The sequence below is a fragment of the Heterodontus francisci genome, chromosome 6, assembly GCF_036365525.1.
Source record: "Heterodontus francisci isolate sHetFra1 chromosome 6, sHetFra1.hap1, whole genome shotgun sequence".
NCBI classification, from domain to species: Eukaryota; Metazoa; Chordata; class Chondrichthyes; order Heterodontiformes; family Heterodontidae; genus Heterodontus; species Heterodontus francisci.
In genome coordinates, this window is record NC_090376.1 from 1,325,849 (window position 1) to 1,470,027 (window position 144,179).

Below are 144,179 nucleotides of genomic sequence, written 5' to 3' on the forward strand. Positions count from 1 at the left end.
ATAGGTTTAAGGTGCGAGGGGCAAAGTTTAGAGGGGATGTGCGAGGCAAGTTCTTTACACAGAGGGTGGTGAGTGCCTGGAACTTGCTGCCGGGGGAGGTGGTGGAAGCAGGTACAATAGCGACGTTTATGAGGCATCGTGACAAATACATGAATAGGATGGGAATAGAGGGATTCAGTCCCCGGAAGTGCAGAAGGTGTTAGTTTAGGCAGGCATCAAGATCAGCACAGGCTTGGAGGGCCGAATGGCCTGTTCCTGTGCTGTACTGTTCTTTGTTCTTTGACAGTCCAATCCTTGCTGCCTCCAAGACCCCCTCCGCCAACCCCCAATGTCACCCCAGAGGAACAAACCCTGCATGAGAAACCAGGAGTAGTTTCTTAGCCCAAAGAATGTGAAACAGCTTGTATACACTATGGGTATTCAGGAACATACCCAAGGACTGGGACGAGCAAGGACAAATGGTTTGGGAAGCAACAACTAACTTAAAAATGGGTAAAAAGATTACTTCGATTAACGTGCGTAGCATTAAATCCACTACGCGATGTGTTTCAACCTTGCTTTACCTCGCCAAGGTCAAAGCCAACCTACTGTTTCTGCAGGAGTGTTGAATACCACACCTCAGCACCTACAGGCAGTGGTCCCACGGGTCATTGATCTGGTCAGGGGGTAATTATTGCTGTTCCTCCGGCCTGGGTATTCTGCTGCGGGGAGGTAACTTCACCATCTCCGAAGTTGAGGAGGTGGTGGGCGGTCGCCTCCTCGTAGCAGATGTTATGTACAACAACGCTCCGCTCCGGTTGATCAACGTGTACGCCCCGGTACAACGCAGCGAGCAGCTAACCGTCTTCCAGCAGCTCCCACTGCTGCTGGCGACATCCAGGCCGGTCATCCTTGGCGGTGACTTCAACTGCATCATCGATGCGGCTGGACGATCCGGCAGTGACGACAGCAAACTGGACGCTATGTCCAGATTCCTAGTAGAAACAGTTAAGGATGCCAAACTGCACGACGTCTTCAGCAAACCTGCAGACGGAGCGCAGCGCAGATACACATGGTCAAGATCGGACGGGTCTGCCCGTTCCAGGATTGACTTCCTGTTTGTGTCCCGTGCTGTCACGGTCGGATCCACCGACGTCAAGCCGGTGTTCTTCTCCGACCACTGCCTCTTACTGGCCGACTGTCACTTACAGGACGACCAGCGGGTTGGCAGAGGGACGTGGAAGCTCAATGCTACACTGCTGACCCCAGAGAATGTTGAGGAACTCAAAAGGGATTACAAAGGTTGGAGGACTGTGAAACCCCTCTTTGAGTCTCCAGTTCACTGGTGGGAAGCGATCAAGGAGAACATCAAGAGGTTCTTTACCTTCAAAGGTGTTCAGAGGGTGAGAGAGAGACAGAGGAAAATGTCCTGACTCCAGAAAATTATGCAAAATCTACTCCGGTTGCAGTCAATGGGGGTCGAGGTCAAGGAGGACCTCCAAGAGGTGAAGAGCCAGCAGGCCTCACTCTTTGCCACAGAGGCCTCCTAGATCATCTTCCGGTCCAGAGTCCGCTCCATTGAACAGGATGAGACGTGCTCGCGTTACTTCTTCCAAAAGGTACAGAGAGAGAGCTCCGTGATCAGCAGCCCGAAGGAAGAGGATGGCTCGGTAACGTCTTCGCAGTCCGACATACTAAGGATCAGCAAATCCTTTTATGCTGGGCTGTACGACGCAAAGCCCACAGACAGCAGAGCCTCCCAGTCCTCCCTGTCATCTATCACAGAGGTCTTAGATGACAGCATGAGGGAGAGTCTGGACAAACCACTAACTCTGGACGAGCTGGCAGATGCTGTCAGGTCCTTCAAGACGAGTAAAACTCCCGGAAGCGACAACTTCGCGGTTGAGCTGTATTTGACTCTGTGGGACTGGGTCGGCCCGGACCTGCTGGAAGTATACGAGAGTATGTTCCTGGCCAGCAGCATGTCAGAATCCATGAGGAAAGGCATCATCACCCTCATTTACAAGTGGAAGGGGGAGGGGGCAGAAATCAGAAATTGGCGGCCCATCTCACTGCTTAACTACAAGATTCTGTCCAAAGTCATCGCCAGTCGGGTCAAGTCTGCTCTGGAGTTGGTGATTCACCCTGACCATAGAAACATCGAGAATAGGAGCAGGAGTAGGCCATTCGGCCCTTTGAGCCTGCTCCGCCATTCATTATGATCATGGCTGATCATCCAACTCAGAACCTGTTCCCGGTTTCACCCCATTTCATTTGATCCCTTTCGCCCCAAGAGCTATATCTAACTCCTTCTTGAAAACATACAATGTTTTGGCCTCAACTGCTTTCTGTGGTAGCGAATTCCACAGGCTCACCACTCTCTGGGTGAAGTAATTTCTCCTCATCTCAGTCCTGAAAGGTTTACCCCGTATCCTTAGACTAACAGTGGACTGGTTCTGGACCCCCCCACCATCGGGAACATCCTTCCTGCATCTACCCTGTCAAGTCCTGTTAGAATTTTATAGGTTTCTATGAGATCCCCCCCTCACTCTTCTGAACTCCAGCAAAGATAATCCTAACCGACTCAATCTCTCCTCATACGTCAGTCCCGCCATCCCAGGAATCAGTCTGTACCCGTCAGGAAGATCTCTGATAGTCTCACGCTACTCAGGGATACGATCGCCTATGTACGGGACAGGAGGGTGGACACCTGCCTCATCAGTTTGGACCAGGAGAAGGCTTTTGACAGGATATCGCACACATACATGATGGACGTGCTCTCCAAAATGGTGATTGGGAGGGAATCAAACTGTTCTACACAAACATTAGTAGCGCAGTCTCAATCAATGGGTGGGAATCAGAAAGTTTCCCGATCCAGTCTGGAGTCAGACAGGGCTGTCCTCTCTCCCCTGTCTTGTTTGTTTGTTGTATCGAACCTTTTACTGAGTCTATTCGGAAGGATACGAGCATAAGAGGGGTGACAAACCCAGGCAGTGGAGGCACTCAGGTTAAAACCTCCCTGTACATGGATGACGTCGCCGTCTTCTGTTCGGACCTGTTGTCCGTGCGCAGACTGATGAGCATCTGTGACCAGTTCGAACTAGCCTCGGGAGCCAAAGTTAACCACGGCAAGAGCGAGGCCATGTTCTTTGGGAACTGGGCCGACTGATCCTTTGTCCCCTTCACCGTCAGGTCAGACTACCTGAAGGTGCTGGGGATATGGCTCGGAGGGCCGGGGCGTGCGCCAAAACCTGGAAGGAGCGAGTAGCCAGGGTACACCATAAACTGAGCATGTGGGAGCAGCGATCTCTCTCCATTGTGGGCAAGTACCTGGTCATCAGGTGCGAGGCGCCCACGTTGTTGCTGTACGTTGCGCAGGTCTGGCCCATACCCCACTCCTGCGCTGTGACGGTCACCCGAGCCATTTTCCGCTTTATCTGGAGATCCTAAATGGACCGGGTCTGGAGGGACACGATGTTCAAACCTCTGGATAAGGGCAGGAAAAATGTACTCAATGTCGCCCTCATCCTGATGACCACCTTCGTGTGCGGCTACATCAAGCTGTGTGTAGATCTCCAGTACGCAAACTCCAAGTGTCACTACGTGCTGAGGTTCTATCTGTCCCCGGTGTTGTGAAGGATGGGCCCGGTCACATTGCCGCGGAATGCTCCATCCAGTTGGACCGTGCCATACCACCTATCCTTCATGGAAAACTTTCTGCAGAAAAACACCTTTGACCACCAGTCCATCAGGCAGTGGTCTGCATGGAATGTCCTCAAGGCCCTACGGGAAAAGGAGATGGTGGATCCTGTCGGATGGTTCCCCGAGCAGACTGCTAACGTCATTTGGCAGAATGCCTCATCACCAGAACTTTCAAATAAGCACCAAGACGTAGCTTGGCTGGTGGTGAGAAGGGCCCGCCCAGTCAGATCTTTCCTGCACACCCGGAGTCTCACCCCCTCCGCACACTGCCCTTGAGGTGGCTGCAGTGGGGAAGAGACAGTTGCCCACCTCCTTCTGGAATGTGTCTTTGTGTGGAAAGAGATGCAGTGGTTTTTGTTGAGGTTCATCCCAAGCAGCTCTGTAACAAGGAGTGTCTGCTCTACGGGCTGTTCCCAGAGACACACACAGAGATAAACATCAACTGTTGCTGGAGGATCATCAACTTGGTGAAAGACGCTCTTTGGTCTACCCAAAACATGCTGATCTTCCAGTGCAAAGAGTTGTCTATGACTGAGTGTTGCAGACTGTCACATTCCAAGGTCCAGGACTACGTGCTGAGGGACGCACTAAAGCTTGGGGCAGCCGTGGCAAAGGCTCAGTGGGGAAAGACCACAGTGAACCGAGGGGCTGGAACCCATGTAAAACCCCTCGGGCTGTACGCACCAAAATGTAATGCCAATGTACATTGCATTTCAAATGGAATGGCAAGAGTTGTGAGGCACCGTATGTTTCCGTATCGAGGAAATCTGATCTCTGTGAAATTTGAACTGTTTTGAACTTTTTGCAAATTTTTATGAATAAAATCATCGTGTCCCTAAAGAATATCAGATCATTTTGTAAAAGGTCAGTATTTAAACTCAATCTTTAGGATCATTTCTTTAATGGTGAGAATTATTTCAGCAAACTGAGCTTGCAAGTAACCAAGCATTTATAAAGGAAAAAAAAGACACACAGCTCAGAGGCAAAAAGCTGGGAGTGGTAGGCCCGTCTCCCTGGCAACGGGTCACTGGTTCCCGTCCCAGGCCTCTGGTTCCACAGAAAATAGGAAATTTCATCTGGAATGGGACAGAGGATGGAAAAAGGCGAAGGGGATGCAGATGATAATTCCCTTCAGCTAAAAGTCCATTTAGACCAGTCAGCGAAGGTCAAGGGTCCAAAACTTGCAGCTCTGACCTGAGTGAACTGAAGCCTGACTCACAGGCACGAGGCAGGAAACAGAATTAAAACACAGAGCTCTTCACTGGAAAAACTCCAAACCAAAGAGAACGGGAAAACCTAGAGGTCTCAGAATTGGTTTGGACTCACTGCAGGATATTGGGAGCTGGGTGGCAGCCAGTGTTTTGTATCTATGCAACTGACACCAGATAAAGTGACCAGGAAAATAACAGACAGTGTTATTACTTCAGTTATGTGGAAGCTAGGATTGTTCTCCTTGGAGCAGAGGTCAAGAGGAGATTTATTAGAGTCATTCAAAATCAGGAGAATCTGTTTCCAGTGGCAGGAGGGTCAGTAACCAGAGGGACACAGATTTCAGATAATTGGCAAAAGAACCAGAGGGGAGATTAGAAGAAATGTTTTTTTACACAGTGAGTTGTTGTGATCTGGAACGCGCTGCCTGAAAGGATGGTGGAAGCAGATTCAATGATAACTTTCAAAAGGAAATTTGATAAATACATGAAGAGGGAAATATTGCATGACTATGGGCAAAGATAATTACTGATTGATCACCATGACAGACTCATGTAGAGTCAGGACTGGGAGAAATGGGGTAAGGGGGGGGGGTCAGGCTAATTGGACATTAATCAGTCCCCATTCAGCCCGTATTTAAAGTCTTTTCATTATAAATTCCTATGCCCACGTTTCGACCAGGAATTCCCAGTGGCAGGATGTCGGAATTACAGCGTGAAGTTTACATAAAGGGCCGGATTTTGTGCTCGGCCCGACGTCGAGTATCGTGGTGTGGAGGAGCGGAGAGTCGGAACAGCAGTGACCTGCCACGGAACCCGACGCTGGGACTGGCGGGCCCGATCTTCCCGGCAGCAGGGAAGTTCCGTGGCGGCCCCTCTGCAACGGGACCAGAGTTTAAATATTTAAAATACCTCTCTGCATAAATTTCAATCTCATCCACTAACATGTGGCGCTCGCTCGCCTTCATTTTCCTGTCCACGAGAAGCTGGCACCACTGAGGAGGGGAAGGGGTCTCCGCTGCATTTGTTTGCAGGGTTGCCAGCACCTGCTCCAGCACCAGGTGACACCGTTCAAAGCGTCGACAATGCCACTCCTCGCTCCCACCATGTGATTGGGGTGGGGGGCAGACGGCCGCTGTCGCTACGTTAAGTGGCCGCTCACCGCATAATCGTGATGGCACGGGTCCCGTGAGGCAGCTGCCATTTTGTGCATCCACTGCCTCTGCTCCCGGCAGCCGGACAACAAAATCCAGCCCAAAACGTTTCTATTAGAATGTGGTAATAGGTATTTGCAATAAAGAAAGTGGGTGGGAAGTGAGAGATATCACGTTCTGAGCAAGATGTCAGTTCTCTGTGGATTTCTGTCTGTGGCTGAATCCAAGTTACCTGTCCCAGAAACCCATTGTGGCAATCCCTTCCAATCCAGATCACACCAGGGGGTGAGGGCGGGTACCCTGTTAACTGACCCCACACCAGCAGGCAAGGGCAGATACCCCACTGACCTTACACCAGCAGGCGAGGCAGGCACCCTGTTAACTGACCCCACACCAGCAGGAGAGAGCAGGTACCCTGTTAACTGACCCCACACCAGCAGGAGAGAGCAGGTACCCTGTTAACTGACCCCACACCAGCAGGAGAGAGCAGGTATAATAAAAGCAAAATACTGCGGATGCTGGAAATCTGAAACAAAAACAAGAAATGCTGGATTCACTCAGCAGGTCTGGCAGCATCTGTGGAACGAGAAGCAGAGTTAACGTTTCGGGTCAGTGACCCTTCTTCGGAACTGACAAATATTAGAAAAGTCACAGATTATAAACAAGTGAGGTGGGGGTTGGGCAAGAGATAACAAAGGAGAAGGTGCAGATTGGACCAGGCCACATAGCTGACCAAAAGGTCACAGAGCAAAGGCAAACAATATGTTAATGGTGTGTTGAAAGACAAAGCATTAGTACAGATTAGGTGTGAATATACTGAATATAGAACATCAGCAAGTGCAAACCTGAAGAAAAACAACCTGAAAAAAACAGTGGGTAAGCAAACTGAACAAACTAAGATGAAATGAAATAAATGCAAAAAATGTAAAAAGGAATGCAAAAAAAAAAGGAAGAAAAAATAACTAAAAATGACTAAAAATGAAAGTAAAGTGGGGGGCTGTCATGCTCTGAAATTATTGAACTCAATGTTCAGTCCGGCAGGCTGTAGTGTGCCTAATCGGTAGATGAGATGCTGTTCCTCGAGCTTGCGTTGATGTTCACTGGAACACTGCAGCAATCCCAGGACAGAGATGTGAGCATGAGAGCAGGGGGGAGTGTTGAAATGGCAAGCAACCGGAAGCTCAGGGTCCTGCTTGCGGACTGAGCGGAGATGTTCCGCAAAGCGGTCACCCAGTCTGCGCTTGGTCTCCCCAATATAGAGGAGACCACACTGTGAGCAGCGAATACAGTATACTACATTGAAAGAAGTACAAGTAAATCGCTGCTTCACCTGAAAGGAGTGTTTGGGGCCTGGGATAGTGAGGAGAGAGGAGGTAAATGGGCAGGTATTACACCTCCTGCGATTGCAAGGGAAGGTGCCCTGGGACGGGGACGAGGTGGTGGGGGTAATGGAGGAGTGGACCAGGGTGTCGCGGAGGGAACGATCCCTTCGGAATGCTGACAGGGGAAGGGAGGGGAAGATGCGACTGGTAGTGGCATCACGCTGGAGGTGGCGAAAATGGCGGAGGATGATCCTTTGGATATGGAGGCTGGTGGGATGAAAAGTGAGGACAAGGGGAACCCTGTCACAGTTCTGGGAGGGAGGGGAAGGGGTGAGGGTAGAGGTGCGTGGAATGGGTCGGACACGGTTGAGGGCCCTGTCAACCACAGTGGGGGGAAATCCTCGGTTGAGGAAAAAGGAGGTCATATCAGAAGCACCGTCATGGAAGGTAGCATCATCAGAGCAGATGCGTCGGAGACGGAGAAACTGGGAGAATGGAATGGAGTCCTTACAGGAGGTAGGGTGTGAAGAAGTGTAGTCGAGGTAGCTGTGGGAGTCAGTGGGCTTATAATGGATATTGGTAGACAACCTATCCCCAGAGATGGAGACAGAGAAGTCGAGGAAGGGAAGGGAAGTGTCAGAGATGGACCATGTAAAGGTGAGAGAAGGGTGGAAATTGGAAGCAAAGTTGATAAAGTTTTCGAGTTCGGGGCGGGAGCAGGAAACGGCACCGATACAGTCATCAATGTACCGGAAAAAGAGTTGGGGGAGGGGGCCTGAGTAGGACTGGAACAAAGAATGCTCGACATATCCCACAAAAAGACAGGCATAACTAGGACCCATGCGGGTACCCATAGCGACACCTTTTACTTGAAGGAAGTGCGTGGAGTTGAAGGAGAAGTTGTTCAATGTGAGAACAAGTTCAGCCAGGCGGAGGAGGGTGGTGGTGGATGGGGACTGGTTGGGCCTCTGTTCCAGGAAGAAGCGGAGAGCCCTCAAACCATCCTGGTGGGGGATGGAGGTGTAGAGCGATTGGACGTCCATAGTGAAGAGGAGGCGGTTGGGACCAGGGTACCCTGTTAACTGACCCCACACCAGCAGGTGAGGCAGGTACCCTGTTAACTGACCCCACACCAGCAGGAGAGAGCAGGTACCCTGTTAACTGACCCCACACCAGCAGGAGAGAGCAGGTACCCTGTTAACTGACCCCACACCAGCAGGAGAGAGCAGGTACCCTGTTAACTGACCCCACACCAGCAGGTGAGGCAGGTACCCTGTTAACTGACCCCACACCAGCAGGAGAGAGCAGGTACCCTGTTAACTGACCCCACACCAGCAGGAGAGAGCAGGTACCCTGTTAACTGACCCCAAACCAGCAGGCAAGGGCAGATACCCTGTGAACTGACCCCACACCAGCAGGCGAGAGCAGGTACCCTGTTAACTGACCCCACACCAGCAGGCAAGGGCAGATACCCCACTGACCCCACACCAGCAGGTGAGGCAGGTACCCCACTGACCCCACACCAGCAGGTGAGGCAGGTACCCTGTTAACTGACCCCACACCACCAGGAGAGAGCAGGTACCCTGTTAACTGACCCCACACCAGCAGGCAAGGGCAGATACCCTATTAACCGACCCTACACCAGCAGGCGAGGGCGGGTACCCTATTAACTGACTCCTCACCAGCGGGCGAGGGCGAGTACCCTATTAACCGACCCCTCACCAGCGGGTGAGGGCGGGTACCCTATTAACCGACCCCTCACCAGCAGACAAGGGCGGGTACCCTATTAACTGACCCCTCACCAGCGGGCGAGAGCGGGTACCCTATTAACTGACCCTACACCAGTGGGTGAGGGCGGGTCCCTATTAACTGACCCCACACCAGCGGGCAAGGGTGGGTACCCTATTAACTGACCCTACACCAGCGGGCGAGGACGGGTACCCTATTAACTGACCCCACACCAGCGGGCGATGGCGGGTACCCTATTAACTAACCTTACACCAGTGGGTGAGGGCGGGTCCCTATTAACTGACCCCACACCAGCGGGCAAGGGTGGGTACCCTATTAACTGACCCCTCACCAGCGGGCGAGGGCAGGTACCCTATTAACTGACCCTACACCAGCGGCGAGGGCGGGTACCCTATTAACTGACCCCTCACCAGTGGGCGTGGGCAGGTACCCTATTAACTGACCCTACACCAGCGGGCGAGGGCAGGTACCCTATTAACTGACCCCTTACCAGCGGGCGAGGGTGGGTCCCTATTAACTGACCCTACACCAGCGGGCGAAGGCACTTACCCTATTAACTGACCCCTCACCAGCGGGCGAGGGCGGGTCCCTATTAACTGACCGCACACCAGCGGGCACAAAGTGAAAATCCATTTGCAAAGCTCTAGTTAACGGCGATATGTGTGTTCTGAACAATCTCTCAACAACTCCTTTTGACATTTTAAAAAATAATTTATCTTACAGAATTAATTCAATGGCCACACAATTGTTAAAAAATATTTTAAGTCTTAATGTTTTTAAAAACTTGGACTTTCCCACAAGAGGAGGATGGTTGTTGATGTGTTGGACGAATTACTGTTTCATTATTAACAAGATCTCGGTCAGACAAACCAACACTGGTGGGAACTTCAACCAACCTCTCTCATCAGAACCTGTCCCTGGACATTCACAAACTGAAGCTCCTCAGCCAATCGATCATCGGGAGACAAATCTTCACTCCTCAGCCAATCAATGATCAGAGATGAATCGTCATTTCCAGATCCCATCAGGAATTTCTCCAGTCGCTGGTCATATGACACACATCACAAGCCACATTCCAACTCATCGGCCACATCTGCCTTCAATAGATTACCAAAGGTGCCAAATCCACCATCAACCCTCTCCATCTCGATCAACTTCCTCACTTTCGGATATGTCACCATTCCTTGCACTCTGAAACATTACACACTAAGGACATTTAAGAAGCTCGATCCAGTTCGATTTGTTTGTTTATGGAAGTTGACTTGAACCCATAAAATATCGTTCTTGATTTCGAGTCATAATAGACCTCACAAATCCCTGGACAGCAATGAAGAAAGACCAAGGCCCCCAGCTAACACAGGACTATCACTACAATTTTCATGATGCCTCACTCCCATCATCCGACCCCGAGTGTTCCAGAGGCGATGAAACCAATGAGTTTTTGCGTTTAGCTGTTTTGTTATCACTGAAACGCTTAAAAAAGTTAGTCAGGAGGTTTGTGCTCTGACTAGGAGTTACAGGAAGGTCCTTTGTTACCTTCACTTCTGCTGCTCCTTCCACAACTGAAGCTTTGGTAGGTTTTTTGCTAAAGAAATTTGAAATCTTCCAAGTGTAGGACTCCTCAGCCTTTGTCTCTTCCTTCAGGGTTGGTTTGTCGGCTGCAGCAGGCTTCACTGGTTTGAGTGACAAGGAAATTGATGGCTTCCTCAAAGCTGGAGATGAAGGTACTTTATCAGCAGAAAAGCCTCGGGTGATGGAAGGCATTCTTCGTGCAGATGTAGGCTTGTCGCCAGAGAAGCTACGGGACAGAAGTTTCTGAGCTGCCGGAGATCTGGGTGACTTGTCACCAGTGTGTGACCAGGGCCTTGGCACTGTTTTGTTTTTCATACGAACATTCGCAGGAGACTCCATGTTTTGCTTTTCTAAAGCAGGAGAAGAATCTTCCAGAAGATGAGCTTGGCTTTCACTTGCCTGGTTTTTAGCCGATTTCGAGTGACCTACTGGAATGTTGGGAGCACAGGTTTCAGCAGAGCTCCCTGAAGCTGCTTCAGAACCTTTCAGCAGCTCCGCAGGAAACGGGGCGAAGGTATGATGCCGATTCACTTTATGCTGCTCTTCCTCAGAAGCTGCTTCCCTGGGCCTGATAAGCTCACCAGACTTTGTACCATTAGCTTCTGATGTGGGAGTTCTTTGCTTCTCCTTCAACTCACTGTGCCCATCAGTGTCATCACTTCCATCCAATATCCAAGGAACACCATCAGCAGACCCAGAGCTCCTCCTCACTGACTCGCTGGACTCTTCAGAGATATGTGAGTGTTGTTTGAACGCAATCTGTTTTAGATGTTGCCTGGAGGTTCCCTGCCCAACCTGACTGCTCAGGATTCTCTGAGACACCTCACGCAGTCGTTTTACATCCTCTTGTGTCAGGGATGATGTCTGGGAGCTGTTTATCTCAGTTCTCCGAATCAGTCTCATGGACTGGCTCCTGGGCATCGACACTTTACTCTGCCTCGAGCTCTTTTGTCGGAAGGAGTTGTTATATTTGTTGAGGAGCAGGAACTCCAGGTCAACTCCTTTTAGATCCTTCTCCTTGTGGGAGCAGGTGGCAATGGAGATCCGTTTCGCTTTCTTCTCCTTCTCTCGTCGTTTAATCTCCAACAGTGTGCGCTGCTTGTTCTCCTGCAACAGCATGTAAATAGTAAGCAAGTAGTGAGAGGAGGAGTGGGGCCTATTAGGGACAGAGAGGGTGATATATGCTTAGAAGTGCAGGATAAGGCTAGAATACTTAATGAATTCTTTGTATCGGTGTTCACTAAGGAAATAGAGGCTGATAAAATATCAGTCGAAGCAGAGAGAGTAGAGGCAATCTATAAGATAAAAATCGAGAGGGCGGAGGTATTAAAAAGGCTGGCTAAGATTAGGGTTGATACCTGGTTCGGATGGCTTGCATCCCAGGATGCTAAAGGAAGTGAGGATGGAGATAACGGAAGGGCTTGCCATAATTTTCCAATCTTCCCTGGATACAGGGGAGGTGCCAGAGGATTGGAAAATGGCAAATGTGACTCCTTATTCAAGAAGGGTTGTAAGGACAGTCCTAGCAACTACAGGCCAGTTAGTTTAACATCAGTGGTAGGTAAGGTTTTAGAAATAATAATCAGGGAAAATATCAATAGATGCTTAGAGAGGTTTGAGTTAATTAAGGAGAGCCAGCATGGATTTGAAAAAGGTAGATCATGTTTGACTAATCTAATTGAATTTTTTGGTGAAGTAACAGAGAAGGTTGATGAAGGGAATGTAGTGGATGTTGTTTATATGGATTTGAAGACCATCTTTGATAAAAGACTGGTTAACAAAACTGAGGCTCATGGAATAGGAGAGCCAGTGTCCAATTGGATCAAAAATTGGCTTAAGGACAGAAAACAATGAGTTGTAGTAAATTCTTGCTTTTCAGACTTGAAGATGGTAGACAGTAGTGTTCCCCAAGGGTCAGTGCAGGGACCACTGACATTTTGCTATATATAAATGACTTGGATCTTGGAATAGAGTAGAATCTTAAAATTTGCCATTGACACCAAACTTGGAGTGAGGATGATATAAACCACCTGCAACAGGACATAGATAGGCTGGCAGAATGGGCAGAGAGGTGGCAGAAGGAATTTAATACAGACAAGTGTGAGGTGATGCATTTTGGCAGAAGGAATAGTGAGGGGCGATATATACTTAATGGCATAGTTCTAAAGAATGTGTAGCAACAGAGGGACCTGGGGGTGCATGTGCATCAATCCTTGAAGGTAGCAGGACATATTGAGAGAGTGGTTAGTAAAGTATATGGGATCTTGGGCTTCATAAATAGAGGCATTGAGTACAAAAGTAGCGAAGTTATGCTGAACCTTTATAAAGCTCTGGGTAGGCCACAACTTTGAGTCCAGTTCTGGTCACCACACTTTAGGAAGGATGTGAGGGTCCTTGAGAGGGTGCAGAGGAGATTTACCAGAATGGTTCCAGGGATGGAGGATTTTAGTTACAAGGTTAGGTTGGAAAAGCTGAGATTGTTCTCCTTTGAACAAAGGAGATTGAGGGGAGATTTAATAGAAGTGTAGAAGATTATGACAGGCTTAGATAACATAGACAAAGAAAAACTGTTCCAATTAACTAATGGTACAAGGACTAAGGAAAGAGATTGAAGGTTTTGGGAGATAAATAGAGGGGAATATGAGGAAGCACTTTTTTACGCAGTGGGTAGTAATGACCTGGAACTCACTGACCACAAGGGTGGTCGAAGCAGAGACGATCAATGACTTCAAGAGGAAGTTGGATGGTCACCTGAGAGAAATAGACTTGCAGGGCAGGGAGTGGGACTGACTGCATATCTCCATGGACTCGATGGGCCGAATGGCCTCCTTCTGTGCAGTAACTGGAGAGTGAGAAAGACAGACAGACATGGATAGATAAACAGAGGCAGGCAGACAGTCAGAGAGAGACACAGACAGAGAGGGAGGGAAAGAGAAAGAGAGAGAGATTGCACACCCTGAATTGCTGTGCGCCATTTCTGGTACAAAACCCCTTCCCCAATTTACCCCACCTTCAAGAGGAAGCCCCAAAGCGCCAGTTCCCATGGTCACAGGAGTCAATATCCTGCCCACTGTCACAACAGCTGCCGACATCCCAGGATCCATTCCTGATCCCTGCTGAGTCAGCACATCGTAAACAGAGCAGCAGGCCATTCAGCCCTTCATGTCTCTGCCAGCTCTTGGAAACAGCACCTCCTCCAGCTGCCCCACTCTCTCCCCATGTCCCAGTATCTATCCCAAACAAATCCCACTGCCCCACTCTCTCCCCATATCCCTGTATCAATCCCAAACAAATCCCACTGCCCCACTCTCTCCCCATATCCCTGTATCAATCCCAAACTAATCCCACTGCCTGGCGTTCTCCCATCGCCCTGTATCTATCCCAAACAAATCCCACTGCCCCACTCTCTACCCATATCCCTGTATCAATCCCCAAACAAATCCCACTGCCCACTCTCTCACCTCCAGCCCTGTTTCAATCCCCAAACTAATCCCATTGCCCCACTCTCTCCCCATAACCCTGTATCAATCCCAAACTAATCCCACTGCCCCACTCTCTCCTATAGCCCTGTATCAATCCCCAAACTAATCCCACTGCCCAACTCTCTCCCCATAACCCAGTATCAATCCCCAAACTAATCCCACTGCCCCACTCTCTCTCCTATAGCCCTGCATCAATCCCCAAACTAATCCCACTGCCCCGCTCTCTCCCCATAACCCAGTATCAATCCCCAAACTAATCCCACTGCCCCGCTCTCTCCCCATAACCCAGTATCAATCCCCAAACTAATCCCACTGCTCCACTCTCTCCCCATAATCCAGTATCAATCCCCAAACTAATCCCACTGTCCCACTCTCTCTCCCCATAGCGCTGCATGAATCCCAAACTAATCCCACTGCCCCACTCTCTCCCTATAACCCAGCATAAATCCCAAACTAATCCCACTGCCCCACTCTCTCCCCATAGCCCTGCATCAATTCCAAACTAATCCCACTGCCCCACTCGCTCCCCATAACCCAGTATCAAACCCCAAACTAATCCCACTGCCCCACTCTCTCTCCTATAGCCCTGTATGAATCCCCAAACTAATCCCACTGCCCCGCTCTCTCCCCATAACCCAGTATCAATCCCCAAACTAATCCCACTGCCCCGCTCTCTCCCCATAGCTCTGCATCAATCCCAAACTAATCCCACTGCCCCACTCTCTCCCTATAACCCAGCATAAATCCCAAACTAATCCCACTGCCCCACTCTCTCCCCATAGCCCTGCATCAATTCCAAACTAATCCCACTGCCCCACTCGCTCCCCATAACCCAGTATCAAACCCCAAACTAATCCCACTGCCCCACTCTCTCTCCTATAGCCCTGTATGAATCCCCAAACTAATCCCACTGCCCCGCTCTCTCCCCATAACCCAGTATCAATCCCCAAACTAATCCCACTGCCCCGCTCTCTCCCCATAACCCAGTATCAATCCCCAAACTAATCCCACTGCCCCACTCTCTCTCCCCATAACCTAGTATCAATCCCCAAACTAATCCCACTGCGCCAGTCTCTCCCCATAACCCAGTATCAATCCCCAAACTAATCCCACTGCCCCACTCTCTCCGCATAACTCTGTATCAATCCGAAACTAATCCCACTGCCCCACTCTCTCCCCATAGCTCTGCATCAATCCCAAAATAATCCCACTGCCCCACTCTCTCCCTATAACCCAGCATAAATCCCAAACTAATCCCACTGCCCCACTCTCTCCCCATAGCCCTGCATCAATCCCAAACATATCCCACTGCCCCACTCTCTCCCCATAACCCAGCATCAATCCCAAACTAATCCCACTGCCCCATTCTCTCCCCATAGCCCTGCATCAATTCCAAACTAATCCCACTGCCCCACTCTCTCTCCTCTCACCCTGTATCAATCCTAAACTAATCCCATTGCCCCACTCTCTCCCCATAACCCTGTATCAATCCCAAACTAATCCCACTGCCCCACTCTCTCCTATAGCCCTGTATCAATCCCCAAACTAATCCCACTGCCCAACTCTCTCCCCATAACCCAGTATCAATCCCCAAACTAATCCCACTGCCCCACTCTCTCTCCTATAGCCCTGTATCAATCCCCAAACTAATCCCACTGCCCCGCTCTCTCCCCATAACCTAGTATCAATCCCCAAACTAATCCCACTGCCCCACTCTCTCCCCATAATCCAGTATCAATCCCCAAACTAATCCCACTGCCCCACTCTCTCTCCCCATAGCTCTGCATCAATCCCAAACTAATCCCACTGCCCCACTCTCTCCCTATAACCCAACATAAATCCCAAACTAATACCACTGCCCCACTCTCTCCCCATAGCTCTGCATGAATCCCAAACTAATCCCACTGCCCCACTCTCTCCCTATAACCCAGCATAAATCCCAAACTAATCCCACTGCCCCACTCTCTCCCCATAGCCCTGCATCAATCCCAAACATATCCCACTGCCCCACTCTCTCTCCTATAGCCCTGTATCAATCCCCAAACTAATCCCACTGCCCCACTCGCTCCCCATAACCCAGTATCAAACCCCAAACTAATCCCACTGCCCCACTCTCTCTCCTATAGCCCTGTATGAATCCCCAAACTAATCCCACTGCCCCACTCTCTCCCCATAACCCAGTATGAATCCCCAAACTAATCCCACTGCCCCGCTCTCTCCCCATAACCCAGTATCAATCCCCAAACTAATCCCACTGCCCCACTCTCTCCCCATAATCCAGTATCAATCCCCAAACTAATCCCACTGCCCCACTCTCTCCCCATAATCCAGTATCAATCCCCAAACTAATCCCACTGCCCCGCTCTCTCCCCGTAACCCAGTATCAATCCCCAAACTAATCCCACTGCCCCGCTCTCTCCCCGTAACCCAGTATCAATCCCCAAACTAATCCCACTGCCCCACTCTCTCCGCATAACCCTGTATCAATCCTAATCTAATCCCACTGCCCCACTCTCTCCCCATAACCCAGTATCAATCCCCAAACTAATCCCACTGCCCCACTCTCTCTCTTATAGCCCTGTATCAATCCCCAAACTAATCCCACTGCCCCACTCTCTCTCCTATAGCCCTGTATCAATCCCCAAACTAATCCCACTGCCCCGCTCTCTCCCCATAACCCAGTATCAATCCTAAACTAATCCCACTGCCCCACTCTCTCCCCATAACCCAGTATCAATCCCCAAACTAATCCCACTGCCCCACTCTCTCCCCATAATCCAGTATCAATCCCCAAACTAATCCCACTGCCCCACTCTCTCCCCATAATCCAGTATCAATCCCCAAACTAATCCCACTGCCCCACTCTCTCCCCATAATCCAGTATCAATCCCCAAACTAATCCCACTGCCCCACTCTCTCCCCATAAACCCAGTATCAATCCCCAAACTAATCCCACTGCCCCACTCTCCCATAACCCAGTATCAATCCCCAAACTAATCCCACTGCCCCGCTCTCTCCCCATAACCCAGTATCAATCCTAAACTAATCCCACTGCCCCACTCTCTCCCCATAACCCAGTATCAATCCCCAAACTAATCCCACTGCCCCACTCTCTCCCCATAATCCAGTATCAATCCCCAAACTAATCCCACTGCCCCGCTCTCTCCCCATAACCCAGTATCAATCCTAAACTAATCCCACTGCCCCACTCTCTCCCCATAACCCAGTATCAATCCCCAAACTAATCCCACTGCCCCACTCTCTCCCCATAATCCAGTATCAATCCCCAAACTAATCCCACTGCCCCACTCTCTCCCCATAATCCAGTATCAATCCCCAAACTAATCCCACTGCCCCACTCTCTCCCCATAATCCAGTATCAATCCCCAAACTAATCCCACTGCCCCACTCTCTCCCCATAAACCCAGTATCAATCCCCAAACTAATCCCACTGCCCCACTCTCCCATAACCCAGTATCAATCCCCAAACTAATCCCACTGCCCCACTCTCTCCCCATAACCCAGTATCAATCCCCAAACTAATCCCACTGCCCCACTCTCTCCCCATAAACCCAGTATCAATCCCCAAACTAATCCCACTGCCCCACTCTCCCATAACCCAGTATCAATCCCCAAACTAATCCCACTGCCCCACTCTCCCATAACCCAGTATCAATCCCCAAACTAATCCCACTGCCCCACTCTCCCCATAACCCAGTATCAATCCCCAAACTAATCCCACTGCCCCACTCTCCCCATAACCCAGTATCAATCCCCAAACTAATCCCACTGCCCCACCCTTTCTCCTATAACCCTTCACTTTCACCCAATGCAAATATTTATCCATATTCCCCTCGATGGATGTATTGATCTCTGCCTCAGCCTCTCCCTCCCACTCGCTCCACTGACCTGCTCACCTACCTCACTTGCGGTGATGAATTTCTCCCCGAAGGTTTTGAAGATCTTGCAGCATTCCTCCAGTTTGAACTTCTCCTCATCCTCACAGAAATACTCAGCAAGCTGCCGCGTTACAACCTGGAGTTCTGTCACTGACTCCTGTACCTCCTTCAGCTGCCCCTCCGCCCTCTGTAAGATACAAACATGTCACTCATCGATAGGAGAGAGGGGCTGCAAAACAGGAGCACTAACCCCTCGGCTTGACTTTGAGAGGGAGCACTGACCCCTGACCTCACAAGGGAGTGCTGACTCCCCAACCCTGACCTCTACAGAGAACACTAATCCCCAACCTCGAGAGGGAGCCCTGACCCCCGACTCTGACCCCTACAGGGAACAATGACCCCCAACCACGAGAGGAAGTGTTCAGCCCTGACCCTGGCTCAGACCCTAACAGGGAGCACTGACCCCTGACTCCCAACCCCGATAGGGAGCACAGACCCCCGACCCCAGAGTCTCAGCACTAACCTGGATGAAATCTTCCATTCGCTCTCGGATGTCAGGCTGTTTGTCCAGGTTTCCTTTCACTGAGTGAAGTTTCTGTTTCAATCTCTCGACATCAGTCTCGATCTCCTGCTTGTACATTCTTCACCAGGGGAAAGGAGATCGGAATGGTTACTGTCCTGTGTTATGAAAGTACTTCTATTTTTTATATTTTTTTGAGGATTTGCATTTTAGAATTATGGACATTGGTTTATTTGGGAAAACTGAAAAGATTCCATGCATTTGTTTTTTTTACAAGGGTCACAGAGGTCTTGTTTGAAAACTACCTTTACTGGAAGTCACATGCCTTAAACTCATGACTTGGGGAAGATTTATTTCAGAGAAGTAACATGTCAAGATTTGTGATGGTCAGGAGGTCACTTTTGGGATATTGTTAGAAACATAGAAATATTGAAAATAGGAGCAGGAGTAGGTCATTTGGCCCTTTGAGCCTGCTCTGCCATTCAATACAATCATGGCTGATCATCCAAACTCAGTACCCTGTTCCCGCTTTCTCCCCGTATCCCTTGATTCCTTTAGCCCTAAGAACTATATCTAACACTTTCTTGAATATATTTAATGATTTGGCCTCGACTGCTTTCTGTGGTCGAGAATTCCACAGGTTCACCACTCTCTGGGTGAAGAAATCCTTCCTCATCTCAGTCCTAAATGACTTACCCCTTATCCTTAGACTGTGACCCCTGGTCCTGGACTCCCCCCACCATTGGGAACATCCTTCCTGCATCCATTGTTCTGACTTTATGATTGGATTGTGGACTGTTTTGAGTTAGTTGGAGATCAACCTGCCAAGAAAGAAGCACTCAGCTTGCTTCCTTCCCCCTGTCTCTGTGAAACACTGTGTATCAAGTATGTGGGAGCTAAAACCCGATGCCGCGTTTCCCTGAGAAGCTGGAAAGCCTGCCGGATTAATCCTTGATGCCACCTGAAAAGAACTGTTTCAGAAAAGATTCCAGTGACCTATCTTTGTGAACTCGATGCCAGGCTATATCCCATTTTTGGGAGACAACATATCTCATTTGTTTTCTTCAAGAATTAAGAAGTATTTGCCCAAAGTATTCTATTTTTTGTTTTCTTTTTTGTAAAAGAACTCTGCAGAGAAAATTTCTTTATTTTGTTCTCTCTTTAACGTGTGGGTGGGTGTGGGGTGGGTTTTAAAAAGGGAACTTTCATATTTCAATCTGTGTGTTGATGCTTTGTTTTATAATAAACTGTAAATTTTTTTGTTTATTAAAGAAACCTGGTTGGTGTGTTTTATTCTGGGATAAAGAGTAGAGTATACGATTGACTGCATGGGTAACTGGGTAAACATTTAATTATATGTTGTGAACTGCGGAGAGGTGGAATGAAAAAAGTCAGTGCACTCCTCCTGCCTTGGTCCTAACACCAGTTAAGAAATAGGAGCAGGAGTAGGCCATTCAGCCCGTCAAGCCTCCTGTGAGACACAAGGATGCAGCTTGTCATTACACAGTTACAAAAGGCCCTTCAACACCCTGATCCATTTTGACCCACAGCTACCACAGCAAGAGGCTCTCCAGCAGAGTGGATTCTGTTGGAGAAAGGGTTGTGAGGGGTCATGATCCATGCTCCTTGATGCAGGGGGTGCGGTGGGGTAGGGGGAATTGAGGTCAAGTCGCAGGTTATTTAAGTCGGACACTTTAGCTCAGAGAGAGAAAATCACCGAGGCGGAAAGCAAGGGAGGAATCCCCATAGCAAGTCAGGAGCAGTAGCCAGGATGTGAAGTCAATACTGCAACAAGCAACCCAGCTGGAGATTGAAGGAGTAGGGAGGAGACTGTGGGACACACTGGGCAAATACCCATGCCAAGGGAGACTGAGGGGCAACAGTGGGTAAATACCCGGGCAGGGGGAGATTGAGGGGCAAGACTGGGTAAATACCCAGGCCAAGGGAGACTGAGGGGCAACAGTGGGTAAATACCCGGGCAGGGGGAGATTGAGGGGCAAGACTGGGTAAATACCCAGGCCAAGGGAGACTGAGGGGCAACAGTGGGTAAATACCCAGGATGGGGGAGATTGAGGGGCAAGACTGGGTAAATACCCAGGCCAAGGGAGACTGAGGGGCAACAGTGGGTAAATACCCGGGCAGGGGGAGATTGGGGGGCAACAGTGGGTAAATACCCAGGCCAAGGGAGACTGAGGGGCAACAGTGGGTAAATACCCAGGATGGGGGAGATTGAGAGTGCAACACTGGGTAAATAGGGTCGGCGGTGACGTAGTGGTATTATCACTGGACTAGTAAACCAGAGACCCAGGGTATTTCTCTGGGGACATGGGTTCGAATCCCACCACAGCAGAAGGTGGAATTTGAATTAATTAATAAATCTGGAATTAAAAGCTAGTCTAATGATGGCCATGAAACCATTGTCGATTGTTGTAAAAACACAATCTGGTTTACTAATGTCCTTTAGGGAAGGAAATGTGCTGTCCTTACCTGGTCTGGCCTACATGTGACTCCAGACCCACAGCAATGTGGTTAACTCTTACATGCCCTCTGAAATGGCCTAGCAAGCCACTCAGTTGTACCTAACCACGACGAAGTCAATAAAAAGGGATGAAACCGGACGGACCATCCGGCATCGACCGAGGCACCGGAAACGACAACGGCAAACCCAGCCCTGTCGACCCTGCAAAGTCCTCCTTACTAACATCTGGGGGCTTGTGCCAAGTTGGGAGAGCTGTCCCACAGACTAGTCATGCAACAGCCTGACATAGTCATACTCACGGAATCATACCTTACAGACAATGTCCCAGACACTACCATCACCATCCCTGGGTATGTCCTGTCCCACCGGCAAGACAGACCCACCAGAGGTGGTGGCACAGTGATATAGAGTCGGGAGGGAGTTGCCCTGGGAGTTCTCAATATCGCCTCCGGACCCAATGAAGTCTCATGGCATCAGGTCAAACATGGGCAAGGTAACCTCCTACTGATTACCACCTACCACCCTCCCTCAGCTGATGACTCAGTACTCCTCCATGTTGAACACCACTTGGAGGAAGCACTGAGGGTGGCAAGGGCACAAAATGTATTCTGGGTAGGGGACTTCAATGGCCATCACCAAGAGTGGCTCGGTAGCACCACTACTGACCGAGCTGGCCGAGTCCTAAATGACATAGCTGCGAGACTGGGTCTGCGGCAGGCGGTGGGGGAACCAACACAAGGGAAAACCATACTTGACCTCGTCCTCACCAATCTGCCTGCCGCAGATGTTTCTGTCCATGACAGTATTGGTAGGAGTGACCACCGCACAGTCCTTGTGGAGACGAAGTCCCGCCTCACATTAAGGATACCGTCCATCGTGTTGTGTGGCACTCCCACGGTGCTAAATGGGATAGATTTCGAACAGATCTAGCAATGCAAAACTGCGCATCCATGAGGTGCTGTGGGCCATCAGCAGCAGCAGAATTGTACTCAACCACAATCTGTAACCTCATGGCCCGGCATATCCCCCACTCTACCATTACCATCAAGCCAGGAGACGAACCCTGGTTCAATGAAGAGTGCAGGAGGGCATGCCAGGAGCAGCACCAGGCATATCTCAAAATGAGGTGTCAACCTGGTGAAGCTACAACCCAGGAATACTTGCGTGCCAAACTGCGTAAGCAGCATGCGATAGACAGAGCTAAGCGATCCCATAACCAACGGATCAGATCTAATCTCGGCAGTCCTATCACATCCAGCCATGAATGGTGGTGGACAATTAAACAACTAACTGGAGGAGGTGGCTCCACAAATATTCCCATCCTCAATGATGGGGGAGCCCAGCACATCAGTGCGAAAGATAAGGCAGAAGCATTTGCAACAATCTTCAGCCAGAAGTGCCGAGTTGATGATCCATCTCGGTCTCCTCCTGAAGTCCCCAGCATCACAGATGCCAGACTTCAGCCAATTCGATTCACTCTGCGTGATATCAAGAAATGACTGAAGGCACTGGATACTGCAAAAGCTATGGGTCCTGACAATATTCCAGCAATAGTACTGAAGACCTGTGCTCCAGAACTTGCTGCAGCCCTAGCCAAGCTGTTCCAGTACAGCTACAACACTGGCATCTACCCTGCAATGTGGAAAATTGCCCAGGTATGTCCTGTACACAAAAAGCAGGACAAGTCCAACCCGGCCAATTACTACCCCATCAGCCTACTCTCAATCATCAGTAAAGTGATGGAAGGTGTCATCAACAGTGCCATCAAGTGGCACTTGCTTAACAATAACCTGCTCAGTGACACTCAGTTTGGGTTCCACCAGGGCCACTCAGCTCCTGACCTCATTACAGCCTTGCTTCAAACATGGACAAAAGAGCTGAACTCAAGAGGTGAGGTGAGAGTGACTGCCCTTGACATCAAGGCAGCATTTGACCGAGTATGGCATCAAGGAGCCCTAACAAAACTGGAGTTAATGAGAATCAGGGGGAAAACTCTCCGCTGGCTGGAGTCATACCTAGCGCAAAGGAAGATGGTTGTGGTTGTTGGAGGTCAATCATCTGAGCTCCAAGACATCACTGCAGGAGTTCCTCAGGGTAGTATCCTCGGCCCAACCATCTTCAGCTGCTTCATCAATGACCTTCCTTCAATCATAAGGTCAGAAGTGGGGATGTTCGCTGATGATTGCACAATGTTCAGCACCATTCGTGACTCCTCAGATACTGAAGCAGTCCGTGTAGATATGCAGCAAGACCTGGACAATATCCAGGCTTGGGCTGATAAGTGGCAAGTAACATCCGCTCCACACAAGTGCCAGGCAATGACCACCTCCAACAAGACAGAATCTAACCATCTCCCCTTGACATTCAACGGCATTACCATCACTGAATCCCCCACTATCAACATCCTGGGGGCTACCATTGACCAGAAACTGAACTGCAGTAGCCATATAAATACTACAAATGCAGGTCAGAGGCTAGGAATCCTGAGGCGAGTAACTCACCTCCTGACTTCCCAAAGCCTCTCCACCATCTACAAGGCAAAAGTCAGGATTGTGATGGAATACTCTCCACTTGCCTGGATGGGTGCAGCTCCAACAACACTCAAGAAGCTCGACACCATCCAGGACAAAACAGCCCACTTGATTGGCACCCAATCTACGAATATTCACTTCCTCCACCACTGACGCACAGTGGCAGCAGTGTGTACCATCTACAAGATGCACTGCAGCAATGCACCAAGGCTCCTTAGACAGCACCTTCCAAACCCACGACCTCGACCAACTAGAAGGACAAGGGCAGCAGATGCATGGGAACACCACCACCTGCAAGTTCCCCTCCAAGTCACACACCATCCTGACTTGGAACTATATCACCGTTCCTTCACTGTCGCTGGGTCAAAATCCTGGAACTCCCTTCCTAACACTGTCGGTCTACCTACCCCTAATGGACTGCAGCGGTTCAAGAAGGCAGCTCACCACCACCTTCTCAAGGGCAATTAGGGATGGGCAATAAATGCTGGCATAGCCAGTGATGCCCACATCCCATGAATGAATAAAAAAAAAACCAAGGGAGACTGAGGGGCAACACTGGGTAAATACCCGGGATGGGGGAGACTGAGGGCAACACTAGGTAAATACCCAGGATGGGGGAGACTGAGGGGCAACACTGGGTAAATACCCAGGATTGGTGAGATTGAGGGCAACACTGGGTAAATACCCGGGATGGGGGAGATTGAGAGGCAACACTGTGTAAATACCCAGGCCAATGGAGACTGAGAGGCAACACTGGGTAAATACCCAGCATGGGGGAGACTGAGGTCAACACTGGGTAAATACCCAGGATGGGGGAGACTGAGGTCAACACTGGGTAAATAGCCAGGGTGGGGGTGGGAGAGCCTGAAGGGAGACACTGGGGGTGAGGGGGATGGCTTTGGGACTGCGACAAATGAGTGAACACATGATCAATGCCCCCACCAATTGGGGAATGTTCCTACCTGGAGGATTCTCCGATATGCCGCAGTTTACTCGGGAAATCCATCAACTTCTTGTCGTTCTTTTCAGCCTCCTAGAAAATAGATTTTTTTTTAAAGATTCAGGAATATCGAAACGGAACAGTCCTTAACCTGCTGAAACTTTCCAATGGATGTTCCCATGGGTGCCAACTGCACTCCAGAACTCTCCACCTCAATCTCAGCTCACCATCCAAACCCAAATCGAGTGTTTCTCGAATCCCCTCATACTCTACCTCAATATCCCTCTCACTAGGGTAATAGATCCCACATCCCCAAAATACCTTCCCATACCAACCATACGATCCCCTCCCACAGCCCCCAACACTGAATATTGTCACACACTTTGAACTGTCTTTATTGTCAGATCCACATGCGATTTAAAATAATCTCTCACCATAACGACAAAATGCATCAGGTTCATTCCGGGTCTGTTTGCCTTCGTCTCGGCGAGTTTCAGTAATGAGGTCATTCGGAATCCAACAGCATTCCCAGCATAGCCGCCCTGAGAGAGAGAGAGAATGGACAATGGGCAGCACCACCTGAGAGCAGCAAGTATCCCAGACTCCCCCTTCCCTCACTCCGAGACAGCCACAACCCCAAACCCCAACAATCCCACTCACCCACTCAATGGAATGGATGGAGGGGAGGCGGTGGTGTAGTGGTAATGTCACTGGACTAGTAACCCAGAGCCCAAGCTAAATTCTCTAGGGAAATAAAGCAAAATACTGCAGATGCTGGAAATCTGAATAAAAACCAAAAAGTGCTGGAAATACTCAGCAGGTCTGGCAGCATCTGTGGAGAGAGAAGCAGAGTTAACGTTTCAGGTCAGTGACCTTTCATCTACTTCTCTCTCCATAGATGCTGCCAGACCTGCCTAGTATTTCCAGCACTTTTTAGTTTTAACTCTCGGGGGACACGGGTTTGAAACCCGCCATGACAGATGGTGAAATTGGAAACCAATTAATAAATCTGAATTAAAAGCTAGTCTAATGGTGACCATCGAATCATTGTCAATTGTTGTAAAAACACCACCCGGTTCACTAATGTCCTTTAGGGAAGGAAATCTGCTGTCCTTACCTGGTCTGGCCTACGTGTGACTACAGACCCACAGCAATGCGGTTGACTCTTCCATGCCCTCTGAAATGGCCGAGCAAGTCACTCAGTTGTAAATGGCAATTAAGGATGGGCAACAAATGCTGGACTTGTCAGCAACGACCACATCCAACAAACGAATAAAACAAATGCCCTGCTGACATCCGTTCACCATCACCACCCATCACAAGACTTCAACAGAGGTTGCTCAATATGCACAGGCCAGGCCCACCCATTATCCCAGTGAGAGTCAGTGTGTGTGGAACCCGTACTCCAGTGAGAGTCAGTGTGTGTGGAACCCGTACCCCAGTGAGAGTCAGTGTGTGTGGAACCCGTACCCCAGTGAGAGTCAGTGTGTGTGGAACCCGTACCCCAGTGAGAGTCAGTGTGTGTGGAACCCGTACCCCAGTGAGAGTCAGTGTGTGTGGAACCCGTACCCCAGTGAGAGTCAGTGTGTGTGGAACCCGTACCCCAGTGAGAGTCAGTGTGTGTGGAACCCGTACTCCAGTGAGAGTCAGTGTGTGTGGAACCCGTACCCCAGTGAGAGTCAGTGTGTGTGGAACCCGTACCCCAGTGAGAGTCAGTGTGTGTGGAACCCGTACTCCAGTGAGAGTCAGTGTGTGTGGAACCCGTACCCCAGTGAGAGTCAGTGTGTGTGGAACCCATACCCAAGTGAGAGTCAGTGTGAGTGACCCGTACCCCAGTGAGAGTCAGTGTGAGTGGGACCCATACCCCAGTGAGAGTCAGTGTGTGTGGGACCCATACCCAAGTGAGAGTCAGTGTGAGTGACCCGTACCCCAGTGAGAGTCAGTGTGAGTGGGACCCATACCCCAGTGAGAGTCAGTGTGTGTGGGATCCATACCCCAGTGAGAGTCAGTGTGTGTGGAACCCGTACCCCAGTGAGAGTCAGTGTGTGTGGAACCCGTACCCCAGTGAGAGTCAGTGCGTGTGGAACCCGTACTCCAGTGAGAGTCAGTGTGTGTGGAACCCGTACCCCAGTGAGAGTCAGTGTGTGTGGAACCCGTACCCCAGTGAGAGTCAGTGTGTGTGGAACCCGTACCCCAGTGAGAGTCAGTGTGTGTGGAACCCGTACTCCAGTGAGAGTCAGTGTGTGTGGAACCCGTACCCCAGTGAGAGTCAGTGTGAGTGACCCGTACCCCAGTGAGAGTCAGTGTGTGTGGGACCCATACCCAAGTGAGAGTCAGTGTGAGTGACCCGTACCCCAGTGAGAGTCAGTGTGAGTGGGACCCATACCCCAGTGAGAGTCAGTGTGTGTGGGATCCATACCCCAGTGAGAGTCAGTGTGTGTGGGATCCGTATCCCAATGAGAGTCAATGTGTGTGGGACCCGTACCCCAGTGAGAGTCAGTGTGTGTGGAACCCGTACCCCAGTGAGAGTCAGTGTGTGTGGAACCCGTACCCCAGTGAGAGTCAGTGTGTGTGGGATCCGTACCCCAGTGAGAGTCAGTGTGTGTGGGACCCGTATCCCAGTGAGAGTCAATGTGTGTGGGACCAGTACCCCAGTGAGAGTCAGTGTGTGTGGAACCCGTACCCCAGTGAGAGTCAGTGTGTGTGGAACCCGTACCCCAGTGAGAGTCAGTGTGTGTGGAACCCGTACCCCAGTGAGAGTCAGTGTGTGTGGAACCCGTACCCCAGTGAGAGTCAGTGTGTGTGGAACCCGTACCCCAGTGAGAGTCAGTGTGTGTGGGACCCGTACCCCAGTGAGAGTCAGTGTGTGTGGAACCCGTACCCCAGTGAGAGTCAGTGTGTGTGGAACCCGTACCCCAAAGAGAGTCAGTGTGTGTGGGACCCGTACCCCAGCGAGAGTGAGTGTGTGTGGGACCCGTACCCCAGCGAGAGTGAGTGTGTGTGGGACCCGTACCCCAGTGAGAGTCAGTGTGTGTGGAACCCGTACCCCAAAGAGAGTCAGTGTGTGTGGGACCCGTACCCCAGTGAGAGTCAGTGTATGTAGAACCCGTACCCCAAAGAGAGTCAGTGTGTGTGGGACCCGTACCCCAGTGAGAGTCAGTGTGTGTGGGACCCGTACCCCAGCGAGAGTGAGTGTGTGTGGGACCCGTACCCCAGTGAGAGTCAGTGTGTGTGGAACCCGTACCCCAAAGAGAGTCAGTGTGTGTGGGACCCGTACCCCAGTGAGAGTCAGTGTGTGTGGAACCCGTATCCCAAAGAGAGTCAGTGTGTGTGGGACCCGTAGCCCAGTGAGAGTCAGTGTGTGTGGAACCCGTACCCCAAAGAGAGTCAGTGTGTGTGGGACCCGTACCCCAGTGAGAGTCAGTGTGTGTGGAACCCGTATCCCAAAGAGAGTCATTGTGTGTGGAACCCGTACCCCAGTGAGAGTCAGTGTGTGTGGAACCCGTACCCCAGTGAGAGTCTCAGTGTGTGAGGAACCCGTACCCCAGTGAGAGTCAGTGTGTGTGGGACCCGTATCCCAAAGAGAGTCATTGTGTGTGGGACCCGTACCCCAGTGAGAGTCAGTGTGTGTGGGACCTGTACCCCACTGAGAGTCAGTGTGTGTGGAACCCGTACCCCAGTGAGAGTCTCAGTATGTGGAACCCGTACCCCAGTGAGAGTCTCAGTATGTGGAACCCGTACCCCAGTGAGAGTCAGTGTGTGAGGAACCCGTACCCCAGTGAGAGTCTCAGTATGTGGAACCCGTACCCCAGTGAGGGTCAGTGTGTGAGGAACCCGTACCCCAGTGAGAGTCAGTGTATGTGGAACCCGTACCCCAGTGAGAGTCTCAGTGTGTGGAACCCGTACCCCAGTGAGAGTCAGTGTGTGAGGAACCCGTACCCCAGTGAGAGTCTCAGTATGTGGAACCCGTACCCCAGTGAGAGTCAGTGTGTGAGGAACCCGTACCCCAGTGAGAGTCTCAGTATGTGGAACCCGTACCCCAGTGAGAGTCTCAGTATGTGGAACCCGTACCCCAGATCCACACGTTATTATGTACTTACTGCGTTCATGTAGTTGCCAGCTTTCAGAACTAGTCTGATTACAGTGTGAAGCTCGTCACAGTCCATCAGCTCTGAAAAACAGACATATTGACACTCAGCACTGGGAAGGAAACAGAGGCAGGTCATTCAGCCCTTTGATTCTGTTCCACCATCCTAATTCTGGCCTCTTGAGCATCCCCGATTTTATTCACTCCACCCTTGGTGTTCCTGCCTTCAGATGCCTGGGCCCTAAGCTTTGGAATTCCCTTCCTAAAACTCTCCGCCTTCCTCTCCTCCTGCAAGAATTCCTTAAAACCTAGCTTTTCGTCACCTGTCCTAATGTGGCTCGATTTTTGCTGATAATCACTCCTGTGAAATGCCTTTGGATGTTTTATTCTGTTGAAGCTGCCATATAAATAAGTTGCTGTTGTTACCTCATGGCTTGTCTGTATTCCAGCATGTTTATAGATGTGGTCACCCTGCAGCTTATGTAAGGAGAGAGGGAATGAGTGACCGCCAGACAGTCAAGGAGAATCAGGCAGGTAGTGCAGGAGACCCTTGAGTGCATCTCACTGTTAGTGTTCTGAATACTGAGGAAAGTGATGCTTCACCTGGGGAGTGCAGCCAGAGCCAAGTCCATGGCACCACAGGTGGCTCAGCTGCACAGTGGGGTACAGGAAAGACTGGATGAGCCATAGTGATAGGTGATTCAATAGTCAGGGGAACAGACAGGCGTTTATGTGGCTGCAGATGTGCATCCAGAATGGTGTGTTGCCTCCCTGGTGCCAGGGCCAAGGGTGTCACTGAACGGCTGCAAGCACCCTGATGGGGGAGGGTGAACAACCAGCAGCCATAGGAACATAGGAAGGTAGGAACAGGAGTAGTCCATTCAGCCCCTCGAGCCTGTCCCACCATTCAATGAGATCAGGGCTGATCCGTGGCCTAATTCCATATACCTGCCTTTGGCCCATATCCCTTAATATCTTTGCTTCACAAAACTCTATCTCAGATTTAAAATTAACAACTGTTCTAGCTTCAACTGCTGTTTGTGGGAGCGAGTTCCAAACCTCTACCACCCTTTGCGTGAAGAAGTACTTCCTAACATTTCTCCTGAACGGTCTGCTCCTAATTTTTAGACTATGCCTCCTAGTTTTAGAATCTCCAACCAGTGGAAATAGTTTATCTTTTTCTAGCCTGTCTTTTCCTGTTAATATCTTGAAGACTTCAATCAGATCACCCCTTAACCTTCTAAATTCTAGCGAAAACAGGCCTAATTTGTGTAATCTCTCCTCGTAACGTAACCCCTGTAGTCCAGGTATCATTCTTGTAAACCTACGTTGCACTCTCTCCAAGGCCAATATATCCTTCCGAAGGTGTGGTGCCCAGAACTGCTCACAGTATCCAAGTGGGGTCTAACCAGGGTTTTGTACAGCTGCAGCATAACCTCTGTATCTTTATACTCCAATCCTCTAGATATAAAGGCTAGCGTTCCATTAGCCTTTTTGATTATTTTCTGCACTTGAACTAAGAACAAAGAACAGTACAGCGCAGGAACAGGCCATTCGGCCCTCCAAGCCTGCGCCGATCTTGATGCCTGCCTAAACTAAAACCTTTTGCACTTCCAGGGACCGTATCCCTCTATTCCCATCCTATTCATGTATTTGTCAAGGTGCCTCTTAAACGTCTCAATGGTACCTGCTTCCACCACCTCCCGCGGCAACAAGTTCCAGGCACTCACCACCCTCTGTGTAAAGAACTTGCCTCGCACATCCCCCCTAAACTTTGCCCCTCTCACCTTAAACCTATGCCCCCTAGTAACTGACTCTTCCACCCTGGGAAAAAGCTTCTGACTATCCACTCTGTCCATGCCGCTTATAACTTGGTAAACCTCTATCATGTCGCCCCTCCACCTCCGTCGTTCCAGTGAAAACAATCCGAGTTTATCCAACCTCTCCTCATAGCTAATGCCCTCCAGACCAGGCAACATCCTGGTAAACCTCCTCTGTACCCTCTCCAAAGCCTCCACGTCCTTCTGGTAGTTTGGCGACCAGAATTGCACGCAATATTCTAAGTGTGGCCTAACTAAGGTTCTGTACAGCGGCAACATGACTTGCCAATTTTTACATTCTATGCCCCGACCGATGAAGGCAAGCATGCCGTATGCCTTCTTGACTACCTTACCCACCTGCGTTGCCACTTTCAGTGACCTATGGACCTGTACGCCCAGATCTCTCTGCCTGTCAATACTCCTAAGGGTTCTGTCATTTACTGTATACTTCCCACTTGCATTAGACCTCCCAAAATGCATTACCTCACATTTGTCCGGATTAAACTTCATCTGCCATTTCTCCGCCCAAGTCTCCAACCGATCTACATCCTGCTGTATCCTCTGACAATCCTCATCACGATCCGCAACTCCACCAACCTTTGTGTCATCCGCAAACTTATTAATCAGACCAGCTACATTTTCCTCCAAGTCATTTATATATACTACAAACAGCAAAGGTCCCAGCACTAATCCCTGCAGAACACCACTAGTCACATCCCTCCATTCAGAAAAGTTCCCATCCACTGCTACCCTCTGTCTTCTATGACAGAGCCAGTTCTGTATTCATCTTGCCAGCTCACCTCTGATCCCGTGTGACTTCACCTTTTGTACCAGTCTGCCATGCGGGACCTTGTCAAAGGCTTTACTGAAGTCCATATAGATAACATCCACTGCCCTTCCTTCATCAATCATCTTTGTCACTTCCTCAAAAAACTTAAACAAATTAGTGAGACACGACCTCCCCTTCACAAAACCATGCTGTCTCTCGCTAATACGTTCGTTTGCTTCCAAATGGGAGTAAAGCCTGTAACGAAGAATCCTCTCTAATAATTTCCCGACCACTGACGTAAGGCTCACCGGCCTATAATTTCCTGGATTATCCTTGCTACCCTTCTTAAACAAAGGAACAACATTGGCTATTCTCCAGTCCTCTGGGACCTGTAGCCAATGAGGTTGCAAAGATTTCTGTCAAGGCCCCAACAATCTGAGTCCACGAAAAGATCAGCCATGATCTTATTGAATGGCGGAGCAGGCTCGAGGGGCCGGACGGCCTACTCCTCTCTAATGATCTTATGAATTTCCTCCATTACCTCCCTCAGTATTCTAGGGTAGATCCCATCAGGCCCTGGGGACTTATCTACCTTAATGCTTTGCAAGACACCCAACACCTCCTCCTTTTCGATAATGAGATGACTGAGACTATCTACACTCCCTTCCCTCGGCTCATCATCCACCAAGTCCTTCTCTTTGGTGAATACTGATGCAAAGTACTCATTTAGTACCTCGCCCATTTCAACACATAGATTCCCTTCTCTGTCCTTGAGTGGGCCAACCCTTTCCCGAGTTACCTTCTTGCTCGTTATATACGTATAAAAAGCCTTGGGATTTTCCTTAATCCTGTTTGCCAATGACTTTCCATGACCCCTTTTAGCCCTCCTGACTCCTTGCTTAAGTTCCTTCCTACTGTCTTTATATTCCTCTTGGGATTCGTCTGTTCCTAGCCTTCCAGCCCTTACGAATGCTTCCTTTTTCTTTTTGACTCGGCTCACAATATCCCGTGATATCCAAGGTTCCTGAAACTTGCCAAACCTATCCTTCTTCCTCACAGGAACATGCTGGTCCTGGATTCTAATCAACTGATATTTGAAAGACTCCCACACGTCAGATGATGATTTACCCTCAAACAGCCGCCCCCAATCTAAATTCTTCAGTTCCTGCCTAATATTGTTATAATTAGCCTTCCCCCAATTTAGCACCTTCACCCGAGGACTACTCTTATCCTTATCCACAAGTACCTTAAAACTTATGGAATTATGGTCACTGTTCCCGAAATGCTCCCCTACTGAAACTTCGACCACCTGGCCGAACTCATTCCCCAATACCAGGTCCAGTACGGCCCCATCCCTAGTTGGACTATCTACATATTGTTTCAAGAAGCCCTCCTGGATGCTCCTTACAAATTCTGCCCCATCCAAGCCCCGAGCACTAAGTGAGTCCCAGTCAATATAGGGGAAGTTAAAATCACCCACCATTACAACACTGTTACCTTTACATCTTTCCAAAATATGTCTACATATCTGCTCCTCGACCTCCCATTGGCTGTTGGGAGGCCTGTAGTAAACCCCCAACATCGTGACTGCACCCTTCCTATTCCTGAGCTCCACCCATATTGCCTCGCTGCATGGCCCCTCCGAGGTGTCCTCCTGCAGTACAGCTGTGATATTCTCCTTAACAAGTAATGCAACTCCCCCACCCCTTTTACATCCCCCTCTATCCCGCCTGAAGCTTCTAAATCCTGGAACATTTAGCTGCCAATCCTGTCCTTCCCTCAACCAAGTCTCTGTAATAGCAACAACTTCATAGTTCCAAGAATGGAACATCTCCCTGCCTGCTCTTCCTCTTCGTCTTACTGGCCTTATTTACTAGTTCCCCCTCATTTATTTCACCTGCTGTCCTACTGCTCTGGTTCCCACCCCCCTGCCACACCATATTTTAAACCCTCCCGAGTGACGCTAGCAAACCTCACAGCCAGGATATTTGTGCCCCTCCAGTTTAGATGCAACCCGTCCTTCTTGTACAGGTCCCATCTGTCCCTGAAGAGATCCCAATGGTCCAGATATCTGAAACCCTCCCTTCTGAACCAGCTGTTCAGCCACGTGTTTAGCTGCACTATCTTCCTATTTCTAGCCTCACTGGCACGTGGCACAGGGAGTAATCCCGAGATTACAACCCTCGAGGTCCTGTTTTTTAACTTACTACCTAACTCCCTAAACTCCCCCTGCAGGACCTCATCACCCCTTCCAGCCTATGTCGTTGGTACCGATGTGTACCACAACCTCTGGTTGTTCACCCTCCCCCATCAGAATGCACCCTGTCCGTTCAGAGACATCCTTGACCCTGGCTCCAGGGAGGCAACATACCATCCTGGACTCTCTTTCACGTCCACAGAAGTGCCTATCTGTGCCCCTGACGATAGAGTCCCCGATAACTATTGCTCTTCTGCGCTTTGTCCCTCCCTGCTGAACAACAGTGCCAGCTGTGGTGCCACTGCTCTGGCTGCTGCTGTTTTCCCCTGATAGGCCATCCCCCCCCCAACAGTATCCAAAACGGTATACTTGTTAGAGAGGGGGATAGCCACAGGGGATTCCTGCACTGACTGCCTGCCCTTTCTCGCGGTCACCCATCTATCTGCCTGCACTTTGGGTGTAACCACTTCTCTAAAACTCCTGTCTATGACACTTTCTGCCACCTGCATGCTCCTAAGTGCATCCAGTTGCCGCTCCAACCGATCCATGCGGTCTGTGAGGAGCTTCAACTGGGTACACTTCCTGCAGACATAGTCGTCCGGAACGCTGGAAGCGTCACGGACTTCCCACATCTCACAGGTGAAGCACTTCACCCCTCTAACTGACATTTCTAGCACTAATTAATAAATTAATTTAAGATAAATAAATACTTATTAAATCCTTACTAAATTGTTATAATAACTATATAGTTCCTCGTGCTAGATTCCTACTATAAATATTAAATGCTAAATACAGTAATCTCCTCCCTCTGGTTTAGTTACTCTTTATTAAACAAATAAATAAATAAATAAATTAGTAATTAGGGTTTTAATCAATTTTTATCAATGTTTTATTTTCAAATTCAGTTTAAAAAATTCCCTACCAGCCAATCAAGTCACAGCTTTCCTGTGACGTCACTTTCAGTCTTTTTTTACCAGAGGTAAGTTTTTTTATACTTACCGGTCTGGAATTCCACCCTCCAAGTCTTCTCCCAGTCAGCTGTGCTCTTTGGAAGCTCTCGGCTCCCCTCACTCTGAGGACAGGTAGGAAGTGAAAGGAGCTCCTCGCTCCCTCCTTACCAAACTTCCTCAGTTACCAAACTTCCACTGTCGCACTCTAATGTAACCCAAGTCAGCACTCCAATGCAAACAAAGTCAGCACTGTAAGATGGCTCACTTTTATACTGACTGACTCTAGCCCCCTGAAAACTGGTTCAAGCCAATTCTCTAATTAACAAGGTGCAGCTGCAAGCAGAGCCTGAGTGAACCCTGTTTAAAGCTGGTCTAAAACTCACCTTCTCCAACCCTAACAGTAACTGTTAAGTTGACTTGCTAAATAAAAGACAGATTAGATTTAAGATAAAATTAACCTTTAATTATCCTCAGTTACCAAACTTCCACTGTGGCACTCTAATGCAATCCAAGTCAGCACTCCAGTGCAAACTTGCTCGTGGCATTTTAAAGATCTATGCACCTGAACCCCCAAGTCTCTTTGGACATCCACTGTACGTAACCTCTTCCCATTTAGAAAGTACCCTGCTCTATCCTTTTTTGGTCCAAAATGGTAAACTCACACTTGCCCGCATTGAAATCCATCTGCCACAGTTTTGCCCACTGACCTAGTCTGTCAATATCTCTTTGCAATTTTATGCTATCATCTAGACTGTCTACAATGCCGCCGAACTTTGTATCATCAGCAAATTTGGATATATGACTTACTGTGCCATCATCCAAGTCGTTAATGAATAATGTAAATAATTGAGGCCCCAACAGAGATCACTGTGGGACACCACTAGTTACATCCTGCCAATCGGAGGACTTACCTATTATCCCCACTCTCTGTCGCCTCCTACTCAACCAGCTTTGTAACCATGTCAATAATTTGCCCTCAACTCCATGGGCTTATACCTTAGTTAACAGTCTCTTATGTGGGACTTTAACAAATGCCTTCTGGAAGTCCTTATAAACAACATCCATAGACATTCCCCTGTCCACTCCTTGGTCACCTCTTCAAATAATTCAATGGGATTTGTCAGGCATGACCTTACCGTCATGAATCCATGCTGGCTGTCCCTGATTAACTGTTCAGTCACCCTATCCTAGATTATTGCAGAAAATACGGAAGTATGGGATTGAAGGTGATTTAGAGCTTTGGATCAGAAATTGGCTAGCTGGTTGTTGATGGCAAATGTTCATCCTGGAGTTTAGTTACTAGTGGTGTACCGCAAGGATCTGTTTTGGGGCCACTGCTGTTTGTCATTTTTATAAATGACCTGGAAGAGGGTGTAGAAGGGTGGGTTAGTAAATTTGCGGAAGACACGAAGGTCGGTGGAGTTGTGGATAGTGCCAAAGGATGTTGTAGGTTACAGAGGGACATAGATAGGCTGCAGAGCTGGGCTGAGAGATGGCAAATGGAGTTTAATGCAGAAAAGTGTGAGGTGATTCACTTTGGAAGGAGTAACAGGAATGCAGAGTACTGGGCGAATGGGAAGATTCTTGGTAGTGTAGATGAGCAGAGAGATCTTGGTGTCCAGGTACATAAATCCCTGAAAGTTGCCACCCAGGTTAATAGGGCTGTTAAGAAGGCATATGGTGTGTTAGCTTTTATTAGTAGGGGGATCGAGTTTCGGAGCCACGAGGTCATGCTGCAGCTGTACAAAACTCTGGTGCGGCCGCACCTGGAGTATTGCGTGCAGTTCTGGTCACCGCATTATAGGAAGGATGTGGAAGCTATGGAAAGGGTGCAGAGGAGATTTACTAGGATGTTGCCTGGTATGGAGGGAAGGTCTTCCGAGGAAAGGCTGAGGGACTTGAGGTTGTTTTCGTTAGAGAGAAGGAGGAGAGGTGACTTAATAGAGACATATAAGATAATCAGAGGGTTAGATAGGGTGGATAGTGAGAGTCTTTTTCTTCGGATGATGATGGCAAACACGAGGGGACATAGCTTTAAGTTGAGGGGTGATAGATATAGGACAGATGTCAGAGGTAGTTTCTTTACTCAGAGAGTAGTAGGGGCGTAGAACGCCCTGCCTGCAACAGTAGTAGACTCGCCAACTTTAAGGGCATTTAAGTGGTCATTGGATAGACCTATGGATGAAAATGGAATAGTGTAGGTCAGATGGTTTCACAGGTCAGCGCAACATCGAGGGCCGAAGGGCCTGTACTGCGCTGTAATGTTCTATGTTCTAATGTTCTATGTTCTATTATAGACTCCAGCAACTTTCCCACCACAGATGTCAGGCTAACTGGTCTGTAATTCCTTGGTTCCCCCTTTCACCCTTCTTAAAAGGTGGAGTGACATGTGCAACTTTCCAATCCAGAGGGACCACTCCTGAATCGAGGGAACTCTGAAAGGCTATAGTTAGGGCATCTACAATGTGCTCCCCTACTTCATAGAACATAGAACAGTACAGCACAGTACAGGCCCTTCGGCCCACGATGTTGTGCCGAACATTTAACCTACTCTAATATCAAACTAACTACCTACCCTTCATTCTACTAATATCCATGTACGTATCCAAGAGTCGCTTAAATGCCCCTAATGTATCTCCTTCTACTACCACCGCTGGCAGTGCATTCTAAACACCCACCACTCTCTGTGTAAAGAACCTACCTCTGACATCTCCCCGAAACCTTCCTCCAATCACCTTAAAATTATGCCCCCTGGTGATAGCCCTTTCCACCCTGGGAAAAAGTCTCTGGCTATCCACTCTATCTATGCCTCTCATCATCTTGTACCCCTCTATCAAGTCACCTCTCATCCTTCTTCGCTCTAATGAGAAAAGCCCCAGCTCCCTCAATCTTTCTTCGTAGGACATGCCCTCCAGTCCAGGCAGCATCCTGGTAAATCTCCTCTGCACCCTCTCTAAAGCTTCCACATCCTTCATATAATGAGGCGACCAGAACTGAACACAATATTCCAAGTGTGGTCTAACCAGGGCCTTATAGAGCTGCAGCATAACCTCGCGGCTCTTAAACTCAATCCCTCTGTTAATGAAAGCCAACACACCATACGCCTTCTTAACAACCCTATCAACTTGGGTGGCAACTTTGAGCGATCTATGGACATGGACCCCAAGATCCCTCTGTTCCTCCACACTACCAAGAATCCTGCCTTTAAGCCTGTATTCTGCATTCAAATTCGACCTTCCAAAATGAATCACTTCACACTTTTCCAGGTTGAACTCCATCTGCCACTTCTCAGCCCAGCTCTGCATCCTGTCAATGTTCCGTTGCAACCTACAACAGCCTTCCACACTATCCACAACTCCAGCAACCTTCGTGTCATCAGCAAACTTGCTAACCCAGCCTTCCACATCCTCATCCAAGTCATTTATAAAAATCACAAAGAGCAGAGGTCCCAGAACAGATCCTTGTGGAACACCACTGGTCACCGAGCTCCATGCTGAATACTTTCCATCTACTACCACCCTCTGTCTTCTCTGGGCCAGCCAATTTTGTATCCAAACAGCCAGCTTTCCCTGAATCCCATGCCTCCTTACTTTCTGAATGAGCCTACCATAGGGAACCTTATCAAACGCCTTGCTAAAATCCATATACATCACATCCACTGCTCTTCCTTCATCAATGTGTTTTGTCACATCTTCAAAGAATTCAATAAGGCTTGTGAGGCATGACCTGCCCCTCACAAAGCCATGCTGACTGTCTCTAATCAAACCATGCTTTTCCAAATAATCATAAATCCTGTCTCTCAGAATCCTCTCCAATAATTTGCCCACTACCGACGTAAGACTGACTGGTCTATAATTCCCAGGGTTATCCCTATTCCCTTTCTTGAACAAGGGAACAACATTTGCCATCCTCCAATCATCCGGTACTACTCCAGTGGACAGGGAAGACGCAAAGATCATCGCCAAAGGCGCAGCAATCTCTTCCCTCGCTTCCCGTAATATCCTTGGGTATATCCCGTCTGGCCCCGGGGACTTATCTGTCCTCATATCATTCAAAATTTCCAGCACATCCTCCCTCTTAACCTCAACCTGTTCGAGCATATCAGCCTGTTCCACGCTGTCCTCACAAACGACCAGGTCCCTCTCACTAGTGAATACTGAAGCAAAGTATTCATTTAGGACCTCCCCTACCTCCTCCGACTCCGGGCACAAGTTCCCTCCACTATCCCTGATTGGCCCTACCCTCACTCTGGCCATCCTCTTGTTCCTCACATAAGTGTAGAACGCCTTGGGATTTTCCTTAATCCTACCCGCCATGACTTTTTCATGTCCCCTTCTAGCTTTCCTAAGTCCATTCTTCAGTTCCTTCCTGGCTACCTTGTAACCCTCTAGAGCCCTGTCTGATCCTTGCTTCCTCAGCCTTAAGTAAGCTTCCTTCTTCCTCTTGACTAGCTGTTCCACATCTCTTGTCATCCAAGGTTCCTTCACCCTACCACCCCTTCCCTGCCTCATCGGGAAAAACCTATCCAGCAGTCGCAGTAAGTGCTCCCTAAACAACCTCCACATTTCTGTCATGCATTTCCCTGAGAACATCTGTTCCCAATTTATGCTCCCCAGTTCCTGCCTAATAGCATTGTAATTCCCCCTCCCCCAATTAAATATTTTCCCATCCCGTCTGCTCTTGTTCCTCTCCATGACTATAGTAAAGGTCAGGGACCGTCCAAAGGACTGTCACTGACCTCATCTCCTCTGGAGATCTTCCCTCTACAGCTTCCAACCTCATAGTCCCACAACCCTGGACAGCCCACTTCTACCTCCTTCCCAAAATCCACAAACGGGACTGTCCCGGCAGACCCATTGTGTCAGCCTGCTCCTGCTCCACTGAACTTATTTCTTCCTATCTAGACTCTATCTTTTCTCCGCTGGTCCAGTCTCTTCCCACCTACATCCGTGACTCTTCTGACGCCCTATGTCATTTTGACAATTTCCAGTTTCCTGGTCCCAACCACCTCCTTTTCACTATGGACGTCCAATCTCTCTACACCTCCATCCCCCACCAGGATGGTTTGAGGGCTCTCCGCTTCTTCCTGGAACAGAGGCCCAACCAGTCCCCATCCACCACCACCCTCCTCCGCCTGGCTGAACTTGTTCTCACATTGAACAACTTCTCCTTCAACTCCACGCACTTCCTTCAAGTAAAAGGTGTCGCTATGGGTCCCCGCATGGGTCCTAGTTATGCCTGTCTTTTTGTGGGATATGTCGAGCATTCTTTGCTCCAGTTCTACTCAGGCCCCCTCCCCCAACTCTTTTTCCGGTACATTGATGACTGTATCGGTGCCATTTCCTGCTCCCGCCCTTAACTGGAAAACTTTATCAACTTTGCTTCCAATTTCCACCCTTCTCTCACCTTTACATGGTCCATCTCTGACACTTCCCTTCCCTTCCTCGACTTCTCTGTCTCCATCTCTGGGGATAGGTTGTCTACCAATATCCATTATAAGCCCACCGACTCCCACAGCTACCTCGACTACACTTCTTCACACCCTACCTCCTGTAAGGACTCCATTCCATTCTCCCAGTTTCTCCGTCTCCGACGCATCTGCTCTGATGATGCTACCTTCCATGACGGTGCTTCTGATATGACCTCCTTTATCCTCAACCGAGGATTTCCCCCCAACCGTGTCCGGCCCATTCCCCGCACCTCTACCCTCACACCTTCTCCTCACTACCAGAACCGTGACAGGGTTCCCCTTGTCCTCACTTTTCACCCCATCAGCCTCCATATCCAAAGGATCATCCTCCGCCATTTCCACCACCTCCAGTCGCATCTTCCCCTCCCTTCCCCTGTCAGCATTCCGAAGGGATCGTTCCCTCCGCGACACCCTGGTCCACTCCTCCATTACCCCCACCACCTCGTCCCCGTCCCATGGCACCTTCCCCTGCAATCGCAGGAGGTGTAACACCTGCCCATTTACCTCCTCTCTCCTCACTATCTCAGGCCCCAAACACTCCTTTCAGGTGAAGCAGCGATTTACTTGTACTTCTTTCAATGTAGTATACTGTATTCGCTGCTCATAATGTGGTCTCCTCTACATTGGGGAGACCAAGCGCAGACTGGGTGACCGCTTTGCGGAACATCTCCGCTTAGTCCGCAAGCAGGACCCTGAGCTTCCGGTTGCTTGCCATTTCAACACTCCCCCCTGCTCTCATGCTCACATCTCTGTCCTGGGATTGCTGCAATGTTCCAGTGAACATCAACGCAAGCTCGAGGAACAGCATCTCATTTACCGATTAGACACACTGCAGCCTGCCGGACTGAACATTGAGTTCAATAATTTCAGAGCATGACAGCCCCCCATTTTACTTTCATTTTTAGTTATTTTTTTCTTCCTTTTTTTTACATTCTTTTTTACATTTTTTACAATTTTTTTTTGCATTTATTTCATTTCATCTTAGTTTGTTCAGTTTGCTTACCCACTTTTTTTTTCAGGTTTGCACTTGCTGCTGTTCAATATTCAGTGTATTAACACCTAATCTGTACTAATGCTTTGTCTTTCAACACACCATTAACATATTGTTTTCCTTTGCTCCGTGACCTTTTGGTCAGCTATGTGGCCTGGTCCAATCTAGACCTCCTTTGTTATCTCTTGCCCCACCCCCACCTCACTTGCTTATTACCTGTGACTTTTCTAATATTTGTCAGTTCCGATGAAGGGTCACTGACCCGAAACGTTAACTCTGCTTCTCTTTTCACAGATGCTGCCAGACCTGCTGAGTGGTTCCAGCATTTCTTGTTTTTATTTCAGATTTCCAGCATCCGCAGTATTTTGCCTTTATATTAGTAAAGGTCAGGGAGTTGTGATCACTATCACCGAAATGCTCTCCCACCGAGAGATCTGCCACCTGGCCTGGTTTGTTGCCAAGCACCAAGTCCAACATAGCCTCCCCTCTAGTCGGCCTATCTACATATTGAGTCAGGAAACCTTCCTGGACACACCTGACAAAAACTGCTCCATCCAAACTATTTGCGCTAAGGAGGTTCCAATCAATATTAGGGAAGTTGAAGTCACCCATGACAACAACTCTGTTACCTTTCCAAAATCTGCCTCCCAATCTGTTCCTCCGTGTCTCTGTTGCTGTTGGGGGCTCTATAGAAAACTCCCAATAAAGTGACTGCCCCTTTTCTGTTTCTGACTTCCACCCATAATGACTCAGTAGACAAACCCTCCTCGACGACCTCCCTTTCTGCAGCTGTGATACTATCCCTGATTAGCAATGCCACTCCCCCACCTCTTTTACCTCCCTCCCTGTTCCTTTTGAAACATCTAAACCCCGGAACATCCAACATCCATTCCTGCCCCTGTGATATCCAAGTCTCCGTAATGGCCACAACATCGTAGCTCCAAGTACTGATCCATGCTCTAAGTTCATCACCCTTATTCCTGACACTTCTTGCGTTAAAATAGACACACTTCAACCCATCATACTGGCTGCAACTTTGCCCTGTCAACTGACTAACCTTCCTCACAGACTCTCTGCACTCTGTATCTGCCTGTTCAACAGCTACCCCATCCACTGATCCGTGGCTCCGGTTCCCATCCCCCTGCCAAACTAGTTTAAACCCTCCCGAAGAGCTCTAGCAAACCTCCCACCCAGGATATTGGTGCCCCTCCAGTTCAGATGCAACCCGTCCTTCTTGTACAGGTCCCACCTTCCCCAGAAGGTATCCCAATGATCCACATATCTGAAGCCCTCCCTCCTACACCAGCTCTGTCGCCACATGTTCAGCTGCACTCGCTCCCTGTTTCTAACCTCACTAGCATGTGGCACCGGTAACAATCCTGAGATTACTATTCTGCTCGTCCTGCCTTTCAGCTTCCAACCGAACTCCCTATATTCGCTGTTCAGGTCCTCGTCCCTTTTCCTAGCTATGTCATTGGTACCAATATGTACCACGACCTCTGGCTGCTCCCCCTCCCCCTTAAGAATCCTATAGACTCGATCCGAGACATCCCTGACCCTGGCACCCGGGAGGCAACATACCATCCGGGAGTCTCGTTCGCGACCACAGAATCTCCTGTCTGTTCCTCTAACCATTGAATCTCCTATCACTATCGCTCTCCTATTCTCCCCCCTTCCCTTCTGAGCCACAGAGCCAGGCTCAGTGCCAGAGACCTGGCCACTGTGGCTTTCCTCTGGTAGGTCGTCCCCCCAAACCGTATCCAAAACAGTATACGTATTATTGAGGGGAACGGCCACAGGGGATCCCTGCACTTCCTTTAACACCCTCGGATGAAAACCGTTAGGTTCTGGGGATTTCTCTCTCTTTAGTTCCCTTAATTTCCTTGTTACTGATGATTTACTTACATTAATTGTATTAAGTCCCTCGCCCCTATTGGCTATTTATTTTTTCGGGACTTCCGGCAAGTTATCCTCCTTTTCAACTGTAAATACTGGGACAAAGTAATTGTTCAACAGGTCCTGGTCCACATCGGAACCAACGACATCGGTCGAAAGAGGGATGTGGTCCTGCAGTCAGAATTTAGGGAGCTAGGTGAGAAATTAGCAAGCAGGACCTCAAAAGTAGTAATCTCTAGATTACTCCCAGTGCCACAAGCAAGTGAGTATAGAAATAGGATGATAAAGAAAATGAATGCGTGGCTGAAAAGATGGTGCAGGAGAGAGGACTTTAGATTCCTGGGACACTAGGACCAGTTCTGGAGAAGGTGAGAACTGCATAGGCCACACAGGTTGCACCTGAACAGAGCTGGGACGGAGTTCCTTGTGGGGCGATTTGCTAGTGCTATTTGGGGAGGGTTTAAACTAACTTGGCAGGGGTGTGGGAACCAGGAGGAAATATCAGAGAGGAATACCAAGGTGCATAGAATGCTGGGAGAGATAGATAGTACTAGAGTAGGGAATAGGAAGTTATTATGTGGGGTCAGAGTGAGTGGGGGGGGGGGGGGGGGTGGAGTAATAAAGTCTAACTCAGAGTTAAAGTGCATGTATGTGAATGCACAGAGTGTGGTTAATAAGATTAGTGAGTTCCAGGCATCGATAGCCACATGCAAATATAATGTTGTGGCTGCAACAGATACTTGGCTCAAAGAAGGACAGGACTGGGTGTTAAATATTCTTGGATACAAGATGTTAAGGAAAGAGAGAAAAGGGAAAACAGGGGGAGGTGTGGCTGTATTGATTAAGGAGAACATTGCAGTGCTGGAGAGAGGATGTCCCAGAGGAGTCAAGGACAGAATCTATTGAGCTACAGCTAAAGAACAAAAAAGGCACAATTACATTGTTCGATGTAGTCTACAGGCCACCAACTAGTGGAAAGGATGAAGAGGAACAAATTTGCAAGGAAAATACAGAGAGATGCAAGAATTATAGTTATAATGGGGAACTTTAATTATTCGAATAGATTGCTAACTTGCTCGCTTGCCTTCTCCTCTCTGTTTAAATTATCACATATTCCCTCACTTGATTCCTCACTCCCACAATTTAGTCTAAAGCCCTCTCTATGTCTTAGGTATACAACTCGCCAGAACACTGGTCCCAGCATGGTTCAGGAGAAGACTGTCCCAATGGTACAGCTCCCACTTTCCTCAGTACTGGTGCCAGTGCCCCATGAATCAAAACCTATTTCTTCCACACCAATCTTTTGAGCTACACATTTAACTGTCTAATCTTATTTACCCGAAATCAATTTGCTCGTGGCTCAAGTAATAATGCAGAGATTATCATCTTTGAGGTTCTGCTTTTTAATTTAGCCCCTAGTTGCTCATACTTTCTATGCAGAACCTATTTCTAGTCCTATCTATGTCGTTGGTACCCACGTGGACCATGACAATTGGATCCTCCCCCTCCCACTGCAAGTTCCTCTCCAGCCCCAGGCAGATGTCCCAAACCTGGCACTGGGCAGGCAACACAGCTTTCTAGACTCTTGCTCTTGGCTGCAGAGAACAGTGTCTATCTACCTGACTATAACATCCTGAACTACCACTGCATTCCTATTTTATTTTATTTTTATTTAGAGATACAGCACTGAAACAGGCCCTTCAGCCCACCGAATCTGTGCTGACCAAGAACCACCCATTTATACTAACCCTACAGTAATCCCATATTCTCTACCACCTACCAACACAAGGGGCAATTTACAATGGCCAATTTACCTATCACCTGCAAGTCTTTGGCGGTGGGAGGAAACCGGAGCACCCGGCGAAAACCCACGCAGACACAGGGAGAACTTGCAAACTCTGCACAGGCAGTACCCAGAATTGAACCCGGGTCCCTGGAGCTGTGAGGTTGCAGTGCTAACCACTGCACCACCCCCTGCTTGAATGGCTTCCTGTACCGTGGTGCCATGGTCAGTTTGCTCATCCATCCTGCAGCCCTCGCTCTCGTTCATACAAGTTGAAAGAATCTCACATCTGTTGGACAATTGCAAGGGCTGAGGTACCTCCACTTCTACCTTCTCAATACCCTTACCTGCCTCACTCACAGTCACACCCTCCTGTCCCTGACCAAATCAGAAGACCCTATCCTATGGGGTGTGACTGCAATCTGGAACAAACTGTTCACGTAACTTTCCCCCTCCCTGATGCATCGCAGTGTCTGTAGCTCGACCTCCAGCTCACTGACTCTGAACCAAAGCTCCTCGATTCGCAGACACTTAAAGGAGGCACTGCAACACCTGGTTTTTGGGAATGAGGTGGGCCAAGTGGATCATAGAAAATAGGAGCAGGAGTAGGCCATTCGGCCCTTCGAGCCTGCATCGCCATTCAATACGATCATGGCTGATCGTCCAAACTCAGTACCCTGTTCCCGTTTTTTCCCCATATCCCTTGATTCCTTTAGCCCTAAGAACTATATCTAACTCTTTCTTGAATATATTTAATGATTTGGCCTCAACTGCTTTCTGTGGTAGAGAATTCCACAGGTTCCCCACTCTCTGAGTGAAGAAATCCCTCCTCATCTCAGTCCTAAATGGCTTACCCCTTATCCTCAGATTGTGACCCCTGGTCCTGGACTCGCCCGCCATTGGGAACATCCTTCCTGCATCTAGTCTGTCCAGTCCTGTTAGAATTTTGTAGGTTTCTATTGAAATCCCCTCTCATTCTTCTAAACGCCAGCAAATACAAGCCTAATCGACCCAATCTCTCTTCATACGTCAGAGCTGCCATCCCAGGAATCAGTCTGGTGAACCTTCGCTGCACTCCCTCCATAGCAAGAACATCCTTCCTCAGATAAGGGGACCATAACTGTACACAATATTCCAGATGTGGTCTCACCAAGGCCTTGTATAATTGCAGCAAGACATCCCTGCTCCTGAACTTGAATCCTTTCGCTATGAAGGCCGACATACCATTTGCCTTCTTAACTGCCTGCTGTACCTGCATGCTTACTTTCAGTGACTGGTTCACAAGGACACTCCGGTCTCGCTGCACCTCCCCCTTTCCCAATCTATCGCCATTCACATCTGCCTTTCTGTTTTTGCCACCAAAGTGGATAACCTCACATTTATCCACATTATACTGCATCTGCCATGTATTTGCCACTCACTCAACCTGTCCAAATTACACTGGAACTTCTCTGCATCCTCGTCACAGCTCACACTCCCACCCAGCTTTGTGTCATCTACAAACTTGGATATATTACATTTAATTCCCTCATCTATATCATGAATATATATTGTGAATAGCTGGGGTCCTAGCACTGATCCCTACGGTACCCACTAGTCACTGCCTGCCACTTGGAAAAAGACCCGTTTATTCCTACTCTTTGTTTCCTGTCTGCCAACCAGTTCTCTATCCATGTCAGTACCTTACCCCCAATCCCATGTGCTTTAATTTTACACATTCATCTCTTATGTGGGACCTTATCGAAAGCCTTCTGAAAGTCCAAATAAACCACATCCACTGATTCTCCCTGATCTATTCTACTAGTTACATCCTCAAAAAAATCCAGTAGATTTGTCAAGCATGATTTCCCTTTTGTAAATCCATGTTGACTTTCAAATCAAATATCAGTAGGAGAACATTTAGGGGTTTAGGTTGGTTTTGGAAAAGGACAAAGAACAACCTGGAATAAGAATAATTAACTGGGGGAAGGCCACTTCAATGGGGTAAGAACTGATCTGGACCGAATAAATTGGCGTCAAAGGTCAGCAGGAAAACTGGTAGTTGAACAATGGACTACCTTCAAAGAAGCGATAGTTCGGGCACAGTCACAGTATGTTCCCTCTAAGGGGAAAAGTAGTGTCAACAAATCCAGAGCTCCCTGGATGACAAAAGAGGTAGAGATTAAGATAAAGAAGAAAAAATGTGCTAATGACGAATGCCAGGTAGAACATACTATTGAGAACCAGGCTGAATATAGAAGGTCCCGAGGGGAAGTGAAAAAGCAAATAAGAGAAGCAAAGAGAGAGCATGAAAAGAAGCTGGCAGCTAACATAAAAGGAAATCCAAAGTCTTCTATTGGCATATAAATTGTAAAAGGGTGGTAAAAGGAGGAGTGGGGCTGATTAGGGACCAGAAAGGGGATTTACACATGGGGAATAGCTGAGGTATTAAATGAATACTTTGCATCTGTCTTTACCGAGGAAGAAGATGCAACAATGGCCACAGTGAAAGAGGAGGTAATTAATACACTAGAATGATTTAAAATTGATAAGGAAGAAGTATTAGATAGACTGTCTATAATTAAAGTTGCTGAAGCACCCAGGACTGGATGAAGATACCGTGGGAGGTGAGAGTGGAAATTGCAGAGGAACTGGCCATAATTTTCGAGCATTCCTCAGGCTCAGGAGGGGTGCCAGAGGACTGGTGAATTGCAATTGTAAAACCCTTGTTCAAAAATGGGTGTAAAAAGTGGCGCAGTGGTTAGCACCGCAGCCTCACAGCTCCAGGGACCTGGGTTCAATTCTGGGTACTGCCTGTGCGGAGTTTCCAAGTTCTCCCTGTGACCGCGTGGGTTTTTGCCGGGTGCTCCGGTTTCCTCCCACCACCTAAGACTTGCAGGTGATAGGTAAATTGGCCATTATAAATTGCCCCTAGTGTAGGTAGGTGGTAGGGAATATGGGATTACTGTAGGGTTAATATAAATGGGTGGTTCTTGGTCGGCACAGACTCGGTGGGCCAAAGGGCCTGTTTCAGTGCTGTATCTCTAAATAAATAAATAAGCCCAGCAACTACAGGCCAGTCAGTTTAACTTCAGCGATGGGGAAACTTCTAGAAACAATAATTCGGGACAAATTTAATAGGCAACTGGACAAATATCAGTTAATTAAGCAAAGCCAGCATGGATTTGTAAGGGAAAATTAGGTTTAACTACCTTGCTGGAGTTTTTTGAAGAGGTAACAGAGAGGGTTGATAAGGGCAATGCTGTTGTTTGGGCCACACAAGTGCCAGGCAATGACCATCTGCCACAAGAGAAAATCTACCCATCTCCCCTTGACATTCAATGGCATTACCATCACTGAATCCCCCACTATCAACATCCTAGGGGTTACCATTGACCAGAAACCGAACTGGACCATCCACATAAATACTGTGGCTACAAGAGAAGGTCAGAGGCTGGGAATTCTGCAGCAAGTAACTCACCCCATCGGTCCTGTTTATGTCAACCATCTACAAGGCACAAGTCAGGAGTGTGATGGGATACTCTCCACTTGCCTGGATGGGTGCAGCTCCAACAACACTCAAGAAGCTCGACACCATCCAGGACAAAACAGCCCACTTGATTGGCACCCCATCTACAAACATTCAGTCCCTCTACCACCGACGCACAGTGGCAGCAGTGTGTACCATCTACAAGATGCACTGCAGCAATGCACCAAGGCTCCTTTGACAGCACCTTCCAAACCCGCAACCTCTACCAACTAGAAGGACAAGGGAAGCAGACTCCTGGGAACATCACCACCAGCAAGTTCCCCTCCAAGTCACACACCATCCTGACTTGGAACTATATCGCCGTTCCTTCACTGTCGCTGGGTCAAAATCCTGGAACTCCCTTCCTAACAGCACTGTGGGTATACCTACCCCACATGGACTGCAGCGGTTCAAGAAGGCAGCTCACCACCACCACCTCAAGGGCAATTAAGGATGGGCAATAAATGTTGGCCTAGTCAGCGACATCCACATCCCCCTAACAAATAAAAAAAATTATGTACATGGACTTCCAGATGGCATTAAATGCGGTGCCACACAACAGTCTTGTGAGCAAAGTTAGAGCTCATGGAATAAAAGGGACAGTCGCAACATGGATAGGGAATTGGCTGAGTGACAGGAAACAAAGAGTAGTGGTTAATGGATGTTTTTCGGGCTGGAGGAAGGTTTATAGTGGAGTTCCCCAGGGATCAGTGTTGGGACCCTTGCTTTTCCTGATATATATTAATGACCTAGACCTTGGTGTACAGGGCACAATTTCAAAGTTTATTCATGACACAAAACTTGGAAGCATTGTGAACAGTGAGGAGGATAGTGTGGAACTTCAAAATGACAGACAAGTTGGTGGAATGGGCAGACAGGTGGCAGATGAAGTTCAATGCAGAGAAATGTGAAGTAATTAATTTAAGAACAATAGAAGCATAGAAAATTCTGGCACAGAAGGAGGCCATTCAACCCATTGTGTCCGTGCTGGCTGGAAAAACTAGCCGCCCAAGCCACCTTCCAGTACCTGGTCCATAGCCTTGCAGGTTGCAGCACTTCAGGTGCATGTCCAGGTACCTTTTAAATAGGTTGCGGGTAGAAAAAAAGTGGAGACAATATAAAATAAAGGGTACAAGTCTAAAGGGGGTGCAGGAGCAGAGGGACTTGGGTGTATATGTGCACGTCATTGAAGGTGGCAGGACAGGTTGAGAGAGCGGTCAATAAAGCATGCGGTATCTTGGGCTTTATTAATAGGGGCATAGAGTACAAGAGCAAGGAAGTTATGTTCAACTTGTATAACACACTCGTTCGGCCTCAGCTGGAGTATTGCGTCCAGTTCTGGACACCGCACTTTAGGAAAAAGATGAGGGCATTGGAGAGAGAACAGAAAAGATTCATGTGAATGGTTCCAGGGATGAGGAATTTCAGTTATGAAGACAGATTGGAGAAGTTAGGACTGTTTTCCTCAGAGAAGGCTGAGAGGTGATTTGATAGAGGTATTCAAAATCAAGAGGGGTCTGGACAGAGTAGAGAGAGAGAAACTGTTCCCACTCGTGAAAGGATCGAGAACGAGAGGGCACAGATTTAAAGTAATTGGTAAGAGAAGCAAAAGTGACATGAGGAAAAGCTTTTTCACGCAGCGAGTGGTTAAGATCTGGAATGCGCTGCCTGAGTGTGTGGTGGAGGCAGATTCAATTGAAGCATTCAAAAGGGAATTAGACAGTTATATGAAAAGGAAGAATGTGCAGGGTTATGGGGAGAAGGTGGGGGAATGGAACTGAGGGAATTGCTCTTTCAGAGAGCCAGTGTGGATACGATGGGCCAAATGGCCTCCTTCTGTACTGTAATAATTCTGTGATTCCGTACTTGAATGTTGCTCCATATCCATGACTTCCCTTCAGCCTTAAAAAATCTATCAATCTCAGTCCTGAAACCTTAGTTGTCCCCCAGTCTCGACAGTTTTGTTGAGAAAGAGAGTTCCAGATTTCCACTCCCCTTTGTGTGAAGAAATGTTTCTTGACATCACCCCTAAATGGCCTGGCTCTAATTTTAAGGTTCTGCCCCCTTGTTCTTGACTCCTCCCACCAGAGGTAATAAGTTTTCTCTATCGACCCGATCAAATCCTTTAATGATCTTCAAGACCTCAATAAAATCAACCCTTAATTTTCTATATTCAAGGGAATACAACCCTAGTCTGGGCAACCTGCCCTCATAATTTACCGAGTGTGAATAAGGGAGTTTAGTTGGTAATGGCATTTTAAGGGTTGATCTCTCTAGTCTAGTTTTTTGTTTAAATTCAGCAATTAACTAAAATTACTGTTTAGGTTAACAAAGAACAAAGAACAGGACAGCACAGGAACAGGCCATTCGGCCCTCTAAGCCTGCGCCGATCTTGATGCCTGCCTAAACTAAAACCTTCTGCACTTCCGGAGTCCGTATCCCTCTATTCCCTTCCTATTCATGTATTTGTCAAGATGCCTCTTAAACGTCACTATCGTACCTGCTTCCACCACCTCCCCTGGCAACAAGTTCCAGGCACTCACCACCCTCTGTGTAAAGAACTTGCCTCGCACATCCCCTCTAAACTTTGCCCCTCTCACCTTAAACCTATGTCCCCAAGTAACTGACTCTTCCACTATGGGAAAAAGCTTCTGACTATCGACTCTGTCCATGCCGCTTATAACTTTGTAAACCTCTATCATGTCGCCCCTCCACCTCCGTCGTTCCAGTGAAAACAATCCAAGTTTATCCAACCTCTCCTCATAGCTAATGCCCTCCAGACCAGGCAACATCCTGATAAACCTCCTCTGTACCCTCTCCAAAGCCTCCACGTCCTTCTGGTAGTGTGGCGACCAGAATTGCACGCAATATTCTAAGTGTGGCCTAACTAAAGTTAAGAGGCAAGTTAAGTTCCTTCCAGTTTTAAACAGGGGTATACAAGCTCTCAGAGTAGCTGTAGCTGGTTAATTAGGTCACTAGCTTAAACTGGTGTCTGATCTCTAGCAAAGCTGACTTGTCTTTGTTTTCAGAGAACAGAAATTCACGGGTCTCTGAGTGCTGCTTGAGTGCACTGAGTGTGAAGAAGGAAGTTTGGTAAGTGAGGGAGTTCAGTAAGGAGGGAAACTATAAATTAATGAATAAAAATCAATTTAATTTAATTGAGAGAGAACAGGAGAGTTCACCGGGGAACAGAGGGGAGTGGGGTTAGTTGCTATTGCTGCTGCTGCCGTCAGTCTGCCGGCGTTCGGAAAGGAAAATCGAGGTGTGACATCACAGGGAAGCAGGTAGATGATTGACTGGGTGAGACTTCGGTGCTACAGCAGCATGAGAGGGGAGAGAGAGCAGTGAGGCACAAGAGAGCTAATCGGTGAGTATCTGGTGGGTATTTTCTTACCTTTTTCTTTCTGCTGATTTTTATTTTTTATCTGACATTTAAGTCTATCTACTAAGTAGAAGCTGAAATACCGGTAGTTGATTGATAGTTACTCGTTTGCTCATTCTATTTATAACCATTTTATTGTGTTTACTTAACTTCCAATTTTAGTGCAGTAAATAAATAATTCGAGGTATGGGAGGGCTGCTCAAACCCCTCAAATGCACATCGTGTGCCATGTGGGGACTCCCGGACCCCGCCCATGTCCTGAACAACCACAGGTGCAGAAAGTGCCACCGAATCTTGGAACTCAAGGAGCAGCTGGTATTGCTGAGGTGCATTCACGAGGATGAGAGATACATGGACAGAATGTTTCAGGAGGTGGTCACCTGCAACTTTAGAGAGCACAGGCAGATAGGGACTGGGTGGCTGCCACACAGACAAGAACAAGAAGGCAGGTAGTGCAGGAGTCCCCGGAGGACATCCCACTTTCTAACCAGCATTCAGTTCTGAGTACCGATGGGAGAGAGGGTTCCTCTGGAGAGTGCAGTGAGAGTCATGACCAGAGAACCATGGGTGGCTCAGCTCTGCAGGGAGGGAGGAGAAAGGACAGGAGAGCAATAGTGGTAGGGGATTCTATAGTTAGGGGAACAGACAGCCATTTCCGTGGTTGCAGACACATGATTCCAGGATGGTATGTTGCCTCCCTAGTGCAAGGGTCATGGATATCACCGAGCAGCTACAGGGCGTTCTGGAGGGCGAGGGTGCACAGCCAGAGGTTATGGCCCATATTGGTACCAATGATGTAGGAAGAGGGATGAGGTCCTGCAGGCTGAGTTTAGGGAGTTAGGAAAGAGATTAGCAATCAGAACCTCAAAGGTAATAATCTCTGGATTACTCCCAAGGCCACGTGTTAGTGAGTCTGGAAATTGGAGAATATACCAGATGAATGCGTGACTTGAGAGATGGTGCCGGAGGGAGGGCTTCAGATTTCTGCGGAAAGTGGGACCTGTACAAGCCGGACGGTCTACACTTGAACAGGTCTGGGACAAATATCCATGCAGGAAGGTTTGCTAGTGCTGTTGGGGATGGTTTAAACTAGATTGGCTGGGGGATGGGACCTGAAGGCAGTTTCAGAAAGGACAATTTCAGGGCAGGGAATGGGAGGCAGAAAATTAGCAAGTGACTCTGAAAGACGGAATAAGCAAAGGTAAAAAAAAGTGTGCAGCACAGGAATTTGGCAGTGTCAGAAAGTATTTATTTAAATGCAAGGAGTATAGTAAATAAAGCCGATGAGCTGAGGGCACGGAGAAGAACTAGGAGCAAGAGTAGGCAATTCAGCCCCTCGAGCCTGCTCCACCATTCAATATGATCATGGCTGATCTCATCTCGGCCTCAACCCCACTTTCCTGCCCGTTCTCCATAACCCTTCAACCCATTACTAATTAAAAATCTGTCTATCTCCTCCTTAAATTTACTCAATGTCCTGACATCCACCACACTCTGGGGTAGTGAATTCCACAGACTCACGACCCATTGAGAGAAGTAATTTCTCCTCATCTCTGTTTTAAATCTGCTACCCCTTATCCTAAAACTATGACCTCTCGTTCTAGATTGCCCCACAAGAGGAAACATCCTCTCTATGTCTACTTTGTCGATCCCTTTAATCATCTTATATACCTCTCATTCTTCTAAACTCTAGCGAGTAAAGGCCTAAACTGCTCAATCTCTCTTCATAAGACAAGCCCCTCATCTCTGGAATCAATCTAGTGAACCTCCTCTGAACTGCCTCCAATGCAACTACATCCCTCCTCAAGTAAGGGGACCAAAACTGTACACAGTAATCCAGATGCGGTCTCACTAATGCCTGGTACAGTTGCAGCAACACTTCCCTATTTTTATATTCTATTCCTTTAGCAATAAATGCCAAAATTCCATTTGCCTTCCTTATTAGCTGCTGTACCTGCAAACTAGTTTTCTGCGATTCATGCACATTGATAGACATGTGGCAACACAATATGATTGCTATAACGGAAACCTGGCTTAAAGAAGGGCAAAAATGGCAGCTTAACATCCCTGGCTATAGAATTTTCAGGCAGGACAGAGAGGGAGATTCAAAAAGTGGGGGACGGGTGTAGCATTATTGGTTAAAGAATCAATTACAGCTGTGAGGAGGGATGATACATTAAATGAATCATCAAATGAGGCCATGTGGGTCGAAATCAGAAATAAAAAAGGGGCAGCTACACTACTAGGAGTGTACTATAGACCCCCAAATAGTGAGAGGGAGATAGAAGAACAAATATGTTGGCAAATATCAGAGTGCAAAAACTATAGGGCAATAATTGTAGGGGATTTCAACTACTGGAATATCAGCTGGGATACAAACAGTGTGAAAGGCACAGAGGGCACAAAATTCTTCAACTGCATTCAAGAGAACTTTCTTAGCCAGCACGTAACAAGCCCAACAAGAGGGGACGCAATTTTAGATTTAGTCTTTGGAAATGAAGCTGGGCAAGTGGATGAAGTAGCAGTGGGTGATCATTTTGGAGATAGTGACCATAATACAGTTAGTTTTAGCATTATTATGGAAAAAGACAAAGATAAAACAGGAGTAAAAGTTCTAAATTGGGGGAAGGCAAATTTTATGAAGCTGAGAGATGACCTGGCAAAAGTGGACTGGATACAGCTACGTGAAGGAAAATCAGTGACAAACAAAAGCGAGATTCTACAGGCACAGTGTCGGCATGTCCGCACAAAGAAAAAAGAGTGGTACGGCCAAATCTAGAGCCCTCTGGTTATCTAGAAGCTTACAGGATAAGGTAAAGCAGAAAAAGAAAGCTTATGACAGTCACAAAAAATGTAATACTTTAGAAAGCCTAGAGGAGTATAGAAAGTACAGGGGTGAAGTAAAAAAGGAAATTAGAAAAGCAAAGAGAAGACATGAAAAATTATTGGCAGGTAAAATCAAGGAAAACCCAAAGATGTTTTATCAGTACATTAAGAGAAAGAGGATAACTAAGGAAAGGGTAGGGCCTATCAGAGATTACAAGGCAATTTATGCATGGATGCAGAAGATGTGGGCTGGGTTCTTAATGAGGTTTTTTGTCTCTATCTTCACAAAGGAGAGGGTTGATGTAGACATTGTGGTTAAAGAGGAGGAGTGTGAAATATTAGATACAATAAGCATAATGAGAGAGGAAGTACTGGAGGGTCTAACATCCTTGAAACTGGATAAATCACCAGGGCCGGATGGATTGCATCCCAGGTTGTTAAAGGAAACAAAGGAGGAAATAGCGGATGTGCTGAGGATCATCTTCAAATCCTCACTAGATACAGGAGAGGTACCAGACAATTGGAGGTCTGCAAACGTTGCACCATTGTTTAAAAAGAGTGCGAGGGATAGGCCCAATAATTATAGGCCGGTCAGTCTGACCTCGGTGGTGGGTAAATTATTAGAATCGATTCTGAGATCAGATAAACTGTCACTTAGAAAAGTACAGATTAATCAGGGATGGTCAGCATGGATTTGTTAAGGGACGGTCATGTCTTACTAACTTAATTGAATTTTTTTGAGGAAGCAGCAAGGAGAATTGATGAGGGTAGTGCAGTGGAGGTTGTCTACATGGATTTTAGCAAGGCATTTGGCAAAGTCTGACACGGCAGACTGTTCAAAAAATAAAAGCCCAGGGGAGTCAGGGGAATGCGGTGCGTTGGACCCAAAATTGGCTCAGTTACAGGAAACAAAGGGTTATTGTCGACAGATATTTTTGCGAATTTCTGGAATCAGCTGTTTCCAGTGGTGTTCCACAGGGCTCAGTGTTGGGTCTCTTACTGTTTGTGGTATACATTCATGATTTGGACTTAAATGTGCAAGGAATGATTGGGAAATTTGCAGATGGCACAAAAATTCTCCGTGTAGTTGATAGTGAAGAGGATAGCCATAGACTCCAGAAAGATATCAATGGTTTGGTTGAGTGGGCAGAAAAGTGGCAAATAGAATTCAATCCGGAGAAGTGTGAGGTAATGCATTTGGGGAGGGCAAACAAAGTGAGGGAATACACAATAAACGGGAGGATATTGAGAGGGGTAGAAGAGGTGAGAGACCTTGGAGTGCATATCCACAGGTTCCTGAAGGTGGAAGGACAGGTAGATAGAGAATTGAAGAAGACATATGGAATGCTTTCCTTTATTGGCCGAGGTATAGAATTCAAAAGCAGGGATATAATACTGGAACTGTATAAAATGCTGGTTAGGCCAAAGCTGGAGTATTGCGTACAGTTCTGGTCACCACATTACAGGAAGCACATAATTGCTCTGGAGAGAGTACAGAGGAGATATACAAGAATGTTGCCAGGGCTTGAAAATTGCAGCTATGAAGAAAGATTGGATAGGGTTGTTTTCCTCAGAACAGAGGAGGTGAGTGGTGACTTAATTGAGGTGTACAAAATTATGAGGGGCCTAAATAGAGTAGACAGGAAGGACCTGTTTCCCCTAGTGGAGAGGTCAGTTACCAGGGGACACAGATTTAAGGTGATTGGTAGAAGGTTTAGAGGGGACATGAGGATAAACCTTTTCACCCAGAGGGTGGTGAGTGTCTGGAATTCACTGCCAGGAATGGTGGTGGAGGCAGAAACCCTCAATTCTTTTAAAAGATACCTGGACATGCACCTGAAGTGCTGTAACCGGCAAGACTACGGACCTGGTGCTGGAAGGTGGGATTAGATTGGGTGGGCACAGACACGATGGGCTGAAAGGCCTCTTTCTGTGCTGTAACTTTTCTGTGGTTGTATAGTTTAAGCACTTTAGTCCCGGTATCATTACATAGAACATAGACCATTACAGCGCAGTACAGGCCCTTTGGCCCTCGATGTTGCGCCGACCTGTGAAACCATCTGACCTAAACTATTCCATTTTCATCCATATGTCTATCCAATGACCACTTAAATGCCCTTAAAGTTGGCGAGTCTACTACTGTTGCAGGCAGGGCGTTCCACGCCCCTACTACTCTCTGAGTAAAGAAACTACCTCTGACATCTATCACCCCTCAACTTTCAACATTCTGGTGAATCTGCCCTGCACCCCTCCAAGGTCAATATATCCTTCCTGAGGCACCGTCTCCAGAACTGAGCAGAGCTTTTCACATGACTCTAACACAACTTCATCCACCTCTGCCTCCTGCTCTTACACAGATATCCCTCCATTCAATCCAATCACATTCCCTTTGCTTTCCACGTATCTCCTATTGTTTAGTATTGTTTCCTACTTTGAGCAATGCATTTTAATCAGGCCATAAATAAGCCAACAAAAGACTGGAGTTCATTTCCAGCGAGTTAGAATTGAAAAACAAAGAAGTTATGTTAAACTTGTATTGAACCTTGGTTAGACCATATTTGGTGCGCTGTGAACTGTTCTGGTCTCTATTTATAGCAAGGATATAGAGGCACGGGAGAGGGTGCAAGAAAGATTCACAAGGGTGATCTTAGGACTGAGGGATTATATTTATCAGGAAAGACTGAACAGGCTGGGGCTCTTTTCCCGAGAGAAGGCGAAGAGGTGACATGATAGAGGTCTTTAAAATTATAGTCGGGTGGATGTAGTGTTTCCACTTGTTGGGGGGACCAGAAGTAGAGGCCAGCAATATAAGATAGTCCCTATTAAATCCAATGGGGAATTCAGGAGAAAGGTCTTTACCCAGAGAGTGGTGAGAATGTGGAACTCACTACCACAGGGAGTGATGGGGTGAATAGTATCGATATATTTAAGGGGAAGCTGGATAAACACATGAGGGAGAAAGGAACAGAAGGAGATGGTGATCGGGTGAGATGAAGAGTGGTGGGAGGAGGCTTTTGTGGAGCAGAAACACTGGCACCGACCTGCTATGCTGAATGGCATCTTTCTGTGCTGCAGACTCAATGGATCAAGCATCATATTCACTCACCTCGAGCTGCCTCAGTCATGGTCTGTATCCCAAGCCTCAGGCCTGCCAGCCGAGGGCTGAACTCCTCCTTCAGGATCATATTCTCCAGCTGCTCCGTGTAACTGAGAGAGAAGGTCAGAGTTCAGAGAGGTTCAAACAAAGCAAAGGGTCAGAGAGTCAGCAGTATGCAAAGGGTTATGAGGTCAAACAGCAGTGGGTCAAAGGGACACAGCACAAAATATAGACTAGACAGATATTCCCGAGGGTTTATAAGAATGAGGTGATCTCATTGAAACATACAAGATTCGGAAGAGACTTGACACTGAGTGGTTTTTCCCCCTGGCTGGGGAATATCAAACACGGGGACACTTTCTCAGGATAAGGGAACAATCATTTAGGACTGAGATGAGGAGAAATTTCTTCACTCAGAGGGTTGTAAATCTTTGGAATTGTTTACCCCAGTCATTGATTATATTCAAGACTCAGGTTGAAAGATTTTTGGGTACTAAGGGATGTGGGGACAGTGCAGGAAGGTGGAGTTAGAAACATAGAAACAGAGAAAATAGAAGCAGGAGTAGGCCATTCGGCCCTTCGAACCTGCTCCACCATTCAATATGATCATGGCTGATCATCCAACTCAGTACTCAGTTCCCGCTTTCCCCCCATTTGATCCCTTTCACCCCGAGAGCTATACCTAACTCCTTCTTGAAAACATATAATATTTTGGCCTCAACTGCTTTCTGTGGTACAGAATTCTACAGGCTCACCACTCTCTGGGTGAAGAAATTTCTCCTCATCTCAGTCCTGAAAGATTTACCCCATATCGTTAGACTATGACCCCGGGTCCTGGACTCCCCCACCATTGGGAACATCCTTCCTGCATCTACCCTGTCAAGTTCTGTTAGAATTTTATAGGTTTCTATGCGATCCCCCCTCACCCTTCTGAACTCCAGCGAATATAATCTTAACCGACTCAATCTCTCCTCATACGTCAGTCCCACCATCCCAGGAATCAGCCTGGTGAACCTTCACTGCACTCCCTCTATAGCAAGAACATCCTTCCTCAGATAAGGAGACCAAAACTGCACACAATATTCCAGGTGTGGCCTCACCAAGGCCCTGTATAATTGCAGCAAGACATCCCTGCTCCTGTACTCGAATCCTCTCGCTATGAAGGCCAACATACCATTTGCCTTTTTTACCACCTGTTGCACTTGCATGCTTACCTTCAGTGACTGGTGTACAAGAACACCCAGGTCTCGCTGCATATTCCCCTCTCTCAGTTTATAGCCATTCAGATAATAATCTGCCTTCCTGTTTTTGCTACCAAAGTGGATAACCTCACATTTATCCACATTATACTGCATCTGCCATGCATTAGCCCACTCACTCAACTTGTCCAAATCACCTTGAAGCCTCTCTGCATCCTCTTCACAACTCACCCTCCCACCCAGTTTTGTGTCATCTGCAAATTTGGAGATATTACATTTAGTTCCCTCATCCAAATCATTAATATATATTGTGAATAGCTGGGGTCCTAGCACCGATCCCTGCGGTACCCCATTAGTCACTGCCTGCCATTCAGAAAAAGAGCTGTTTATTCTTACTCTTTGTTTCCTGTCTGCCAACCAATTTTCTATCCATCGCAATACACTACCCCCAATCCCATGTGCTTTAATTTTACACGCTAATTTCTTATGTGGGACCTTGTCGAAAGTCTTCTGAAAATCCAAATAAACCACATCCACTGGCTCTCACTTATCAATTCTACTAGTTACATCCTCGAAGAATTCTAATTGGTTTATCAAGCATGATTTTTCCTTTCGTAAATCCATGCTGACTCTGTCCGATTCTACCACTGTTCTCAGAGTGCTCTGCTATAAAATCTTTGATAATGGACTCTAGAATTTTCCCCACGACCGACGTCAGGCTGACTGGTCTATAATTCCCTGTTTTCTCTCTACCTCCCTTTTTAAATAGTGGGGTTACATTATCTACCCTCCAATCTGTAAGAACTGTTCCAGAGTCTATAGAATCTTGGAAGATGACCACCAATGTATCCATTATTTCTAGGGCCACTTCCTTAAGTACTCTGGGATGTAGATTATCAGGCCCTGGGGATTTATCGGCCTTCAATCCCATCAATTTCCCCAACACTATTTCTCTACTAATACTGATTTCCTTCAGTTTCTCCATCTCACTAAACCCTGTGTTCCCCAACATTTCTGGTATGATATTTGTGTCCTCCTTCGTGAAGACAGAACCAAAGTATGCATTTAGTTGGTCAGCCATTTCTTTGTTCTCCATAATAAATTCCCCAGTTTCTGACTGTAAGAGACCTACATTTGTCTTCACCAATCTTTTTCTCTTCACATACCGATAGAAACTTTTACAGTCAGTTTTTATGTTCCCCGCAAGCTTACTCTCGTACTCTATTTTCCCCTTCTTAATCCCTTGGTCCTCCTTTGCTGAATTCTAAACTGCTCCCAATCCTCAGGTCTGTTGTTTTTCCTGGCAAATTTAATTCTTCTTCCTTGGATCTAATGCGATCTCTAATTTCCCTTGTAAACCATGGTTTGGCGACCTTTCCCATTTTACTTTTGCGCCAGACAGGAATAAACAATTGTTGCAGTTCATTCATAGACCCTTTGAATGTTTGCCATTGCCTTTCCACTGTCATCCCTTTAAGTAACGTTTCCCAATCCATCGTAGCCAAGTTAAGGTGGAAGATCAGCCATGATCTTATTGAATGGCGGAGCAGGCTCGAGGGGCCGAGTGGCCTCCTCCTGCTCCTAGTTCTTATGCTCAAAGGGACCACAGTACAGGATTTAAAGGACACATTGCCCTTTCCCTGAGTCAGTGAGTGAAGGCCTGGTCCCACTGCCAGCTGCAGATAGATGATGGAAAGACGGCAGGGTGAAACCAGAGGTGGCCCCAGGGAAGAGGGGGAGGCAGAGGGAGAGTGGGAGGGAGCACCAAAGGGGAAAGTGCCCAGTGAGCGGGAGAGGCCCAAGGAAGGGGACAGGGCCCTGGAAGGGCGACAGACCCTTGGGTGCAGGAGTTGTTGGGGGATGGTCAGGGAAGGTCAAGGAAGGCTCAGGGATGGCAAGGGTCCAGAGAGGGAGAAGGTGGGGAATGGGAGGGACCCCGGGGAGCAGGGACCCCAGAAAGGGAGGGACCCTATAGGCAGATGTGCCCTGTGGAGAGGGAGGGGACAGGGAGGGTGTGGGGCCCCAATATGGTTACCATCCACTCCACCCCTCAGGTTGTGACCTCGACACTCCTCACCAACCTGGGGACCTCCACCAGCAGCAGCATGAATAGGTCAGCCTCGCACAATCGCTCTCGATCTCCATTGAACAGTCGTAGCTTCTTCACCTGTTTAATACGACAACAGGTCATCACGGAGATCAATGAGAGAACAACCATTCAATAATAACAGTGAATATATAATAGGAAAAATATAAACCCAATCATGGGTCAACCAATCACATCTATCAGGTGAGACATCAAGCCGAGGCTCCAGTGTCTCTAATGCACTTCTGATGAAACATTAACTCTGTTTCTCTCTCCACAGATGCTGCCCGACCTGCTGAGTATTTCCAGTATTTTCTGTTTCTATCCCAATCTGTCCTCTCAGGTAAAAGATCCCAAGGACATTACGGGAAGAGTTGGAGAGTTCTCCACAGTGTCCTGGTCAATATTTTTCCCACAATCAAAATCACTAAAACAGATTATCTGAACTTTATGATTGCAAATATTGCTGCTGTGTTTCTACTTTACAATAGTGACTACACTTCAAAGGTGTTTCACTGGCTACGAAGTACTTTGAGACAGCCTGAGATCATGAAAGGCGCTATGGAAATGCAGGATTTGAAAGATTTTCTTTCTCAACCCCGCCTACCCATCTTCTTCTCATATCCCTCAATCCCACCTACCTGTTAATCTGTTAATTGTGTATCAATTGCTTAATTATATGCAGATGGGGTGCGTTTCTTTTATTCATTCTTGAGATGTGGGCATCGCTGGCCAGGCCAGCATTTATTGCCCATCCTTAATTGCCCTTGAGAAGGTGGTGGTGAGCTGCCTTCTTGAACCGCTGCAGTCCATGTGGGGTAGGTATACCCACAGTGGTGTTAGGAAGGGAGTTCCAGGATTTTGACCCAGCGACAGTGAAGGAATAGCGATATAGTTCCAAGTCAGGATGCTGTGTGACTTGGAGGGGAACTTGCAGGTGGTGGTGTTCCCATGCATTGGCTGCCCTTGTCCTTCTAGTTGGTAGAGGTCACGGGTTTGGAAGGTGCTGTCTAAGGAGCCTTGGTGCATTGCTGCAGTGCATCTTGTAGATGGTACACACTGCTGCCACTGTGCGTCGGTGGTGGAGGGACTGAATGTTTGTAGATGGGGTGCCAATCAAGCGGGCTGCTTTGTCCTGGATGGTGTCGAGCTTCTTGAGTGTTGTTGGAGCTGCACCCATCCAGACAAGTGGAGAGTATTCCATCACACTCCTGACTTGTGCCTTGCAGATGGTGGACAGGCTTTGGGGAGTCAGGAGGTGAGTTAATCGCCGCAGGATTCCTAGCCTCTGACCTGTTCTTGTAGCCATGGTATTTATACGGCTACTCCAATTCAGTTTCTTTTTTTTTCGAGATACAGCACTGAAACAGGCCCTTCGGCCCACCGAGTCTGTGCCGACCATCAACCACCCATTTATACTAATCCTATACTAATTCCATATTCCTACCACATCCTCACCTGTCCCTATATTTCCCTACCACCTACCTATCCTAGGGGTAATTTATAATGGCCAATTTACCTATCAACCTGCAAGTCTTTGGCATGTGGGAGGAAACCGGAGCACCCGGAGGAAACCCACGTAGACACAGGGAGAACTTGCAAACTCCACACAGGCAGTACCCGGAATTGAACCCGGGTCGCTGGAGCGGTGAGGCTGCGGTGCTAACCGCTGCGCCACTGTGCCGCCCCTAGGATGTTGATAGTGAGGGATTCAGTGATGGTAATGCCATTGAATGTCAAGGGGAGATGGTCAGATTCTCTCTTGTTGGAGATGGCAGATGCCTGGCACTTGTGTGGCACGAATGTTAATTGGGGTCTTACATGAGCACTTATAAGCAGACACTTACTGAGACTGGTAAAGGTTTTGAGTGACAAGCTACACATTTGTAATTCTTTTACTCTATACAATAAATGTGAAACTGAGTAAATATAGGCTCCAGCATTATCCTTCCATAACAAGCTTTCTGGAGTGTAACATGGTAACAGAGGATGGTTGCCTAAAGCTGAAGGTTGAAAAATAGGAAACTTTTTTTTTTACATCGAAAATTAAAATAGCACAGGCTATTGTAGAAAATATGGCAGAAAGCAAGTGTAAATTGTCAGGGTATGATTACCCTCCAACTTTCTCTGAGTCTGAACCATATGACCAGTGGAAGAATGAAATGGATATGTGGTCACAAGTTACATTTCTACCAAAGAGGAAACAAGGTCTGACCTTGGCGTTGTCAACTACCAAAAGTGTTTTCTGAACTGGATGCTCGTCAGTTGGGTACTGATGAAAGGTTGGATCTTCTGTTAGAATTCTTGGATGAGATTTACAAGAAAGATGACCTATTGAATACGCATGAGGCAGGATCAGATTTTGATAGACTTCAGAAAACAGTTGGTTATTCAATGGAGGAATATATCATGGACTTTAACAGACTGCATAAAGGATTGAGGAAATTCAATTTGGAGATTCCTAGTTCAGTGCTAGCTTTTAAATTGCTAGATTGTGCCAGGGTGTCGCATTTGGACTGGATCCTGGTTCTAACTGAGGTTCAGTTCTTGGAAAAAGACTCCCTATTAGATCTAATGTCTGCAGCCTTAAATAAATTCATGGGGAAACAGTCATTTCCTGCAGCCCTGGTAGAACAAACTGGGCACTCTGCAATGACACAAAGAATGGAGGACTCAATGATTACTGGATTTTAAAATGGTCCAGATACTAGAAGCAGGACAAAGTACAATGGAAGAGTTAAAGACAGGAGGAATGAGGATGAACACACCTTTAACAGGTCTGAATATTACAGTGAAAGACAGAATTGGAACAGCAATCAAAGGCGAATGAATCCCAGGAATGCCCAAGGAACAGTTAATAGATGCTTCAGATGTGACTCAAAGTATCATTATGCAATGAACTGCCCAAAGCAGAAAGGAACAGTCGTCAAAATAACACATGACACAGAGAATTCTGAGACAGAAGAGAAAGAAAATGATGAATCTGAATAAATTGTACTAGTCACAAGGAATTTTAGTCATGTGATGAACGTGTAAGTTGCAGATTCATTCAACTGTGCTGTATTAGATAGTGCTTGCACATCGACAGTATGTGGAACTGAATGAATACAGAATAACATTGTAACCACTCAGTAGTGATGATCAACACAAAGTTAAGGAGTATAAAAGTACCGGCTTTAAGTTTGGTGATGATAACACATTGAAGTCACTGAAGAGCATAATAATCCCATGTAAAATAGTTGGGGTAAGCCATTTATCAGTACTGATGTAGTCCCTAGTGAGATTCCTTTACTGTTGAGTTAACCTTCAATGAAAAAGGCATGACTGAAACTTGATATCGAGCATGATAAGGCAATTGTTTTTGGAAAGTCAGTGATTTTGCAGTTTACCTAGTCAGGACATTATTGTATACCTTAACAAAACCTGACGTTTCTAGTCAGACTGTTAGAGAAGTATCAATAGTAACAGGTGATAAGAATCAAAGAGAAAAAAAGCAAATTGTCTGAAAGTTACACAGACAATTTGCTCATCCTTCTTGTCAAAGATTAAAAACTCTGCTAAAGGATGCAGGTGTGATTGATGAAGTGTATACGAGGATAATAAAAGAGATTATGAAAACAAAGTAATTCTTGACAATGCAGCCGGTGGGGACGTCATCCGACTGCACTAACCAGTGCACATGTATAAACAGGCTCCTGCTGTCTGCGTGTGCCCTGCGTTCCACATTGCCAGGACCTGTTGGCACATGCGTTCATGACGTCATCACGTAAATTGCCAGGGCTGGTGATGCCAGGTGATGTCATCGCATAACGTAGGAGAGAGCGCAACGGGGAAGCAGGGAGAGAGTGGGGTGTGGGGGAGAAGCTGGGGAGAGAGCGGGGCATGGGGGAGAGAGCGGGGCACGGGGGAGAAGCCAGGGAGAGAGTGGGGCATGGGGGAGAAGCCGGGGAGAGAGCAATGCATGGGGGAGAAGCCGGGGAGAGAGCGGGGGACAGGGGAGAAGCCGGAGAGAGAGCGGGGCGTGGTGGAGAAGCTGCGGAGAGAGCGGGGCATGGGGGAGAGAGCGGGGCACAGGGGAGAAGCCAGGGAGAGAGTGGGGCATGGGGGAGAAGCCTGATGTGACCTGATTGGCTGGTAGGGAATCTGTACCGAATTTGAAAATAAAACTGATAAAAATTGATTAAAACACTAATTAACTAATTAATAAGTAGAGTTACTAAACCAGAGGGAGGAGATTACTGTGTTTCGATAGCATTTAGTATTTATTGTAGAAATCTAGCACTAGGGACCATATAGTTAAGTGTATCATAATTTAGTAAGGATTTAATAAGCATTTATTTATTTTAAATTAATTTATTAATTAGTAATAGAAATGTCAGTCAGAGGGGTGAAGTGCTTCACCTGTGAGATGTGGGAAGTCCGTGACGCTTCCAGCATTCCGGACGACTGCATCTGCAGGAAGTGTACCCAGTTGCAGCTCCTCACAGACCGCATGGATCAGTTGGAGCAGCAACTGGATGCACTTAGGAGCATGCAGGTGGCAGAAAGCGTCACAGACAGGAGTTTTAGAGAAGTGGTTACACCCAAGGTGCAGGCAGATAGATGGGTGACTGCTAGAAGGGGCAGGCAGTCAGTGCAGGAATCCCCTGTGGCTATCCCCCTCTGTAACAAGTATACAGTTTTGGATACTGTTGGGGGGGAATGGCCTATCAGGGGAAAACAGCAGCAGCCACAGCGGTGGCACCACAGCTGGCACTGTTGTTCAGCAGGGAGGGACAAAGCGCAGAAGAGCAATAATTATAGGGGACTCTATTGTCAGGGGCACAGATAGGCACTTCTGTGGACGTGAAAGAGAGTCCAGGATGGTATGTTGCCTCCCTGGAGCCAGGGTCAAGGATGTCTCTGAACGGACAGAGGGCATTCTGAAGGGGGAGGGTGAACAGCCAGATGTTGTGGTACACATCGGTACCAATGACATAGGCTGGAAGGGGTGATCAGGTCCTGCAGGGGGAGTTTAGGGAGTTAGGTAGTAAGTTAAAAGACATGACCTCTAGGGTTGTAATCTCGGGATTACTCCCTGTGCCACGTGCCAGTGAGGCGAGAAATAGGAAGATAGTGCAGCTAAACACGTGGCTGAGCAGCTGGTGTAGAAGGGAGGGTTTCAGATATCTGGACCATTCGGATCTCTTCAGGGACAGATGGGACCTGTACAAGAAGGACGGGTTGCATCTAAACTGGTGAGGCACAAATATCCTGGCTGCGAGGTTTGCTAGCGTCACTCGGGAGGGTTTAAACTAGTGTGGCAGGGGGGTGGGAACCAGAGCAGTAGGACAGCAAGTGAAATAAATGAGGAGGACGTAGTAAATAAGGCCAGTAGGACTAAGAGGAAGAGCAGGCAGGGCGATGTTACGGAGCACAGCGGGACTGGTGGCCTGAAGTGCATTTGTTTCAATACGAGAAGTATAACAGGTAAGGCAGATGAACTTAGAGCTTGGATTAGTACTTGGAAATATGATGTTGTTGCTATTACAGAGACTTGGCTGAGGGAAGGGCAGGAGTGACAGTTAAATGTTTCAGGATTTAGAAGCTTCAGGCGGGATAGAGGGGGATGTAAAAGGGGTGGGGGAGTTGCATTACTGGTTAAGGAGAATATCACAGCTGTACTGCGGGAGGACACCTCAGAGGGGTCGTGCAGCAAGGCAATATGGGTGGAGCTTAGGAATAGGAAGGGTGCAGTCACGATGTTGGGGGTTTACTACAGACCTCCCAACAGCCAGCGGGAGGTAGAGGAGCAGATATGTAGACAGAGTTTGGAAAGATGTAAAGGTAACAGGGTTGTAGTGGTGGGTGATTTTAACTTCCCCTATATTGACTGGGACTCACTTAGTGCTAGGGGCTTGGATGGGGCAGAATTTGTGAGGAGCATCCAGGAAGGCTTCTTGAAACAGTATGTCGAAAGTCCAACGAGGGATGGGGCTATTCTGGACCTGATATAGGGGAATGAGCCCGGCCAGGTGGTTGAAGTTTCAGTGGGGGAGCATTTCGGGAACAGTGACCATAATTCCATAAGTTTTAAGGTACTTGTGGATAAGGATAAGAGTAGTCCTCGGGTGAAGGTGCTAAATTGGGGGAAGGCTAATTATAACAATATTAGGCAGGAACTGGAGAATTTCGATTGGGGGCGGCTGTTTGAGGGTAAATCAGCATCTGACGTGTGGGAGTCTTTCAAACATCAGTTGATTAGAATCCAGGACCAGCATGTTCCTGTGAGGAAGAAAGAGAAGTTTGGCAAGTTTCGGGAAGCTTGGATAACGCGGGATATTGTGAGCCTAGTCAAAAAGAAAATGGAAGCATTCGTAAGGGCTGGAAGGCTAGGAACAGACGAAGCACTTGAGGAATATAAAGACAGTAGGAAGGAACTTAAGCAAGGAGTCAGGAGGGCTAAAAGGGGTCATGAAAAGTCATTGGCAAACAGGATTAAGGAAAATCCCAAGGCTTTTTATACGTATATAAACAGCAAGAGGGTTACCAGGGTAAGGGTTGGCCCACTCAAGGACAGAGAAGGGAATGTATGTGTGGGGCCAGAGGAAATGGGCGAGGTACTAAATGAGTACTTTGCATCAGTATTCCCCAAAGAGAAGGACTTGGTGGATGATGAGCCTTGGGAAGGGAGTGCAGATAGTCTCAAAGAAAGAACAAAGAACAAAGAAAATTACAGCACAGGAACAGGCCCTTCGGCCCTCCAAGCCTACGCCGATCCAAATCCTCTATCTAAACCTGTCGCCTATTTTCTAAGGGTCTGTATCTCTTTACTTCCTGCCCATTCATGTATCTGTCTAGATACATCTTAAAAGACGCTATCGTGCCCGCGTCTACCACCTCCGCTGGCAACGCGTTCCAGGCACCCTCTGCGTAAAGAACTTTCCACGCATATTCCCCCTAAACTTTTCCCCTTTCACTTTGAACTCGTGTCCCCTAGTAATTGAATCCCCCACTCTGGGAAAAAGCTTCTTGCTATCCAACCTGTCCATACCTCTCATGATTTTGTACACCTCAATCAGGTCCCCCCTCAACCTCCGTCTTTCTAATGAAAATAATCCTAATCTACTCAACCTCACTTCATAGCTAGCGCCCTCCATACCAGGCAACATCCTGGTGAACCTCCTCTGCACCCTCTCCAAAGCATCCACATCCTTTTGGTAATGTGGCGACCAGAACTGCACGCAGTATTCCAAATGTGGCCGAACCAAAGTCCTATACAACTGTAACATGACCTGCCAACTCTTGTACTCAATACCCCGTCCGATGAAGGAAAGCATGCCGTATGCCTTCTTGACCACTCTATTGACCTGCGTTGCCACCTTCAGGGAACAGTGGACCTGAACACCCAAATCTCACTGGACATCAATTTTCCCCAGGACTTTTCCATTTACTGTATAGTTCACTCTTGAATTGGATCTTCCAAAATGCATCACCTCGCATTTGCCCTGATTGAACTCCATCTGCCATTTCTCTGCCCAACTCTCCAGTCTATCTATATTCTGCTGTATTCTCTGACAGTCCCCTTCAGTATCTGCTACTCCACCAATCTTAGTGTCGTCTGCAAACTTGCTAATCAGTCCACCTATACTTTCCTCCAAATCATTTATGTATATCACAAACAACAGTGGTCCCAGCACGGATCCCTGTGGAACACCACTGGTCACACGTCTCCATTTTGAGAAACTCCCCTCTACTGCTACTCTCTGTCTCCTGTTGCCCAGCCAGTTCTTTATCCATCTAGCTAGTACACCTTGGACACCATGCGCCTTCACTTTCTCCATCAGCCTACCATGGGGAACCTTATCAAACGCCTTACTGAAGTCCATGTATACGACATCTACAGCCCTTCCCTCATCAATCAACTTTGTCACTTCCTCAAAGAATTCTATTAAGTTGGTAAGACATGACCTTCCCTGCACAAAACCATGTTGCCTATCACTGATAAGCCCATTTTCTTCCAAATGGGAATAGATCCTATCCCTCAGTATCTTCTCCAGCAGCTTCCCTACCACTGACGTCAGGCTCACCGGTCTATAATTACCTGGATTATCCCTGCTACCCTTCTTAAACAAGGGGACAACATTAGCAATTCTCCAGTCCTCCGGGACCTCACCCGTGTTTAAGGATGTTGCAAAGATATCTGTTAAGACCCCAAGTATTTCCTCCCTCGCTTCCCACAGTAACCTGGGATAGATCCCATCCGGACCTGGGGACTTGTCCACCTTAATGCCTTTTAGAATACCCAACACTTCCTCCCTCCTTATGCCGACTTGACCTAGAGTAATCAAACATCTGTCCCTAACCTCAATATCCGTCATGTCCCTCTCCCCGGTGAATACCGATGCAAAGTACTCATTTAGAATCTCACCCATTTTCTCTGACTCCACGCATAACTTTCCTCCTTTGTCCTTGAGTGGGCCAATCCTTTCTCTAGTTACCCTCTTGCTGCTTATATATGAATAAAAGGCTTTGGGATTTTCCTTAACCCTGTTTGCGAAAGATATTTCATGACCCCTTTTAGCCCTCTTAATTCCTCGTTTCAGATTGGTCCTACATTCCCGATATTCTTTCAAAGCTTCGTCTTTCTTCAGCCGCCTAGACCTTATGTATGCTTCCTTTTTCCTCTTAGCTAGTCTCACAATTTCACCTGTCATCCATGGTTCCCTAATCTTGCCATTTCTACCCCTCATTTTCACAGGAACATGACTCTCCTGCACGCTAATCAACCTCTCTTTAAAAGCCTCCCACGTATCAAATGTGGATTTACCTTCAAACAGCTGCTCCCAATCTACATTCCCCAGCTCCTGCCGAATTTTGGTATAGTTGGCCTTCCCCCAATTTAGCACTCTTCCTTTAGGACCACTCTCGTCTTTGTCCATGAGTATTCTAAAACTTACGGAATTGTGATCACTATTCCCAAAGTAGTCCCCTACTGAAACGTCAACCACCTGTCCGGGGTCATTCCCCAACACCAGGTCCAGTATGGCCCCTTCCCGAGTTGGACTATTTACATACTGCTCTAGAAAACCCTCCTGGATGCTCCTTACAAATTCTGCTCCATCTAGACCTCTAACACTAAGTGAATCCCAGTCAATGTTGGGAAAATTAAAATCTCCTATCACCACCACCCTGTTGCTCCTGCAGCTTTCCATAATCTGTTTACATATTTGTACCTCTATCTCACGCTCGCTGTTGGGAGGCCTGTAGTACAGCCTCAACATTGTTACCGCACCCTTCCTATTTCTGAGTTCTGCCCATATTGCCTCACAGCTCGAGTCCTCCATGGTGCCTTCCTTCAGCACAGCTGTGATATCCTCTTTGACCAGTAATGCAACTCCTCCACCCCTTTTACCTCCCTCTCTATCCCGCCTGAAGCATCGGTATCCTGGGATATTTAGTTGCCAATCATGCCCTTCCCTTAACCAAGTCTCAGTAATAGCAATAACATCATACTCCCAGGTACTAATCCAAGCCCTAGGTTCATCTGCCTTACCTATTACACTTCTTGCATTAAAACAAATACACCTCAGACCACCAGTCCCTTTGCGTTCATCATCTGCTCCCCGCCTACTCTTTCCCTTAGTCACGCTGACTTCATTATCTAGTTCCTTACAGGCTTTAGTTACTACCTCCTTACTCTCCACTGACCTCCTTTGGTTCCCATCCCCCTGCTACATTCGTTTAAACCCTCCCCAACAGCGTTAGCAAAAGCACCCCCAAGGACATTGGTTCCAGTCCGGCCCAGGTGTAGACCATCCAATTTGTAATAGTCCCACCTCCCCCAGAACCGGTCCCAATGTCCCAAAAATCTGAACCCCTCCCTCCTGCACCATCTCTCAAGCCACGCATTCATCCTGACTATTCTTTCATTTCTACTCTGACTATCACGTGGCACTGGTAGCAATCCTGAGATTACTACCTCTGAGGTCCTACTTTTTAACTTGGCTCCTAACACCCTAAATTCTGCTTGTAGGACCTCATCCCGTTTTTTTACCTATATCATTGGTGCCTATGTGCACAACGACAACTGGCTGTTCACCCTCCCCCTTCAGAATGTTCTGCAGCCGATCTGAGACATCCCTGACCCGTGCACCTGGGAGGCAACATACCATTCGGGAGTCTCGTTTTCGACCACAGAACCGCCTATCTACTCCCCTTACAATCAAATCCCCTATGACTATAGCCCTTCCACTCTTTTTCCCGCCCTTCTGAACAGCAGAGCCAGCCACGGTGCCATGAACCTGGCCGCTGCTGCCTTCCCCTGGTGAGCCATCTCCCTCAACAGTATCCAAATCGGTATACTTGTTTTGGAGGGAGATGACCACAGGGGACACCTGCGCTGCCTTCCTGCTCTTTCTCTGCCTTTTGGTCACCCATTCCCTTTCTCCCTCAGCAATCCTAATCTGCGGTGTGACCAATTCACTAAACGTGCTATCCACGACCTCCTCAGCATCACGCATGCTCCAAAGTGAGTCCATCCGCAGCTCCAGAGCCGTCTCAGTCATCTCATTATCAAAAAGGAGGAGGTGTTGGGTGTCTTGCAATGCATTAAGGTAGATAAGTCCCCAGGGCCTGATGGGATCTACCCTAGAATACTGAGGGAGGCAAGGGAAGAAATTGCTGGGGCCTTGACAGAAATCTTTGCATCCTCATTGGCTACAGGTGAGGTCCCAGAGGACTGGAGAATAGCCAATGTTGTTCCTTTGTTTAAGAAGGGTGGCAAGGATAATCCAGGAAATTATAGGCCGGTGAGCCTTACGTCAGTGGTAGGGAAATTATTAGAGAGGATTCTTCGGGACAGGATTTACTCCCATTTGGAAACAAACAAACTTATTCGCGAGAGACAGCATGGTTTTGTGAAGGGGAGGTCATGTCTTACTAATTTGATTGAGTTTTTTGAGGAAGTGATGAAGATGATTGATGAAGGAAGGGCAGTGGATGTTATCTATATGGACTTTAGTAAAGCCTTTGACAAGGTCCCGCATGGCAGACTGGTACAAAAGGTGAAGTCACACGGGATCAGAGGTGAGCTGGCAAGTTGGATACAAAACTGGCTCGGTCACAGAAGACAGAGGGTATCAGTGGATGGGTGTTTTTCTGAATGGAGGGATGTGACTAGTGGTGTTCCGCAGGGACCTTTGCTGTTTGTAGTATATATAAATGATTTGGAGGAAAATGTAGCTGGTCTGATTAGTAAGTTTGCGGACGACACAAAGGTTGGTGGAGTTGCGGATAATGATGAGGATTGTCAGAGGATACAGCAGGATATAGATCGGTTGGAGACTTGGGCGGAGAAATGGCAGATGGAGTTTAATCCGGACAAATGTGAGGTGATGCATTTTGGAAGGTCTAATGCAGGTGGGAGGTATACAGTAAATGGCAGAACCCTTAGGAGTATTGACAGGCAGAGAGATCTGGGCGTACAGGTCCACAGGTCACTGAAAGTGGCAACACAGGTGGATAAGGTAGTCAAGAAGGCAGACGGCATGCTTGCCTTCATCGGTCGGGGCATAGCGTATAAAAATTGGCAAGTCATGTTGCAGCTGTACAGAACCTTAGTTAGGCCACACTTAGAATATTGCGTGCAATTCTGGTCACCACACTACCAGAAGGACGTGGAGGCTTTGGAGAGGGTACAGAGGAGGTTTACCAGGATGTTGCCTGGTCTGGAGGGCATTAGCTATGAGGAGAGGTTGGAAAAACTCGGATTGTTTTCACTGGAACAACGGAGGTGGAGGGGCGACATGATAGAGGTTTACAAAGTTATGAGCGGCATGGACAGAGTGGATAGTCAGAAGCTTTTTCCCAGGGTGGAAGAGTCAGTTACTAGGGGAGATAGGTTTAAGGTGAGAGGGGCAAAGTTTAGAGGGGATGTGCGAGGCAAGTTCTTTACACAGAGGGTGGTGAGTGCCTGAAACCTGCTGCCAAGGGAGGTGGTGGAAGCAGATACGATAGCGACGTTTAAGAGACATCTTGACAAATACATGAATAGAATGGGAATAGAGGGATATGGGCCCCAGAAGTGCAGAAGGTTTTAGTTTAGGCAGGCATCAAGATCGGCGCAGGCTTGGAGGGCCGAATGGCCTGTTCCTGTGCTGTACTGTTCTTTGTTCATTTGAAATCTGTAAAAGGTATCAGAGGATGCCGTCATGTCCTATTTTAAGCTTTCCATTGGCACGTGACTAAAACAAGGCAGTTGCCATGCATTTAAAGGTTTGGGACAAAGACAACAATATTTTCATTCTACATTTTATAGACCCAGCAACTAGATTTAATCTTTCTACAATAATAAATAGTAAGGACAAAAGGGTGATTCTGGACAAAATTATGGAGAAATGGATAGAGACTGGGCTTGGGGCACTCGCTAAGTTTCTGACTGATAATGGAGGGGAATTTGCCAATGACGAGTTCAGAGACATGTGTGAAAACATGAACATTACCGTTTATGAATACTGCAGCTGAAATTCCTTTCAACAATGGGCTTTGTGAAAGGAATCACACAGTGGTGGATGAAATGTGACATAAAGTCTTAGCTGACCAGCCAAACTGCAAGTTGACAACTGCCCTGGCATGGACGGTTCATGCTCAGAATTCACTTCAGATAGTTGGAGGATTAGTCCCGATCAATTGGTCTATGGGCAGAATTCCAAAATTGCCTTCTGTACTGTGCAACAGTCCTCCTGCTCTAGCAGGTACTACAATTAGTTCAATTTTTTTGTACACATTTGAATGCTTTACATGCAGGCAGATGGGCTTTCATCGAGGCTGAGGTCTCTGAGAAAATTTTAGAGCTCTGAGGCATCGTATAAGCCATCTGAGGCGGAGTTTAGTTCAGGAGATTTGGTGTATTATAAAAGAGAGGGCCATCGGGAATGGAAGGGCCCTGGTAAGGTAATCAGTCAGGATGGTAAAACAGTAGTTATCAAGCATGGAAATCAAACTGTTCAATTTATTCTTCAAGATTAATTGGGGTTGATTACAAAATCTCAATCGGAGGAGCTGATCGAGGGAGTAGAGGCATCTTGGACCTCAAATATTCATGTGTTTTGTAATGAAGGTCCTGAGGCACAGGTAGTTCAAGAGTTGGATAGTAATGTAACTGATCATGATGCTCATGAAAAAGCTATCGTGTCCAAAGGATAACTGCCTCGAGTAGGTACTCGGGTGACAGATATTCCAGAGGGATCTGGTAAATGGAGGAATGCGACAATATGGGGCGTGCAGGAAAATGTGCAGGCAAGTTTAAATATTTGTTAAATGTTCAAGATGATGGCCAAGAAGCCAGAGCCATGGACTGGCAGAATGGGGTGAAAGAGTGGAGAGTAAGAAAGCACAGTGCAAGTTTTGATAGTGGGTCAGGAAGTGACTCTTGCGTAAGGAAACAATCAGGTACAGGAGAAAGAGCCTCCGTGTGAGGGATATCTTCTCGCAGTAGTTCCAAAAGACATCAAAGTACTAAGAGGCCGTAGTATGAACAGATTCCACAATGAAACGAAGGCTAGAGGGCAGTCTCGGAATAGAACTAGAAGCAGTAAACCTCATGATCGTGAAGTTTTAATGTTGCCAATAAACTTGAGGATAAACTAAGAGAAGCAAAATATAAGGAATTAGAGAGTTGGAGAGAGTTTGGAGTTTATTCTGAGATACCAGATAGAGGACAGCCAGCCTTGTCACAGAGATGGATTTGCACTGAAAAAGTCCTTCCCGATGGAACTTATAAGACTAAAGGTTAGTTGCGAGGGGTTTTGAAGAGCGACTGGGTGATACCGATGTTAGAGTGGACTCTCCCACAGCTGGAAAAGTAATCTTGAAAATCTTTTTTGCTCTTTTGGCCACATATTCATGGGAATGTAGATCCATTGACATAAAAGCTGCATTTCTGCAAGGTGATACTTTTCAGAGAGAAGTGTATCTGAAACCACCTAAAGAGGCAGCAGATACAGAAGGAAAATTATGGAAACTGAACAAATGCACCTATGGCCTTAATGATGCTTCCAGGATGTGGTATTTCTCAGTGAGATCTGTTTTGTTGAAAATTGATTGTGTTTAGCTAAAAGCAGATCGTGCAATGTTTTATTGGTATCATAAAGGGAAACATTCAGACATCTTCATGATGCACTATGATGATTTCTTATGGGGTGGTACTGCGGATTTTGAGAAATATGTTATTAAGATTAGGGCAGAATTTAAGATTGGGAGTCAGGCTTGTGGGGCCTTTAAATATATTGGTTTAGATATTAAGCAGAATAAGTCTGGAATAAGTTTGAATCAACAATCCTATTTAGAGTGTTACTCCCATTCCAGTTAACTGTGTTAGGTCATCACAGAAAGATCATTAGAACATTAGAACATTAGAACATTACAGCGCAGTACAGGCCCTTCGGCCCTCGATGTTGCGCCGACCATCTGACCTACACTATTCCATTTTCATCCATATGTCTATCCAATGACCACTTAAATGCCCTTAAAGTTGGCGAGTCTACTACTGTTGCAGGCAGGGCGTTCCACGCCCCTACTACTCTCTGCGTAAAGAAACTACCTCTGACATCTGTCCTATATCTTTCACCCCTCAACTAAAAGCTATGTCCCCTCGTGTTTGCCATCATCATCCGAGGAAAAAGACTCTCACTATCCACCCTATCTAACCCTCTGATTATCTTGTATGTCTCTATTAAGTCACCTCTCCTCCTCCTTCTCTCATACTGCAGAGAGGATACCTAATGAATGTTATGTGGATAACCGTTCCTTGTGGGATAACATATACTCTACAAAAAGTGAGAGTGAGAAAAGACTACATAGTAACCTGCTGGATTGAAACAAATGCTGGAGAGAAAGGGAATCTCTAAACTTAACTTAAATGTGTAGATGCAAGTCATCAGCTCTCTGATTGTCTTACAAAAAGAAATGCTAGTACAAAGAAACTGTTAAGGATGCTAGAGGAGGGGCATTGTGCAATGTAATACTTTGTAGCTAATATCAAATTTATTTTGATTTATTTTGAAATGTTCTTTGAGCATGTTAATACTCTGTACCTAATGTGGAATTTATTTTGAAATGATGTTTGAGCATGTTAATCTAACTTTTATTATAAAAGAAAGGGAATCTTAATTGTGTATCAATTGTTTAATCATGTGAAGATGGAGGAAGTTAATTGGGGTTTTACTTGAGCACTTGAGACACTCACTAGGACTGGCAAAGGGTTTTTGAGTGAGGAGCTACAGGTTTGTAATCCTTTTACTTTGAGAAACTGAGTAAAGATAGGCTCCAGCATTATCCTTCCATAATAAGCTTTCAAGAATTTTTCACGACTCACCTTCTCCCCATATCCCTCAATCCCCAATGACCTACCTTCTCCCCATATCCCTCAATCTTCAACGATCCACCTTCTCCCCATATCCATCAATCCGCAATCACCCACCTTCTTCCCATATCCCTCAATCTTCAATGACCCACCTTCTCCCCATATCCCTCAATCCCCAATGACCCACTTTCTCCCCGTATCCCTCAATCCCCAACGACCCACCTTCTCCCCATATTCCTCAATCTTCAACAACCCACCTTCTCCCCATATACCTCAATCTTCAAGGACCCACCTTCTTCCCATATCCCTCAATCTTCAACGACCCACCTTCTCCCCATATCCCTCAATCCCCAACGACCCACTTTCTCCCCATATCCCTCAATCCCCAACGACCCACTTTCTCCCCATATCCCTCAATCCCCAGCGACCCACCTGCTCCCCATATCCCTCAATCCCCAACGACCCAACTTCTCCCCATATCCCTCAATCTTCAACGACCCACCTTCTCCACATATCCCTCAATCTTCAACGACCCACATCCCCATATCCCTCAATCCCCAACGACCCACCTTCTCCCCATATCCCTCAATCCCAAACGACCCCACTTTCTCCCCATATCCCTCAATTCCCAATGACCTACCTTCTCCCCATATCCCTCAATCTTCAACGACCCACCTTCTCCACATATCCCTCAATCTTCAACGACCCACATCCCCATATCCCTCAATCCCCAACGACCCACCTGCTCCCCATATCCCTCAATCCCAAACGACCCCACTTTCTCCCCATATCCCTCAATCCCCAACGACCCACCTTCTCCCCATATCCCTCAATCCCTAACGACCCACCTTCTCCCCATATCCCTCAATCTTCAACGACCCACCTTCTCCCCATATCCCTCAGTCTTCAACGACCCACCTTCTCTCCATATCCATCAATCCGCAATCACCCACCTTCTCCCCATATCCCTCAATCTTCAACGACCCACCTTCTCCCCATATCCCTCAATCCCCAATGACTCACCTTCTCCCCATATCCCTCAGTCTTCAACGACCCACCTTCTCTCCATATCCATCAATCCGCAATCACCCACCTTCTCCCCATATCCCTCAATCTTCAACGACCCACCTTCTCCCCATATCCCTCAGTCTTCAACGACCCACCTTCTCTCCATATCCATCAATCCGCAATCACCCACCTTCTCCCCATATCCCTCAATCTTCAACGACCCACCTTCTCCCCATATCCCTCAATCCCCAATGACTCACCTTCTCCCCATATCCCTCAGTCTTCAACGACCCACCTTCTCTCCATATCCATCAATCCGCAATCACCCACCTTCTCCCCATATCCCTCAATCTTCAACGACCTACCTTCTCCCCATATCCCTCAATCCCCAATGACTCACCTTCTCCCCATATCCCTCAATCCCCAATGACTCACCTTCTCCCCATATCCCTCAATCTTCAACGACCCACCTTCTCCCCATATCCCTCAATCCTCAACAACCCACCTTCTCCCCATATCCATCAATCCCCAATCACCCATCTTCTCCCCATATCCCTCAATCTTCAACGACCCACCTTCTCCCCATATCCCTCAATCCCCAACGACCCACTTTCTCCCCATATCCCTCAATCCCCAACGACCCACTTTCTCCCCATATCCCTCAATCCCCAGCGACCCACCTGCTCCCTATATCCCTCAATTCCCAATGACCTACCTTCTCCCCATATCCCTCAATCTTCAACGACCCACCTTCTCCACATATCCCTCAATCCCCAACGACCCACCTTCTCCCCATATCCCTCAATCTTCAACGACCCACCTTCTCCCCATATCCCTCAATCTTCAACGACCCACCTTCTCCCCATATCCCTCAATCCCCAATGACTCACCTTCTCCCCATATCCCTCAATCTTCAACGACCCACCTTCTCCCCATATCCCTCAATCCCCAGCGACCCACCTTCTCCCCATATCCCTCAATCCCCAACGACCCACCTTCTTGCCATATCCCTCAATCTTCAACGACCCACCTTCTCCCCATATCCCTCAATCCCCAACGACCCACTTTCTCCCCATATCCCTCAATCCCCAACGACCCACTTTCTCCCCATATCCCTCAATCCCCAGCGACCCACCTGCTCCCCATATCCCTCAATCCCCAGCGACCCACCTGCTCCCCATATCCCTCAATCCCCAACGACCCACCTTCTTGCCATATCCCTCAATCTTCAACGACCCACCTTCTCCACATATCCCTCAATCCCCAACGACCCAACTTCTCCCCATATCCCTCAATCCCCAACGACCCACCTTCTTGCCATATCCCTCAATCTTCAACGACCCACCTGCTCCCCATATCCCTCAATCCCCAACGACCCACTTTCTCCCCATATCCCTCAATCCCCAACGACCCCACTTTCTCCCCATATCCCTCAATCCCCAACGACCCCACTTTCTCCCCATATCCCTCAATCTTCAACGACCCACATCCCCATATCCCTCAATCCCCAACGACCCACCTTCTCCCCATATCCCTCAATCCCCAACGACCCCACTTTCTCCCCATATCCCTCAATTCCCAATGACCTACCTTCTCCCCATATCCCTCAATTCCCAATGACCCACCTTCTCCCCATATCCCTCAATCCCCAACGACCCACCTTCTCCCCATATCCCTCAATCCCCAACGACCCCACTTTCTCCCCATATCCCTCAATTCCCAATGACCTACCTTCTCCCCATATCCCTCAATCTTCAACGACCCACCTTCTCCCCATATCCCTCAATCCCCAACGACCCCACTTTCTCCCCATATCCCTCAATTCCCAATGACCTACCTTCTCCCCATATCACTCAATCTTCAACGACCCACCTTCTCCCCATATCCCTCAATCCCCAATGACCCACCTTCTCCCCATATCCCTCAATCTTCAACGACCCACCTTCTCCCCATATCCCTCAATCTTCAACGACCCACCTTCTCCCCATATCCCTCAATCCCCAACGACCCACTTTCTCCCCATATCCCTCAATCCCCAACGACCCACCTTCTCCCCATATCCCTCAATCCCCAACGACCCACTTTCTCCCCATATCCCTCAATCCCCAACGACCCACTTTCTCCCCATATCCCTCAATCTTCAACGACCCACCTTCTCCCCATATCCCTCAATCCCCAACGACCCACTTTCTCCCCATATCCCTCAATCCTCAACGACCCACCTTCTCCCCATATCCCTCAATCCCCAACGACCCACTTTCTCCCCATATCCCTCAATCTTCAACGACCCACCTTCTCCCCATATCCCTCAACCCCCAGCGACTCACCTTCTCCCCGTATCCCTCAATCCCCACTGACCCACCTGCTCCCTTTATCTCTCAGCCCCACCCATTTCTTGTTTTAAGTCCTTTCAACTAGTCTACGAAAAGGGTCAAAATCCTGGAACTCCCTTCTTTACAGCACTGTGGATGTACCTACACCCCAAGAACTGCAGTGGTTCAAGAAGGCAGCTCACCACCACTTTCTCAGGAGCAATTAGGAATGGGTAACAAATGCTGGCCTAGCCAGCGACGCCCGCATGCCACAAATGAATAAAAAGAAAATTTGATTGATATCAAACTGCTGCCCGGAGAGGGTTGATACTCTCTCTTCTAAATCATTCCAAATAATTTCCTATTTCCTGCTCACCCTGAGCTTGAAGTTTTTTGACTTCCCACCCATTTGCCCTCTTAAGGTGCTGAAAGGATTTTTAAATGATGCATTTGATGAAAAGTTTGGAGAGGCATTGAAAGAAGGTGCAAAAATACAACCTCGAAGGGAAAAATAGAAAAGAGAAGGTTGAGGGGCCACCTGATAGCAGTCTTTAAGATTGAGGGGGTAGACGTAGAGAAGATGTTTAGTTTGAGATGTCTGGTTCTTGGCCTGTGAAGCTCACACAAATCTTTAGAAGTGGGAGGACAACTTGTTAAAGCTGTAAAAAAGGTCAGTTCTGTTGAAAGGTCACAGACCTGAAATGTTAACTCTGTTTCTCTCTCCACAGATGCCACCAGATCCGCTGTGTATTTCCATCATTTTCTGTTTTTAATTCCGATTTCCAGCATCTGCAGTATTTTGCTTCTGTTTTGCAATGAGAAAGGATCCTCATTTTTGAAGTAAAGGCACAAAAAGGAATGTGAAACCATCCCAATCAGTGGTTAAACACACTTCGAATATCGAGTCTGTGCCTCAAGGACAGAAATGATCAAAGGGCAAGATCAGGAGAACTGTTTTGTTTGTGGACAAGTCAGGGCCTGGATAACGTGACAGAGCTGGACAAGAATCTGCAGTAGCTTTTGATGGAAATGGAGAAATATTGGAAAAGGAGAACTTTGCGGTGGGGGGAGGGGGGAATAATTGGATAGGAACTGGAGTTCAGAAGAATGAGAGGTGATCTCACTGAAACATACAAGACTCTGAAGGGGCTGGACAGAGTAGACACTGAGATTATTTCCCCTGGCTGGGGAATCTAAAACACGGGGGCACAGTCTCAGGATAGGGAACCAATCATTTAGGACTGAGATGAGGAGAAATTTCTTCACTCAAAGGATTGTGAATCTTCAGAATTCTCTACCCCAGAGGGTTATGGATGCTCCATCACTGAATATACTTAAGGCTGGGATAGACAGAGTTTTGGTGTCTCAGCGAATCAAGGGATATGGGGAGCGGGCGGAAAAGTGTAACTGAGGCAGAAAGTCAGCCACGGTCGTATTGAATGGCGGAGCAGGCTCGAGGGGCTGAATGGCCTATTCCTGCTCCTATTTCCTATTTTGTTTTTATGTCACACAGGAACAGGAGGAGGCCGCCCAGCTCCTCCAGCCTGTTCCGTAATTCAACCTTTATCCTAACTCCATCCACCAGCCTTGGCTTCATATCCTCAAGTACCCATGTCTAGCGAAAACATACCAAGATCAGATTTAAAATTATTCATATCAGCCAAATGGCCTCCTGGTAAGCTATAAAAATCTATGAATCTAGACGGCCGCGCATTCCCACGTACCTCTTCTTTCTCAGGCAGCAATTTTTGAAGTTCCGTTAGCTTTTCTGCTCCATATGCGGCACCTGCTCCATCCTTAATGTCATCGATAATACTCTGCATAGGCCTGATTGGTGAGGAGAGACAGAGACTCTTCAGGTAAATCCATTCATTGATCCAAATTTCATGAAAAGCATTTTATTTCAGGAGAAAAACAGAACTTGCACTTCCCCATCAACTTCACAATTTCAGATTTAGAGATACAGCACTGAAACAGGCCCTTCGGCCCACCGAGTCTGTGCCGACCATTAACCACCCATTTATACTAATCCTACACTAATCCCATATTCTGACCACATCCTCACCTGTCCCTATATTCCCCTACCACCTACCTATACTAGGGGCAATTTATAATGGCCAATTTACCTATCAACCTGCAAGTCTTTTGGCTGTGGGAGGAAACTGGAGCACCCGGTGGAAACCCACGCAGACACAGGGAGAACTTGCAAACTCCACACAGGCAGTACCCGGAATCGAACCCGGGTCCCTGGAGCTGTGAGGCTGTGGTGCTAACCACTGCACCACTGTGCCACTGTGCTGTGGATATCCTGGAACATTTCACAGGCGGAGAACTGCAGTCAGTGTAATGTAGGGAACACAGCAACCATTTCACACACAAGACCAGTGGTGTACTGCATGGATCGGTGCTGGGACCCTTGCTGTTTGTAGTGTACATTAATGATTTAGACATGAATACAGGAGGTATTATCAGTAAGTTTGCAGATGACACGAAAATTGGTGGTGACGTAAATAGTGAGGAGGAAAACCTTAGATTACAGGATGATATAGATGGGCTGGTAAGATGGGCGGAGCAGTGGCAAATGGAATTTAATCCTGAGAAGTGTGAGGTGATGCATTTTGGGAGGACTAACAAGGCAAGGGAATACACAATGGATGGTAGGACCCTAGGAAGTACAGAGGGTCAGAGGGACCTTGGTGTACTTGTCCATAGATCACTGAAGGCAGCAGCACAGGTGGTTAGGAAGGCATATGGGATACTTGCCTTTATTAGCCAAGGCATAGAATATAAGAGCAGGGAGGTTATGATGGAGCTGTATAAAACGCTAGTTAGGCCACAGCTGGAGTACTGTGTACAGTTCTGGGCACCACACTATAGGAAGGATGTGATTGCACTGGAGAGGGTGCAGAGGAGATTCACCAGGATATTGCCTGGGCTGGAGCATTTCAGCTATGAAGAGAGACTGAAAAGGCTAGGGTTGTTTTCCTTGGAGCAGAGAAGGCTGAGGGGGGACATGATTGAGGTACAAAATTATGAGGGGCATTGATACATTAGATAGGAAGAGACTTTTCCCTTAGCGGAGGTGTCAATAACCAGGGGGCATAGATTTAAGGTAAGGGGCAGGAGGTTTAGAGGGGATTTGAGGGTGGTTGGAATCTGGAACACACTGCCTGAAGAGGTGGTAGAGGCAGGAACTCTCACAACATTTAAGAAGTATTTAGATGAGCACTTGAAACACCACAGCATACAAGACTATGGGTCAAGGGCTGGAAAATGGGGTTAGAATTGCTAGGTGCTTGATGGCCAGCACAGACATGATGGGCTGAAGGGCCTGTTTCTGTACTGTATAACTCTATGACTCGATAACTAAGATTTCACAAACTGAAATGAAGAGTGAGCAAAGCATGTGCTTCAATGATGTTTGAATACTGGCCAGGACACTGGGGAGAACTGACCTGCTCTTGGAAGCATAGAATGAGAGAATGGAACAGCACAGGAGACCATTCAGCCTATCAAGTCTGTGCTGGATCTTTCGAAGAGGAATCCAATTAGTCCCATTCCCTGCTCTTTCCCAAATCCCTGCATTTTTTTCTGCTTCAAATATTTATCCAATTCCCTTTGAAAGCTACTATTGAATCTGTATTCATCATCCTATCAGGCCATGCCTTCCAAATCCTAACCACTTACAAAGAACAAAGAACAAAGGACAGTACAGCACAGGAACAGGCCATTCGGCCCTCCAAGCCTACGCCAATCTTGATGCCTGCCGAAACTAACACCTACTGCACTTCCGGGGCCCATATCCCTCTATTCCCATCCTATTCATATATTTGTCAAGATGTCTCTTAAACGTCGCTATCGTATCTGCTTCCACCACCTCCCCTGGCAGCAATTTCCAGGCACTCACCACCCTCTGTGTAAAAAAACTTGCCTCGCACATCCCCTCTAAACTTTGCCCCTCGCACCTTAAACCTATGTCCCCTAGTAACTGACTCTTCCACCCTGGGAAAAAGCTTCTGACTATCCACTCTGTCCATGCCACTCATAACTTTGTAAACCTCTATCATGTCGCACCTCCACCTCCGTCGTTCCAGTGAAAACAATCCAAGTTTTTCCAACCTCTCCTCATAGCTAATGCCCTCCAGACCAAACTTACGTAGAAAGTTTTTCTCGATGTTGCCTCTGCTTCTTTTGCCAATCATCTTACAAATATACAAATTAGGAGCAGGAGTAGGCCACTCAGCCCCTCGAGCCTGCTCCGCCATTCAATAAGTTCATGGCTGAACTGATTACTCCACATTTCCACCTACCCCCGATAACCTTTCACCCCCTTGCTTATCAAGAATCTATCTACCTCTGCCTTAAAAATATTCAAAGACTCTGCTTCCACTGCCTTCTGAGGAAGTGAATTCCAAAGACTCTCAACCCACTGAGAAAAAAATTTCTCCTCATCTCTGTCTTAAATGGACAACCCCTTATTTTTAAACAGTGATCCCTAGTTCTAGATTCTCCCACAAGGGGAAACATCCTTTCCACATCCATCCTGTCAAGAGTCCTCAAGATCTTATATGTTTCAATCAAGTCGCCTCTTACTCTTCTAAATTCCAGCAGATACAAGCTTAGTCTGTCCAATCTTTCCTCATAAGACAGCCCACACATTCCAGGTATCAGTCTAGTAAACCTTCTCTGTACTGTCTCCAACGCATTTACATCCTTCCTTAAATAAGGAGACCAATACTGTACACAGTACTCCAGATGTGTTCTCACCAACGCCCTGTATAGTTGAAGCATAACCTCCCTACTTTTGTATTTAATTCCCCTTGTGATAAATGACAACATTCTATTAGCTTTCCTAATTACGTGCTGTACCTGCATACTAACCTCTTGCGATTCATACACTGGGACACCCAGATCCCTCTGCATCTCAGAGCTCTGCAATCTCTCACCATTTAGATAATATGCTTCTTATTTATTCTTCCTGCCAAAGTGGACAATTTCTCACTTTCCCACATTATACTCCATTTGCCAGGTCTTTGTCCACTCACTTAACCTATCTATATCCCTTTGTAACCCCCTTATGTCCCCTCTTCACAAGTTACTTTCCTACCTATCTTTGTGTCATCAGCAAATTTAGCAACCATACCTTCGGTCCCTACATCTAAGTCATTTACATAAATGGTAAAAAGTTGAGGCCCCAGCACAGATCCCTGTGGCACACCACTCGTTACATTTTGCCAACCAGAAAATGACCCACTTATGCCTATTCTCTGTTTCCTGTTAGCTAGCCAATCTTCTATCCATGCCAATATGTTACCCCCTACACCATGAGCTTTTATTTTCCAAAATAACCTTTGATGTGGCACCTTATCAAATGCCTTCTGGAAATCTAAGTACAGTACATCCACCAGTTCCCTTTTATCCACAGCACATGTCACTCCCTCAAAGAACTCCAACAAATTGGTTAAACATGATTTCCCTTTCACCATGTTGACTCTGCCTGATTACCTTGAATTTTTCTAAATGCCCTGCTATAGCTTCTAACATTTTCTCTATAACAGATGTTAAGGTAACTGGCCTGTAATTTACTGCTTTCTGTCTCCCTCCATTTTTGGATAAAGGTGTTACATTCGCTATTTTCCAATCCAATGGAACCTTCCCCGAATCTAGGGAATTTTGGAAAATTAAAACTACCGCATCAACTATCTCACTAGCCATTTCTTTTAACACCCTAGGATGAAGTCCATCAGGACCCGGGGACTTGTCCGCCTGCAGCTCCAACAATTTGCTCAGTACCACTTCCCTGGTGAATGTAATTTTCTTGAGTTCCTCCCTCCCTTCCATTTCCTGACTTACAGCCAATACTGGGATGTTACTTGTATCCTCAATAGTGAAGACTGATGCAAAATACCTGTTCAATTCATCTGCCATCTCCTTATTATTCAAAGAACAAAGAACAGTACAGCACAGGAACAGGCCATTCGGCCCTCCAAGCCTGCGCCGATCTTGATGCCTGCCTAAACTAAAACCTTCTACACTTCCGGGGACCGTATCCCTCTATTCCCATCCTATTCATGTATTTGTCAAGATGCCTCTTAAACGTCGCTATCGTAATTCCCCAGACTCACTTTGTATAGGATCAATGCTCAATTGCTAACACTTCTTTTTAAAATATCTTTAGAAAGAGGGGGAGGCGGTGGCATAGTGATATTGTCACTGGACTAGTAACCCAGAGACCCAGGGTATTGCTCTGGGTCATGGGTTCAAATCCCACCACAGACAGAAGGTGGCATTTGAATTCAATTAATAAATCTGGAATTAAAAAGCTAGTCTAATGATGGCCATGAAACCATTGTCGATTGTTGTTAAAAACCCATCTGGTTCACTAATGTCCTTTAGGGAAGGAAATGTGCTGTCCTTACCTAGTCCAGGCCTACGTGTGACTACAGACCCACAGCAATGTGGTTGAATATTACATGCTCTCTGAAATGGCCTAGCAAACCTAGCTAGCACTGTGGGGGTACCTACCCCACATGGACTGCAGCAGTTCAAGAAGGCAGCTCATCACCACCTTCTCAAGGGCAATTAGGGATGGACCATAAATGCTGCCTGGCCAGGGATGCCCACATCCCATGAATGAATAAAAAAAAGAAACTCTTACTATCTGTCTTTATATTTTTAGCTAGCTTTCTCTCGTACTCTGATTTTATCTTCCTTATCAATCTTTTAGTCATTCTTTGCTGTTTTTATATTCTATCCAATCTTCTTACCTACCATCTTTGCGCAATTATAGGCTTTTTCTTTAAGTTTGATACTATCTTTAACTGTTTTAGTTAACCATGGATGGTGGGTCCCACCCTTGGAATTTTTCTTTCTCGTTGGAATGTATCTATTGTGTATGCTGAAATCTCCCCTTAAATGTCTGCCACTGCATCTCTATTGACCTGATTTGCCAGTTCACTTTAGCTAGCTCTGCTTTTGTGCCCTCATAATTACCCTTATTTAAGTTTAAACTATTAGTTTTGGACCCACTCTTCTCTCCCTCAAACTGAATGTAAAATTCAATCATATTATGATCGCTGCTACCTAGGGGTGCCTTAACTGTGAGGTCATTAATTAATCCTATCTCGTTGCACAGGTCTAGTATAGCCTGCTCTCTGGTTGGCTCCAGAACATACTGTTCCAAGAAATTATCCCGAAAACATTCTATGTACTCTTCCTCTAGGTTACCTCTACCCATCAGTTTTTTCCAGTCTATATGTAGGTTAAAATCCCCCATAATTATCACTGTACTTTTCTGATAAACTGCCTTACATCTGTGTCTCTGCTTATTGGCTTTTCAGCAATTGGAAACATTCTCTCTTTATTTACTCTATCAAAAATCTTCATGATCTTGAACACCTCGATCAAATCTCCCCTTAGCCTTCTCTGCTCTAAGGAGAACAATCCCAGTTTCTCCAGTCTGTCCACGTAACTGAAGTCCCTCATCCCTGCCACCATTCTAGTAAATCTTTTCTACACCTGCTCCAATGCCTTCACATCCTTCTGAAAGTGCAGTGCCTAGAATTGGTCACAATACTCCAGCTGGGGCCAAACTAACATTTTATAAAGGTTTAATATGGCTGAATAAAGAGACATGCCGTCGAAGCTTTACATCTTGCACTCATGAGGACAGATGCAAGAATGCCAAATTTCAAAGGGAACAAAAATTTACATACGAATTAGCAGCAGAAGGCCATTCAGCCCCTCGAGCCTGCATGAGGAAAGGGTGCAGATTGGTTGGCAAGTTGGCTCTGATTGGTTGAGGCGTTGCTATGGAGAATGCACCAGGGAATTATTGTCCCCCACGCTTTTGTTTCAAAAAAGGTGCAAAGCCTTGACATGTTATTTTTGCCTGCAGAGGACAGATTCCTGCGTATGAATATATGTAGCTTCTAGGAATCAGCACCCTTTTCTCGTGCAGAATAAATTGCTGCTCCCTTTGAAATTTGGCATTCTTGCAGCAGTCCTGATGAGTACAAGCCGAATAGCTTTGACAGCATCTCTCTTTTTTCAGCAATGCTCAAGTTCCAAGCAACTATTTATAAAAGTTTAGCATAACTTCCTGGCACTTAGAAACATAGGAACAGGAGTAGGCCTTTAAGCCCATCGAGCCGACCCCGCCATTCAATATGATCATGGATGATCATCTATTTCAATACATTTTTTCCCATGCTATTCCCATATCCCTACATGTCATTTGTATTTAGAAATCTGTCAATCTCTGATTTAAACATACTCAATAACTGAGCTTCCACAGCCCTCTGGGGTGGAGAATTCTAAAGATTCACAATCCTCTGAGTAAAGAAATTTCTCCTCATCTCTGTCCTAAGTTCAAAGTGAAAGGGGAAAAGTTTAGGGGGGATATGCGTGGAAAGTTCTTTACGCAGAGGGTGGTGGGTGCCTGGAACGCGTTGCCAGCGGAGGTGGTAGACGCGGGCACGATAGCGTCTTTTAAGATGTATCTAGACAGATACATGAATGGGCAGGAAGTAAAGAGATACAGACCCTTAGAAAATAGGCGACATGTTTAGGTAGAGGATCTGGATCGGCGCAGGCTTGGAGGGCCGAAGGGCCTGTTCCTGTGCTGTAATTTTCTTTGTTCTTTGTTTGTTCTAAGTGGCTTCCCCTTTATTTTGAAATTGTGTCCCCTGGTTCTAGACTCCCCAACAAGGTGAAACAACTGCATTTACCCCGTCTATCCCTTTAAGTGTTTTGTAGGTTTCAATGAGATCACCTCTCATTCTTCGAGACTCTAGAGAATACAGGCCCAGTTTCCCCAATCTCTCTTCATAGGACAGTCCCACCATCCCGGGAACAAGTCTGGTGAACCTTCGTTGCACTCCCTCTATGGCAATAATATCCTTCCTACGGTAAGGGGAGCAAAACTGCACACAGTACTCCAGGTGCAGTCTAACCAAGGTTCTATACAATTGAAGCAAGACTTCACTATTCCTGTACTCAAATCCTTTTGCGACAAAGACTAACATACCATTAGCCTTCTTAATTGCTTGCTGCACCTGCATGTTCGTTCATACCCTCATTCCTTCATAATTTCCTTTGTTCAAATTTAACACCTTGACTTCAGATTGAACCACCTCATTTTCAAACATAATGTAAAATTCTATCATATTATGGTCACTCATCCCTAAAGGTTCTTTTATAACAAGATTATTAATTAGCCCTTTCTCATTACATAATACTAGATCTAAAATAGCCAGTCCTCTAATCAGTTCCTCAACATACTGCTCTAGAAAACCATCCCGAACATACTCCAGAAACTCATCCTCCAAAGCATTAATGCTCATTAGGTTTACCCAGTCTATATGCAGATTGAAATCACCCATGATTACTGTATTACCCATGCTACATGCTTCTCTAATCTCCTGTTTGGTGGCCTCTAAACAACTCCGATCAATGTTTGCCGCCCCTTGCTGTTTCTTAGCTCCACCCAAACAGATTCCACATTTTGTTCTTGCGATCTGAGATCCTCCCTTACTAATGTACTGATCCCATCCCTTATTATCAGCACAACACCACCTCCTTTTCCTTTTCACCTGTCCTTCCTAAACGTCAAATATCCTTGAATATTCAGTTCCCAATCTTGGTCACCCTGTAGCCACGTTTCCGTTATGGCAATTAGATCATACCCATTTACCTCTATTTGTGCCTTTAAATCATCTGCCTTGTTACAAATGCTGAGTGCATTCAGGTAGAGTGCCCTTAACCTTGTCTTCTTGACATTCTGCATTCTAAGCCTAGTTGATGTCTTTGTTTTGTCTGCCTTCTAATGTCGCTTGCTACTTTTCTACCTCCTCTTACCAGCTTTACTTCCTTCCAGTTTGAGTTACCCCTCAGGTTCCCATTGCCCTGACAAGCTAGTTTAAACCCTCCCCAATAGCACTAGCAAATCTCCCTGTGAGGATGTTAATTCCGGTCCTGTTAAGTGTAGCCCGTCCATCTTGTACAGGTCCCACCTGCCCCAGAACCGATCCCAATGCCTTAGAAATCTGATGTAATCCCTCCTGCACCAATTCTCCAGCCACATGTTCAATTGATCAATCCTCCGATTCCTATGCTCACTAGCACGTGGCACTAGGAGTAATTCTGAGATTACTGCTTTGGACGTCCTGCTTTTTAATTTCCTTTTCAGCTCCCTAAAATCTGCTTTCAGGACCTCATCCTTTTTCCTACCTATGTCGTTGGTACCAATGTGGACCATGACCTCTGGCTGTTCACCCTCCCCCAGAAGGGATGTCCTGCAGCCGCTCCATGACATCCTTGACCCTGGCACCAGGGAGGCAACACACCATCCTGGAGTCACGTTTACTGCCGCAGAAACACCTGTCTGATCCCCTGACGTTTGAATTCCCCATCATTACTGCTCTTCCTCTCTTCATCCTCCCCTCCTGTACAGCTGACCCACACATGGTGCCACAGACTTTGCTCTGGCTCCACTCTCCCAAGGAACCATTGCTCTCACCAGTATCCAAACTGGAAAACTGATTAGCAAGCAATAAAAACAAGAAATGCTGAAAATACTGAGCAGGTCTAGCAGCATCTGTGGAGAGAGAAGCAGAGTTAACCCTTCTTCAGAACTGACCTGAAACGTTAACTCTGCTTCTCTCTCCACAGATGCTGCCAGACCTGCTCAGTATTTCCAGCATTTCTTGTTTTTATTTCAGATTTCCAGCATCCGCAGTATTTTGCTTTTATGATTAGCAAGCAAGGGGACTCCTGCACTGCCTACCTTCTTCACACTCAGTACAGACTCTATACCTCTATTTATAAAGCCTGGGATCTCATGTGCTTTATTAACGGCTTTGTTGACTTGTCCTGCCACCTTCGAGATTTGTGCACAAACACCCCCAGGATTCTCTGTTCTTGCACCCATGTTGTACCATTAAGCTTGTACTGTCTCTCCTCATTCTTCTGACTAAAATGTATCACCTCACACTTTTCTCTGTTGAATATCCTCTGCAATATGTCTGCTCATTCCACCAGCCCCTCTGTCCTTTTGACGTCTGTCACTATCTTCCTCACTGTTTACCACTCTTCCAAATTTTGCCACATCTGCAAATTTTGAAATTGTGCTCTCTACCAAGACCAAGTTCATTAATGTACAGCAGTCAAAAACAGCAGTGGTCCTAGTGCTGATACTTGGGGAACTCCACCGTGTACCTCCCTCCAGTCCGAGTAACAGTCATTCACCACAACTCTGTTTTCTATTCCTTAGCCAATTCTGCATCCATGCAGCTGCTTCCTCTTTTAAACCATGGGCTTTAATTTTCCTGTAAGTTTATTACAGAACATAGAACATAGAACAGTACAGCACAGTACAGGCCCTTCGGCCCACGATGTTGTGCCGAACCTTTAACCTACTCTAGGATCAAACTACCTACCTACCCTTCATACTACTATCATCCATGTACCTATCCACGAGTCGCTTAAATGCCCCGAATGTATCTGCTTCTACTACCACCGCTGGCAGTGCATTCCACGCACCCACCACTCTCTGTGTAAAGAACCTACCTCTGACATCTCCCCGAAACCTTCCTCCAATCACCTTAAAATTATGCCCCCTGGTGATAGCCCTTTCCGCCCTGGGAAAAAGTCTCTGACTATCCACTCTATCTATGTCTCTCATCATCTTGTACCCCTCTATCAAGTCACCTCTCATCCTTCTACGCTCCAAAGAGAAAAGCCCTAGCTCCCTCAATCTTTCTTCGTAAGCCATGCCCTCCAGTCCAGGCAGCATCCTGGTAAATCTCCTCTGCACCCTCTCTAAAGCTTTCACATCCTTCCTATAATGAGCGACCAGAACTGAACACAATATTCCAAATGTGGTCTAACCAGGGCCTTATAGAGCTACAGCATAACCTCGCGGCTCTTAAACTCAATCCCCCTGTTAATGAAAGCCAACACACCATAGGCTTTCTTAACAACCCGATCAACTTGGGTGGCAACTTTGAGTGATCTATGGACATGGACCCCAAGATCCCTCTGTTCCTCCACACTACCAAGAATCCTGTCTTTAAGCCTGTATTCTGCATTCAAATTCGACCTTCCAAAATGAATCACTTCACACTTTTCCAGGTTGAACTCCATCTGCCACTTCTCAGCCCAGCTCTGCATCCTGTCAATGTCCCGTTGCAACCTCCAACAGCCTTCCACACTATCCACAACTCCAGCAACCTTCGTGTCATCGGCAAACTTGCTAACCCAGCCTTCCACTTCCTCATCCAAGTCATTTATAAAAATCACAAAGAGCAGAGGTCCCAGAACAGATCCCTGCGGAACACCACTGGTCATCGAGTTCCAGGCTGAATACTTTCCATCTACTACCACCCTCTGTCTTCTAAGGGCCAGCCAATTCTGTATCCAGACAGCCAACTTTCCCTGTATCCCATGCCTCCTTACTTTCTGAATGAGCCTACCATGGGAAACCTTATCAAACGCCTTGCTAAAATCCATATACACCACATCCACTGCTCTTCCTTCATCAACGTGTTTTGTCACATCTTCAAAGAATTCAATAAGGCTTGTGAGGCATGACCTGCCCCTCACAAAGCCATGCTGACTGTCTCTAATCAAACTATGCTTTTCCAAATAATCATAAATCCTGTCTCTCAGAATCCTCTCCAATAATTTGCCCACTACCGACGTAAGACTGACTGGTCTATAATTCCCAGGGTTATCCCTATTCCCTTTCTTGAACAAGGGAATAACATTTGCCACCCTCCAATCATCTGGTACTACTCCAGTGGACAGTGAGGACACAAAGATCATTGCCATTATGTGGCATCTAATTCGTCAAACATGATTTGCTCTTAACAAATAAAAACAGAAAACGCTGGAAATACTCAGCAGGTCTGGCAGCATCTGTGGAGAGAGAAACAGAGTTAACATTTCAGGTTGATGACCTTTCATCAGAACTTGCCTTTAACAAATCCATGCTGGTTCTCCTTTATTAGTCCAAGTGACTTAATTGTGTCCCAGAGTATGGCATCAAGGAGACTAGCAAACCTGGCATCAATGGGAATCAGGGGGAAACTCTCCACTGATTGGAGTCATGCCTAGTGCAAAGGAAGATGGTTGTGGTTGTTGGAGGTCAATCATTTCAGCTCCAGGACATCACTGCAGGAGTTCCTCAGGGCAGTGTCCTCGGCCCAACCATCTTCAGCTGCTTCATCAATGACCTTCCTTCAATCATAAGGTCAGAAGTAGGAATGTTCGCTGATGATTGCACAATGTTCAGCACCATTCGTGACTCCTCAGATACTGAAGCAGTCCGTGTAGAAATGCAGCAAGACCTGGACAATATCCAGGCTTGAGCTGATAAGTGGCAAGTAACATTCGTGCCACACAAGTGCCAGGCAATGACCATCTCCAACAAGAGAGAATCTAACCATCTCCCCTTGACATAAATTGGCATTACAATCGCTGAATCCCCCACTATCAACATCCTGGGAGTTACCATTGACCAGAAACTGAACTGGAGTAGCCATATAAATAACGTGGCTACAAGAGCAGGTCAGAGGCTAGGAATCCTGCAGCAAGTTACTCACCTCCTGACTCCCCAAAGCCTGTCCACCATCTACAAGGCACAAGTCAGGAGTGTGATGGAATACTCTCCACTTGCCTGGAGGGGCGCAGCTCCAACAACACTCAAGAAGCCCAGCATCATCCAGGACAAAGCAGCCTGCTTGATTGGCACCCATCTACAAACATTCACTCCCTCCACCACCGACGCACAGTGGCAGCAGTGTGTACCATCTACAAGATGCACGGCAGCAATGCACCAAGGCTCCTTAGACAGCACCTTCCAAACCCGCGACCTCTACCAACTAGAAGGACAAGGGCAGCAAATGCATGGGAACATCACCACCTGCAAGTTCCCCTCCAAGTCCCACACCATCCTGACTTGGAACTATATCGCCGTTCCTTCACTGTCGCTGGGTCAAATTCCTGGAACTCCCTTCCTAACAGCACTGCGGGTGTACCTACCTCACATGGAGTGTGGTGATTCAAGAAGGCAGCTCACCGCCACCTTCTCAAGAGCAATTAGGGACGGGAAAAAAATGCTGGCCTAGCCAGCAAAGCCCCCATCCCAGGATCTAATGAAAAAAAAGCTTTCCCTCAACGAGGTTAAACTGACTGTCCTGAAGTTGCTGGGCTTGTCCTTACGCTAATTTCTTTGAACAAACATGTAACATTTGCAATTCTCCAGTCCTCTGGCACCACCCTGTATCTACGAAGGATTGGAAGATTATGGCCAGTGCCTTCACAATTTCCACCCTTACTTCCTCAGTATCCTCAGATGCATCTCATCCAGTTCTGGTGACTTTACGTCTTCTATGGGCTTATAAATAGTAAAAAGGTAGTAAGAGGAAGAGTGGGGCCAACGCATGGAGGCAGAGGGTATGGCTGAGGTGCTAAATGAATACTTTGCATCTATCTTCACCAAGGAAGGAGAAGCTGCCAAAGTCATCATGAAACAGGATGTAGTTGAGACATTAGATGGGTTAAAAATTGATAAAGTTGAGGTACTAGATAGGCTGTCTATACTCAAAGTTGATAAGTCACCAGGACAGGATATTCATAAAGCCCAGCAACTACAGGCCAATCTGTTTAATCTCAATGGTGGCAAAGCTTTTAGAAACTATAATCCAGGACAAAATTAGCAGTAATTTTGACAAGTGTGAATTAATTAAGGAAAGCCAGCATGGATTGCCTAAAGGCAAATCATGATTAACTAAGTTGATTGAGTTTTTTGATGAGGTAACAGAGAGGGCTGATGAGGGTAATGTGGTTGATGTGGTGTACATGGACTTCCAAAAGGTGTTTGATAAAGTGCCACATAACAGCCGTGTCAGCATAGTTGAAGCCCATGGAATAAAAGAGACAGTGGCTGCATGAATGCAAAGTTGGCTGAATGACAGGAAAGAGTGGTGATGAAAAAGTTATATTTTGGACTGGAGGAAGATATATACTGGGGTTCCCCGGAGTCAGTATTAAAGTCATAGTGTCATTTATGGCACAGGAGGCCATTCAGCCTATCGAATCCATACTGGCTCTCTGCAGAGCTGCGCAGTCAGTCCCACTCCACTGCTCGATCCCCATAGCCTGCAATCTAATTTTCTCAAGTGCTCATCAAATTTCCTTTTGAAGTCATTGATCATCTCCACTTCCACCACCCTTGTGGGCAGCAAGTTCCAAGTTATTTCCACCCGCTGTGTAAAAAGAAAAATTCTTCCTCATATTCCCCCTGCATCTTTCGTCCTAAACCATCAATCTGCGTCCCCTAGTCCTTGTACCATCAGTTAATGGGAACAGTTTCTTTTTATTTATTCATTCATGGGATGTGGGTGTCGCTGGCCAGGCCAGCATTTATTGCCCATCCCTAATTGCCCTTGAGAAGGTGGTGGTGAGCTGCGTTCTTGAACCGCTGCAGTCCATGTGGGGTAGGTACACCCACAGTGCTGTTAGGAAGGGAGTTTCTTAGACTTTGTAGTGGGTTTGATACAACTGAGTGGTTTGCTAGGCTATTTAAAAGTCAACCACATTGCTGTGGGTCTGGAGTCACATGTAGGCCAGACCAGGTAAGGACGGCAGATTTCCTTCCCTAAAGGACATTAGTGAACCAGATGGGTTTTTACAGCAATCAACAATGGTTTCATGGCCATCATTAGACTAGCTTTTAATTCCACATTTATTAATTGAATTCAAATTTCGCCATCTGCTGTGGTGGGATTCAAACCCATGTCCCCAGAGCATTAGCCTGGGCCTCTGAATTACTAGTCCATTGATATTACCACTACACCAGCATGTCTAACTTATCTAAACCTGTCATGATCTTGTACACCTCTATCAAATCTCCCCCCAAACTCCTTTGCCCCAAGGAGAACAACCTCAGCTTCTCCAACCTAACCTTGTTGCTAAAATCCTCCATCCCTGGAACCATTCTGGTAAATCTCCTCTGCACCCTCTCAAGGATCCTCACATCCTTCCTAAAGTGTGATGACCAGAACTGGACTCAATAATCTCATTCGGGGCTAACCAGAGCTTTATAAAGCTTCAGAATAACTTAGAACCACTGCTTTCCCTGATCTAACATTAATGACCTAGACTTGGGTGAACAGGGCACAATTTCAAAATTTGCAGATAACATAAAACTTGGAAGCATTGTTAACCATGAGGAGGATAGTGATAAACTTCAAGAGGGCATAGACAGGCTGGTGGAATGGGCAGACACATAGCAGGTGTGCCTGGTATTGCTCCTGGCATGCTCTCCTACACTCATTTTTATTTTATTTTATTTTTACTTTTTATTTTGAGATACAGCACTGAAACAGGCCCTTCGGCCCACCAAATCTGTGCCGGCCATCAACCACCTATTTATACTAATCCTACACTAATCCCATATTCCTACCACATCCCCACCTTCCCTACCTACACTAGGGGTAATTTATAATGGCCAATTCACCTGTCAACCTGCAAGTCTTTGGCTGTGGGAGGAAACCAGAGCACCCGGCGAAAACCCACACAGACACAGGGAGAACTTGCAAACTCCACACAGGCAGTACCCAGAACTGAACCCGGGTCGCTGGAGCTGTGACGCTGTGGTGCTAACCACTGCGCCACCCAGGATTGGTCCCCCGGCTGGATGGTAGAGTGGGGGAGATGCCGGGCCATGAGGTTACAGATTGTGATCGAGTACAATTCTGCTGCTGCTGATGGTCCACAGCACTTCATGGATGCCCAGTTTTGCATTGCTCGAACCTTTCGAAATATATCCCACTTAGCACGGTGGTAGTGCCACACAACACGATGGTGGGTATCCTCAATGTGAAGACGGGACTTTGTCTCCACAGGGACTGTGCAGTGGTCACTCCTACCAATACTGTCATGGACAGATGTATCTGCAACAGGCAGATTGGTGAGGACGAGGTCAAGTAGTTTTTTCCTCTTCTTGGTTCCCTCACCACCTGCTGCAGGCCCAGTCTGACAGCTACGTCCTTTAGGACTCGGCCAACTTCGTCAGTAGTGGTGCTACCGAGACACTCTTGGTGATGGGCATGGAAGTCCCCCACCCAGAGTACATTCTGTGCCCTTGCCACCCTCAGTGCTTCGTCCAAGTGGTGTTCAACATGGAGAAATACTGATTCATCAGTTGAGGGAGGGTGGTAGGTGGTAATCAACAGGAGGTTTCCTTGCCCATGTTTGACCTGATGCCATGAGACTTCATGGGGTCTGGAATCGATGTTGAAGACGCCCAGGGCAACTCCCTCCCGACTGTATACCACTGTGCCCCCACCTCTGCTAGGTCTGTCCTGTCTCACCAGCAGGATGGCAATGGTGGTGTCTGCGACATTGACTTGTCTGTGGGACAGGTCTCCCACTTTTGGCACAAGCCCCCAGATGTTAGTCAGGAGGACTTTGCAGGGTCTTCAGGGCAGGGTTTGCCGTTGTCCTTCCCAGTGTCTAGGTCGATGCTGGGTGGTCCGTCCAGTTTTTTTCTTATTCCATGTTTCTGTAGCAGTTTGTCTTGCTGGGCCATTTTAGAGGGCAGTTCAGAGTCAACCACATTGCTGTGGGTCTGGAATCATGGGTTTTTAACGACAATCCAATAGTTTCACCATCACCATTACTGAGACCAACTTTTTATTTAATTCCAGATTTATTAATTAAATTTAAATTCCACCAGTTACCCTGGTGGGATTTGAATTCATGTCCCCAGAACAATAGTCAGATTATAAATCCAGTAACATTACCACTATGCCACCATCCCCTTTAGAATCTGGAATGCACTGTCAGAGAGTATGGTGGAGGCGTATTCAATTGTGGCTTTCATAAGGGAATTTGGTAATTATCTGAAGAGAAAAATTTTTCAGGACTACGGGGAAAAGAGCGGGGCGTGAGACTAGCTGGGTTGCTCTTGCACAGAGCTGGCACAGACAGGATGGGCCAAATGGTCTCCTTCTGTGTTGTAACCATTCTATGACGCTAAGTAAAGTTTTACCTCTTTATGTTTATCTCATCCAGTATCCCGACAACTTCCTCATTTATTGTAACTTTAGCAAAGTCTTCTTCCTTGGTCAACATCGATGAAAAGTATTCATTTCGTACCTCAGCAATGCCCTCTTCATTTTGCTCCTTAATTAACCCCACTGCTCCTCTGGAAACTGTGAATATGTCTGCAGAAGCCCTTTGGATTCACTATTAAATTATCTGCCAAATAACTTCAACAAGCGAACTAGGAGCAGGGATAGGCCATTCGGCCCCTTGAGCCTGCTCCGCCATTTAATAAGATCATGGCTGATCTGTTTGTGGACACGACTCCACTTCCCTACCTACCCCCGATACCCTTTGACTCCCTTGTTTGTCAAGAATCAGTCTACCTCTGCCTTAAAAACATTCAGTGACCCTGCCTTCAATGCTCTCCGGGGTAGAGAGTTCCACAGACTCCTGGTCCTCTGAGAGAACATTTTTTTCCTCTTTTCTGCTTTATTTTTAAACCATGCCCCCTAGTTCTAGATTCTCCCACAAAGGGAAACATCCCCTCAACATCCACCCTGTCAAGTCCCCTCAGGATCTTGTATGTTTCAATAAAATCACCTCTCATTCTTCTAAACTTCAATGAATACAAACCCAACCTGTGCAACCTTCCCTCATAACCTTCTTATCCCAGGAAATAGCCGAGTGAACCTTCTCTGAACTGTGTCCAATGCAATTATATCCTTTCTTAAGTAAGGAGACCAAAACTATACACAATACTCTAGATGTGGACTCACCAATGCTCTGTACAACTGTGGCAAAACATCTCTACTTTTATATTCTATTCCCCTTGAAATAAATGGCAATATTGTATTTATCTTCTTAATCACTTGCTGTACTGGCATTCTAACTTCTTGTGTTTCGTGTACCAGCACACCCAGATCCCTCTTTATCTCAGAGTTCTGCAATCTCTCACCATTTAAATAATATGTTGCCTTTCTATTTTTCCAGCCAAAGTGGACAATTTCCCACTTTCCCACATTATACTCCATCTGCCAAATCTCTGCCCACTCACTTAACCATCTATATCCCTTTGCAGACTCCTTGTGTCCTCTTCACAACTTACTCTCCTACCTATCTTTGTATCATCAGCAAATTTAGCAACCATACATTCTGTCCCTTCATCTAAGTCATTGATATAGATTGTAAATAGTTAAGGCTCCAGCACTGATTCCTGTGGCACTCCACTAGTTACATCTTGCCAACCTGAAAATGACCCATTTATGCCTACACTCTGTTTCCTGTTAGCTAACCAGTACTCTATCCATGCTAATATGTTACCCCCTATACCATGGGCTCTTACTTTGTTTAGTAATCTTTGATGTGGCACCTTGTCAAATGCCTTCTGGAAATCCAAGTACACCACATCCACAGGTTCCCCTTTATCCACATTGCTTGTTACTTCTTCAAAGAACTTGAATAAATTAGTTAAACATGATTTCCCTTTCACAAAACCATGTTGACTCTGCCTTTTTTTATTCGTATGTGGGATGTGAGCATCATCGGCTAGGCCAGCATTTGTTGCCCATCCCTAATTGCCCTTGAACTGAGTGGCTTGCTAGGCCATTTCAGAGGGCAGTTAAGAGTCAAGCACATTGCTGTGGGTCTGGAGTCACATGTAGGCCAGACCAGGTAAGGACAGCAGATTTCCTTCCCTAAGGCCTGATTGCATTGAGATGTTCTAAATGATCTGCTATAACCTCCATCATAATAGATTCCAGAATTTTCCCTATGACAGATATTAAGCTAACTGGCCTGTAACTTCCAGCTTTCTGTCTTCTTCCTTTCTTGAATAGCGGAGTTACATTTGCTATCTTCCAATCTGATGGGACCTTTCCAGAATCCAGAATCCATGATTTTGGAAAATTAAAACTCATGTTGTCTCTTTGATTCTCTTGTTTCCCTTTTCACTTTCCCTCTGAACTTTCTGGTTCTCACTTGTACTATCAACCTGACAGCTGTCATACACCCACTTTTTCTTCTTCATCTTACCCTCTATCTCCTTTGTTATCCAGGGAGCTCTGGCTCCTTTTTCCCCTGGTGGGAATGTACTTCAACCCTACCTCAACCAATAAATATTGAAATAGATTCACAGAATCCCAGGCAGCCTGCAAACTCTGCAGCCTGGAAGAGTCCATGTTTCACATCTATGTAGAATGTGTGAGGTTTCATTATCTGAGGGGGCTGTTCCTCAATTTCTGGCTGCACTTCAGTCCCACACTTCTGGTCTTTGACCACCCAGCGTGGAGGAGAGCAGGCAGATTGGAGGATCTCCTCATGGGACTGCTCCTGGGCCTGGCCAAGTCACCATCAAGAGGTCCAGATAACAGGCGGTCAAGGGGATTGTTCAGCATGACCTCTCTTCCACGGAACCCAGAAACTAATTTTAATTTGAAAGTTCCATTTAAATTTTTTATGTTACAGTTTATTGGCTGTGCCCCTTTAAGAAAGGGGTCACTTGTTACCATTCTGGTTGATAACACCTGTCAATCATTATTAACATGAAAGAGGCAGACTGAAGCCAAACTATCTCCCCTTTAAAGTTCATCCATTCCTCCAGTACATTTCTGCCTGCCAGTCTTTGACTCTAATTTACCCAGGCCAGATCCCTCCTCTATTCACTGATCATAGCTCTCCTCCAGCTAAGTATTTTTATTCTAGAACGCTCCTTGTCTGTCTTCACAACTAATCTAAATCTTACGATACGATGATCATTATTCCCAAGCTGTTCCCCGACTCTGACATTCTCTTGAACCATCTCGTTGCCCAGAATCAGATCCAGCGATGCCTCCTTCCTCATCAGGCTGGTAACAAACTGATTGAGAAAATTCCCCTAAACACACTTTAGAAACTCCTCTCCTTCTCTGTCCTTAGCACAATCACTGCCCCATTCAGTTCTGGGGTAATTAAAGCCTCTCATTTCATCACTCTATAGTTCATACAGCTCTCAACAACTTCTTTGCACATTTACTCCTCTACATCTTTCCCATTCATTTTTAATTTAGAGATACAGCACTGAAACAGGCCCTTCGGCCCACTGAGTCTGTGCCGACCAACAACCACCCATTTATACTAATCCTACATTAACCCCATATTCTCTACCACATCCCCACCATTCTCCTACCACCTACCTACACTAGGGGCAATTTACAATGGCCAATTTACCTACCAACCTGCAAGTCTTTGGAGGTGGGAGGAAACCGGAGCACCCGGAGGAAACCCACGCAGTCACAGGGAGAACATGCAAACTCCGCACAGGCAGTACCCAGAATTGAACCCGGGTCGCTGGAGCTGAGGCTGCGGTGCGAACCACTGCGCCACTGTGCCGCCCATTAATTAATTAATTAATTCGTTGGTGACCTATTGAATACACCCAGTAGTGTAATATCTCCTCTATTGTTTCTCAAATAGACTCTGTCCTTGACCCCCGGTAGAACATCCTCTCTCCAGCACTGTAATACAATCCTTAATCAATATTGCCACCGCTCCTCCTTTTGTTCCTCTCTATCTTTCCTGAACACCTTGTACCCAGGAATATTAAGCACCCAATTCCCTCTCTTTCTTTGAGCCAGCTCTCAGTTATCATCACTACATCATGTTCCAATGTATCTGCACCTGCAGCTCAGCAATCACATTTACCATGCTTTGTGAGTTTACATATATGTACTCCAAACATAGGAACAGCAGGAGGCCATTCAGCCCCTTGAGTCTGTTCCATCATTCAATGAGAGCATCGCTGATCTGCAACCTAATTCCATATACCCCTTTTGTCCCAAATCCCTTAATACCTTTGGTTCACGAAATCTATCAACTCAAGATTTAAAATTAACAATTGATTGAACACCAATGATCATTTTGTGGAAGAGAGTTCTAAACGTTTACCAGCCTGTGTGTGTAGAAGTGTTTCCTAATTTCACTCCTGAAAGGTCTGGCTCTAATTTTTAGACTTTGCCCCCCAGTCCTAGACTTCCCAACCAGTGGAAATAGTTCTGAAGGCTCACACACCTGAAACATTACCTCTGCTTCTCTCTCCACAGATGCTGCCAGACCTGCTGAGTATTTCCAACATTTTTTGTTTTTACCTCAGTGGAAATAGTTTCTGTCTATCTACCCTATCTGCCCCTTAATATCTTGAAAACTTTGATCAAATCACCTCTTAACCTTTTAAAGTCCATGGAATACAACCCAAGTTTATGTAACCTATCCTCATAACATAACCCTTGGAATCCAGATATTACTCTAGTAAATCTACATTGCACTCCCTCCAAGGCCAATATATCCTACCATAACCTAACTTAGACTGCTTTGTATTTTCTATGATCCCACCTAATACTGTATATCTCTAACTCTGTCTCACCTGTCCTCCGGGCACCTTGTTTCTACTTTATAACACTACATCATGATGCCCAATCCCCTGCTGTATTAGTTTAAATCCTCTCCCACAGCTCTAGTTAGCCTGTCCACAAGGATATTGGACCCAGCTCTGTATAGCTGCCACCCATCAATTTTGAACAGTTGCCTCCTGTCCCAGAACTGATCCCAATGTTTAAATCTGAAGCCCTCCCACCTCCACCATGTCTCTAGCTACGCATTAAACTGCCTTAGCCTCATATTTCCACTCTCACTAGTCCAGATTCACTAGCTTTGAGGTCCTCTTTTTAATTTCCTCACTAGCTCCTTAAAACTTTGACTGCAAGACCTCAAGGGATATGGGGATAGTGAAGGAAAATGGCATTGAGTTCAAACATCAGCCATGGCGGCACAATGGTTAGCACCGCAGCCTCACAGCTCCAGCGACCCAGGTTCAATTCTGGGTACTACCTGTGTGGAGTTTGCAAGTTCTCCCTGTGACCACGTGGGTTTTCGCCAGGTGTTCCGGTTTCCTCCCACAGTCAAAGACTTGCAGGTTGATAGGTAAATTGGCCAATGTAAATTGCCCGTAGTATAGGTAGGTGGTAGGAGAATTGTGGGGATGTGGTAGGAGTATGGGGTTAATGTAGGATTAGTATAAATGGGTGGTTGTTGGTCAGCACAGACTCGGTGGGCTGAAGGGTCTGTTTCAGTGCTGTATCAATAAATAAATTAGACTAACACACACTGAGTGACAGTAGTTACCTTTTGAACTGTTTGAGGAATATACTGAGGTTCATGCTCCTCTTGGCATCCAGAATAGAAACCTAGGAACAAAAATCAGAATATTAGACTGTTTCCCAAGACTTGTCGCTTTCTCCCAGCTCACAGAATCTACAACAGCCAATGACACGATTGATCCCACCTGTAGTAATAGAAAAGCAGGAGTGGGGTCATCGTGGGTTATGATCAAAGTCCTTCACTGTCACCGGATCAAAATCCTGGAACTCCCTTCCTAACAGCACTGTGGGGGTACCTACTTCACATGGACTGCAGCAGTTCAAGGCAGCTGACCACCACCTTCTCAAGGACAATTAGGGATGGGCAATAAACGCTGGCCTGGCCAGTGACGCAAACATGCTACATATTCATTTTTTTTAAAAACATACATGAAGCAGCAATCTGATTTGCTCTCTCTTCCCCACACTTGTTGTCTCTCCAACAAATCCACACACATGCACTCAAGCACAGAGAAATTCTCCAATCTCCCCTCCTAATACGACGCTCCTCCACAAATCTATCAATAGTCTCCCATCCACTTAGCACTCTGTTCCTCTCCCTTCTTCCTTACGCTTAACACCCAGTTATCCTTTGTGACCCTAACCCATTGATGATAGTGAGGTCAGAGCCTGTCCCCCTCTTTTGTGTTTCATCATCATCTCTATCTCCCTCATCATCCAAGGAGTCCTGGCTTTGGTTCCCCTACCTGCCGCCCTTGTTGGAATGTACCTAACCTGTACCTGAAACATCTCCTCCTTAAAGATCATCCATTGTTCTGTTACAGTTTTCCTGTCAATCTTTGGTTCCATTTTACCCTGGCTAGATCCCCTCTCATCCTATTGAAGTTAGCCTTCCTCCAATTTAGACTGTTCCCAATCTACCTTATGATACGATGATCACTCTCACCCCAGTGCTCCCCCACAGACACTTGCTCCACTTGGCCCACCTTGTTCCCCAGCACCAGATCCAGCAATGTCTCCTTTCTAGTTGGGCTGAGAACATACTGATCAAGGAAGCTCTCCTGAACACATTTCAGAAATTCCTCCCCCTCCTTACCCTTTACTCTAAAATTGATATTTGGCTAATTAAAGTCCCAATATCACCATTCCATAGTTCTTGCACATCTCAGTGATTTTGCTACAGATTTGCTTCTCTCTCTCTCGCTATTTGGAGGCCTATTGAATACCCCCAGTAATGTGATCATACCTTTCTTGCAAATCAACTCTAACCAAATGGACTCTGTCCTTGATCACTCAATGACATCCTCCCTTTCCAACACTACAATGTCTTCACTGATCAGTACTGCCACCCCACCTCCCTTTTCTTCCTTCCCTATCTTTTCTAAATACTTTGTATCTTTGAATATTAAATGCCCAGTCTTCAACATTTTAAATCATGTTTCTGTTGTTACCACTATGGCTATTTGTACTGTAGCTCACCAACCTTATTCACCACACTTTGTGCAGTTACACACATGCATTGTAAACCTGCCTTTGCATTCCTGATAGTCCTTCTTAGTCTGCTCCTATCTAATCTGATACTAATTCATTCTCTATTACTATCCAATACTCTCACTTTATGCATCTTATTCCTCTTTTCTACTTCTGTATGCTGGTGCCCATCCCCCAGCCAATTTAGTTTAAACCCATCCCAACCACACTCTGTACCTCCCTGTGACAACATTGGTCCCAATCCTGTTGAGGTGTAACGTGTCACTTTGTCCTCTTTCTACTCTCACTAGTGTGTGGCACTGGGAGTAATCCAGAGATTACACCAGTCAAGGTCTTACTTTTAACTTCCTCCCTAGCTCCTGAAAATCTGACCAGAGGACCTCAGTACCTGCCCTTGCTATGTCAACCACAACTTCTGGTTCACTCTCTCCTTCCTGCAGAATATCCTGCACCCTCTCCATGATGTCCTTTACCCTGGCACCAGGAAGGCAACATAATATGCGGGACTCACTATGACGGTTACAGAAATGCCTGTCCGTTCCCCCTAACTATGAATGTCCTATAATGACTGCATTTCTACTCTTTGCTGCTCCCTCCTGTACAGTCCCTTACCCATTGGTGCCATGGTCTGGACTGCACTGTCTCAAGGTGTCGTCACTCCCAGCAGTCTGCAATGCTGAGTACTGGTTTGAGAGTGGCAAACACCCTGAAGACTCCTGCACTTCCTGCCTCTTCCTACTCTTACGGATGGCCACCCACCTAGTCTCCTGAACTCTCACTGCCTGTGGGGTGACCAGCCTCTGGAAAGTATGATCCAGGAAACTCTCATCCTCCCTGATGTTCCACAGTGACCTCCCATTCTTCAAAACTCCAATGGGTATAGATCCAACCTGCTTAACCTTTCTTCATAAGCCAAACCCTTTGTTCCAGGAATCAGCCTAGTGAAGCTTCTCTGAACTGCCTCAAATGCAAGTATACTCCTCCTTAAATAAGGAGACCAAAACTGTACGCAGTACTCTAGGTGCAGTCTCACCAACGGCTTGTACAGTTGTAGAAAGATTTCCCTATTTTTATACTCCATCCCCCTTGCAATAATGGCCAACATTCCATTTGCCCTGCTAATTACTTGCTGTACCTACATGTTAACTTTTTGTGTTTCATATGGCATCTTGACAAATACATGAATAGGATGGGAATAGATGGATACGGTCCCCGGAAGTGCAGAAGGTTTTAGTTTAGGCAGGCATCAAGATCGGCGCAGGCTTGGAGGGCCGAATAGCCTGTTCCTGTGCTGTACTGTTCTTTGTTCTTTTATATACAATGACACCCTGGTCCCTCTGTATCACAGCATTCTGCAGTCTCTCTCCATGCAAATAGTATTCTGATTTTCTATTCTTCCTACTATTATGCTCCATCTGCCAATTTTTTGCCCACTCACACAGCCAATCTATATCCATTTGCAGACTCTTTGTGCCCCATCTTTGTATTGTCAGCAAATCTGGCTACCACACACTCGGTCCCTTCATCCAAGTCATTAATATAGATCGTAAATAGTTGAGGCCCCAGCACTGCTCCCTGTGGCACACCACTAGAGACAATTTGCCAACCAGTGTCGAGATGTTTTTCTATTACATCTTTGAGTAAAGATTCCATTATCGCTACTATCACTGACATGATTTTGAACACTTCTGTTAAATCTCACTTAACCTTCCCTGCTCTCTGGAGAACAATCCCAACTTCTCCGGTCTCTCCACATAACTGAGAACCATTTCAGTAAATCTCCTCCGTACCCTCTCCCAGCCCCTCGGTGACAGAATCACAGGATTGTTACAGCACAAAAGGAGGCCATTCAGCCCATCGTGTCTGCAACAGCTCTCCAAATGAGCAATTCACTTAGTGGCACTCCCAGCCTTCTCCCGGTAACCCTGCACATTCTTCCTTTTCATATTACAGTCTAATTCCCTTTTGAATGCTTCAATTGAGCCTGCCTCCACCACACTCTCGGGCAGCACATTCCAGACCTCAACCACTCGCTGTGTGAAAATGTTTTTCCTCATGCTTCTTTCACCAATTACTTTAAATCTGTGCCCTCGTTCTCAATCCTTTCACGAGTGGGAACAGTTTCTCTCTACCTACTCTGTCCAGACCCCTCATGATTTTGAATACCTCTATCAAATCACCTCTCAGCCTTCTCTTCTCCAAGGAAAACAGTCCTAACTTCTCCAATCTGTCTTCGTAACTGAAATTCCTCATCCCTGGAACCATTCTCGTGCATCTTTTCTGCACTCTCCCTAACGCCTTCACATCGTCCAGGTCTGGGACGAATATCCATGCAGGAAGGTTTGCTAGTGCTGTTGGGGATGGTTTAAACTAGATTGGCTGGGGGATGGGAACCTGAAGGCAGTTTCAGAAAGGACAATTTCAGGGCAGGGAACGGGAGGCAGAAAATCAGTGAATGACTGAAAGACAGAAGAAGCAAAGGTTAAAAAAGTGTGCAGCACAGGAATTGGGCAGTGTTAAAAGGCATTGATTTAAATGCAAGGAGTATAGCAAATATATCAAATTGTCAAGGGTAGCCTCGAGAGAGAGTTCATTGAAGGCATTAGAGATTGTTTTTGAGAGCAATATTTTTTTTTTATTCATTCATGGGATGTGGGCATCGCTGGCCAGGCCAGCATTTATTGCCCATCCCTAATTGCCCTTGAGAAGGTGGTGGTGAGCTGCCTTCTTAAACCGCTGCAATCCATGTGGGGTAGGTACACCCACAGTGCTGGGTTTTTTTTATTGACTTCGTAGCGGTTAGATACAACTGAGTGGCCTGCTAGATGTGGATCTGGAGTCACATGTAGGCCAGACCAGGTAAGGGCAGCAGATTTCCTTCCCTAAAGGACATTAGTGAACTAGATGGGTTTTTACAACAATCGACAATGGTTTCATGGCCATCATTAGACTAGCTTTTTTAATTCCAGATTTTAATATTTGAATTCAATTTCCACCTTCTGCTGTGGTGGGATTTGAACCCATGTCCCCAAAGCAATACCCTGGGTCTCTGGGTTACTAGCCCAGTGGCAATACCACTACACCACCGCCTCCCCTGTGTTGTGGAACCAACCAGGGAGCAGGCTATTCTAGATTTGGTATTATGTAACGAGGTGGGATTAATTAATGATTTCATAGTTAAGGATCCTCTAGGGAAGAGTGATCATAGCATGCTAGAATTTCAAATTCAGCTTGAGGGCGAGAAACTGGAGTCCCACATGAGCGGTCTGGAGTTAAACAAAGGTAATTACATAGGCATGAGGACAGATTTGGCCCTAGTGGACTTGGCAGGAAGACTAAAAGGTAGGACAGTTGATGAGCAGTGGCAGCTGTTTAAGGAGATATTCAATTCCACCCAACTAAATATATTCCAGAGAGGAAGAAAGATTCCAAGAGGGGGAGAAAAACATCCATGGCTAAGCAAGGAAGTTAAGGATAACAGAAGGACAAAAACTAAGGCATACCATATTGCAAAGGCCAGTAGCAGGCTGGAAGATTGGGAAACTTTTTAAAGATCAACAAAGGGTTACTAAAAGTAATAAAAAGAGCAAAGGTAAATTATGAAAGAAAACTAACGCAAAATTTAAAAACGGATAGCAAAAGCTTCTATAAGTATATAAAAGGGAAGAGAGTAGCTAAAGTGAATGTTGGTCCGTTGGAAGATGAGACTGGGGAGTTTATAGAAGGGAACACAGAAATGGCAGAGACACTAAATCAGTATTTTGCCTCAGATTTCACGGTAGAGGACACTAGTACCATCCCAATAGTATCAGGTAATGCAGATGTTATAGAAAGGGAGGAACTTCGAACAATCATCATCACCAGGGAAAAAGTACTGAGCAAACTATTGGGATTGAAGGCAGACAAGTCTCCCTTGTCAGTCAAGAATTTATCTAACTCTGCCTGAAAAATATTTCATGACCCTACCCCCACCGCTTCTGGGGAAGAGAGTTCCAAAGACTCACAACCCTCTAAGAGAAAAAATTTCTCCTCATCTCAATCTTAAATGGGTGACCCTTATTTTTAAACTGTGTCCCCTAGATGTAGTCTCTCCCAGAAGGAGAAACATCCTTTCAGTATTCATCCTGATGTTATGAAAGTACTTCAATTTTTTGTTAAATTTTGAGGACTTGTATTTTATTTGGGAAAACTGGAAAGGATTCCATGGATGTTCTTTTGACTGGGGTAATTGAAAGGACTAAGAGGTCTTGTTTGCAAACAAGGTCCCCCATGGTAGACTTATGGAGAAAGTCAGGAGGCATGGGATAGTGGGGAATGTGGCCAATTGGATTAAGAATTGGCTAACTGATAGAAGGCAGAGAGTGGTCTTAGATGGTAAATACTCAGCCTGGAGCCCAGTTACCAGTGGCGTGCCGCAGGGATCAGTTCTGGGTCCTCTCCTGTTTGTGATTTTTATTAACGACTTGGATGAGGAAGTCGAAGGGTGGGTCAGTAAATTTGCAGATGATACAAAGGTTGGTGGAGTTGTGGATACCGAGGAGGGCTATTGTCGTCTGCAAAGGGACTTGGATAGGTTGCAGTGCTGGGCTGAAAAGTGGCAGATGGAGTTTAACCCTGAAAAGTGTGAGGTCGTCCATTTTGGAAGGACAAACATGAATGCAAAATACTGGGTTAACGGTAGGGTTCTTGGGCATGTGGAGGAGCAGAGAGACCTTGGGGTCTATGTGCATAGATCATTGAAAGTTGCAACTCAAGTGGATAGGGCTGTGAAGAAGGCATATGGGGTGTTAGCGTTCATTAGCAGAGGGATTGAATTTAAGAGCCGTGAGGTGATGATGCAGCTGTACAGGACCTTGGTAAGGCCTCATTTGGAGTACTGTGTGCAGTTCTGGTCGCCTCATTTTAGGAAGGATGTGGAAGCCTTGGAGAGGGTGCAGAGGAGATTTACCAGGATGTTGCCTGGAATGGAGAATAAGTCTTACGAGGAAAGGCTGAACATTCTAGGCCTCTTCTCATTAGAAAGGAGAAGGATGAGGGGTGACATGATAGAGGTTTATAAGATGATCAGGGGAATAGATAGGGTAGACAGTCAGAAACTTTTTCCCCGGGTGGAGCAAAGCGTTACAAGGGGTCATAAATTTAAGGTGAAGGGTGGGAGATATAAGGGGGATGTCAGGGGAAGGTTCTTTACCCAGAGAGTGGTCGAGGCATGGAATGCCTTGCCCGGGGAAGTTGTTGAGTCAGAAACTTTAGGGACTTTCAAAAGGCTTTTGGATAGGTATATGGATAAAGGAGAATGATGGGGTATAGATTAAATTGTCCTTGACAGAGGACAAAGGATCGGCACAACATCGTGGGCCGAAGGGCCTGTTCTGTGCTGTATTTTTCTATGTTTTCTATGTTCTATGTTCTAACATGTACTGGTAGTCACCTGTCTTCAGATAGTATTCAGCAGGGGCTTTTTGCCTTAGAATAATAGAAAGTTTAAAGCACAGATAAAGGCCACTTGGCCCATTGTGTCTGCGCCGGCTGAAAAACGATCCACCTATTTTAATTCCACCTTCCAGCATTTGATCCATAGCCCTGCAGATTACGGCACTTGAGGTACATATGCAGACTCCTTTTGAATGAGTTGAGGATTTCTGCCTCTACTACCCTTTCAAGCAGTGAGTTCCAGACACCCACCACCCTCTGGGTGAAAAGGTTTTCCTCATCTCCCCTCTAATTTTTCCACCAATCACTTTAAATCTATGCCCCCTTGGGGGAGATGTTTACACAGAAGTGACTGGTCAAGATTTATAGGGGTAAGGAGGCTTGACTCTGGAGATATTGCTTTTGATTTTCCTTTGGACAGTCAGTTGGGGTGTGGATGGTGTTTTGAAAAGGAGTTTAAAAATCAACCTGAAGGACAAAACCCAGCTCAGCCTGTTCCATTTCTTTGAAAAGACTTCCAGCTTTTCCATCTCTTTGAGAAGTTCTTAGAAGCAAGTGTAAGAAATAGAGAAATTGATGCTACATTCATCCTGAAAGACCTGTTTGAAACCCCTGTTGCTGCATTTCTCCTGAGATGCTGGAAAAACCTGCTAGATAAATCCTCGACACTGCCTGAACAAATTGCTCCAGAGAAAGATCCCCACTGATAGCTGTCTACGCGTATTTGGGATGTCAAACCAAAAAAGGACAACTGACATCTTTCTATAGCTGGTCTTTTTTTTCTTCAAGAATTAGCAAGTATTTGGCCAAAGTATTCTTTTTTTGTCTTTTTTTGTAACAGAGCTCTAAAAGGAAATGTCTATTTTTTCCAGTTGACTATTTTGTGTGTGTGTCTGTGAGGAGCTAAGATAAAAAGGGAACTTTCATATTTTACTCTGTGTGTCAATGCTTTGCTTCATTACTGGTATGTCTTGTTTTATAATAAACTGATAATTTTGTTGTTTATTAAAGAAACCTGGTTGGTGTATTTTATTGAGATAAAAAGTAGAGTCTCTGATTGACCGTATTGGTAACTGGGTAAATATTTAAATATATGTTGTGACCTGTGGAGAAGTGGAACTAGAACAAACAGTGCACTCCTCCCATCTCAGTCGTAACTCTATCAAGTCCCCTTTGGATCTTATATGTTTTAATTAGATCACATCTCATTCTTCTAAAATCCAGTGGATACAGGCTCAACCTGTCCAACTTTTCCTCATAAGATAACTCCCCATCCTAGGTATCAGTTGAGTGAACCTTCTCTGAACTGCTTCTAATGTATTTATATCCTTTCTTATATAAGGAGACCAAAACTGTACACAATACTCCAGATGTGGTCTCACCAATACCCTATACAACTGTTGCAAAACAATCCTACTTTTATATTCCATTCCCCTTGCAATAAATAACAACATTCCATTTGCCTTCAAACGACAGTTTTAGATAAGGGACACAAAGAAATGTTGTTCTCATTAGCTGATGGTACAAGGACTAGGGGACACAGATTGAAGATTTTGGGCAAGAGATACAGGGGCAATGTGAGTAAGAATCCTTTTTACACAGCGAGTGGTAATGACCTAAAACTCTGCCTACGAGGCTGGTGGAGGCAGAGACAATGAATGATTTCAAAAGAAAACTGGATGGAAATAAACTTTCAGGGCTACAGGGATAGTTCAGCCAGGCAGAGGAGGGTGGTGGTGGATGGAAACTGATTGGGCTCCATTCAAAGAAGAAGTGGAGAGCTCTCAAACCATCCCGGTGGGGAATGGAGATGTAGATGAATTGGATGTCCATGGTGAAAAGGAGATGGTGAGGGCCAGGAAACCATTAAAGGGCATCACAAGAGACATGGATGGCGGAGGGAAGAGACTAGACAGGGGAGTAAAAACAGACTCGAGACAGGAAGAAATCAGTTCACAGGGCAGCAAAGATTGTTTCATGAAGATCAGTGCAAGTTTGAGGAACAGCATCTCACTTTACAATGAATTCAACAATTTTACATCATAACCTCTGCCCCCATTTTGTTGAGTTTTTTTCTCTTGTTTGTTTTAATCCCTTTACTGTGTGTTTGATTGGCTGCTAAATCATTCACACCTCATCCAGACACATCTTTTGTTTCTTTACTTGTCCCATGAAAGCTTTCGTCATTTAATCTCTCCTGCCCTCCACCCTGTCTCAGGTCTTCTCTTTTGTTCTTCTATCCCCTCCCCTCTATAGAACCATAGACGTTATGGCACAGAAGGAGGCCATTCAACCCATCGTGTCTGGATGGCTGAAAAAACTAGCCACTATCTAATCCCACCTTCCAGCACCTGGTCCGTAGCCTTGCATGTGACAGCACGTCAGGTGCATGTCCAGGTACCTTTTAAATGAGTTGAGGATTTCTGCCTCCACCACTGATCCGGGCAGTGAATTCCAGACCTTCTGAGTGAAAAAGTTTTTCCTCATGTCCCCTCTAATCCTTCTACCAATCACCTTAAATCTGTGCCCCCTTGTAATTGACCTCTCCGCTAGGGGAAACAGGTCCTTCCTGTCTACTCTATCTAGGCGCTTATAATTTTGTACACCCGTATTAAGTCACCCCTCAGCCTCCTCTGTTCTAAGGAAAACAACCCGAGCCTATCCAATCTTTCCTCATAGCTGCAACTTTTGAGCCCTGGCAACATTCTTGTAAATCTCCTCTGTACTCTCTCCTGAGCAATTATGTCCTTCCTATAATGTGGTGACCAGAACTGTACACAATACTCCAACTGTGGCCTAACCAGCATTTTATACAGTTCCAGCATTACATCCCTGCTTTTTTGATTTAGATTTAGAGATACAGCACTGAAACAGGCCCTTTGGCCCACCGAGTCTGTGCCGACCATTAACCACCCATTTATACTAATCCTACACTAATCCCATATTCCTACCACATCCCCACCTGTCCCTATATTCCCCTACCACCTACCTATACTAGGGGCAATTTATAATGGCCAATTTACCTATCAACCTGCAAGTCTTTGGGCTGTGGGAGGAAACTGCTTTTGTATTCTAAACCTCGGCCAATTAAGAAAAACATTCCATATGCCTTCTTCACCACTCTATCTACCTGTCCTGCCACCTTCAGAGACCTGTGGGCATACACTCCAAGGTCTCTCACTTCCTCTACCCCTCTCAATATCCTCCCGTTTATTGTGTATTCCCTCGCTTTGTTTGCCCTCCCCAAATGCATTACCTCATACATCCCCTTTCACTTGTTCCGAACCTATTATGTTTCTAACCTCCCAGTTCTGATGAAGGATCACAGACCTGAAACATTAACTCTGTTTCTATCCCCATTGATGCTGCCAGACCTGCTGAGTATTTCTGGCATTTTCTGCTTTTAATCCCCAATCATCCCGTCTCCCAAAGAGTCTCTGGCAGACTGAGTAAGAGGAGCTCACACAAAGGGTTCATCTAGCGACTGACTCTCCTTGTGTATGTTGAGGGTAAGAGCCATTGGAGTGATCATCCAAAGCTAGACAACCATCAATTCGGTGAAAGACCCTCTTTGGTCTGCTCGAAACTTGCTGGTCTTCCAAAGAGCTGCCAACGACCGAGTATTGCAGACTGGCACATTCCAAGGTCCAGGACCACATGCTGAGGGTTGCACTAAAACTTGGGGCAGACGCCACAAAGGCTCAATGGGGAAAGGCCAGTGTGTAAGGTCCTCCTGCCGTAGTGAACCGAGGGGCTGGAACCCGTGTAAAACCCCTCAGGCTGTATACACCAGAGAGTGCTTTTGGTTTGTAATGCAAATGTACATTGCAAATATAACCTGGAATGGCAAGTGTGGTGAGGCACCTCGTGTTCTGTATTGAAAGAAACTGATCTGTCCTGCACTTTATGAAATGTCTGATTTGAATTGTTTTATAATGTATTTTTTTTACAAATTTGATGATAAAGTATATTTTTGAGGGAGAAATAGAGAAGAGCACAGTCTGTGCTGACTGCTCACCAGCTCTGCTCTGATACACCCACCCATTACCCATTGGTAATTGGGGACTGGACTGGCACCATCACCCACGCAGGCTGATGCACCCTCTTCCCTCCCTCTGTCCTTCCCTCCCTCCCTCCATCATCCCCTCTGTCCTTCCCTCCCCCATCTTCACCCTTCCTCTCTCCGTCCTTCCCTCTGTCATCTCCCTCCCTCCCTCTGTCCTTCCCTTCCTCATGCCCTCCCTCCCTCCCTCACTCATGCTCTCCCACACTCCTTCCCTTGCTTTGTCCCTCCAAAGATCCACACCGTGATCTGCCTCGGTCGCAATTTGATGGAGCTCAGGTGCCAGTTGAGGTTTCCTCACCTGTTCCTCGCCGTTTCCCTGAGGGGACTTTGCTCGGAAGCTCCTACGAACACTGAGCCGATTCTGATCATCTTTGCGGCCAAACAGCTCCTCCATTCTTTTGGTGTCGATGTCGAAGTTCTCGGGACATTTATCGACGGTCCAGATGTTCTGCTTCCCAACCACACGGTGTTGGGGAAGAGCATCCCAGTTAAAGTTCCTCAGTGTGGATCGGCGGCTCACTCCGAACCTCCGAAAACCTCCCGGAGGAGGAGGAGGGGGAGGGGGCCCAAATCCACCAGGAGGGGGAGGGGGAGGAGGAGGGGGCCCAAATCCACCAGGAGGGGGAGGGGGAGGGGGAGGAGGGGGAGGGGGCCCAAATCCACCAGGAGGGGGAGGGGGAGGGGGAGGAGGGGGAGGGGGCCCAAATCCACCAGGAGGGGGAGGAGGAGGGGGAGGAGGGGGAGGGGGCCCAAATCCACCAGGAGGAGGAGGAGGAGGGGGAGGGGGTCCAAATCCACCGGGAGCAGGAAGAGGAGGAGGAGGGGGAGGGGGGTCAAATCCACTGGGAGGGGGACAGGAAGGGGGAAGGGAAGGGGGAGGGGGACCAAATCCAGCCAGCTGGGAGGCAGAGGGTGGCTGCCCTTGGTTGCCAAGCTGGGGAGGAGGGGGCAGTTGCCCTTGGTTACAGGGCTTGGGGGAAGGGGGTGGTTGCCCTTGGTTACTGGACTTGGGGGGAGGGGGCGATTGCCCTTGGTTATCAGACTGGGGGGAAGGTGGCGGTTGCCCTTGGTTACCGAACTGGAGAGGAGGGGGCGTTTGCCCTTGGTTACTGGGCTTGGGGGGAGGGGGATGTTGCTCTGGGTTATCGTGCTTGGGGGAAGGGGGAGGTTGCCCTTGGTTACTGGGCTTGGAGGGAGGGGGCAGTTGCCCTTGGTTATCAGACTGGAGAGGAGGGGGCGTTTGCCCTTGGTTACTGGGCTTGGGGGGAGGGGGAGGTTGCTCTTGGTTACTGGCCTTGGGGGGAGAGGGCAATTGCCCTTGTTTACTGGGCTTGTGGGGAGGGAGCAGTTGCCCTTGGTTATCAGACTGGGGGGAAGGTGGTGGTTGCCCTTGGTAACCAGACTGGAGAGGAGGGGGCGTTTGTCCTTGGTTACCGGGCTTGGGGGGAGGGGGAGGTTGCCCTTGGTTGGCAGGCTGGGGGGTAGGGAGCAGTTGCCCTTGGTTACAGGGCTCGGGGGGAGGGACGTGTTGCCCTTGGTTACAGGGCTCGGGGGGAGGGGCTTGTTGCCCTTGGTCACAGGGCTGGGGGCAAGGGGCTTGTTGCCCTTGGTTACAGGGCTTGGGGGGAGGGGCTTTTTGCCCTTGGTTACAGGGCTCGGGGGGAGGGGCTTGTTGCCCTTGGTTACCGGGCTGGGGAGGAGGGGATGAAGCTGATGTCGATTTTCCAGAAGAATCAGGAGAAAGGGGAAGTCTGAGGTCCAAATCTGAAGTTACCATGGTTACATGGGCCTTTTCCATGTTCGATGACAATCCGATTGGGTAGTTTCCAACAGCAAACCAGAAAAAAAACAATTCACATCATGTCCAGGGAGGAAAAGGCATCTTTCCAGGAATATCGGAGAGTTTAACACCAACAGGAGCAGAATGACGGAACTTCAAACCAACCAATCAATTTCCACAGCTCCTGAAAGAGGAAACACATCGTCAAGGTCGTCAATAACAACTTATGTTTATATAGCACCTTTAACATAATAAAATATTATAAGAGCTCCACAGGAGCAATATCAAACAAAATATAACACCAAAGCATATAAGGGGATATTTGGACAGATGACCAAAAGCCTTGTCAAAGAGGTAGGTTTTAAAGATCATCTTAAAACAAGAGAGGGGGAGGGAAGGAGGGAAGGAAGGAGGGAGAGAGAGAGGGAGGGAGGGAAGGAGGGAGGGAGACAGGGAAGGAAGCAGGGAGAGAGAGAGGGAGGGAAGGAGGGAGGGAGAAAAGGAAGGAAGGAGGGAGGGAGAGAGGGAAGGAAGGAGGGAGGGAGAGAGGGAAGGAAGGAGGGAGGGAGAGAAGGAGGGAGGGAAGGAGGGAGAGAGAAAGGGAAGGAAGGAGGGAGGGAGAGAGGGAAGGAGAGAGGGAGCGAGAGATTAAGGGAGAGAGGGAGAGAGGGAGGAAGGAAAGGAGAGAGGGAGGGAGGGACGGAGAGAGAGGGGGAGGGAAAGAGGGAAAAAGGCAAGTGAGAGGGAAGGAGGGAGGGAGGGAGGGATTAAAATTGGACACTCAAGAGAAGTCAAGAGAATCAGAAGACGGAGCTTCCAACACCAGAAATAATGACGGAACAAGGCCATTAGTCCAATCTCTACCTTCCTCCACAGTCCTTGTACACTCTCCCCGATCACAGACTCGCTCCACCCAGTAAAATCTGGTTCGCAGTGAGTGTCAGTAGCTTCCGGAGAGGAGGGGGCCTGAATCCCAGCAGGAATTGGGGTAGTGAGAAGCAGATATTGGAGATGATTTGATGTAAAACAGGCAGAGAGAGCTGAAGCCAGAGGTGAAACTAAAAGGAAGGAGTCAGACGCAGGCACATGTACAGAGCAATGAGCAAGAGTGAGCTGAGACTGCCCAAGGGCTCCACACCCACCTCCATTAACACCGTCAACAAACAAAACTATATCCAGGCTCAGACCAGCCCAGGTAACTTAAAGGGACAGGCACATCCTTTAACGACAAAACCATGTAGTGGTTTAAAAGGAGCAAGAGGCAGCTCTGTCAGTTCAGCACTCAGAGGGGCAGAGGGCTGTGCTTAACCACTGTAAACAGCCTCATGTTGAGGCAATGAGAAAGGGTTAATTAATAATCTAGTGGTAAAAGAACCATTAGGGAAAAGTGACCATAGTATGACCGAATTTTCCGTTAACTTTGAAAAAGATGTAGTTCAATCTGAAACTAGGGTCTTAAATCTTTGGTAGGAGGAACGGAAATGCAGAGTATTTCTTAACTGGTGAGAGATTGAAAAGTGTTGATGTCCACAGGGACCTGGGTGTCCTTGTTCATAAGTCACTGAAAGCTAGCATGCAGATGTAGCAAGCAATTAGGACGGCAAATGGTATGTCATAGAGGGAGTGCAGCAGACTGATTCCTGGGATGGCGGGACTGTCCGATGAGGAGAGATTGAGGAGATTGGGCCTGTATTCTCTGGAGTTTAGAAGAATGAAAGGTGATCTCATTGAAACGTACAAAATTCTTAAAGGAATAGATAGGGTAGATGCAGAAAGGATGTTTCCCCTGGCTGTGGGGCCTAAAACCAGGGGACACAATCTCAGAATAAAAGGCAAGCCATTTAGGACTGAGATGAGGAACTTCTTCACTCAGATGGTGGTGAATCTTTGGAATTCTCTGCCCCAGAGGGTGGTGGAAGCTCAGTCACTGAGTAAGTTCAAGACAGAGATCGATAGATTTCTAGTTGCTAATGACATCAAGGAATATGGGGATAGTGCGGGAATATGGTGTTGGGGTAGATGATCAGCCATGATCTAGAATGGCAGAGCAGTCTAGAATGGCAGAGCAGGCTCGGAGGGCTGAATGGCCTACTCCTATGTTTCCTCTGTAGGACTCACTCACCCAGGTCAAATCTTGGACAAAACAATCCTGAAACTGAAATATAATCATTGTTAAAGATGGTGGTACTGAACCCTCTGATCCTGGGTACAGGGAGTGACCCCCCCCTCTGACCCTGGGTACAGGGACTGACCCCACTCCAACCCCAGGTACAGGGACTGACCCCCCTCTGACCCCGGGTACAGGGACTGACCCCGCTCCGACCCCGGGTACAGGGACTGAACCCCCTCTGACCCTGGGTACAGGGACTGACCCCCCAACCCCAGGTACAGGAACTGACCTCCCTCTGACCACAGGGACTGACCCCCCTCTGACCCTGGGTACAGGGACTGACCCCCGCCCAACCCCAGGTACAGGAACTGACCTCCCTCTGACCACAGGGACTGACCCCCCTCTGACCCTGGGTACAGGGACTGACCCCCGCCCAACCCCAGGTACAGGGACTGACCTCCCTCTGACCATGGGTACAGGGATTGACCCCCCTCTGACCCCAGGTACAGGGACTGACCTCCCTCTGACCATGGGTACAGGGACTGACACCAACTAGAGTGTCCCTGCCCCTACCCCACACACTCTCTCCTGGGATGGGAAGCATTGATCCTGAGCCGGACACACCGCTGCTCCCAGTTGCTGCTGATCAGTTTGAACCCAGATCAAACCTGGTCCTGAACGAAAACTTTACTCACATTTCACCAGAAACTATTTGTCTGGGAGCTTCAGTGTGCATGCCCTCCTCCCGCAGAGATGAACAGCCAGTGGCCAGCAGATCCTCCCAACAGAAACCAGAATCCAGCAGCTCCTCCCAACAGAAATCAGAATCCAGCAGCTCCTCTGAACAGAAACCAGAATCCAGCAGCTCCTCCCAGAAGAAACTAGAATCCAGCAGCTCCTCCCAACAGAAAACAGAATCTAGCAGCTTTCAGAAACCAGATTCCAGCAGCTCATCCCAACAGAAACGAGAATCCAGCAGCTCCTCCCAACAGAAACCAGAATCCAGCAGCTTTCAGAAACCAGATTCCAGCAGCTCCTCCCAACAGAAACCAGAATCCAGCAGCTCCTCCCAACAGAAACCAGAATCCAGCAGCTCCTTCCAAAATAAACCAGATTCCAGCAGCTTCTCCCAACAGAAACCAGAATCCAGCAGCTCATCCCAACAGAAACGAGAATCCAGCAGCTCCTCCCAACAGAAACCAGAATCCAGCAGCTCCTCCCAACAGAAACCAGAATCTAGCAGCTTTCAGAAACCAGATTCCAGCAGCTTCTCCCAACAGAAAACAGAATCCAGCAGCTCATCCTTTCAGAAACCAGAATCCAGCAGCTCCTCCCAACAGAAACCAGAATCCAGCTGCTCCTCCCAACAGAACAAGTAGACATGACAGTGAATGATAAGATGACTAATGAGATAAGTGCATTTAAAATAAAAAACGTATTGTTTAAACTAATCAAACTCAATAAGCATACCACCCCTGGTCGGGATGGATTGCATCCACACATTTTAACGGAATCCGGGGAAGAGATAGCAGAGGCATTTTTAATAATTCATCAGAAAAGGTGCAGTGCCAGAAGACTATCTGATAATTAATATAATTCTTATATTTAAGAAGGGGGACAGAACAGCACAGGGAATGATAGAGCAGTCAGCATATCATGGGTGGTAGGAAAAATAATGGAATCCCTACCAAAGGAGAGAAGAGAACATCTAGAAAAGAAAAATCTAACAATGAGTAGCACGGATTTCAAAAGGGAAAAACTTGCTTGACCAACTTTATTGAATTTTTGAGGAGCTAACAGAGAGAATAGACAATGGTCATGCAGTAGATGTAATTTATCTAGATTTTCAAAAGGACTTTGATAAGATGCCCCATAATAGACTAATGGATAATGTCAGAGAATGTGGAGTCAGCGGACAAGTGTCAGAATCGATTGTGAGCTGGCTTCAAAACAGAAAGCAGAGAGTGGAAGTAAAGGATAATTATTCCGAGCGGCAGAAGGTTCCACAAGGATAAGAGCTGGGAACACTGCTGTTCACAATTTATATTAACAATTTGGACTTCAGAGTCAAAAACACAATTTCTAAATTTGCGGATGACGCTGAATTGGGGGGGTGGGGGTGGGTGAAGTCAATACTGCAACAGATTACAGAAGTATGTTAATAAAGGTGCAGAATCATAGTCATAGAGTTATTACAGCACAGAGGAAAGCCATTCGGCCCATTAAGCCCATACCAGTTCTCCACGGAGCAATCCAGTCAGTCCCAACCCACCGCACGATCCCCCTAACTCTGCAAGTCTATTTTTCTCAGGTGACAATCCGACTTCCTGTTGAAGTGACTGATCGTCTCCGCTTCCACCCCCCTCATGGGCAGCGAATTCCAGGTCATTACCACCGACTGTGTAAAAAAGTGCTTCCTCATAGGGGTAGGCAGTGGCATAGTGGTATTATCACAGGACTAGTAACCCAGAGACCCAGGGTATTTCTCTGGGAACATGGGTTCGAATCCCACCACAGCAGAAGGCGGAATGTGAATTTAATTAATAAATCTGGAATTAAAAGCTAGTCTAATGATGGCCATGAAACCATTGTCGATTGTTTGCAACAATCTTCAGCCAGAAGTGCCGAGTTGATGATCCATCTTGGCCTCCGCCTGAAGTCCCCAGCATCACAGATGCCAGACTTCAGCCAATTCGATTCACTCCGCGTGATATCAAGAAACGACTGAAGGCACTGGATACTGCAAAAGCTATGGGTCCTGACAATATTCCAGCAATAGTACTGAAGACCTGTGCTCCAGAAATTGCCGTGCCCCTAGCCAAGCTGTTCCAGTACAGCGACAACACTGGCAACTACCCTGCAATGTGGAAAATTGCCCAGGTATGTCCTGTACACAAAAAGCAGGACAAGTCCAACCCGGCCAATTACCGCCCCATCAGCCTACTCTCAATCATCAGTAAAGTTATGGAAGGTGTCATCAACAGTGCCATCAAGCGGCACTTGCTTAGCAATAACCTGCTCGGTGACGCTCAGTTTGGGTTCTGCCAGGGCCACTCAGCTCCTGACCTCATTACAGCCTTGGTTCAAACATGGACAAAAGAGCTGAACTCCAGAGGTGAGGTGAGAGTGACTGCCCTTGACATCAAGGCAGCATTTGACCGAGTATGGCATCAAGGAGCAAAACTGAGGTCAATGGGAATCAGGGGGAAAACCCTTTGCTGGCTGGAGTCATACCTAGCGCAAAGGAAGATGGTTATGGTTGTTGGAGGTCAATCATCTGAGCTCCAGGACATCACTGCAGGAGTTCCTCAGGGTGTCCTAGGCCCAACCATCTTCAGCTGCTTCATCAATGACATTCCTTCAATCATAAGGTCAGAAGTGGGGATGTTCGCTGATGATTGCACAATGTTCAGCACCATTCGTGACTCCTCAGATACTGAAGCAGTCCGTGTAGAAATGCAGCAAGACCGGGACAATATCCAGGCTTGGGCTGAGAAGTGGCAAGTAACATTCGCGCCACACAAGTGCCAGACAATGGCCATCTCCAACAAGAGAGAATCTAACCATCTCCCCTTGACATTCAACAGCATTACCATCGCTGAATCCCCCACTATCAACATCCTGGGGGCTACCATTGACCAGAAACTGAACTGGAGTAGCCATATAAATACCTTGGCTACAAGAGCAGGTCAGAGGCTAGGAATCCTGAGGTGAGTAACTCACCTCCTGATTCCCCAAAGCCTGTCCACCATCTACAAGGTACAAGTCAGGAGTGTGATGGAATACTCTCCACTTGCCACTTGGATGGGTGCAGCTCCAACACACTCAAGAAGCTCGACACTATCCAGGACAAAGCAGCCCGCTTGATTGGCACCCCATCTACAAACATCCACTCCCTTCACCACCGACGCACAGTGGCAGCAGTGTGTACCATCTACAAGATGCACTGCAGCAATGCACCAAGGATCCTTAGACAGCACCTTCCAAACCCGCAACCTCTACCAACTAGAAGGACAAGGGCGGCAAATACATGGGAATACCACCACCTGCAAGTTTCCCTCCAAGTCACACACCATCCTGACTTGGAACTATATCGCTGTTCCTTCATTGTCGCTGTATCAAAATCCTGGAACTCCCTTCCTAACAGCACTGCGGATGTACATACCCCAAATGGACAGCAGCGGCTCAAGAAGGCAGCTCACCACCACCTTCTCAAGGGCAGTTAGGGATGGACAATAAATGTTGGCCTGGCCAGCGACGCCCACATCCCATGAATGAATAAAAAAAAAAATTCCCCCTGTATCTCCTGCACAAAACCTTCAATCTGTTTCCCGAGTCCTTGTATCATTAATTAATGGGAACAGTTTTTCCTTGTCTAACTTATCTAAGCCTGTTATAATCTTCTACACTTCTATTAAATCTCCCCTCAATCTCCTTTGTTCTAAGGAGAACAATCTCAGCTTTCCCAACCTAACCTTGTAACTAAAATCCTCCATCTCTGGAACCATTCTGGTAAATCTCCTCTGCACCCTCTCAAGGACCCTCACATCCTTCCTGAAGTGTGGTGACCAGAACTGGACTCAATACTCCATTGGGGCCTAACCAGAGCTTTATAAAGGTTCACCATAACTTCCCTGCTTTTGTACTCAATGCCTCTATTTATGAAGCCCAAGATCCCATATACTTTACTAACCACTCTCTCAATATGTCCTGTCACCTTCTAAGATCGATGCACATGCACGCCCAGGTCCGTCTGTTCCTACACACTCTTTCGAATTGTGCCTTTAAGTATATATTGCCTCTCCCTATTCTTTCTGTCAAAATGCATCACCTCACACTTCTCTGTATGAAATTCCATCTGCCACCTCTCTGTCCATTCTGCTAGCCTATCTATGTCCTGTTGCTAGTGGTTCATTTCATCCTCACTGTTTGCCTCACCTCCAAGTTTGGTGTCATTGGCAAATTTTGAGATTCTATTCTGTATTCCAAGATCCAAGCAAGTTATAATGGGTAAGTAATTGGTAAATGAAGTTCAACACAGATAAATGTGACATTGTACATTTTGGCAGGAAGAATAGAGAGATCTTATCACTTAGAAGTGGAGTCTCGGTGGGGTAGAGAAACAGAGGGGTCTCAGAGTGCAAATACACCAATCACTAAAAGTTGCACCACAGGTTAACAAGGCCATAAAAAAAAGCAAACCAAGCACCAGGCTTTATTTCTAGAGGAATAGAATTGAAAAGTAGGAAATTTATGCTAAATGTGTATCGAACCTTAGTTCGACCACATTTAAGAGTACTGTGTGCAGTTCAGTCACTATATTATAAAGAGGATATAGATAGGGTGCAGAGAACATTTACAAGGATGATACCAGAAATATGTGGGTCTACATATCAGGAAAGGATTGACAGACTGGGTCTGAGAAGGGCCCTCCCCGTCAGATCCTTTCTGCACGCCCGAAGTCTCGCCCCCTCCGCACAATGCCCCTGCGGTGGCTGTGGTGGGGAAGAGACGGTTGCTCACCTCCTCCTGGAATATGTCTTTGAAAAGCAGGTGTGGAAAGAGATGCAGTGGTTTTTGTCGAGGTTCATCCCAAGCAGCTCTGTAACACAGGAGTCTGTGCTCTACGGGCTGTTCCCAGGGACGCACACCGAGACAAACATCAACTGCTGCTGGAGGACTATCAATTCGGTGAAAGACGCCCTTTGGTCTGCCCGAAACTTGCTGGTCTTCCAGCGCAAAGAGTTGTCCACCACCGAATGTTGCAGACTGGCACATTCCAAGGTCCAGGACTACGTGCTGAGGGACGCACTAAAGCTTGGGTCAGCCGCAGCAAAGGCTCAATGGGGAAAGACCACAGCGTAAGGTCCCCCCCACCAAGATGAACTGAGGGGCTGGATCCATGGGAAACCCCTCAAACTCTTTCGGAAAAAATTTCATTTGCTGTAAAATGTAAAAATGTTAATGGCATGACAAATGAAATGGAAGGGTTGTGAGGCAACTCATGATTGTATTGAAGGAAACTGATCTCCCTTGCAATGTTTGTATTTTTTGGTGCTGTTTGAAACTGGTAATGTAATTTTTACAGATTTTTATGAATAAAGTATATTTTGGAAATAAAAAATAAGACTGGGTCTCTTTTCTCCTGGAAAAAAAGACTGAGCGATGACCTAATAGAGGTCTTTAAAAGGTTTTGTTACGATGGATAGAGAGAGAATGTTTCCTCTCGTGGTGAAGAGTAGAACTAGAGGCCATTGATTGAAGACAGTCATAAAGAAATCCAATTGGGAATTCAGAACTACTTGACCCAGAGAGTGGTGAGAATGTGAAACGCACTACCACAGGGAGTGGTGGAAGTGAATAGTATCGATACTTTTAAAGGGAAGCTAGACAAGCACATGAGGGAGAAGGGAATAGAGGGTCATGATGATAGATTTAGCTGAGGAAGGATAGGAGGAGTCTCAAACAGAGCATAAACGCCAGCACGGACTGCTTGGGATGAATGGCCTGTTTCTGTGTTGTATATCCCATGTAATGCTGTCATCATACCCCAGTAAGAGTCAGCTTTTGTAGACCTGTATCCTAGCAAGACTGGGAATTATGGAATCATTGTCAGTCATGTCTCTCCGACAGTGCAGTGCTCCCTCGAACACTCTCGCCTCTGACAAAGAAGGTGCTACAATCAAGTCCCACTGAAGAACTCAAGCATGAAAATCAAAGCTGATATTCCAGTACAGTACTGAGGGAGTGCCACACTGTCAGAGGGAGCGCTGCACTGTCGGAGGGTCAGTACTGAGGGAGCGCTGCACTGTCGGAGGGTCAGTACTGAGGGAGTGCTGCACTGTCGGAGGTGCTGTCTTTCGGATGAGGTGTTTAGCCAAGGCCCCTTCTGCCATTTCAGGTGGATGTAAAAGATCCCATGGCATTACTTTGAAGAGCGGGGGAGTTCTCCCCAGTGTTCTGGTCAATATTTACCCCTCAATCAACATCACAATAACAGATTATCTGGTCATTATTACATCGCTGCTTATGGGATCTTGCTGTGTGTAAATTGGCTGCCTTATTTCCTACAACAGTGACCTCATTTCAGGTCTGCATTGGGACGTCCTGTGGTTGTGAAAAGTGCTTCAGAAATGCAAGTCTTTTCTTTACCTTTTACAAAGGGCGGTGGACATACGGAGCACCCACCCACAAAAAGCTGTTGAGGCTGGGGTGGGGAGGGGTGTCAATTGAAAATGGTATGGAGTTAATGGGATATGAACATAGACGGGTGAATGGAGTTAAGATACAGATCAACCATGATTTAATTGAGCAACCTTCTTTCGCCTCGTTATCTCGAGAGACAATGGGTAAGCACCTGGAGGTGGTCAGTGGTTTGTGAAGCAGCGCCTGGAGTGGCTATAAAGGTCAATTCCAGAATGACAGACTCTTCCACAGGCGCTGCAGATAAAATTGGTTGTCGGGGCTGTTACACAGTTGGCTCTCCCCTTGCGCTTCTGTCTTTTTTCCTGCAAAATACAGATCAACCATGATTTAACTGAGCAACAGAACAGGCTTAATGGGCTGAATGGCCTATTCCTTGTCCTAATATTTCAGAACAGCCACAGATTAAGCAACCACTGTTATTACAGCACATCGGGAATGCAAGCAGGCCTGGGCAGGTTAGTGTCCCACCCTGTGAATAGCTGCAACAACCTGTCTGTATCACAGCAGCTGGCAAAGCAAACCATTCCAGCATCGCACTTCCGGCGTCTCCTCCCTCACCCCCGGAGCACACAGCGGCTCAACTCAGGATTTGGGGCTGGGGGCTTTAGGGGGTCCTGGGATGGGGCTCTGAGGATGGAGTCCAGGCTGGGGACCCTGAGGATCTGGGTTTGGGATGGGGGTCCAGTCTGGGGGTCTGGGTCAGAAATGGGGGATCCAGGCAGGGGGTTTGGAGATGGGGGCCCTGGCTGGGGGTTTGGGGATGGGGGTCCAGTCTGGGGATTTGGGGGTGGGGGCCCCGGGGATCTGGTCAGGAATGGGGGATCCAGGCTGGGGGTTTGGGGGTGTGGGTTCAGGCAGGGGTTTGGGGGGTTCAGGCTGGGGGTTTGGGGGTGGAGGTTCAGGCTGGGGGTTTTGGGGGTGGGGGCTCAGGCTGGGGGTTCAGGCAGGGGTTTTGGGGTTCAGGCTGGGGGTTTTGGGGGTGGGGGTTCAGGCTAGGGGTTTGAGGGGTTCAGGCTGGGGGTTTTGGGGGTGGGGTTCAGGCAGGGATTTTGGGGGTGGGGGTTCAGACGGGTTTTGGGAGATCAGGCTGGGGTTTTGGGGGTGGGGGTTCAGGCTGGGGGTTTTGGGGGTGGGGTTCAGACAGGGGGTTTGGGGAATCAGGCTGGGGGTTTTGGGGGTGGGGATTCAGGCTGGGGTTTTGAGGATGGGGGTTCAGGTTGGGGTTTTGTGGGTGGGGTTTGGGTTCAGGCTGGGGTTTTGGGGATGGGGATTCAGACTGGGGTTTTGGGGGTGGGGTTTTGGATTCAGACTGGGGTTTTGGGGGTGGGGTTTTGGGTTCAGGTTGGGGTTTTGGGGATGGGGTTTGGGGATGGGGGTTCAGGCTGGGATTTTGGGTTCAGGTTGGGGTTTTGGGGATGGGGTTCAGGTTGGGGTTTTGGGGATGGGGTTTGGGGATGGGGGTTCAGGCTGGGATTTTGGGTTCAGGTTGGGGTTTTGGGGATGGGGTTCAGACTGGGGTTTTTGGGGTGGGGTTTTGGGTTCAGGTTGGGGTTTTGGGGATGGGGGTTTAGGCTGGGGTTTTGGGGATGGGGTTCAGGCTGGGGTTTTGGGGATGGGGTTCAGGGTCAAGGTGATTCAACAATTTATCCATTACTATGGGGAATTATGAGATTATTGTAGTGTTATGGGAAATTGCCCCATTACAAGAATGCGGGTCTTCACTGCCTGTGTGGTATTTTGGGATGGTTCCCCATTATTCAGGATTGTCCCTATTGGTTGCATGGTAGTTTGGGAGAACATGGGGGTACTGTAGCATTGTGATTATGTTGAAAGGCCAGAGACATGAGTTCAAATCCCACCATGGCAGCTGGGGAATTTAAAATTCAGTTCATTGAATAAATCTGGAATAAAAAAAACAATCTTAGTAATGGTGCCATGAAACTATCGATTGTTGTAAAAACCCATCTGGTTCACTAATGTCCTTGAGGGAAGGAAATCTGCTGTCCTTACCTGGTCTGGCCTACATGTGACTCCAGTCCCACAGCAATGTGGTTGACTCTTAACTGCCTTCTGAAATGGCCCATCAAACCACTCAGTTGTCAAGTAGGCAGATCACCGCCCTCACAAGAGTAATAAATACTGGCCTCGTCAGTGAAGCCCACATCCTATTTAACACAAAGAATTACAACAACTTGCACTTTTAATGCAGTAAAACCTCCCACAGCACTAATGAGTTCCTAATATTGCATGTTATTGACTAGATCTCTTAATTTTTATTCATTCATGGGATGTGGGCATCACTAGTATGACCAGCATTTATTACCCATCCCTAATTACCCTTGTGGTGGTGGTGGTGGTGGTGAACCATTGCAGTCCATCTGGTGCAGGTACACCCACAGAGCTGTTAGGAAGGTTGTTCCAGGATTTTGACACAGTGACAGTGAAAGAACAGCGACATATTCCCAAGTCAGGATGGAGTACGGCCTGGAGGGGAACTTGCAGAAGGGTGAACATTTAAGGTGGTAGATGGGGTGTCAATCAAGCGGGCTGCTTTGTCCTGGATAGTGTCGAGCTTCTTGAGTGTTGTTGGAGCTGCACCCATCCAAGTGGCAAGTGGAGAGTATTCCATCACACTCCTGACTTGTACCTTGTAGATGGTGGACAGGCTTTGGGGAATCAGGAGGTGAGTTACTCACCTCAGGATTCCTAGCCTCTGACCTGGTCTTCTATCCACAGTATTTATATGGCTACTCCAGTTCAGTTTCTGGTCAATGGTAACTCCCAGGATGTTGATAGTGGAGGATTCAGCAATCTTAACACCATTGAATGTCAAGGGAAGATGGTTAGATTCCCTCTCGTTGGAGATGGTCATTGCCTGGCACTTTGTGTTAACGAATATTATTTACATATTTTAAAGAAAAGTTTTTCAGGATCAGAGGATGTCCCAAAGCGCTTTAAAGCCAATGAAGTACTTTGAAGTGTAGTCACTGTTGTAATGTAGGAAACACAGCAGCTAAATCATGCACAGCAAGATCCCACAAACATTAATGCGATAATGAAGAAATAATTTTTTAAATGATGTTGATTGAGGAATAAATATTAGTCAGGAGACTAGGGAGAACTCCCCTGCTCTTCTTCGAAATAGTGCCATGGGATCAATTATGTCCACTTGAGGGGCCAGTCAGGGCCTCCATTTAACATCTCATTCCAAAAACAGCACCTCCAATGCTGCAGCAAGCGTCAGTCCTGACCTTCTGCCAGTGCGACGCTCCCTCAGTACTGACCCTCCAACTATGCGATGTTCCCTCAGTACTGACCCTCCGACTGTGCGATGCTCCCTCAGTACTGACCCTCCAACTATGCGATGTTCCCTCAGTACTGACCCTCCGACTGTGCGATGTTCCCTCAGTACTGACCCTCCGACTATGCAATGTTCCCTCAGTACTGACTCGCCAACAGTGCTGGATATTTAGAAAATCATAATGCAATCAGGCAGAGTCAACATGATTTTATAAAAGGGAAATCATGTTTGACAAATTTATTAGAGTTCTTTGAAGATGTAACAAGCAGGGTGGATAAAGGCAAACCAGTAGATGTAGTGTATTTGGATTTCTAAAAGGCATTCGATCAGGGGCCACATAAAAAGGTTACTACACAAGATAAGAACTCACGGTGTTGGGGTGATATATTAGCAAGGATAGAGGATTGGCTCACTAACAGGAAACAGACAGTCAGGATAAATGGGGCATTTTCAGGTTGGCAACTGTAACTAGTGGAGTGCCACAGGGATCAGTGCTGGGGCCTCAACTATCTTCAATATAACAATGACATGTATGAAGGAACCAAGTGTATTGTAGCCAAATTTGCTTAACAGTGCAGGATATTTAGAAAATCATAATGCTTGGGGCGGCACAGTGGTTAGCACCGCAGCCTCACAGCTCCAGTGACCCGGGTACTGGGTACAGTTCTGGGTACTGCCTGTGCGGAGTTTGCATGTTCTCCCTGTGACCGCTGGGTGCTCCGGTTTCCTCCCAAAGACTTGCAGGTTGATAGGTAAATTGGCCATTGTAAATTGCCCCTAGTGTAGGTAGGTGGTAGGAGAATGGTGGGGATGTGGTAGGGAATATGGGAGTAATGTAAGATTAGTATAAATGGGTGGTTGTTGGTCAGCACAGACTCGGTGGGCCGAAGGGCCTGTTTCAGTGCTGTATGTCTAAATAAATAAAATAAATATGAAGATAGGTAGGATAGCAAGATGTGAGGAGGACACAAAGTGTTTACAAACGGATAATGATAGGTTAAATAAGTGGGCAAAAATTTGGCAGATAACTTGAGAAAATGTGAGGTTGTCCACTTTGGCAGGAAGATTAGAAAAGCAGATTATTTATGTGGAGACTGCAGAATGCTGCAGTACACAGGGATCTGGATGCCCCAGTACATGAATCATAAAAAGTTAGCATGCAGGTATAGCAAATAATTAGGAAGGCAAAGGGAATGGAATATAAATGTAGGGAAATCTTACTATAAATATACAGGGCATTGATGAGACCGAACCTAGAGTACTGTGTACAGTTTTGGTCTTACTGAAGGAGAGATATACTTGCATTGGAAGTTCACAGAAGACTCACTAGGCTGATTCCTAGTTAGGAAGGGAGTTCCAGGATTGGTGCGTTGCTGCAGTGCATCTTGTAGATGGTACATACTGCTGCCACTGTGCGCCGGTGATGGAGGGAGTGAATGGTGAAGGTGGTGGATGGGGTGACGATCAAACAGGCTGCTTTGTCCTGGATGCTGTCGACCTTAAGTGTTACTTCGAATCATGAGATAAACATCTCAATTATTGCATGGAAAGAGATGCCATTCAGCCCCTCAAGCCTGTTCCACCATTCAATTAGATCACTGCTGATCTGTACCTCAATTCCATCGAACCACCTTTACTCCACACCCCTTCAAACCCTTACCCAACAAACATCTATCATTCTCATTCTTCAAAACACCAAGTGTCTGCAGCATTTTGGGGGGAAAGTGTGTTATGACCTCAATGAGACCACAAACGTTAAAAATACAAGATATGAACCCAATTTAAAGAATTACACGACAAGATTTCACATTTTAAGACTTTTATTATAACTAAACTAAAAGAAATCACCGTTAACTAAACAGTACTTTGTAAGTAGTTGATACCCCAAATTACAGAGCTATTTACTTATTAAAACACTTGTAAACTTCACACACACATTACACAGTCCTCTTTGATGGTGAAACTTCTGTGGTTAAAAGTTCCAAACTCCTCCCAGTTGCAATGGGTTGGATCTCCCAGACCTTTCTCAAAGTTTTGTCCTCTTCGCTCACTTCCCCGAGCACTTTCAACCTGGACGTCCGTGAATAAGGCAATTCCTGGTGATACCGCCAGTCTTCTACTTCTCCGCAAACCTCAACTTTCAAAGCAAGTTCAAGTCTTTGCAACCTTTCGCTGTTTCAGTATTCTATGAGAGGAGTTGCCTCTCTCTCCTTTGAGGTTATCACTGCTGCTTGTCTTCCTTTCTCACAGCCTGCTCTGAGGTTGCAACCGTTGGCCAGTCTTCTGTACAGCCTGTCTGCCTTCAGAAACTCTTACATTTATGTGGAATCAAGCTTACTGTTTATTGTTCTCTTCCATTATGCAAAGTCCCAAAGTCTGGTTTCACAGAACCACATGGGTCTTCTGTTGTTCAGGTGTTAACAGCTGCTTGGGACATTTGCATCCTCAGCATCACTGACTCCTTTGTTTACAATCCGAAAGTCTGGCAGGCTGAAACCATTGTTCTTCAGCTGTTATCCCTGCAGTCTCTTGCTTTTTCAAAAAAAGTCTTTGATCTGTGTTCTTGGTTGTCCTAGTAACCAAGATTTCTGTCTTGTCCTTTAGCAGAGTGGACGTGAGGTCACCTGACCTTCCAGACTCCATCTTAAACTTTTAAAAATCAGTTCTTTAAAACAATGTTAAAGTCCAGCGTTCATAACAAGAGTTCCAGATTTCCACAGTTGTGTGTGAAGAAGCACTTCTTCACATCACTCCTGAACAGCCTAGCTCAAATTTTAAGGTAATGCTCCCTTTTTGAGTTCTCCCCACCACAAAAAATGGTTTCTATCTACCCTATTAAATTCTTTTCACATTTTTAGTGTGTCAGTGGAATCATCTTTTAATCTTCTATATTCAAGGCAGTACAAGTCTAGTCTACACAATCTGACCTCAATGTAACCCTGTAAGCCTCAGTGCCATTCTGGTGAATCTGGACTGCACTAAGGTCAATATATCCTTCCTGCTGTGCAGTGCCCAGACCTGAACACACTTAGTCCAGATAACGTCTCACGGCCACTCTGGACAACTGCAGCATCATTTCCTCACTTTGCATTCCTTTGTAACCTCCTGCTCCAACCTTCCTCCTAACTTTGTTTCTGTTGCAAACTTGGATATAAAACTCCTCATTTCTTCATCTAAGTCATGACTAAATATGGTGAAAAGCTGGGGCCCCAGTACAGATCCCTGGGGATTATCATCTCATGTCCTGGCAATCAGATCATGCACTTAATCCCGACTATCTGTGTCTGACTTCCCAATCAGTTGCTGACACCTCACAAGGTTACATCCAATTCTATGGGCTTTCATTTTTACTAATGAAATTAGCAAACTCTGCAGCATTGGTCAATCAATCTGGGACCACGCTGCCAGGCAAGTTGCTCGTAATTTCTCTGGCCCTCTCCTCAGCATTAACTCCCTCACATGCACATAACACGGCCTACCTCCCCCTCCCGAAGCAGTGGGGTTCGGGGAGGTGACTGAAAGAGTGATCAGAGGCAGCTTAGAAAGGCTTTCTGAAGGTGGGAAGAGGGTTCACATCTCCTTCCCTTCCCATCCCACCCTACCCCTCTCCCACCACCCCTCCTTCCCCCCTCCCCACCCCATAGCCTCCCTACACCCCCACCAGCTCCCTCATCCCTCCTCCTCTCCCTCTGCACTACCTCCCCTACGCCCATGTTCTGTTAAAATGTCTGTACAAGCACCACACCTACATCTTGCTGTTATAAACATTGTTACCACAGACAAATCCCAGCCCTGAAACTAACCCCTCACTTCCTGAGTTCATTGCCTTCCCGTCTCACGATTAAAATAACAGAAACCAACCTCAGCCTGGGCCGAGTGGCCGAGAATAGGAATAAAAATACACACATCAAATTCAACAAATTGGGACATTTTAATACCTTAAAAAGGGAGATGGAAGTGAATTTTTTAAAATAAAATCACCAGTTCTATGCTCCGAGATTAGAAACCAGAAAGTTCTAAAAATACTCAGCAGGTGCAGGTAATGGGGGGGGGGGGGTGGAAAGAGGGAGGAGCGCAGGGCAGGGATGGAGTTGGGGAGACAGGGGCACACATGAGGGGAGGGAGCAGGGTGCAGATGAGTGAGGGAGAAGAGAGGGGAGGGAGCAGATGTAGGCAGGGCTGAGGGGGCACAGGTGTGGGGTGGGGGGGGGGAAAGTTGAGCAGGCATGGCTCAGCGCAAGGGATAAAGGGGGGGCGCAGGTGCTGGCAGGGGGAGGGAGGGAGCAGGTGCAGGCGCTGGTGAGGGGGGAGGAGCGCAGGGCAGGGGGGTTGAGCAGGAGGAGTGCAGCACAGGGTTGGGAGGGAAGACGGGGGCGCAGGTGAGGGGAGGGAGAAGGGTGCAGGTGAGGGGAGAGGGAAGTGAGGGGAAGGGGCAGGATGCAGGCGGGGGGGGGGGGCGCGAAGGGGGAGGGATGCAGGCATGGGAGAGGGGAAGAGGAGCGCAGGGAAGATTTCTGCCCAATTGTCAACCAATCCTGCTTGCTGTGTATCTCCAGAATTCCCCAATATTCCTGACTTTTGCTATTTACCTTATTAGTTTATTTTTATATTAATAAATTTAAACACCACAAACAGCACAGTACAGATAATGCAGAGTTAAAGAAGATATATTTTTTAATACACCACACAACTCTCACTCTGCAAACATTTTCAACACTGGGGATCCCCCTCAAAGTGGCAACTCCATGGATAGTGCAACAGTTTCTCAGTGACATCACACAATAGTGTAACTTTCCTCCTCCACAATCTCAGAGGGTTTAATAAATATTCCAAGTTTGGAAATCACACCCCACCACCCCATAGCCGGGTAGACAGGATAAACCCAAGGGCCACACTGGGAACAGGGTGTCAGTCTTAGCCCCTGCTCTTCCCTCTGGGCTCCCCTCCCCCAGCACAGCACCACAGGGTCCGCAGCCTCTCCGGATGGAGAAGCCCAGTATGAAAATGTACCATTCATCCAATGTACCAATCAGTATCAGCAACTGTGCTCACCGGAATGTCTACAGCAACTCACCACCAGCAGAAACACACCCCTCTCCCCCTCAAACTTACCCTCTGCAAAGTGCTGAGCACGGTGCAAATAAAAAACAAGGTCCCCTTTAAAACAGCCTGTTCCCCATTAACCGCAGCACCCCCAGGACCAGAGCAAAAAAGCTGTTGGGGTCCCAGAAGGGGGACCACCAGGTACCAGTACAGCCTGTGTAATCCACAGAAGGAATATATACAAACTAGGAGCGTGCTCCGAGCTCCGACATAAACACGCACGCACAGTCCCATCGCACCTTAGTGTTTGATTTGTATAAGATTATGCATTCGAGAAATCTGAAAATGATTCGAATTTAAGCAACCAGGAAATTCCCCTATAATTCTAACACATCGGAGAGTTTGTTTCAAACACACTGACTTCAAATGATATTTTTTGGGGTTTTTTTTGTGTTTAATGCAGCTCGTTTGTTCTGCTCTTCCTCGTTGCTCCTGACTCTGCCCCTTTCACTGGTCCTGCTCCAAATCCATTTGTCATCACTGCTCCTCCAGCCACGAGGGCTTGTCAGAGCCGGGCCCCTTCACCTTCACATTGAATTGTTTCAGCGTCTGCTCCAGCTGCTGTTGGTTCCCTGCAAAGTAAGCCGAGATGGCATTGTGGAACAGAAGCAGTTGTTTGTGCATCACTTTCACCTGTCGAGACAAAGCACAAGGCAGGTCAGCCTCATCACTCCACCCTAAATCAATCCTGTTTAAGGGCAATGGGGAGACAGGGTGGGGGAGGACGGGGTGAGGGGGGAGGGGGTGGGGGGAGGGGGTGGGGGGAGGGGGTGGGGGGAGGGGGTGGGGGGAGGGGGTGGGGGGAGGGGGTGGGGGGAGGGGGTGGGGGGAGGGGGTGAGGTGGGAGAGGGAGGGGGAGGGGGAGGACGGGGAGAGGGAGGGGGAGGGGGAGGGGGAGGAGGGGGTGAGGGGGGAGAGGGAGGGGGAGGAGGGGGTGAGGGGGGAGAGGGAGGGGGAGGAGGGGGGAGAGGGAGGGGGAGGAGGGGGGAGAGGGAGGGGGAGGAGGGGGGAGAGGGAGGGGGAGGAGGGGGGAGAGGGAGGGGGAGGAGGGGGGAGAGGGAGGGGGAGGGGGGAGAGGGGGGAGAGGGAGGGGGAGGAGGGGGGAGAGGGAGGGGGAGGGGGAGGAGGGGGTGAGGGGGGAGAGGGAGGGGGAGGAGGGGGTGAGGGGGGAGAGGGAGGGGGAGGAGGGGGTGAGGGGGGAGAGGGAGAGGGAGGGGGAGGAGGGGGGAGAGGGAGGGGGAGGGGGGAGAGGGGGGAGAGGGAGGGGGAGGAGGGGGGAGAGGGAGGGGGAGGGGGAGGAGGGGGTGAGGGGGGAGAGGGAGGGGGAGGAGGGGGTGAGGGGGGAGAGGGAGGGGGAGGAGGGGGTGAGGGGGGAGAGGGAGGGGGAGGAGGGGGTGAGGGGGGAGAGGGAGGGGGAAGAGGGGGTGAGGGGGGAGAGGGAGGGGGAGGAGGGGGTGAGGGGGGAGAGGGAGGGGGAGGAGGGGGTGAGGGGGGAGAGGGAGGGGGAGGAGGGGGTGAGGGGGGAGAGGGAGGGGGAGGAGGGGGTGAGGGGGGAGAGGGAGGGGGAGGAGGGGGTGAGGGGGGAGAGGGAGGGGGAGGAGGGGGTGAGGGGGGAGAGGGAGGGGGAGGAGGGGGTGAGGGGGGAGAGGGAGGGGGAGGAGGGGGTGAGGGGGAGAGGGAGGGGGGGACGGGGTGAGGGGGGAGAGGGAGGGGGGGGACGGGGTGAGGGGGGGAGAGGGAGGGGGGGGACGGGGTGAGGGGGGAGAGGGAGGGGGGGGACGGGGTGAGGGGGGAGAGGGAGGGGGGGGACGGGGTGAGGGGGGAGAGGGAGGGGGGAGAGGGAGGGGGGGACGGGGTGAGGGGGGAGAGGGAGGGGGGGGACGGGGTGAGGGGGGAGAGGGAGGGGGGGGACGGGGTGAGGGGGGAGAGGGAGGGGGGGGACGGGGTGAGGGGGGAGAGGGAGGGGGAGGACGGGGTGAGGGGGGAGAGGAGGGGAGGGGAGGACGGGGTGAGGGGGGAGAGGGAGGGGGAGGACGGGGTGAGGGGGGAGAGGGAGGGGGAGGACGGGGTGAGGGGGGAGAGGGAGGGGGAGGACGGGGTGAGGGGGGAGAGGGAGGGGGAGGACGGGGTGAGGGGGGAGAGGGAGGGGGAGGACGGGGTGAGGGGGGAGAGGGAGGGGGAGGACGGGGTGAGGGGGGAGAGGGAGGGGGAGGACGGGGTGAGGGGGGAGAGGGAGGGGGAGGACGGGGTGAGGGGGGAGAGGGAGGGGGAGGACGGGGTGAGGGGGGAGAGGGAGGGGGAGGACGGGGTGAGGGGGGAGAGGGAGGGGGAGGACGGGGTGAGGGGGGAGAGGGAGGGGGAGGACGGGGTGAGGGGGGAGAGGGAGGGGGAGGACGGGGTGAGGGGGGAGAGGGAGGGGGAGGACGGGGTGAGGGGGGAGAGGGAGGGGGAGGACGGGGTGAGGGGGGAGAGGGAGGGGGAGGACGGGGTGAGGGGGGAGAGGACGGGGTGAGGGGGGAGAGGACGGGGTGAGGGGGGAGAGGGAGGGGGAGGACGGGGTGAGGGGGGAGAGGGAGGGGGAGGGAGGGGGAGGGAGGGGGAGGACGGGGTGAGGGGGGAGAGGGAGGGGGAGGACGGGGTGAGGGGGGAGAGGGAGGGGGAGGACGGGGTGAGGGGGGAGAGGGAGGGGGAGGACGGGGTGAGGGGGGAGAGGGAGGGGGAGGACGGGGTGAGGGGGGAGAGGGAGGGGGAGGACGGGGTGAGGGGGGAGAGGGAGGGGGAGGACGGGGTGAGGGGGGAGAGGGAGGGGGAGGACGGGGTGAGGGGGGAGAGGGAGGGGGAGGACGGGGTGAGGGGGGAGAGGGAGGGGGAGGACGGGGTGAGGGGGGAGAGGGAGGGGGAGGACGGGGTGAGGGGGGAGAGGGAGGGGGAGGACGGGGTGAGGGGGGAGAGGGAGGGGGAGGACGGGGTGAGGGGGGAGAGGGAGGGGGAGGACGGGGTGAGGGGGGAGAGGACGGGGTGAGGGGGGAGAGGACGGGGTGAGGGGGGAGAGGACGGGGTGAGGGGGGAGAGGGAGGGGGAGGACGGGGTGAGGGGGGAGAGGGGAGGGGGAGGGAGGGGGAGGGAGGGGGAGGACGGGGTGAGGGGGGAGAGGGAGGGGGAGGACGGGGTGAGGGGGGAGAGGGAGGGGGAGGACGGGGTGAGGGGGGAGAGGGAGGGGGAGGACGGGGTGAGGGGGGAGAGGGAGGGGGAGGACGGGGTGAGGGGGGAGAGGGAGGGGGAGGACGGGGTGAGGGGGGAGAGGGAGGGGGAGGACGGGGTGAGGGGGGAGAGGGAGGGGGAGGACGGGGTGAGGGGGGAGAGGGAGGGGGAGGACGGGGTGAGGGGGGAGGGGGAGAGGGAGGGGGAGGACGGGGTGAGGGGGAGAGGGAGGGGGAGGACGGGGTGAGGGGGGAGAGGGAGAGGGAGGGGGAGGACGGGGTGAGGGGGGAGAGGGAGAGGGAGGGGGAGAACGGGGTGAGGGGGGAGAGGGAGGGGGAGGATGGGGTGAGGGGGGAGAGGGAGGGGGGAGGACGGGGTGAGGGGAGAGAGGGAGGGAAAGCGAGATGGTAGGGTTGGGACAGGGTGGCGTAGGGGAAGGAAGGAGGGAGGGAGTGTACTTGCAGTGAAAGTGAAGAGGGGAATTGACCTTTGTTGGGGATCAGGAATCATAGATGAATTTCCTCAGAAGCAAGGTAGTGAAACCAATTCTAACTCCTGCAGCTCAACCAGAATGACGACGGGAATTGGCAGTCTCCTCAAATACAGGGCTGGTGCCAGAGAACTGGAGAAATGCAGATGTTGCACCCTTGTTCAAAAAAGGGGTGTCAAGATAAACCCAGCGACTGCAAGCCAGTCAGTCTGACCTCAGTAGTGGAAAAGCGTTTAGAAATGTTAATCAGGGCCAAAATTAACAGTCACTTGTACAAGTGTGCATTAATTAAGGAAAGCCAGCACGGATTAGTTAAAGACAAATCGTGTTTAATGAATTTGATTGTGTTTTTTGATGAACTAACAGAGGGTGTTGATGAGGGTAATGTGGCTGATGTAGTATACATGGACTTCCGAAAGGCGTTTGCTGACAAACCTGCAATCCAGCACTTTATCAAAGTCAAAGCCCATAGAATAAAAGGGACAGTGGCCGTAATGGATATTAAATTGGCTGAGTGACAGAAAAGAGTAGTGAAACGGTTGTTTTTTGGACTGGAGGACGGTATATAGTGGGGCTCCCCCAGGGTCGGTGTTCGGACCACTGCTTTTCTTGATATATATTGACAGGGACATGGTTGTGCAGGGCACAACTTCAAAATTTACAGATAACACAAAACTTGGCAGTATTGTGAACTGTGAGGAGGCTGGTGGAATGGGCGGACACATGGCAGATGAAATTTAATGTAGAGAGGTGTGAAGTGATACATTTTGGTAGGAAGAATGAGGAGCGACAATGTAAAATAAACAGTTCCAGGGATGAGGGACTTCCGTGGCATGGATTGATTGGCCAAACTGGGCTATTCTCAAAAGAGAATATTAAGAAGAGATTTGATAGCAATGCTCAAAATCATGAGGTGTCAGGAAAGAGTAGATGGGGAGAAACTGTTCCCATCAGCAGGAGGGTCGAGAACCAGAGGACATCAATTTAAGGTGATTGGCAAAAGAACCAGAGGCAACATGAGGAAAAACTTTTATGTAGCAAGTGGTTAGGATCTGGAATGCACTGTACGGGAGAGTGATGGAAGCAGATTTAATCGTGGCTTTCTAAAGGGAAATGGATAATAATCTGAAGAAATAAATTGGCAGGGCTATGAGGAAAAGGCGGAGGAGTGGCACGAGGTGAGCTGCTCTTGCAGAGAGCTGACATGGACGTGACAGGCCGAATGGCCTCCTTCTGTGCTGTAATCATTCTATGTTATACAACATCATCCAGTCCCGCATCTGCACTGCCCCATAAACTGCAACCTATCAAGCAAAACAGGACTGCCGCCCCCAACAGCCAATCAGCACCTTGTTTTCCTCCAGGAATTTCAGCTTGATAGTGACATCACTGCGTAACCTCTCGTACTTCTCTTTATGCACGAGATACAACTGCTGTGCCAAGTCAATCTTTGGCAGCGTGAGAGAATCACGAGGCCCCAGGTTCAGCTCCTCAAGGTCTGTGCGATATGCATCATATTCCAATCTGCAACAGGACAGCATGGGTTAGACAGAGTAAAGCTCCCTCTACACTGTCCCCATCAAACACTCCCAGGACAGGTACAGCACGGGGTTAGACAGAGTAAAGCTCCCTCTACACTGTCCCCATCAAACACTCCCAGGACAGGTACAGCACGGGGTTAGATACAGAGTAAAGCTCCCTCTACACTGTCCCCCATCAAACACTCCCAGGACAGGTACAGCACGGGGTTAGATACAGAGTAAAGCTCCCTCTACACTGTCCCCATCAAACACTCCCAGGACAGGTACAGCACGGGGTTAGATACAGAGTAAAGCTCCCTCTACACTGTCCCCATCAAACACTCCCAGGACAGGTACAGCACGGGGTTAGACAGAGTAAAGCTCCCTCTACACTGTCCCCATCAAACACTCCCAGGACAGGTACAGTACGGGGCTGAGATACAGAGTAAAGCTCCCTCTACACTGTCCCCATCAAACACTCCACAGGACACGTACAGCACGGGGTTAGATACAGAGTAAAGCTCCCTCTACACTGTCCCGATCAAACACTCCCAGGACAGGTAAAGCACGGGGTTAGATACAGAGCAAAGCTCCCTCTACACTGTCCCCATCAAACAAACAATCAAAAAAAAAACGGGGATAGATACAGAGTAAAGCTCCCTCTACACTGTCCCCATCAAACACTCCCAGGACAGGTACAGTACGGGGGTTAGATACAGAGTAAAGCTCCCTCTACACTGTCCATCAAACACTCCCAGCACAGGTACAGTACGGGGCTGAGATACAGAGTAAAGCTCCCTCTACACTGTCCCCATCAAACACTCCCAGGACAGGTACAGCACTGGGGTTGGCTGCTTCCTAATTGGGACTCCAAAGTGCATCAACGAGGTGCAGCTGACAGTACTGCAGTCAGTTGCTGGAGGTGCTGCTGGAGATGGAGTGCTGAGGAGAAACTGCAAAAACTTTGAACAACTTTTGCTGCAGAGGAGGAAAGACTTTTGGAATAAGCCTGTATTTGGAGGTGGGTGTTGAGCACCAGACTCTTATTTCTTTTGGACTGTTGTGGGAGGTGGAAGAGGCCGGAAGAACAAGGGGTGGGGGCTATACAATTCTGCAGGGAGCTGTGCAGTTGCACTAAAGTTGCAGGGAAGCTCCCTCCCCACCCCAATTGCCCAGCCTGAGTCAGCTGAAGCTGCCTGACTAATACACAGAAGGGGATAAATAGTGCCTGGGCAGCTTCAGCTGGCCCAGGTGAAGACGCCTCCCCCAACCAGAAGACCGTAAGACCAAGTGTGCTGGCAGAGACTGTTTCAAGTGTGCTGTGCGCACCACCTCCAGAAAGAAAAAGAAAGTCATCCCTTACAGCCTGTCTTTCGCTCTCCTCTATTCCCTCAGCCTCTCCCTAACTTGTTTGTTTGTTTTGTGTATCTTAAAGTTATTTTCAAGCCTACAATTTGGGGTGGGTTTAGCTCTTAGACTCTTTGGCAAGCCTTTCATCACCGGTGGCGGGGCCCTCTACTACCTATGCAGCTGCAGCCTCTGTGGCTGCCCACGTGGCCCCGTCACCCTTTAAATTAATAACATCCAGCCATGGGGTGAAGAGCTATCCCCACCCCAACATGTCCATTGAGGCCTGTGAAGGCAATGGCCGAGGTTGTCGGCCCCTCGGCCATTGCTGCGGCCTCAAAGATGTATGGGAAGGCTGTGTTTTTTCTAAAGACCGAGCGGGCCGTGTCCCTGGCCCTGAGTAAGGGGCTCACTGTGGGGGGAGCTTCCTGCCTGTGGATCCTCTGGGGGCCACTGCGCAGCGGATATTGTTGTCCAATGTCCCGCCCTTCATTCCCAGTGAGCTCCTCCTCCCCCACCTGCACCATCTGGGGGAGGTGAGGTCAGGGATCGCCCCAGTCCCGCTCGGTCTTCGGGAAAACAGCCTCCGGCATGTCCACTCCTTCCGCCGCCAGTTATTTATGCAGCTGGCGCGGGAGGTGGTCTCGGAGGGCCAATTTAATGTGGATTTCCAGGGGACGGCCTACCGCGTCTTTTGGACCTCGGACGGGGTGCGGTGCCACATCTGCAAGGGGGTGGGGCATGTTCCTAAGAACTGCCCCAACCTCCCGGCCGCCAGCTCCACCTCGGCAGCCCAGGGTGGTTCCACAGCACCTCCTCCCACTCCCCCCACACATCCAACGGAGGCTGTGGTTTTCACAGCCTCCAGCGGGGAGGGGAGTGCCCGTCCGAGTGGAAGACGCGGAGGAAAAATAAACATCAAGAGGCGCGTCCCCTGGACACATTGGCACAACCCGAGCCTGAGCTCAGCCCAAAGCCCGTTCCCACGGAATCCACCTGTCCCAGGGCTGGGCTCAGGCACAGGGTGACTAAAAAAAAAAGGAGGGTGCGGAGGCGGAGGCCTCTGATGACATGGAGGTCTCTGAGCCTCCGCGGCCTAGTGGGAAAAAGAGGAGAAGGCACCCCTCCACAGAGGTAACAAGGGGCTCCGAGGTTCAGGGTCCATCTGTTGGATGGCAGCTGTCTCCTGTTTCGGGTCCTTAGGTTCCCCCTACCACCACCACCAACATTAAGGCTGCAAAGTCTGGGCAGGAGCTCCCTATTCCTCAGGATGGAGTGGAGGGGGAGATACCTGTACATGTGGCCCCTCCAGGGGAAGCCAGTGGATGTTGTGGGTGAGCCTGGGGACGCTGTCCATTCTGCCACTGCCACAGGGTCGGGTGCCCTGAATAGAGGGGAGGGCAGGTCCCAGAGGGTCAGCCCTCCCAGCCGGAGTTCACCACCAACCAGGAGACACTCGACCCAGTTATAACCGAGAATGCTGCCCCATCTGCTGGGCCTGTGGATGCTGGCGGAGCGGAAAATGGTCTCCTCTCTCCACCTCCGGTCTCGGCTCCGGCTGGATTTCCAGAGTCGGGAACTTCTGTCTCCCCTGGACCACTCATTGGCCTGGGGACGGAGGTGGAGGGGGGTCCTGGGCTGCTGGCGCCCACAGGCTCCAGTTTCACAATAGAACCCAGAGAGGACTCCTCCGCCATCGATCCTGGGGGTGGGATCGTGACTGAGGCAGGATCAGCTGGGGCGGCCGGGACGTCTGCCCCACAGTGTGTGGTGGATGTGTCGGCCGCTAGCGGTGATGACCCGGAGGAGGATGGGGATTTGGTGTGGGGCACGGAGGATGACCTTGATTCCATCGCCAGTGAGGTGGTGGAGTCCCTCGTGCCTCCCACCGAATCTCCTCTCATCCCCACGGCGGAACTCTGGGATTCCCTCGCGGCTTGCAGGGGTTGCCTTGGCCGTTGGTCGAATCTGGCGCTGATCATACAGTCCATCCGTGCCGCACTGAAGAAAGCGGGTAAGCGCGCGGGCGCGAAACTGGTTGAGAGGTGCCGTTTTAATGTGTTCCTCAATGGGTTGCTAGGGCGGTGGAAGGCCTGGTGCACTTCCACTCCCTCCTCACAGTGAAGTGTTGGTGACGGGTTTTAAGTACCTTTGACATGAAGATAACCATAGTCAGCCTCAACATCAACCGCAGCAGGGGGTCTCACCGCAGATTTCACAATCTCAGTCCTCAGGGAAGGGAGATACGCGGTGAGCTTTCTGCAGGAAACCCACACCGTTCCGAGAGACGAAGCCACCTGGCTCCTGGAGTGGCAGGGTGGGGTCTACATGAGTCACCTCAGCCTTATTTCTAGTGGGGTGGCTATCTTGTTGGCCCCGACTTTTCAGCCCGGAGATCTTGGGGGTCAAGGAGCTAGTGCCGGGTCGCTTGCTCCACCTCGCCGTTCGCCTGGGTAGCGTGCCGCTCCACTTTGTGAACGTGTACACGCCCAGGCCCGGCGCGTTGCAAGCGCGCTTCTTTGAAGAAGTGTCCGCTCTCTTGAGCTCCATTGATAGCGGCGAGTGCATCATCCTCGGGGGGGATTTTAACTGCACCCTCGAGGTGGGGGATCGGTCCGGTCCCCAGCGTGGCCAAGCGTCGGTGGAGAAGTTGAGGGGACTGATCAGCTCCCTTAACTTGGTGGACGTCTGGCGGAATCTCCATCCCGACTCCAGTGCCTTCACGTGGAGGTCTGGTGGAGGGGGGGTCGCAAATTGACCTCCTTTACTTTTCGCAGGCGTACGTCTCCTGCGTCTCGGCGGCTTCCATGCGGCTGGTGCCGTGCTCGGACCACAGCCTGGTGTGGGCGGAGTTCACTCCGCTCCACACGCGGGCGGGGTCCGCGTACTGGCACTTTAACAACCGGCTGCTGGAGGATGAGCGATTTCGGGACTCGTTCTGTCGATTCTGGGCCGACTGGAGAAGGAAGCAGGGGGGCTTCCCCTCCTTGAGGCGATGGTGGGATGTGGGCAAGACTCGCATCCGTGTCTTCTGTCAGGAGTACGAGAAGGGGTCGACCAAGAGGCGGGAAGCCGAGATCGGGCGCCTTGAGAGGGAGGTGCTCGACTTGGAGTCCCGCCTCGGTCATGCCGTCGTGGACCCGGCCCTGTGGCAGGCGTACAAAGAGAAGGGCGTGCTGAGGGACCTGCAGCTCATAGGGTCCCGAGGCGCGTACGTGAGGTCACGGATCCAGAACCTGGAAGATTTGGACCGCGCCTCACCCTTCATCTACTCGCTGGAAAAATGGCGGGGGGTCCGTAAGCAGCTCGTTGAGCTGCTGGCCGACGACGGATCCTCCATCACGGATCCGGAGGGAATGGGCCTCCTGGTCCGGACTTATTACAGTGAGTTGTTCTCTCCAGATCCGTCCAGCGAGGATGCGCGCAGAGTTTTGTGGGAGGACCTGCCGGTCAGCCCGGAGGGCGCCGAAGGATTGGAGGCTCCGCTCACGTTGGCGGAGCTGACTGGCGCCCTCCACCAGCTCTCGAGGGGCAAATCCCCAGGGCTGGATGGGTTGACCGTGGAGTTCCTCAGGGCGTTCTGGGACGTCCTGGGGGACGATTACGCGCGGGTCCTGGGGGAAAGCCTGGCGACCGGGGAGATGCCCCTCACGTGGCGCAGGGCGGTCATCGTCCTGCTGCCGAAGAGGGGCGATCTCCGCCTGCTTAAAAACTGGCGTCCGGTCTCCCTCCTCAGCACGGATTATAAGATCTTTGCCCGGGCGATGTCTACCCGCCTGGGCTCCGTGCAGGTCCACATGATCCACCCCGACCAGTCCGACACGGTCCCGGGCCGGTCCATCCAGGACAACATCCAAATGGTCCGGGACCTGATCCATCTTTCCCAGAGGACCGGTCAGTCGGTCGCCTTTCTCTCCCTCGATCAGAAGGCGTTCGACAGGGTGGATCACGATTACCTTTTCGGGACTCTGCGCGCTTTCGGACTCGGGCCGCATTTCGTGGCCCGGGTCCAATTTTTATACGCCGCCGCAGAGTGTCTCGTCAAAGTTAACGGGTCCTTGACGGCGCCCCTTCGATTTGGGAGAGGAGTGCGTCAGGGGTGCCCCATGTCCGGCCAATTGTATACCATCTGCGTGGAGCCCTTCCTGTGCCTGCTTCGCAGGTGGTTGACGGGATTGGCTCTGCGCGAGCCGGCCATGCGGGTCGTCCTCTCGGCTTACGCCGACGACGTGCTCCTCGCAATCACAGATCCCGTTGACTTGCGGAGGATGCGCGACTGCCAGCAGACCTTTTCTGCCGCGTCCTCCACGATGATCAATTGGGAGAAATGTTCCGGACTCCTGGTTGGTCAGTGGCGGGTGGACTCCCTGCCGGAGGAGATGACACCTTTTGCGTGGAGCACCACGCACCTCCTCTATCTGGGAGTCCACCTTAGCCCCGCTGAGGAAGCCTGGCCGGCAAACTGGCAGGAGTTGGAGGCGAAAGTCACCGCTCGGCTGGGGCGCTGGACAGGACTGCTCCGAGTGCTTTCCTACAGGGGCCGAGCGTTGGTCATAAACCAACTGGTGGCCTCCATGCTGTGGTACCGGTTGGTCACTTTGGCCCCGCCCCCTGTATTTGCCACCAAGATCCAGAAGAAACTCGTCGATTTCTTCTGGGGCAAGAGGAAACACTGGGTCTCTGCCGC

General features: G+C 48.1%; 3 protein-coding genes across 3 annotated transcripts in view; 1 reads left to right on the top strand and 2 right to left on the bottom strand.

Moving 5' to 3' along the window:
• Positions 1-10,465: 10,465 nt before the first annotated feature.
• LOC137371056 (FH2 domain-containing protein 1-like) lies at positions 10,466-115,232 on the bottom strand. Its single transcript, XM_068032955.1, has 11 exons — positions 113,733-115,232; positions 102,470-102,531; positions 80,986-81,088; positions 60,594-60,679; positions 57,323-57,423; positions 28,638-28,708; positions 24,972-25,079; positions 24,560-24,630; positions 18,591-18,708; positions 18,090-18,254; positions 10,466-11,793 (listed from the first exon to the last, which is right to left on the bottom strand). Exons 1-11 carry the CDS (start codon positions 115,230-115,232, stop codon positions 10,492-10,494), a joined length of 3,687 nt encoding a protein of 1,228 aa, XP_067889056.1. The 3' UTR covers positions 10,466-10,491.
• A 2,685-nt stretch (positions 115,233-117,917) lies between these two features.
• Positions 117,918-118,703, top strand: LOC137371057 (serine-rich 25 kDa antigen protein-like). The gene has a single exon (XM_068032956.1). It carries the CDS (start codon positions 117,918-117,920, stop codon positions 118,701-118,703), a length of 786 nt encoding a protein of 261 aa, XP_067889057.1.
• Positions 118,704-131,743: 13,040 nt separating this feature from the next.
• LOC137371069 (arfaptin-2-like) overlaps positions 131,744-144,179 on the bottom strand; it is a 24,221-nt gene continuing 11,785 nt past the window's right edge. The window contains exons 4-5 of the mRNA XM_068032967.1: positions 137,975-138,149; positions 131,744-133,567 (exon numbers count right to left, since the gene is read on the bottom strand). Coding sequence (XP_067889068.1) covers positions 133,412-133,567; positions 137,975-138,149 — 331 coding nt within the window. The 3' untranslated portion in view covers positions 131,744-133,411. The remainder of the gene's footprint in view (positions 133,568-137,974; positions 138,150-144,179) is intronic.

Bases quoted from the DNA above. Each gene is read 5' to 3' on its own strand.
- LOC137371056 (XM_068032955.1), bottom strand. From the start codon at position 115,232: ATGGAAAAGGCCCATGTAACCATGGTAACTTCAGATTTGGACCTCAGA. The intron at 60,680-80,985 runs GTACGTGGGAAT...CGTATTAAACAG, and splicing joins TGCTGCCTGAGAAAGAAGAG to GTGAAGAAGCTACGACTGTT. The intron at 11,794-18,089 runs GTAGGTGAGCAG...ATGCTGTTGCAG, and splicing joins AATTCATCACCGCAAGTGAG to GAGAACAAGCAGCGCACACT.
- LOC137371057 (XM_068032956.1), top strand. From the start codon at position 117,918: ATGGGAAGCATTGATCCTGAGCCGGACACACCGCTGCTCCCAGTTGCT.